At 43.2% G+C, this 144,179-nt stretch overlaps 5 protein-coding genes across 17 annotated transcripts; 3 read left to right on the top strand and 2 right to left on the bottom strand.

Annotated features, from left to right (window-relative positions):
- Positions 1 to 36,528: 36,528 nt before the first annotated feature.
- Positions 36,529 to 40,481, bottom strand: LOC130200779 (uncharacterized). The gene is made up of 3 exons (XM_056425313.1): positions 40,341 to 40,481; positions 38,499 to 39,127; positions 36,529 to 37,197 (listed from the first exon to the last, which is right to left on the bottom strand). Exons 1-3 carry the CDS (start codon positions 40,364 to 40,366, stop codon positions 36,842 to 36,844), a joined length of 1,011 nt encoding a protein of 336 aa, XP_056281288.1. The 5' UTR covers positions 40,367 to 40,481; the 3' UTR covers positions 36,529 to 36,841.
- A 1,863-nt stretch (positions 40,482 to 42,344) lies between these two features.
- On the top strand, positions 42,345 to 73,806 carry prrt4b (proline rich transmembrane protein 4b). 4 transcript variants are annotated; one of them, XM_056425288.1, is made up of 5 exons: positions 51,714 to 51,755; positions 51,838 to 51,928; positions 57,554 to 58,680; positions 64,509 to 64,643; positions 70,701 to 73,806. In XM_056425288.1, the coding sequence occupies exons 3-5, from the start codon at positions 57,648 to 57,650 to the stop codon at positions 72,725 to 72,727; spliced, it is 3,195 nt and encodes a 1,064-aa protein (XP_056281263.1). In that variant the 5' UTR covers positions 51,714 to 51,755; positions 51,838 to 51,928; positions 57,554 to 57,647; the 3' UTR covers positions 72,728 to 73,806. The 4 variants fall into 4 exon arrangements, with proteins under 4 accessions (XP_056281261.1, XP_056281262.1, XP_056281263.1 ...); XM_056425286.1 differs by lacking the exons at positions 51,714 to 51,755; positions 51,838 to 51,928 and adding an exon at positions 42,345 to 42,444; XM_056425287.1 differs by lacking the exon at positions 51,838 to 51,928 and having other exon boundaries at positions 51,685 to 51,755.
- On the bottom strand, positions 73,490 to 86,372 carry impdh1b (IMP (inosine 5'-monophosphate) dehydrogenase 1b). 3 transcript variants are annotated; one of them, XM_056425299.1, is made up of 16 exons: positions 86,150 to 86,372; positions 84,344 to 84,442; positions 84,104 to 84,184; positions 80,950 to 80,998; positions 79,473 to 79,574; positions 79,308 to 79,382; positions 78,713 to 78,919; positions 78,528 to 78,615; positions 78,232 to 78,431; positions 77,855 to 77,945; positions 77,631 to 77,726; positions 77,031 to 77,174; positions 76,704 to 76,848; positions 76,462 to 76,605; positions 76,290 to 76,373; positions 73,490 to 75,687 (listed from the first exon to the last, which is right to left on the bottom strand). In XM_056425299.1, exons 2-16 carry the CDS (start codon positions 84,439 to 84,441, stop codon positions 75,666 to 75,668), a joined length of 1,626 nt encoding a protein of 541 aa, XP_056281274.1. In that variant the 5' UTR covers position 84,442; positions 86,150 to 86,372; the 3' UTR covers positions 73,490 to 75,665. The 3 variants fall into 3 exon arrangements, with proteins under 3 accessions (XP_056281274.1, XP_056281275.1, XP_056281276.1); XM_056425300.1 differs by having other exon boundaries at positions 84,104 to 84,181; XM_056425301.1 differs by lacking the exon at positions 84,104 to 84,184.
- An 8,743-nt stretch (positions 86,373 to 95,115) lies between these two features.
- si:dkey-159a18.1 (sortilin) lies at positions 95,116 to 111,615 on the top strand. 5 transcript variants are annotated; one of them, XM_056425295.1, is made up of 23 exons: positions 95,116 to 95,290; positions 95,431 to 97,286; positions 97,939 to 101,896; positions 102,363 to 102,425; positions 102,692 to 102,768; positions 102,861 to 102,957; positions 103,278 to 103,445; positions 103,609 to 103,682; positions 103,891 to 103,937; positions 104,447 to 104,583; positions 104,698 to 104,781; positions 105,435 to 105,495; positions 106,614 to 106,766; positions 107,185 to 107,282; positions 107,454 to 107,553; positions 108,103 to 108,277; positions 108,366 to 108,559; positions 109,398 to 109,590; positions 109,736 to 109,852; positions 109,938 to 110,082; positions 110,185 to 110,291; positions 110,385 to 110,502; positions 110,994 to 111,615. In XM_056425295.1, exons 3-23 carry the CDS (start codon positions 101,666 to 101,668, stop codon positions 111,006 to 111,008), a joined length of 2,454 nt encoding a protein of 817 aa, XP_056281270.1. In that variant the 5' UTR covers positions 95,116 to 95,290; positions 95,431 to 97,286; positions 97,939 to 101,665; the 3' UTR covers positions 111,009 to 111,615. The 5 variants fall into 5 exon arrangements, 4 of the variants coding, with proteins under 4 accessions (XP_056281270.1, XP_056281267.1, XP_056281269.1 ...); XM_056425292.1 differs by having other exon boundaries at positions 95,116 to 95,496; positions 97,054 to 97,286; XM_056425294.1 differs by having other exon boundaries at positions 95,116 to 95,496; positions 97,038 to 97,286.
- Positions 111,616 to 113,236: 1,621 nt separating this feature from the next.
- fam3c (FAM3 metabolism regulating signaling molecule C) lies at positions 113,237 to 128,470 on the top strand. 4 transcript variants are annotated; one of them, XM_056425319.1, is made up of 11 exons: positions 113,238 to 113,445; positions 113,534 to 113,658; positions 118,220 to 118,307; positions 118,406 to 118,510; positions 118,644 to 118,670; positions 119,852 to 119,975; positions 125,800 to 125,858; positions 126,246 to 126,296; positions 126,384 to 126,468; positions 126,621 to 126,747; positions 127,309 to 128,470. In XM_056425319.1, the coding sequence occupies exons 3-11, from the start codon at positions 118,292 to 118,294 to the stop codon at positions 127,396 to 127,398; spliced, it is 684 nt and encodes a 227-aa protein (XP_056281294.1). In that variant the 5' UTR covers positions 113,238 to 113,445; positions 113,534 to 113,658; positions 118,220 to 118,291; the 3' UTR covers positions 127,399 to 128,470. The 4 variants fall into 4 exon arrangements, with proteins under 4 accessions (XP_056281296.1, XP_056281294.1, XP_056281295.1 ...); XM_056425320.1 differs by having other exon boundaries at positions 113,531 to 113,658; XM_056425321.1 differs by having other exon boundaries at positions 113,237 to 113,624.
- Positions 128,471 to 144,179: the final 15,709 nt, after the last annotated feature.

Raw genomic sequence — 144,179 nt, 5'->3', positions numbered from 1 at the left:
GGTGGGAGATATTGAGTGCTCGGCCCCTGATCCCAGCGGTGGAGACGGGCCCTCCGGGAGGAGAGAGGAAGCTGAAGCAAGGAGATGGAGAGACATGAGAGCTCAAAAAAGGTGGCAAAAAAAATAAAAAATAGGGAGTGAAAGTAATGATGGAAAAAGAATAAGACAGCGGAGATAAAAAGGTCTTCGAGGCACAGTGTAAGAGGCAGAGGTGGGGAAGAGGAACAGACAGCTGAGAGGAGAGGGAAAGGTAGATAAACACTGCATGAGGGAGCGTGAGAGAAACTGTCTGTGTATGTGTGTGTCACAGAGTTGAAAGACAGGAAGAGAAAGAGACGGTGTGTGCATGCACGTACGTAAACGCCCAAAGTGAAGTTGTACAGCTCCATGTTCCTGGACTCTGTTGTGTGTTCTTCTACATACAACCGAAAGACACAAAAGATACAAGCAAACCATATTTACCGTGTGGGCTAAAACACAAGAAGCTAAAGTCACCTTTACATTTACAATGTGCAAGAAAGAAGCCACTAAATGAGTTGGTTTTTATGGACAAAATCATGCACCACGAGTATCTTTTCTGTTTGTTTTTTTTCATTTCCTTGTGGAAAGCCCTGCATTAAATACAGAAAACAATACTGCCCACATTCATCAGAGCTAAGTCCCAGCCTCTATCATCACAGGGCTCGTCTTTGGTGTTTTTCCTTGCTTTGCTGTTGCATATTATTCTCAGATTTCACAAGTGGATGAGCACAGAAAGGAGTTGGCCGATGCATAAACAACCATGATCAAGCATATGTTGTGGAGTTGGTAGATAAAGAGGATTTCAGGGGGATCTTACGCGGACGTGCAAGCATACTGTACGTGATGTCAGTGCTGATAGTGGAAATGAAGGCATAAAATCCTGATTTACATTCTAATAGATTAATATACAAAACAACAGTGTGTACACATTGTGCTGAGGGAGTCTCTCACAACCTCTTTTTATTGTGTTTCTTTATTCCTTCATGGCTGGGAAAGTCACAAATGCCAACATGAATTAATCACTTTCATGCGCATGAATCGTGTTTCTCTGCGATACAAGAAGTGCATTGCGGCTGCAGAAGGAATACATAACTCTAATCTATTTGAATATCTATACGGGCTGGCATCTGACGGCTATGGGGGCTCACTCCCCACGACAATGCTGCAGTGCGGAGGATTCCCCTGGAATCAGCACAGAGACGGTAAAGATGGAACTGTTCCCCGTCCAACAGCCTCCATCTCCGGCTATTAGCATATGTCCCACGATCACAGACACATGGACCTGCAGGTGTGCACACACAGAGCTGTGTCTGAATTAATATTTCCATCAGCGTGACCTTGCCCTCAAGAACATTTGTTTTTGATCTGAAGAACGTGAATCAGGAGTTAAAATGAATAAAGACAGACATGACAAAACCGCTCTGAGCCGAGCGTGAACATATCACACGAATGACTTCAAATATGTATGCAGCATACACGCGTGTTTGTTCCGCACGTCGGCAGCAGTGTTAGTTTGTGTGCATAACTTTGTTAACATTTTACGTGTATGCTAAACTTTCGTTGTACACAGCTGTGTTGTGCACAGTATTAGTTGTGTTATGTATGCATACAATATTTGCATGTTTGCTCTGCTGAGAATTAATGTGTGTGTGTGTGTGTGTGTGTGTGTGTGCGTGTGCACGTGTCCATGTGTGTTTATCAAATGCGACTGGCTTCAGATACTGATGGCCCAGCTCTGGGAACAGAGAGAGAGGGAGTCGGCGAGGATGAAAAAGAACGGGTCCAATCCTCTGAAGCTGATGACTGTGTGTTTGTCAGAGTGAATTTATTTATCACAGATGCCAGAGAAATTAGCATTGAAATGATTCTGGTGACATATCTCCGATGGCAGACACCCAAAATGTTTATGTTTACAGAACTTGTGGAGAGAGTGGAAAGGGGACGGTGGTGTCAGAGAGCGAGGGGGAGAAGGAGAGAGAGAGAGAGATAAAGATTATGCGGTACGTCTGGGGAGATAATATTAGAGGTAAGATTAGGTAGAATAAAAAGCCAGGGCAAAAAATGTAAAGAAATGCTGAAAGGAGATAAAATATGTAAGAAGACTAAGAAAAAGAGCCCGGCTCGAGAGGACGAGCTCCACTAGGAATAGTTGAATTGTGAGTCACGCTTGATAAGGACTCCAGCTGAAGAAGAGTGTGCTCCTCCTACACAGCGGGGGTGAGGAAGGAAAAGCATACAAAAAAAGAATAACAGAAAAAAAGGATACTTCTCTATATGTACGGGAGCGATGCTGCCCGCGGACGAAATGTGCTGGGCAGGCAAAAAAAAATATGTAAAGGGAAGATTTATAGAAAAAGAATAAAAAGTTTGAAGAAAAGGAGGGTCAATGCAGAGGAAGACGTCAAGATGAAAGCTGCTAAGAAGTGACGGAGTGGAGAGAAAGGGGCACTAAAAGAACAGAAGAATTAGCTCAAAGAGTAGCCAGGAGTGGAAGGCACAGGCATAAAGTATATGCGCCATCTTCTCCTATGTGCATAATAATTTAATCCCAGCCATCAGCCTTTTTATTATTAACCAGTATATCACGGTGAACTACGGCTGCACTGCGGCTGAAGGAAATGGATTAAGAGACTGTGGGGAGAGATGCAGAAGAATAACAGTGTCGGAGGAAGAAATGGATGAAGAACAGACGAGAAGAGAGAGGACATTCGCAAATGGCTCCCGGAGAGCGCGGAGAGTATAACAGTGTGTTGCCATGGCAATCGATACACTGTGGGCATATGAATGAATGAGAATTTCTGCAATTCAATATCTCAATAGAATTCTCTCACTTATCGCAGATTTTTTAATGTCAGGGTCTGCCGTCATGATCCTCACCTCTCAACCACATTCGAGAAGCTTATTTTGTGCGCCGGCATTCCATCAAGGCAATCTATTCGCCGGGCTGAATGTGTGCTTTCATCGAAAATGAATCAAGTCAAAGTTTCTCTTAAGACTCGTACAGCTTAACGGAATCATTGGATGGCACTCATTAATAAGCAATGGAACACCAGTCTGCAGATAATACTCACATCTAAGTGAATTGCTGTGATGTCTGACTGTGACTAAACAAGGAAAGATTGCAAAGCATTATTCATCATCCAGCAAATCCATGGGGGGATCTATAAAAACCTTATTAAATCATGAAATAAAAACTCAAATTAAACACTTAGCCTCTTCATTTGTGTTCATTACTCCAAAAAAAATCAAAAGCTTTGGCTAATGTTGTTTTGGGCCGTTCAATTAAACGAGTAATTGTTCACTGTACACTTGTAAATATCACCATCCCAACAGAATCAGAGCACACTTGTGCAGAATTGCACCAAAGAGACTGAAAAGTGAAGTGAAGTTAACAAAGTGAAAATGCCAGCAGTATTCCATGTCAGAGGTATGACTTTTTAAATGAGAAGCAGCAAAGTAAACAATCCTGGTAGTGTGTAATCTTCTAATGCGTTGATGCGAAAAGCATAAATCCCTCACAGGCTCAGACGTACATTTCAACCTTCTGTTTACCTCCAATTTTGCAATTAAGCGGCATATTAAAAAAGTAGGAGGAAAAACGTGCCCCATAAAAACACATGCATAAATAAAAGTACGACAATAGATAAATAACTCAAGGGTCTGTGCACTGCACGCGTGCCTCGACTGCATAATCGACTAGTTTTCATACTTTGGAAGAGGAAAAAATTTAAAAGAGGGAAATTGTTGCATAAGCCCAGTGAGTTTAACTCTGTATTCTTTGGCCGCCTTATCTGTTTGTTATGATTCATAATGGTAATTACCTTCGCATTGAAAATGCGGAAGGTTATGTTTTGATCGCCGTGTATTTATTTATTTATTTATTTATTTGTATGCGTGTTATTCGCATAACACAAAAAGTATCAAACCGAATCGCATGAAATTTGGTGGGATGATTAGTTATTATCCGGGGACCATTTGATTAGATTTTGGGATCAATCGGGTCAAAGGTCAAGGTCATGAAAAGGTCAACATCTTCTTTTTACAATAGCACGGTCAATTTTTATCCAATTGGCATGCAACTAATGCCAAAATGTTCATAATTCAATGCCCAATCATGTGAAATGCGAAGGTATGCGCTCTACCGAGTGCCCGTTCTAGTTACCCTCTGTATTAAGAGCTGGGGCTGGATGCGTAGTGACTCTTCCTCCCTCACTCCAGTGATTGCAGCGCTGCTCGGGTGCTGGGAAGAGGAGAGGATGTTTCTAGGTCACCAGCTGCCAAAATGTTCTGCACACACAGCACTGCTAGACCTCACCAGCTGTTTTCTCTCACCATCGCGACCCCTTCGAACTTCCTCTCTCGTTCTCTCTGTGTGTGTCCCCCCGCCCCCTTCTCTCTCTCTCTCTATCACTACACGTTTCTTTATGCTGTTTCCAGATGCTTGCCTGCGGCTAGAGGACAATGAACTGTCTCCTCCTTTTACTATGGCCCTACGCCTGTAAGTAATTTTGTTTGCATATTAAATGAGAAAAGAGATAAGTGAGACTTAGGCGAGTCAGCAGTCAGACCGATTGATCCTTCGAGGCAGGGGGTGGGACAAATGGAGGAGACAGAAGTAGACCCATTTTTCCTCTCATTGTGGCTGTGTGTCATCAGGAGAAAGGGTTGATCATACAGCTCAGAAAAAGATGTGATTACTCTCTACCCTCCAATTCATTTAATTACCACTCTATAACCTTGCAAATGAAGGGGAGATGGATAGAGGAAGGGCAACAAATAGAAGCGAAATATATATAACTAGAACGGGCACTCGGTAGAGCGCATACCTTCGCATATCACAAGATTGGGCATTGAATTATGAACATTTTGGCATTAGTTGCATGCCAATTGGATATAAATTGATCGTGCTATGGTAAAAAGAAGATTTTGACCTTTTCATGACCTTGACCTTGACCTTTGACCCGATCGATCCCAATGTCTAATCAAATGGTCCCCGGATAATAACCAATCATCCCACCAAATTGCATGCGATTCAATAAGATGTTGACCTTTTTCATGACCTTGACCTTGACCTTTGACCCGATCAATCCCAAAATCTAATCAAATGGTCCCCGGATAATAACCAATCATCCCACCAAATTTCATGCGATTCGGTTTACAACTTTTTTTGTTACGCGAATAACACGCATACAAATAAATAAATAAATACACGGCGATCAAAACATTACCTTCCGCATTTTCAATGCGAAGGTAAAAAGGATTTAAGTAAAAAGAGGATGGAGAGGGAGCAAGTACGCAAATGAAATCGGGAAAAGAGCAATTGGACAAGAGCTAAATTTCTAATCATACAGCAGTTAAATATTAATACATTGGATTTAATCCAGGGATCAGTAAATGCCACAGTGGTAGAATTTGTGTGTTTTAATATATCTCTAAATTGCCCATAGGTGTGAATGTGAGAGTGAATGGTTGTCTGTCTCTATATGTGCCCTCGATGGGCTGGCGGCCTGTCCAGGGTGTCCCCTGCCTTCGCCCTATGTCAGCTGGGATCGGTTCCAGCGCCCCCGCGACCCAAATGAGGATGAAGCGGTATTGATAATGGATGGATGGATGGAATATATCTCCCATTTTCTGTGTAACCCGTTTAGACTGCATGCTGTCATTTGAAATGCTAATGCATGCAGTCTGTGTGTATGAGGGGAAATGTGTGCCCACACGTATTCATGCTCAGAGCGTGTTACAGTGTGTGTGTATTTTGCAGGTTTGTCTGTTTCACTGTCCGAAACTATATTTGTCCACAGATGCGCTTCTCTACCTTTACTCATGAATATGGATACCAGTGTGTAAAAGCAGGTGTGGTGGAAAGCTAGAACAACGCTCCTATTTGTGAGTAATTACAATTTAAAAGTGTCCTCTAGAACTGATGAATGTGCTTCGCCAGTTCTCGCGGGCCTGAACTCTAAATATAAACTTGATCAATATGTTCTGAGCCCAGAGGTAACCTCTTCGTAGTCTGGATGTACAGTAATATTCAATCTTTATGTTTTGGAGGCAAAAGACGATACACAGTCAAGTACATGGATTCAGACAAGGTCACATGCACCCCCACACCCACCCACACACACACACACACACAATCTTAAAGTTAGCTCATGCTCACCTAGCCACATGCATAAATCTATATTTGTGTGCGGGGGAGAAATCTTAGCATAGACAGTTATTTACAAACTCAACACTTTACTCAGCACTTTACTTTGTTTTCCCCTTGTATATTTAGTTTCCTCTGTATATTTAGTATTTTAGTTTAGTATTTAGTAGTGCTGTGAAAAATAACGCGTTAACTCAGTTAATTCAATTACAGGTTTAACTAGTTTTTTTTTTTAACGCATTTAACGCATGCGCAGAATGAGCTTCCAATCCGTCTGTTGTTGGTCGTCGGGACGAAAAAAAAGTCACTTGCAAACTGAGCTTCCAATACACCACTTCAATCTGAACTCTGTCCGCTCTCATGCAGACGGTCTGTTCATCGGTAATGATCCTTCCGCAGGTTCACCTACGGAAACCTTGTTACGACTTTTACTTCCTGTAGATCAGGGGTCTCAACACGTCGATCGCGACCTGCCAGTCGATCGCGGCGTAGTGTCGGTAGATCGCATGACATTAAAAAGATTGGCCCGCCCCCTGACATGTTCTCTATAGCACGTCTTTGTTCTTTTATTAAACTAAACGTCTGTTGTTGATCGTATCTCCACAGCAGCATGTCATTTCTGTCTCTTCGCGTTGCGTTAACACTTATCGATCTCCATTTCGCGCGCCGCAAAGCTCCGTGCGCGCGCATCGGGACTGAGCAAAAAAAAAGTCACTTGTCAATCTGTCCACCTGTTCGTGTCCGGTGAGGTTTCAGCTTTGCAGCGGTGTCCCCGCCGTCCCTTTCATCACGGCCCAGTTCATGAAGAAAACCCACACAGTCAGTTTGCCTCAGCAGCTGCTAGACCGTCGCAGGGGTGGCCAACCAGTCAGAGACTAAGAGCCACATTTTTTACTGTGTCACCGCAAAGAGCCACATCATACACATATGTGTGCGCGCGCACACGCACACACACACCTCTGATCAGCCAGATTTGTTGTAAATGTCACACACCAACATGATAATGACAGAAATGGACTCCTACAGTACTAAGACAACAGGTCTGTCATGTTCAACAATGAACATTGTGTACACTGTCTCACACACACACACACAAACACACATTATCTCAGTTCAACCAAGTCCACAAACAAAAATAGAATAATTTACAATAGCGTTTTTCTTTTACTATGCATGTTGCTTAGTGGGACTTATGGGATTCCTTGCCTTGAACAATCCTCTTCAAATCTGGCTTAATTCCGTTGTTGCCACTCGAAGCAATTCCTTCACATGGTGTCAATCAGAACAGGTGTCCGAAAATCGAACGGTGCACTTGCGCCATGAATGCCGCATTATGGGGGGCTGGAGTAATCAAACGCCCACCAATAAACCACTTTAGCCGAAGAGAGTGTTCGACATTCGGATGCGGTTCTCCGCAACGCTGCTTTACACCGTGTCCGCTGAATTGAGGGCGGCTGGAGAAAGCGTCACCGTAAACTACTTTAGCCATAGTGCGGGACATCCAGCTGCCCATAATGCGGCGTTCATGGCGTAAGTGCAGTGTTTGATTTTCGGACACTTTCATTCGCGTAACCCACCGTAGAACGGCCCGCTCGACATTCGGATGTGGTCTTTCCGCGTTTGGCCCACGAGTTTGAGACCCGTGCCCTACTGGGAAACTTTGCGTTTTTTTCATCTCACGCATGCGCGTTTGACGAAAAATACCGTATTGAACTCAAGCGAAGCGAACACGCACATACAAAAAAACACAAACTTAGATATGAACGTAAGAGCCGCATGACACCAGGCAAAGAGCCGCATGCTGCTCGCGAGCCGCGGGTTGGCCACCCCTGTGCTAGAGGAAGACTAGAGGCCTTTAGATTGTATCATGGTGGAGTTAATGGTTGACAAACAAGAGAAACATGTTCTGTTTAACCCTCCTGTTACCTTTACATTTACTAACATATTTTACCCTCGGGGTCAATTTGACCCCAGCAATTAAAACCTCCAGAAAATTATTAGAATTAATATTGCTTCCCAAATTTAAGTGTGAGGTACTTTATGTTTGTTTGTTGACTACCTAAATAGCCCTTTAAATAAATAAAAAAGTTGATATTTCTTATATGTTTGACACAGTGAAAACAGCCTGGGGTCAAATTGACCCCAAAGAACACCGACATTAAACATTGAATGGGGTCAAATTGACCCGAAAGGTAACAGGAGGGTTAAACATTCTGTTTAGGATGAAGATGTATTAATGTTCCATATGGAAGAAAACTGCTAAATAACTGCTGAGTTGCAGCACCATTGTATAGAAGAATGTATAAATGTATATATCCGCCTTTTGTCATAAATCTCTATGTTCTCACAAAATATACCGAGAATATCGGTAATATGTGATTAATCATGATTAATCCACAAAAACCTGTGATTAACCCGATTAAAATGTTTAATCGTTTCACAGCCCTAGTATTTAGTATTTAGTATTGTTATTGTGTTTTATTTTTATTAATGCTCTTACGTGCACCGCTGCTGTGATCCTGAAATTTCCCGACTGTGGGACTAATAAATGATTATCTTATCTTATCTTATCTTATCTTATCTTATGAACAATGTGTTTTGAAAGGCTCCAAACACAACTCAAACGAAACTAAATTAAATGATATACCAAATATCAAATTTCTCTCTACAAAATAATGTTAGTTTTCAACCGATTGTTGAAAAATATCACTTAATATGGCTGATAAGCGGAGATATCCACATTTCTCTCAGTACATCCCATTGCAAAATAATCAACGTGGGGGGAATTGCTGATGCTGATTGGCTGACGGTGCTCTCAATCTCATTTAGGTGGGTATGACTAGCTCAAGGGAATTCCAGGGCACCGAGTATTTGATTCGGCATTATGTATTTTACTGCTGTATTTGGATGTGTTGAACACCATTAGCGATATACAAGTGCAATATAATTTGATAGATTAGAAAATTCAAATGGCACCTATGGGCCATTTTGAAGATCTCGCCAGAACTTTCTGTACTATAAACTCTCAAATCTTTTTCAGCTTCACTTTATCAAAGTTAACCTTTGCAGAGACTGTTCACATATTGTGCTATGGTTTGGTAGAGGTTTAAACCTGCAGCTGCATAATTTAAAATAGATAATAATCCTGAAAGCGTTTATTTTTTTCTAGGCAAACCAAGCGGATCTTGCTTTCAAACTTCTCAGAGATAGATTCACATCAGCTCCCATACTCACCATTCCAGATCCCCAGCGCCAGTTTATGGTCGAGGTGGATGCTTCCAATGAGGGAATTGGAGGAGTACTGTCTCAACGTTCTGCAGAAGACAACAAGATGCATCCATGTGCTTACCTGTCGCGGAAGTTGACAACGGCAGAGCGGCGGAATTATGGCGTGGAAAACAAGGAATTGTTAGCTGTAAAAGCTGCCCTCGAGGAATGGAGACACTGGCTAGAGGTGCAGAGCAACCGTTTTTAGTCTGGACAGATCACAAGAATCTAGAATATATAAGAAAGGCTAAGCGTCTCAACTCCGTCAGGCCAGGTGGACACTTTTCTTTAGTAGATTCAACTTCACACTCTCTTTTCGTCCCGGGTCTCAGAATCAAAACCCGATGCTTTGTCTCGTCCTTTACGATCCCGAACCACTTGCGGTAGAGCCCAAGACCATCCTTCCACTTAACGGGTGATCGAGCCTTTTCCTGGCAAGTGGAGTCAGGCGTTAAAGAGGCAAATGTCATGAATCAGCGCCTAGCGAGTGTCCCAACAATCTGCTGTTTGTTCGTGGGCCTCTTCACTCAAAGGTAATCCACTGGGCTCACTCATCTGTGCTTCGTGCCATCCGGGAGTAGCAAGAACAATGTTCAGGATTCAACAACGTTTCTGGTGGCCATCCATGAAGAAAAATGTGGCCGAGTATGTAGCGGCTTGTCCGGTGTGTGCGTGTAATAAGACCTCATCTCAAGTTAAGATGGGCTTGCTCCAGCCGCTGCCGATTCCCCATCGTCCTTGGTCACACATTTCGATGGATTTTGTGACAAGATTTCCCTCATCCAGAGGCAAGACTACGGTTCTAACAGTGGTTGATCGATTTTCAAAGATGGCTCACTTCATCCCATTGACCAAGCTTCCCTCTGCCAAAGTCACCGCAGAGGTCATGATGAATCACGTGTTCAGGATCCATGGATTCCTAATGACATTGTTTCCGACAGGGTCCACAATTCATTTCCGCCTTCTGGAAAGAGTTTTGTCGACTCATAGGTGCCACCGTCAGCCTGTCATCAGGATATCACCCTCAGTCAAATGGACAGTCGGGCGTCTGAACCAAGAACTAGAGACTACGCCATTGTCTCGTCTCCCGAACCAGACCACCTGGAGTGACCACCTCACATGGGTCGAGGTTGCCACAATACCCTTCCTACGGGCGGCCACAGGTCTCTCTCCATTCCATTGTGTCAATGGTTTCCAGCCTCCACTTTTCCGTAACTGCGAGGAAGGGTGAGGGTTCCATCGGCACATGCCATGATCAGGCGTTGTCGCAGAGTTTGGGCTGGTGCTCGCCAGTCTCTTCTCAGTTCAGCTCGGATGAAGGCTGTTGCGACGTTCATCGCAGGGTCGCTCCTCCTACAGTCCAGGCCAAAAGGTTTGGCTCTCTACCAAAGACTTACCACCCATGTCGCCTCAAAGAAACTGGCTCCGAGATTTGTGGGTCCGTTTCCAGTGTCCAGAGTCATCAACCGGCCGGCACGCTTGCAACTCCCAGGACCTTGAGAGTGCACCCAACGTTTCACGTTAGTAAGATCAAGCGGTGTGTGAGAACACTTGTTCCGCCTCAAGCCCCTCCACCCCAGTTCTTTGAAGGGTGGCGTTTACAAGGTCCGTAAGCTACTGGAGGTCCGTAATAGGGAGGGCAAGCAATTCCTGGTAGACTGGAAGGGTTACGGTCCTGAGGCTAGAAGCTGGATAGCTGCTTCATTTATCGTAGACAAGACTCTTATCCACGACTTTTACAATCAGCCTGGGCCATCAGGAGTTGGCCCTAGAGGGGGTACTGTTGTGCACCGACAGATATGCTAGAGAGGTTCATGTCATTTATGTTCGCTTTCTCTCATTCCAGGCTTCCTGATTGTTTTCACCTGTCATCACACCTGTCTCCTATGCTCATCAGTGTCAGCCCCGCCCTGATTGGTCCCACCTGTGTCTTGTTACCATGTGCTTAAATTCCCTGTCTCCCAGTGTTCCTTGTCAGTCGTCCTGGTCTTTTGCCATGATCAGGTCGGGTTATGTTATGCTCTTGAAAGTTTTTGATCCTCACTACGTGAGCGCTTTCATTTTGTTCACTGCCGAACCGAAAAATAAAGTACTTACAAATACTTTATCTCTGTCTCCCGGGTCGTGCAATTGGGTCCTACTTCCTAAGTGTCTGAGTCCGTAACAACAGCAGTTAAATATTAATACATTGGATTTAATCCAGGGATCAGTAAATGCCACAGTGGTAGAATTTGTGTGTTTTAATATATCTCTAAATTGCCCGTAGGTGTGAATGTGAGAGTGAATGGTTGTCTGTCTCTATATGTGCCCTCGATGGGCTGGCCTGTCCAGGTGTCCCTGCCTTCGCCCTATGTCAGCTGGGATCGGTTCCAGCGCCCCCGCGACCCAAATGAGGATGAAGCGGTATTGATAATGGATGGATGGATGGAATATATCTCCCATTTTCTGTGTAACCCGTTTAGACTGCATGCTGTCATTTGAAATGCTAATGCATGCAGTCTGTGTATCGAGGGAAATGTGTGCCCACACGTATTCATGCTCAGAGCGTGTTACAGTGTGTGTGTATTTTGCAGGTTTGTCTGTTTCACTGTCCGAAACTATATTTGTCCACAGATGCGCTTCTCTACCTTTACTCATGAATATGGATACCAGTGTGTAAGCAGGTGTGGTGGAAAGCTAGAACAACGCTCCTATTTGTGAGTAATTACAATTTAAAAGTGTCCTCTAGAACTGATGAATGTGCTTCGCCAGTTCTCGCGGGCCTGAACTCTAAATATAAACTCGATCAATATGTTCTGAGCCCAGAGGTAACCTCTTCGTAGTCTGGATGTACAGTAATATTCAATCTTTATGTTTTGGAGGCAAAAGACGATACACAGTCAAGTACATGGATTCAGACAAGGTCACATGCACCCCCACACCCACCCACACACACACACACACACACAATCTTAAAGTTAGCTCATGCTCACCTAGCCACATGCATAAATCTATATTTGTGTGCGGGGGAGAAATCTTAGCATAGACAGTTATTTACAAACTCAACACTTTACTCAGCACTTTACTTTGTTTTCCCCTTGTATATTTAGTATTTTAGTTTAGTATTTAGTAGTGCTGTGAAAAATAACGCGTTAACTCAGTTAATTCAATTACAGGTTTAACTAGTTTTTTTTTTTTTTACGCATTTAACGCATGCGCAGATTGAGCTTCCAATCCGTCTGTTGTTGGTCGTCGGGACGAAAAAAAAGTCACTTGCAAAATGAGCTTCCAATACACCACTTCAATCTGAACTCTGTCCGCTCTCATGAAGACGGTCTGTTCATCGGTAATGATCCTTCCGCAGGTTCACCTCCGGAAACCTTGTTACGACTTTTACTTCCTGTAGATCAGGGTCTCAACACGTCGATCGCGACCTGCCAGTCGATCGCGGCGTAGTGTCGGTAGATCGCATGACATTAAAAAGATTGGCCGCCCCTGACATGTTCTCTATAGCACGTCTTTGTTCTTTTATTAAACTAAACGTCTGTTGTTGATCGTATCTCCACAGCAGCATGTCATTTCTGTCTCTTCGCGTTGCGTTAACACTTATCGATCTCCATTTCGCGCGCCGCAAAGCTCCGTGCGCGCGCATCGGGACCGAGCAAAAAAAAAGTAACTTGTCAATCTGTCCACCTGTCCGGGCCGGTGAGGTTTCAGCTTTGCAGCGGTGTCCCCGCCGTCCCTTTCATCACGGCCCAGTTCATGAAGAAAACCCACACAGTCAGTTTGCCTCAGCAGCTGCTAGAGGAAGACTAGAGGCCTTTAGATTGTATCATGGTGGAGTTAATGGTTGACAAACAAGAGAAAAATGCTCTGTTTAACCCTCCTGTTACCTTTACATTTACTAATATATTTTACCCTCGGGGTCAATTTGAAAATTATTAGAATTAATATTGCTTCCCAAGTTTAAGTGTGAGGTACTTTATGTTTGTTTGTTGACTACCTAAATAGCCCTTTAAATAAATAAAAAAGTTGATATTTCTTATATGTTTGACACAGTGAAAAACAGCCTGGGGTCAAATTGACCCCAAAGAACACCGACATTAAACATTGAATGGGGTCAAATTGACCCGAAAGGTAACAGGAGGGTTAAACATTCTGTTTAGGATGAAGATGTATTAATGTTCCATATGGAAGAAAACTGCTAAATAACTGCTGAGTTGCAGCACCATTGTATAGAAGAATGTATAAATGTATATATCCGTCTTTTGTCATAAATCTCTATGTTCTCACAAAATATACCGAGAATATCGGTAATATGTGATTAATCATGATTAATCCACAAAAACCTGTGATTAACCCGATTAAAATGTTTAATCGTTTCACAGCCCTAGTATTTAGTATTTAGTATTGTTATTGTGTTTTATTAATGCTCTTACGTGCACCGCTGCTGTGATCCTGAAATTTCCCGACTGTGGGACTAATAAATGATTATCTTATCTTATCTTATCTTATCTTATCTTATGAACAATGTGTTTTGAAAGGCTCCAAACACAACTCAAACGAAACTAAATTAAATGATATACCAAATATCAAATTTCTCTCTACAAAATAATGTTAGTTTTCAACCGATTGTTGAAAAATATCACTTAATATGGCTGATAAGCGGAGATATCCACATTTCTCTCAGTACATCTCATTGCAAAATAATCAACGTGGGGGGAATTGCTGATGCTGATTGGCTGACGGTGCTCTCAATCTCATTTAGGTGGGTATGACTAGCTCAAGGGAATTCCAGGGCACCGAGTATTTGATTCGGCATTATGTATTTTACTGCTGTATTTGGATGTGTTGAACACCATTAGCGATATACAAGTGCAATATAATTTGATAGATTAGACAATTCAAATGGCACCTATGGGCCATTTTGAAGATCTCGCCAGAACTTTCTGTACTATAAACTCTCAAATCTTTTTCAGCTTCACTTTATCAAAGTTAACCTTTGCAGAGAGACTGTTCACATATTGTGCTATGGTTTGGTAGAGGTTTAAACCTGCAGCTGCATAATTTAAAATAGATAATAATCCTGAAAGCGTTTATTTTTTTCTAGGCAAACCTGAAACTTTTTAATGTGTGCCGTGTGCCATCTTCATTTACTCCAGTAAAATATATACTTAAATTTACACATCTGAACAAATCTCCAAAGTGTTTCCTTTATAATCACACCCATTATTCAAATATGTATTGTGGTTGCAGAGATATACTGTTTTTTAGTATAGGTATGCAATTTTCGAGCAAAGGCCTAAAAAATAAATCTGTTTTTATTCAAAGTCCTATAAAATGAAGTGAGGCGTTTGCTACGTTTGCACGGTCCACGGATACACACACGGAAGCCGGAGACCGTAACGCATAAAGGCAACACTTGGGTCGGAGAGGGGGGCGGTCATTTAAATTAAAAACACAATAGATCAAACAGGTCAAGCAAATATTATCATTTCACACACGCGATTTGAACAGAGGCTGGTAGAAAATGTTAAGCACCATGACAGCAGCCAATATGCCCTTGACACACTTCACACTACGCCACTGTTCAGTGAATCCTCTGGGAACAGTTACAGCCAGCTGCAGCAGCGCCCCCTCACCTCGGCTCTTCAATAAAAACTTTGGGCTTTAACAAGTCGATGTCTTCTGAACTTCAATCACCTCACAGCACTCTGTGACCCTGAAATGTGCGTTATCATCATACTCATCATAAACTGGTAGTTTCCACCAGGCTAATAAAAGCTGCACACTGCGGCGATCCACTTTCCATTTTGCTCTTGCCTAAATCTTAACTAAAATGTGGTATTCATTCAAATACATCACGAGTCATAAGAATTTAAGTTGTTCTCCACCAACATACACAGCCTGCATTGAGGAAGCTATAATAAATGACGTACAACCACTGCATTAAACTGTAATGTGAAATATAACGACGAAGTTAAGAACGAGGAGAGCTGTATTTCTTAGAGTTAATACTGAACCTTTGTTTTCCCTCATTCTCTTCTACCATCTTACCCCACATTCATATTCCCCTGATTTCTACTTGTTATTATAGTTATTAGCTCCTATATTCATGTTCGGAATCTTAATTATAGCTCTTCTCGGAGTCGCTAAGAGTCAGGAGACAATGACTGCATTTAACAGTTAATAAAATATAATGACAATTCAAAAGAAAACGTTTTAAAGTTCGAGTCACTGCAACCACAACAGGTCATTGAGCATAGAGTCATAATTGCACACACAGCCGGGGGAGATAACCAGGTCTGTAGCAGTTCCCTAGCAGCTAATGCAATGCTTAAGCAAAAAAAAAGACAGCAAAAAGGTTATTACAAATCAGCACATGCAATAACAGCATGAGGACAGGAAGAAATGACACAAGCACAGAGATGAAGCATAGAAACTAACATGAAAGAGATCCGATGTAACAGGAAGGATGAGGGACGATTGGAATTAAGGGAGAGAAATGGAGAATGAACTGTCAAAACCACATAAGCTATGTCACCATCACATCCCCACTGTTACCAGCACACCGCTTAATCAAAGTCTAGCCTGAGTGATTACATGGCCTTTTTGCCACTGTTATTTTTCAAAAGCTCCTGATACTGCGCTCTAGGAATCATTTCTAATTTATTTTCACCAGTCCTGGTCTGCCAGCCAAAGCTATTATAGGAAAGTCCGGATGACGTGCTGTCAGAAACCAGAGAAATAGATGTCGTCCACGGCAATAAGCCTGTAATAACCACCGTCACATTTTTTTCAGGAGATAAGTAACTTTTCTCTCATCTCACCATTTGGCCACCGGTGCCTTCTTTTGCAGCTTGTAAACTGCTTATTAGCATAATTGCACAACTACCCATATAGCATTTGAGATGTTGAATTGAGGCAATATAGGCTCCTTCTCCTCATTAACATACAAGGAGATTACAAAACATCACTCGTGCACAAAAATCCTCCTCGAGTTGACGAATGTTCTGTAATAGTCGCGGTGAAAACATCTTCATGCATGTGGTCCTGCCGTGTTCACACACACTCCGTCTGCATCTACGCGGTCAGACTGTAGCCTGACACTGAGAACAACAGGCAGCCCGGCCCACGAGCCCAAACACGGTGTACTCGTCCCTATGTAACTCTCAAATAAAAAGACACATTCGCTTCATTAACACGAATACACACAGACACACACACCTTCATCAGTTCAGACTCGAGTTGTCCCATATGGGCACCAGAATGACAGCTGTATTCTGTAAGCACGGCCAGCCCCCTGTGTTCTGCATATGAAGTGCAAGGTGCCGGCATATGAATATCGATAGAGACGAGGCTGCAGACTAAGCGATGTGATTGAACGAGACAGTGGTTGTATGGCGGGCATTGAGGGAGAATGTGTTTTTAACTTTTGACACTCTTCTCTTTTGAATCATCTCGGGTGCATTTAAAAAGGGCTGAAAGGCTACATTGTGCTCTTATTTCCAATGATACACAGTGGGCTGCGGTATTGACTGAAAAACATCACTGTGTGCATTCTCTGCACTCCGACCAATCAGTCGCTCTGCTATTCCGGAACGATGAAGGAGGGAGGGGGGGGGAGGGGGGGGGGAACAGTACGAGCTGATTCTTGCACACTCTGACAGATCCACCAATGCTAAAATGTCAGCACACTGCTCTGGAGGAGCAGGCAGAAACAAAAAGAGAGACTGGAGGGGAGAGGGACAAAGAAAGAGGGGAGGGGAGGTAATATGCTAACCCAAAAGTCACAACTCCTCCGAGCGCAGGTCGGGGTTAATGTTACAGATGCGTTTTAGCGCCCTGCAAACAGACGTATCAAACTGCACACGGCTCCTGACCTAGAAATGTCAGAATTGAATACTGAGTGGAACACTTTTTTTTCTGGTGGGTACATGGAGTATTTTTTTTCCCCCACAAGCCAATAAGGAACATAACATTCATCCCGATTCACCTCATCAACCAAACTATTGACACGGGCGACACGACATGTGGGGTATATTTGAAGCCACTGTATTTCAATGTCCGCAACTAATCTAATCAATTAGCTCTGGTGACGTTAGTGTTGGAAACTGGGGCATTAGTGTCAGTCAGTGGATGTCGGGCAAAGAAAGCACTTTTGCATTTCTGCTGCTCGAGCTGCCCTTTGAACGACCGCGCTGAACTTGAACACACGAGGGAGGCATCAGGTGAACTGTGAAACCTCACAAGAAGCAGCCAGGCAGCTTCATCCATCACAACGAGGTGATTTTTTTCTTCTTCTTTTAAAATGACATACGCCACAGGACCTGGTCTTGAGCCAGGCGTGTGCTGTGGTGTCAACAAGAGCTTTTTTTTGTATTATCAACAGATAAGAAATGAAGCCCGGCTCATTGGTAGGCGGATAATGCGCATTGCGATTTGATCTTGAATGTGAAATGGGAATACTATCAGGACAAGATATGTATACATGAAAAAGAGGGTTTGATTCCACACCAGTTTGGCCCTCTTATGGGACTCCATGGGGAATGTTCTTCTGGGACAACTTGTCTCGTTGTAGTCTGAGAAATTGCATGCATGCGCACGACCCATCGGGGTGAGCCTATTCATCCTTATGGGGCTCTGGGGCCCGTTCACCTGCTCAGTATGGGCAGTGTAGGGTTATGTTTTACTGGAGAAAGACTAGCCGACAGGTGCTGAATTTAAAAGCGCAGCTTAACTCCGCAGAGCTTTGGATCGTCTTTAAGAACTCAAATGGCCAGCTACTAGACGGCAGGAGTACCGCTCTTAAGAAGGTGTATTGTGTGAGATCCGGTCACAGTTTGTGTTTAAAACGTTCAAAAGATGAGTACAGGTGAAAGATAGCCTCTTGGCTAACTCTGGCACATTTACTGAAATGTTTTTATCAATGTGCACTGTCCCTTATTAAATAAACCATTATTAAATAAAAAAAAATGTAAAAGTCCGGACATGCAGTTGGTGGTTAACTGTTACCCCAGTTAGTGGCACAGTAAATGCAAAGAGGGGTAGTGTAAATAAATGAGGAGGATGCACCACAGGAAGATTACAAGATACAGTTTAGTAAAAATCTGACCTAATAAAATGTACCAACCAGGTCTTGAACACACCATGTGGCCATGATGTGAACTCTTCCCGTCCTTCGTCGTATTACTTCCCAGCTGGCAAGTCTAATAACCCGAGACTGCATTGTGGTACAGAGAAGAGATTTATGATTTTGCAACACAGCCCAGGAAACTTCCTCAGTATTGGTGAGCACTGTCGCTGGCCAGTGCAGCGGTCGGCACAATGCCCAGTCTGGTCCTGCAGCCTCTCAAGGGCGATGGTCAGTGAATGTGGGCAGATCAATGAATTCACGCTGGAAAAGGGGAAGTCGATCCATTACACTGCCGACTGACTAGTTTAATCTTCAATCACAGAGTAATACTCACAAGTATTGATACTCTGACACGATCTTATCAAGAGGTGTTTCGACAGAGGTTCAGGGACCCTGTTTAAAAAATATATATATTTATATATCGGAAGCTGGAGAAAAACACTGCTGCTTGACTTGACGTCAACAGCTTTGTGTTGATAAGAGGAAATATTTGTCCTTCAAAATTGACTAGAATAATTCTATCATTCTCTCCAAATGGGTAAAGCAAGGAGAAGGTGCTCTCGTTAGGCAACACAAACAATATAAAGGCTGTCGGTGTTATATTTTGCAAATGCCAAAATGTTCCTCCGATTTTGGTGTCTAGTCCGACCACGTACGACCAAGCTTTTAGCAGAAGTCTTTTCAAAAAGGTCTGCGAATTTTAAATGCATGATGAATATGGTACATTTGAGAAAAATAAACGGAGACATCGCCGCAATGGATCACTTAGCCGAAGCAAGTTCTGTTCGAATGTCAGGCTCAAAAGGTGTGGAAAGAAAACAACAATCTGCAACAACATTGCGCTTCGTTAGGAATACATGATTCGATGAGCTGAAAGCGCCGTCGCGATGTATAGACAGCAGCAACAGTAACTCTTCATGTCTGAATTTGATTGTGGAACCAGGACACCAATCAGGCTGTAACCTCACAACTCAATACGGTGTCAGATGTCAACGACATGAACGCTTCCGGCAAACCCTCCACGGCTTCAGCAAATAACAATGCTCTTCTGAGAACAGGCGAGGGGGGAAAGAAAATCAGAGCCAATCACTGCGAGTGTTAACCATTCTGCAAGGACATTGCTGGTCTATGACCATCTTCTTAACTTTAATGGAAATAGTTATATGGTTCAAAAGGCACAATCAAAAGCAGAGAGCTTTACAACCTTGCATATCAAGAATGTTGAATGTGTGCTTCTTTCTCTTGTTCTTTCCATTACACACACCACACACACACACACACTCTCGCACACACTGGTCTAAGACTCCAGAGACCCTGAGTGCCTTTTCTCTCTCCCTTTTTTTCTAATCCTGGCAATTAGCAAGAAATAATTAATGATAAAAATGAAAAAAAGTTGAGGGCAGAGAGCGTTGAAGATAGAGTTTTGCACCGTAAGCATTTCATTCCCCCTCTCAAGGTCCTCAAGGTGCACGGCTCTCTCGCTCTGATCCTCATGCAGCTATTGGGATGCAGCTATTGGGATGCAGCTATTGGGGGAGGCTCGAACAAAGGCCTCTTTGATAACGTCCCGCCCTCCGTCACTTGATTTCACTCTTTTTCTTCTTCTCCTTTTTTCCTAACAAACAACTCAGTTAATCTCATCTTCTTTTTCTCTCCCTCTCTCTCGTTCCCCTTGATGGCATCCTTCCAACACCAAGGTTGTGGCCTGCCTGCTAAGGGGCCATTCGAATATACTTTGAAGGTTACATCTGGTTACACCCCCCCCCCCCCCCCCCTCAGAGTAAGGCTTTGTTTGATTGCCTCCCTGCGAAATTAATAAGAGTAGCCTTTAACAATCTGGTATAAATAGGAGGCGGGTAGATGTGTGAAGGGCTCTGTGATGCAGCTGAACCTCGGTCGTGCGATGCAGCGATGGTGCTGCGAGTGGTGGGGTAATGGGAAAGGTCGCGACCTTGTGAAGTCACTCTTAGGCCACATACAAGCATAGCCTGGTCCCGCGATCAGAGAGGAATTGCAATGTCATAGCCGACAAGTCTCTGGAGTAAATGTGACGGCTGTAGGCTACATCATTTTTGTATTTTGATTGTTGAATATGAACTGTTTGTAGACAGAGTACCGCCAAATAAATAAATATACATGCTCATATGCAGAGCAGTTTATGCCTGCATATATGCATGTATGGACTCTGAGCAGACAGACAAACAGCTGAAGAGAACGCGTGAAGAAAAGAGGACGGGAGAAGAAGAAAAAACACCCCTGAGCACTCCTGCCCCCTGGTGGCCGATTGCAGTAGCATCACTGACTGTGCGAGGAAAGCTGCGACGAAGGTACAGAGGAAGGGACTGCTGTGTTAATGGTCTGGAGGTTTCTGCTTATTGCACCACCTCTCCCTCCTGAAGGGGGGCTTTGATCTTTGCATCCATTTAAATTTCCAAAGAGGTAAGAAATACCAAAGGGTGGTAAAACTCCTTCATTCATAAATGCAACAACTGGGATTTAGACCTTGAATTTCAGGGAGAGCAGACATCATTTCATAATGCTCTTTGAGCTAATTGTGTTTCATTTGGTAGATATTTCAAACACGTAATAGCAGACTTTGAATGCTGCCATCATAGAGATGTTTCACTGCCATTGGCAGTGGTAATTTAGAGCATATTTGAAGCATGCACAGATACACCAGTTTTATAATGAGCGTGTTTGATTTCCCCTCTCATTCTCTCATGTCTTCTTGGACACGTCTCTTTCATTCATCTTAACCAAACAACGGCACACTTTACAGGAATTCACTGCAGGAAAGCTGTGCAAAGAAAAAATGAAGTAGAGAAAGCAAGCTAGAATTAAGACAGTATTAAAAATGCTTGCGGAAAAGCTTTGTGAAGAAGCTGTAGAAAGGTAATTGATCTGGTGGATCAGTCAACTGTGTGACTGCAGTCAATGCTTTTGGCCAGCAGATGGCAGAAGCAGGTAGTGCAGTGTGTGGTGGTGCAGTGCTACCACAGATGCTGCTTGTCACCTGGGTGAGTGTCTACAGCCAGACAACTGCATTTCGGTATTCTCCTGGAGGCCCAAAGGCACGTGAAGTCATTTTGCCCCCATAACAATAGGTTCAAGATGTCAGGGAAACAGTGCACACACGTGAAGCTTCTGCACAATTCCACTCGGTCTTTATCGGTGTCTGCTTGATATTTCAACCCTGTCAAATGCCAACCCTCCCACACAGTTACACTCACACGCATCCCTGTCAAAATGTCTTCGACCTAGCAGTACACCAGTTGCTAGTGTGTGTATGTGAGTGTGTGTGTGTGTGTGTGTGTGTGTGTGTGTGTGTGTGTGTGCGTGCATGAAAGAAAGAAAGACATCATTAATACAGATATTAAGGAGCATGGTACAAATTGTCCAGGGAATCGATAGAAACATCAGAAGGAGGAAGGAGAACGATTGCGTATTGATGGAGGTAATGGGGTGGAGTGAGAGAAAAAATTAATTTACTGTTGTTTTCATCTGGCAGTACTAATGTGGCCAGTATAAATGGATGGAGCATTTTATTCTCTGAACTGTAACATGTAGAGAGATTATAGTGAAAATTAGGAGTAGTTTAATAAAGTGACTGTAGAATCATGCCATATTAAGATAGTCAAGGTACAACATCATAGTTGGATTGTATAAGAATAATATCATAACCCTGTTACCTCTAATTACATGTTATTCATTTCAAAGCTACATCGACACAGGAAAATTCAATCAGGAAAATGCTGTAAAAAAACTGCCAAAAAAAACATGTTGTCCATAGCCTCTCCGCTTTTAGACTCCTCCTGACACCTGACTCACAAACCAAGAGGAGTCACGGACACACACGTCGGCCGACACATGCTGGTTATCATCTCGTCGTAGTCAACAGCCATCATCATCATCATCATCATCATCATCATCATCATCACTGTCACCTGACAATCACGCTGCTCAAACTCTCCAATCAGCCAGGAATCAGGAGTTGAGATTTAATAATTGTGTCTATTCTAATCACAGATACGTAGGATGATGCACTCCCAAGAAGAAGAAAAAGAGCCAGCAATAGACAGAAAGTTTCAGTTTGTGAATGTCTTATTATTAGATATTATTTATGTTCCTAAATGTAATGGACGTATCCAAGCTGAAGTGTTTTAAATTAAATGTGTAACAGGTGTTTAAAAAAGTGTTGAGGAGGATTAACAAACATTCAACATATACATTCGGAGTGATCACCTGTTTTTTTTGTACATAGAGCAACACAAACTCAACAGATGATGGACGCAATGTTGGACACAGAGCAATACAAGTAAACACCCATATCTATTTATTTTTTTTATAAGCAAGCCCTATTTCTATGCTTATTTTGAGGCAATCTGGCACCTTATTTAAGAAAGCGAGAGCAGAGGGAGAGACAGGCGGGGACAGCTGCATTTGCCACACAAGATTCAGTGGCTGAATGAGCTTATGATTTATATTCATATAAAACATTTTAGCAGTGACAAAAAATACCCACGGCTATAGCCCAATATCCAGGCACTAAACAAACATTATCGCCACCTGGGTGGCTGTCACCGCTGAAGGCAGGTCATGGAGACGTGCGGTCTGGGAGAACAACAGATGTCGGGCTTTACAACAAGGTTATTAAATTGAGAATGTTTAAGATAAAACATGAGAAAAAATAAATAAATCAAAAGTCTTGCAAAAAGGCCACTTGGCAGAGGACACAAGAGGGCAGGTTGAGCACCACCTTTGAAATATATACCCACAGGCCTTTATGATGTAACAACACTCCCTCTGGACATTATGTTTCTTTCAAAATGCATTTGATTATCGGCTATAGCCATTTGAGGAATGTCAGGGGAAAGTTACAATGGCTGCTGATAAGGCCACGGGGGGAGCTCCAGTTCATTTGGGTGTGTGAACCCCAATGGTCTGCAGATAACAATGTGGTCATCTTGGTATTATTAGGCCTTTAAGGGAAATACACTGTCCCTTTAAACAGGTCTTGAATTTAGAGGGCACTGTGGTCCATGGGGAAGACAGAAGGGTTACTTTTAGATCAGAGAAAAAAGGACTTCGCAAATGCCATTTGCTAAATAGGGAATGCATATATACTGGATATTTATGTTGTTGATAATTCTAATAAGTTGCCAAGTGGCAAGCAACAAGGTATGACGCTGAAGCCATGAAAGCAATCTTGGAGTCCTGTTTTGATTCGGTAAAATTATGAAAGAGAATTTAGTGACAACTTTGGAATTTGATACTTTCTTGCTCAAAGCAACAGGTGTGTAATCAGGAAGTGGTGAAATAAGGTGTAGTAATCCAACAGCTATTTGCACTCGTTGGTAGCCAAATAGACCACAACGTTGTTGTTGTTGTCATCGCTCAATCATTAAGAGGAATAGCGAAGACTTACAGAGCAAATAATGATAACAATATTGAACACACATATTGTTTGTGGCAGAATTACTTGTTGAGGGAAATCACCTTGGCAACGATTGGCAGTTTGCCACTATCACCTCGCGATGCCGATGCCGCCAGAGTTTTTTTCTTCTTCTTTCTTCTTCTTCCATTAAGGCCACCGCGTGAATGCAGCATCAACACTCATGTGCCAAAGCGCGTGCCTCCTGTCGGGTGTCACGAGTCTGGCGTGTGTGCTCATGAACACGTGCCTGTGTGTGAGCGGTGGTGCATGATGGGGGAGGGTGCACGAGGCGCCGTGTGTCACTTGATCTCGAACATCACAGCAGAGAGATGAAGCTAAAGCGCTTAAAAGGGAGGAGGGAACTGGGAAGGTGGCTGCCTCGGATATGTGAATGGATTAAGAAGAGAACTACATGAATGACTGCATGAATGAAAAGACATTGAATGACTGCTATGGAGCCATTTCCTACATTAATGGTGCCCTCTTCGTCCAGCCCATCACACTCTCCTTAAGATAACGTTGCTGCAGAGTACATTGCAGAAAGTAGCCTCATAGTGTTGTATTTATCAATAACCCATCGTCTCATATATTTCCCAAACTGATCTATGGAATGCAAGTTTACACAGAGTGGTGTGCACAATGTCGACCTGGGGATTTTTGCATTCTTGTAATCACGTTAGGTTTAGACCATAGTTTTTACTCATGCATTATTTGTTAAACGTTAAAGAACTTACTAGTTACACTTCATGTTTCTAGGGGCTTTACAATTATTTTAACTGAGAATATGATGTATTTTTTGGGAGTGACTGATAACTGAAATTAGTGTGTTTTCTGTGGTTCTTATTGAGAGTGAGCGTTGGGGTGGCCAAGGGCATGAGTACGAAATGTGATACATTTACTTGGTCACTTACCATCTCTTAATCACACTGTTTATTATTATTCACCCACATTTTGTTTTCCCAGTCGATGTCCAAAAACAAAAATAGCCACGCAAACATAAAATATTAAATAAATGATGTACATATAACCATTTGAGCTTGGTGCCATTGATCATTATTCTTAAATTGTGATACTGGTATTCAATTCGACAAGGAATTTACTTACAACTGCACATTTGTTTTTGATTTAACCTGCACCCATGTGTCACAGGCATGACAATATTCACGATTCGATGTTATCAGATGATAAGCAGCAGTGCTCTAGGGCCAGTGTTGGGTTTGTATTGACAGCTCACAACAGAATAATTCTCCCATGCTCTCAGACCAATGACTTGAGGTATAGGTCCTACTCACTAATTATTGTCTCCCTGTGTGAAATTATATTGATGTATACCGTTCAAAAGTTTGGGATCACCCAGACAATTTTGTGTCTTCCATGAAAAATCACACTTTTATTTATCAAATGAATATAAAATATAGTCAAGACATTGACAAGGTTAGAAATAATGATTAATATTTGAAGTATTAATTTTGTTCTTCAAACTTCAAGCTCAAAGGAAGGCCAGTTGTATAGTTTATATCACCAGCATAACTGTTTTCAGCTGTGCTAACATAATTGCACAAGGGTTTTCTAATCAGATATTAGTCTTCTAAGGCGATTAGCAGACACAATGTACCATTAGAACACTGGAGTGATAGTTGCTGTAAATGGGCCTCTATACACCTGTGGAGATATTTCATTAGAAACCAGACGTTTCCACCTAGAATAGTCATTTACCACATTAACAATGTAGAGAGTGTATTTCTGATTAATTTAATGTTATCTTTATTGAAAAAACAGTGCTTTTCTTTGAAAAATAAAGTCATTTCTAAGTGATCCCAAACTTTTGAACGGTAGTGTATATATATATATATATAAATAAATAAATAAAAAATATGTTTATATATATGAATATATATATATATATATATATATATATTTATATATATATATATATATTTATATATTAACCCACACCCATAACTCCTTAGTATTTAAAGGATAATATATTAAGAGAAGTAAAATAACCTTAAAGTAAAATAACATCTGACAATATACGTAATAACATGAATAACATGAACAGTATACTGGTGCTAAAGGATGATAAAGATAGCTTCAAAATGTATTACCGGGTATATATTAAATACCCTATGAAAATGTGACAAAGGGATATTTCCTCATGGTTTGAATGGATATGTAAGTGTGTTGCGATGGAGCTCACTGAGCATTGAATGTAACCAAAGGGAGGGGAGGTGTGTGTGTGGGGGGGGGGGGGGGGGGGGGTCAGAAGATTATAGATTGATAAAAAGAAATAGTTGGCAAAAACAGCCCCCAACTACCCTTTACCCCAAACCCCTCCCCCAAGCCTGGGGTTTGAATTGATGTGTTTCTATTTTTAGCTCTCCCGTGTTTCCAGGGGAAACCTAATGACGCAATGACGTCAATGCAGGTCACCAGCAAGAAGCAGGCTGGAGGAATTGAGTGGCTTCCATTAGAGCTTTTGCAGAATTTTCCACAGAGGAGGGAGGAGGACACAATGGATTAAGATTAAGAAATGCACAGAACTAAAATAAATATAGACCGAAATGTATGGGAGAAAATGCGACTGACGTCTGAGAAGAGAGAGGATGGAGGGAGGGTGAGAGGGTGGAGGTAGAGGGGGGGGGGGGTGCTCTACTGCTGCATATCAATGGGTGCCGTTCAAATTCCCAGGGATTATTGGAGGGAAAAGAGGGGGGGGGGGGAGAGAAAAATTATGCACGCTTTCCTCGGATCGGTGACGACTGGGTGAGCCCTTTCTATTCTTGTGATGTTCTATTTGCTTAGAGTTAAAGTGAGTAAAAACAACAACCTGCCATTGTGTTTTCGTGCTTATAGACAGTGTTGCCATTGAGAAATTCATCCCCGAGTTTTAACTGTGACGCGTGAGTGGTCAGTGTTTTCTCCGGAGGGACGTGTTGATGTGTGGCGATAGGTGAGGGGGGGCGGGAGAGGGAGAGGGGGGGCGGCCAACCATATTCAACTTTAAGTGCCTCTGCGTCGACTTCCACGGAGTTGATTGCAATTATATTTACATCAACCGCAGCGGCGGACGTGCACCGTCTACAGCCCGGTAATAAGCGCCCGATGCGATACAAATTCTGCATCCATCGATACAGATTCACCGCTGAGAGAGAAAGAGAGAGAGAGGGGGGGAGAGAGAGCGAGAGAGAGAGAGAATGTGCGCTGAGGGGGAAATACATTTTAGTGCAATAATTGCAATTTTGAAGACTATCCGTAATCTGCGAAATGTTAGAAACACCATCAGATCATCGAGGCGATACTTGCGCGCGCGTGTCGTCTAATTGCATGCTAATCACCCGACGTCATCACTGTGGACAACATGTAAACGATGCCGGTGAGTTTCATCAACATCGAGCTATGGAGCTGCGGATCATCATTTGTCAATACTTTTCACTGCCGGGCGGTGTGTGTGTGTCTGTGATAAGTGTGTGTGTGTGTGTGTGTGTGTGTGTGTGTGTGTGTGTGTGTGTGTGTGTGTGTGTGTGTGTGTGTGTGTGTGTGTGTGTGTGTGTGTGTGTGTGTGTGTGTGTGTTGGGAGGGGGGGGCAGTCGTGTGCTTGGAACCTTGAATGCGTTGTGGCAACAAGTGCCAATTCATGCACGATGAATTCATCTCCAGACTGCAGCACACCCCGAGGGTACGCCCAAGAAGAGAGATGTGATGTTGTGTGAGCTGATGTTATTGTATATATATATATATTATATTTTGTGGGGAATTGTTGGTGTTTGTCTTTTTCTTGACCAACTCCACTTTCCCCTCTCTCCACTAACTGGGCTCCAGTGCAGGGCGTTTACCATGCATGCACGCGCTGGGAGCTGGTTTCAGCACCGCGGACAGCGCTCTCCCTCTCCTTGAACACTGGACTGATCATCCGTTGCAGCAAAGGTTGATTCACCTCAGCGACTGAACACCCGGGTTAAGGACCCGTGGAAGTGACACCGCGAAAAGCAGATAATTGGAGCGCGATTGAACACTCACAGATGTGCTTTATAGTAAAAAGATAATCAACATAGACAGTCATCCATGCCAAAGTAAGATGGATATGGGACAATGTGGGATACATTAAGAAAAAGAGCACACACACACACAGATATGACGCATGCGGTGAGGTTAGTGTGGAAGATGCCTATGTGTGCAGATGGTCCACTGGTCCTTATCTGCCCTGGGTTTAACATAACGCCCATGTACACACATAGGCACCATCATCCATGTGGTCATGTTTGGGCACGCCTCAATACACACCACTAGCCCCTTTTTTTAATGAATGTGTTCTTTACTGGAGCATGACATTTTATGATGGAGGCCTGCACATTGACTGAATTTACACTCACCGTTTAGTGTATCCCCCCCTCCCCTCCCCTTTTTTCTAGATTTAAATAAATTAATTTAAAATGCTGATTTCTAGATTCATACTTTTGAACATTTATTAAAAATACCAAAGCATCAACTGCCAACAGATATCTGAAGATATATTTTTGTAACGATGATTGTGGGCTGTGTATTGATATTCTATAGAATTCCCCAAATTCACAAACTCCCTCATAGAGGCATCGCTGTAACGCATTTAATTAAGAAAGAAAGAAAAAATGAATTGCTCACACTCAAAGAATTTCCCAAACAACACATTGCATCTATTTAAGTTTCTGAAAACTGTGACGTGATGAAACACAAACTTACTGACATGATGAATTCAATAATTATTTTTAAATGTTAGGTCAAATTGGATTCCTGAACAATAAATCTCCCTAGATAGGCATTTGTGATCTGTTGTAACATTGTTATAATGACAATGTAAACCTCATGGAGACCAAAGAGACTACACAGACCCCCAATTGTCTAAATATTCATTTTGAACGTACAAATTGTGATAACGACTCGGTCCGGTACGAAAATGTAGTAAAAGAGCAATTTATTGCACCGTGTCTGACATTTTTTTTACAAATGAAACAGGATTTGCAGGTTTTCATGACAAGGGTGTGGCATGGAATGGTGTTTCGAGAGAGAAGTGTCAACGTACTCAGTCACTGTCCTCGGCACAGTGTGGTGCACTACATGGTGGCTTGTGATGGGGGGCAGAGGTGTCGTTTTATACTTCCAGGTGTTCCTGCATATGGCAATTTAAATGAAAGAAAAAAAGGAATCAGTTATCAGAAGGCTTGTTTTTATTTACTTATTTATATGAGAAATTAGCTCATTACGATTTCATTCCAATAGTTGCAGTTATTTCCTGCCAGTGTGAGGTGGAGATGTTGTGAAATTGTATATTTGTGATTTAATTGCCTTAAGCAACCTTCAAGTTATTTGCTTAAATGCAGTACTTCATCATAACTAGAGGTGGATGAAATCACATTTTAAGTAATGTGTTTCAGGGGTTAAAAAAAGGTAGTGACCTGTATTTGCAATTGGATTATTAGATTAAAATGTTTACCATAACTGTGATGTGGTGTTCAATATCAGGAAAAGACTATATTTAAGGTTTTATTTCCTTTGCTTAACAGTAAAAACAATAATTCTCTAGGATGATGATGTTTGTGGAGGTCATTTCATGCCACAGCCATTAAAAGCTGAGGAGCTTGAAAGTGAGGATGTTAGAGGGCAGTACCTACGACAATGTGGGGGTTACCACCCGTGGATAAGAGAACACTTTAAAGGTCTGGATTGTACCAGTTCGGCTTAAATGGTTGCATCTTCAAGTTGCAGAGGAGAGACTGTAAAATGCAACTTCAGAAGTTCAGTCCCAAATCTTGAACGAATGAGCCTTTGAGATATTGAGCCTGATGCATTCTTCATTACATTGAGAAAGGAATGGCAGCTGTTTTTAGTTCCTTTGGTGATTAAAGAGTGAGTCTGCTTCCTTCATTAGAGGTGATTCCTAATTCCTTCTCTGTTTACTGGTTGCAGATGGGGTGACAAATGTAATGCATTTATAATAATGATTGTATATCGAGTATCAGTGGATGCTTCCATACTTTAGTGCCAAAAACGATTTGACTCTTGGAGAAAGTCCGTCTCACCAACAAATCGTCTGCATGATCAAATTTGATATGTGAAGTGTAAATGTTTACAAATCCTGTTAAATCTTTTTCCACAATTGAATCCCTTCGGCATGGAGAAACTGAAAATAGAAAGTCACACCACAAACAATAAGTTATTTATACACGATCACATTTACAAAACAGATTTCCTCTGCAGGAAAACATTTCTCTTTTTTTTCTAACAATTTCTCATTCTCAAGTCTCCAGAGAGATGAACCAGTTTAAAACATCACCGCCTAATAACAACGGTTGTGTTGTCCACCATGTCTCTGCGTAGGTATTGAATGGAGGTTGGGTTAACGAGGATCTCGTGAGATCCAAATGGTTTTATGGGGATGTTAAAACAAAATATGTCGCTAATCCAACACCTGATCGACTGTAAGACCCTTCAATACCCTTTTGATTTCTGTATCATACAAACACGTGTGCTGGAAATTGTGTTCAGACACGCCGGAGAGGAAGCTCCCGTCAAAACCAACAGGATCATATAATCCAGCCTGAAGTTACAGTTTTACATCTGATGAAGACGACATGGGAATTAAATTAGCGTCCAACTCCGCTCGTGGCTGATTAACAAAGAAAATTATGATTGGAATGACGTCTGATATTATTGTTTTTGTATCGAGCATGTCTTTCATTTAAATTTCACCCAGTGTGTTTTTTCTTACGTAGCAGTAGTGACGTCACATCTCGTCGTCTCAGGGCCTCGAACATGAAGCAAACGCATCCAATTTACAAAATCATCTTATTCAATTATAGCTGTGAAATAAAATGTCATAAATCCTGCTTTGGGGTACACTTCCGAGGCCTGGTGGACGACAGGAGACATAGAGCAACCTTTCTGGACAGAAGAGTCCAAAAAAAACCTATTCTAAACTTACTCTTAGTGTATTGAGTTTCCACCAAAGGTAAACACTACCTGCTTAATGCATTTCTTGCATGCATCAGAAGGGATCTAACGGCTCTATTTCCTTCTACAGATGCTGAGGAGATCGCCACGACATGAAGAAGTCGTCTTTTTTGTGTCCTTTGTGGCTCTTTTTGCGGTCTGGGCTTGCTGTTCCTAAGGCAGTAGCCAGGAAGCCCTTACCCCAAAAAGTATCTGCACTGGATTCTGGCATCTGAACCCGGAGTCCCACTTTCTTTCTCCCCGATGGAGCAGTGAGTATCTCTCATCTCTGTGGGTTCTAGTCATTTGTGGTATACGCACAGCACTCGGAGGTCATTTAAGATTATTCACAATCTGAGACTGTCGAAGATTGGCCAAAGTGGCTTTTGATAAATTGTGAAATACACAAATGTGTTCTATAAATAGGAAGCATACATCTTAATGTCTTACCCAACCTGATTGCAAAGGGTCTTATTACAGCAAGAACAGGAAAGTAGCTTTAATCAACCTGACCTCAGAGCAAAGAGTGTGAAACTTTACTTCCTAAAGTTATTCCGACCCTATAAAATATACATTTATATAATGTCAACATGCGAGACCCATCATAAGACTACAGAAAGGATACTTAAATGTACAAAACATACTTTTTATCACAGTGAAATCCAGGTAAGAATCATTATTCATTTTACATTTGACATATTAGTCCACGCTCATAAGTATAAAAACACTTGTCGTCTCTCCTCACGCGTCTTTTGTGAATTATCACTGGATGTAAAGAATTTCTCTGATGGTTTTCACACCACCAATTTGACAAGGGAGTTCAATCCATGCACTCAAAATATTTATATTATTAAGTATTATATTTGCAGATTATTATACATTACGTCACATGTGTTAGGAAATACACATAATTATCAATTAATAAAGTATAAAGACATTTATTGAATTACCTCGAGAAGCATAAAGGAAGCGAACAAACGAGCTGAGGGGAAGTGAACAAGTAGCTCGGAGCTCTGACGCAGTGTGTGTTACGTAAACTGGATTATTTATCCGTCCCCGTGAGCCTTCGCGATGTGGCGCTTCCACATTAAAACCCATGAAGGCAGATCTTGTGCACTGACGAGGATCCTTCACTTCCACGAGCCGTACGACTCCATCGCTCAAGGACTGTTCATATGCAGCAGTGTGTGCTGTACATTGACACATGTACATTGACACATGTGTACATTGACACATATGTACATGTGACATCCTTACAGTACGGTGGGCAAATGCAATTAGGAGCATGTGTTAGGATTGTGCAGCTGCATCGCTCAATACCTCTTATTGCGTGGTCATCATTGTGTTATGACTTGTTGAATAAAGATTTTTATAAACTCCGGTGGTCTGTCCAATATAATATAAATAATATTAACTTTCCTTTGCGATTGATGTCATTTTAATTTGTTTTATTTGTCTGTGTGTGGCTTTTTTTTTAAACATACTTATTGTTGTGACATGCTTACGAAAAAGAACAATGCACTGATTATTGATGTCTTAAAGTAAAACCTGCAGACTCCTCCCGCCTCGTGGGTGTTGGTATCACACAGAGCGGCATGTTTTCCGGTAGGCCGCGCCGCCGCATCCATTAATTGACAGAACAAATCTCTCACTGACCTTCAGATGGGAGCCAGAGATTCCCAGCTAAAGCTCAGCCGTGGCCCATAATTTGTGTGTCATACATCGCCCTGGGAAATAGGACAGTGCCTCATCCATGTCATCAGATAGGGACGAGTGTCAGTGCGTGCACTTGTGCTCCTCACCCACTTTTAATTGAGTCAATCAAATCGGTGACCACAGGTCAAAAGATAGAGGCAAGGGGTGTTTCGGGTTCTCATAGTACTGTTCAATATGTGCTTTGCATGTCATTTAATACAAAGTAACATTGGGAATTGAGGAAGTGCATTTGGGGGATGGATTTAAATATTCCTTTACCATTAATAATGATATAAAGCAGGCCAGGTGAGTTTGAGAATATTTCTAATGAAGGGGATGACATTTAAATCAAATGGTCACGCCAGTTGCAATAAGATAAACACTGGATTCTATTTGTATTTTAAAGTCAAGAGAAGATTGCTTAAGAGAGTGAAGGAGTATAAATTCTAACAAACCGTGCGCTGATGTTCCGTTGTGACTCATGGAAATAAGAAAAGGAAGAATGTCACGCGGTGTTGAGACACCGGCAACACAAGCTGACAAACTGCTCCTCAGTTGAATCTCTTGGTGAGTTTTGCTCTCCAGAGGATGTTTTGGGAACTGCAATCAAGAGCACACAGCGCAGCTCCATCACAGAGTGCCGAACACAGCATCCAATTCAAAACTGTTCCAGTAAAGTTTACACCGGACCCGGCTGGACACAGCAGATGTATTCAGTTTGATTGTGATGTTCGTACTGGTCGTCTCCTCCTCATGACATATTCACAACAAAGTTACAGTAAAAAGTGTTAAATGTCAATGTCTCGCTTGATGGAACAAAATAGGCCGTCTGAGGCTATAAGTTGTGCTGATGTTGGCTTTCGGCTTATCTCTGTGTCTCGGTGTTTTTGCCGAGTACTGCCGAGTATGTGGTTTCAACTCAGCAATGTGATTAAATCTAATTGCCGAAAGCCTACTTATGAAATAGATCTGAAGTTATTTGAGTTGACTCAACAGGAGATACATCTTTTTCCAGTCACTCGTGCATCTGGTATGTAACTGACAACAATAATGTGTTTCTACTCAGGCACTGGAAATGACGCGGACACAAATTTTGTTTCGGTTGATTTGAGTTTCATTATTCATAATCATGGATAAAAAAACATCATCATAAGCAGTGTAGTCATCGGTTCTCATGTAGTTGTTCAAGATCTACAAGAAGCTGCACTCGGGAGCACACTGGTAACTGTATAATGCTAATATAAGGAGACAATAATGTGGATACATTCAAGGAAAATCCATCCAATAGTGCAAGATATTTAAAAGACAAAATGTAGCTTTAAAAAAAATATATATGTATATAAATATATATATATATATGCGATCAACCATATATATATATATATATATATATACATAGTTGATTAAAGCAAGACATCTACCACACCCGATACCACGACTGTAAAATATCTCATTTTAATGACCGATTTTTCATGAATTTTATTATTGTGAAAGACTCAAAGGAAAACACATTGCCGGAATCTGTCTGTGATGTCTGATCATTTAGGGAGTTGTATGTTTATGAGCGATCGTTCTGGTTCATTAATCATTTGAATCAAACCACATGTATTTCCTGTGCAGATAAGGCATCGCCTACACTCTTCCCTTTGCCATTAGTTCCTCCAAAAGGGGGGCGTGGGGGTCATTTAGTGTGAAACAAGGGGGCGAACAAAGGGGAAGGAGGTCGGTGCAACGTCAGCTTACTGGAAATGAACAAAGCCGGTATTCCAACAAATTGTGTGTCATCTACTTTATAAAATAAAAGTGCTTCCATCTGCGTCATAAAGGAGCGATGTCTTTGAGTGCAGTGGGCCCAACAGGACGGGTCAAACTGATTGTTTTGGCAAACTACATTTTATGATTCTCGCTCTTTCAACAAAGTTCTGGGAAACGTGTGCCATGGGTTCACCAACTATGTAATTTAGTCTCAAATAGAGTCGGTGTTCACAACAGGAAGAGAGTTAAAGTTTATAAAACAACACAGATTAATCCTGGAATCAGTTCATGGCTCAGTGAATGATACATATAATTCGTCCACTGGCATGTCTACAGAGGAATAATGAATATTGTATATACTATAGACAGAATAATGTATATTTTTGATTAAAATAATTCCATAAAACCCTCTCCTTATTAATTTCCCCCATGTATCAAACTAAGAAATAGGTCTGTACATGAAGTGCAATTACAAACAACCGACCTGCAAATGTTTCAAACTAAAAATGAGTGTCGCCACACCTTCTGACAAAACACAAATTATCATCGCCTCAATATGAAGACAAAAAAATACAACTTCTCATAATTCTGACATGATCATCATGTTAATTCAGAAAAACAGCAGATTTCATCCAATGAAAACATCGTTCATAATTAACAGTTCATGTCCAAGCCTATCCGTGGCTTGGACATTGCACACTATTAGCCTCCTTCTATAACGTCTTGTTGGCATCAAGACACACAAGGTCAGGCAAAGAAGCGTGAGTATATTAGGAGCAACACACACACACACACACTCTTATGAACTCCAAAACCTCCTTGACTGCAGCTGTTTACGCACACATTATGCTATATAGATGAGATGTAAATACTACACAAATTATGGAAAACACCGCGGTGAGATAATTCTCTGTAGGTTACTCCAGAGGTCATTTTGTGAAAGCACAACAATGCGCCCGTAACCGTTGAACTCTGACCCACATAAAATCTCACTAATACCATCATCATCATGCAAAGAGCCTTTGTGACACACACACACACACACACACACACAAGAGCTGTAAAGTATTACAGTACACACTGAACACCTCATTCCTCCCACAAAATATATACACAAGCAAGTGAAGAGCAGGGAGCACTCAAAGTTGCTTTTATACATAGTGAAGATATGAGGATGGATTTTATATTCATGCTCATATTAAATCAAGCAGTACAGTGTTTGAATTGTTGTACATTTTTACTTTACTAAGATCAATGAGGGACTTTTCCTTGTCCCTGTGTTTTCATGCATTGCTTCTCAACAGGCTGCAACAGCATGGCATCAAAGCACGCGGCTCAATCCACCAAACATGGCGAGAACACAGTACACTTCTATACATCTATGACGTCACCGGTTAACATTAGTAATATCTCGTTAGCAGACAACTCGACTCAACAGACACTGACTTGTTTCGTGTGGCCTCGGATTCAATCCGTGCATTCAAGCGCAGTACCGGGATCTGGCCGGCAGATGTCGCAACTTTCTAGTTTTGCCTCCAACTGAACTGCGTCATAGTGCGTCAGAAAGCAGTTCACCGGAAACATGGAAGACAAGCCACTCGCCTTCCTTCCTACCTGCTATGCCTGTTCTAAAGTGGGTGTGACCTGTTCTCCTTGTGTTGCCTTAGGGTCATTTTGACCCGAATCAATATTATATCCTCCCCCCGCCTTTGGGTCATTTTGACCCGATTCAATGTTTCACCCTCCTGTTACCTTTATATTTACTAACATATGTTACCCTTTGGGTTCAATTTGACGCCAGCAATTAAAACCTCCAGAAAATTATTAGAATTAATATTGTTTTCCAAGTTTAAGTGTGAGGCACTTTATGTTTGTTTGTTGATTACCGAAAGAACACCGACATTAAACATTGAATGGGGTCAAATTAATCCTAAGGCGGGGGGAGGGTGTAATATTGATTCGGGTCAAAATGACCCTAAGGCAACACAAGGGTTAATACATCCACAGTTCACCCTCGCAAACAAACACGTCCCATCATGCACTGTGTAGATCTGAAGTATACGGATTATATACAAGTATATTGTTGCTTTTCTGCTGCGCAAATCAAAACAAACAGAAACAGTGCAATTAGAGTTCTAAAAGTTTTTATTTTATAATAGTGTTCAACAACCAGATCTGGTATTAAAGTGCAACACCAATTCCCTAAAGAACACTTCCTGTGGGATGAAAGCCAAACAAGACTCTACAATAATCAATTCAATAGTGCATATCATTTAATATGTAATTGGAACAACAAAGTCAAACGATTGAGGATGCTTCAATGGAGAGAGAAAATATATTCTTTAAAACTACACCACTGATCATGCTACAGCTGCAGGATAAAAAGATTCCAGTGAAATCATAAAGTGTCTAGTTGTGTTAAAATCGGTCAAACTAAACATTAACATTTGAGGGAGAGAAGGGCAAGGGAGTTCAAGAATTTGTCCAGCGTGGAGATGTAGTCGTCCGGGTGGCATCGCATGTGGGCGGCGTGTTTCGACTCCTTCCACTTCCTGCTCTCCACGGCCACGCCCCTCTCCCTCCAGTGGTCAATCAAGGTCTCCAAGTCGGCCGTGTTGCACAGGGCGTCGTTTTCACTGAAGAAGAAGAGGGCCGGCGCCGTAATGGGGCTGTTGTGGAAAAGCTGGATGCTGTCGTCGTAGAGGTCGGCCGTGTGTGTTTTGAAGAGCCAGAAGTAAAACATCGCGGCGTGTTTCACCAAGCTCTCCAACCGTGGAAACAGAGTCTTGCCAAGGCCTGAATAACAAAAGGGAGACAGAAAATAATCAGGAGGTTTAATATTTCACAACAAGAGCACAATTACATACAGCAGGCCTATTCAACTAGCGGCCCGCGGGCCGGATGCGGCCCGTTTGAGTTTAACTCTGGCCCGCAAGACTGCCTGCAAATCACTATAACTTGGTAAGAAAAAATAAAACTGACGGACACGCCTCTTTTATACATTGAGACATCTAACCCAGAGCCATCGAGTTTCACTGTTGCACCCCCCCCCCCACCCCCCGTCAACAATCCTTCTCGGCTCGCGCGCGACTCTCACTAGCACCCCCCCCCCCCGTCAACAATCCTTCTCGCACAGGTGAGCATCGGGTGCTGATTTGATCAATATTCTGTGCGGCCCTCACACCCCCCGTGATTTTCTTATTCGGCCCACTTGCTACTGAAGTTGAATAGCCCTGACATACAGTATGTAAACACATTACTGTGTCGGGCTTAGTGTCAAATTTCAATTATTTATGAGGGACATCTCGATGTTGCCACTATTATGTTAATGTTCTTATTTTATTTATATTTGGGGGATATTTATGCTTAATGTTTTTGGCTATTTGGCCAAATTGGCACCATTAAAAGTATACAAAATGATCTATTCCTGTTTGCCATATATCCATTAAACAGACAGCTACCACTGGATAACTTTGGTACGGAAGAAAACTTCAAACCCTGATGATCCTCCTACAATTTCTGATCAGATTTATGGATGTTGATTTGTGATGGACATCAGAGATAATGATATCCTGTATCCAAATGTTTTGATGAATCCTGAGAAAATAAAATTGCACTGTAGACAAAAATATGATATTGAGGAAATGAATCAGTGGAATATTAAATAATAAAAGTTGTTAATTGCAGTTGTGGTCAATTACTAACAGCAATGTTGCTTATTGAATAATAATTATAATCATTAATTGGGCAAAAATGCATCAGCTTTTCCTACATTTCATGTCTTTATTTTATAATAAATGTAATATCTTTGGGTTTCTACTGTTTTTTTGTTTTTATTAGACATTGCTTTTGAGTTAGGGAAACTGTGATAATAATGTGTCACTGTTCTACAATTAAAATAGTTATCTACATCCTTATATACAATTATTAGTGAGAAATTGATAAACCGTTTGCATACAGTAGGTTAGAAACAAGCCGCCACAAATAGTTCCCGGGCTCCTGACTGCAGCGGCGGGTCAGCTGGCTCATGTATTATTTAAAGATGTGACCCACATATCCAACTCAAAGGTAACCCGAGGAGAATCCCCCTCACTCACCTATCGCCATGTGCTCCCGAGTGCCGACCACCAAGCTGTCGTAGATGTGCCCCGTCACCCTCTGGGCCACTTCTGCATGTCGTTTCCCTCCTCGAGCAATGTGGGCGAGTGTCTGGGTGAAAGTGAAGCCCCCGATGGAGGAGGCGTGGACCAGCAACGGCCTCCCTGAGAACTGAGGCTGCTCCAGGACCTCCAACACCTCCAGCCCGTAGTCTAACCCCCATCGGGGCCACAGGAAGTGCGTCACCTTGCTCTGGACCAGGAGGACGTCCATGCCGCGGTCCAGGTAGAGGTCCCTGTACTTGCCCACCGCCACTGGCCGGGCACCGAGCCAGGAGAAGAAAATAAGAAGAGGGCGCGAAGTGCATGAAGAGTCTGATTGGCTTTGGGAGGAGGCTGGGGGGTGTGATGGTGCATCTGAGAGCAGGGGAGAGGAGGAAGGCTGTGCGGAGGGGGGGGAGGTGGGGCAAAGTGCAGTGGAGGTTTGAGAGTCTTTGGCGGCGCGTGATGTCCGTTCCCCCGTCCCCGAGGACGGAGCGCAGTAATAAGTTATGCCATTGCTGATCCTCCTGGAGATGAAGCTCGCTCCGTCCGCCGGTTCAGACGTGGTTACGTCACTCCGGAAGAGACTGAAAGGAAATACAAACAAACAACATTGAGTCATTCCCGCAGTCTGACAGAGATAAATAGTTTCCAAGTGAGACGTAGAAGAAGAAGAAAGAAAGGCTGGTTCGTGCAGTGATCTTTAGAAATAAAAAAACATGCCCGTTTCTCTTTAAAACATTTCAATACATTTGCCAATTGTTGTAATAAACTTTTTATATTCTAGATGAATTGTTTTTACTTCATTTATATATCATATTATATTATTATATGTATCTTATTGTCATTATATTGTGCACTGGTGTCAGTATTAATTAGTATACACTCAATACTTACTTTTACTTTGTTATACTTTTTTTCTTATTCTTCGGTTGTAATCTTTGATCAATCTCTGCCACAATAACTTCTTTTGGTAGTTAATCAAGTTTGATTATAGTCTTTCAAGCTATTATTCATCATTATTAATTCATTGACTATTAGGCCTACTTTATATTTATTTTTTCACTTTACTAATTAACATGTCCTCTCCTTTCCATACTAACAACTAGAATGGGCACTCGGTAGAGCGCATACCTTCGCATATCACAAGATTGGGCATTGAATTATGAACATTTTGGCATTAGTTGCATGCCAATTGGATACAAATTGACCGTGCTATAGTAAAAAGAAGATGTTGACCTTTTCGTGACCTTGACCTTGACCTTTGACCCGATCGATCCCAAAATCTAATCAAATGGTCCCCGGATAATAACCAATCATCCCACCAAATTTCATGCGATTCGGTTTAATACTTTTTGTGTTACGCGAGTAACACGCATACAAATAAATAAATGAATAAATAAATACACCGCGATTAAAACATAACCTTCCGCATTTTCAATGCGAAGGTAATGAAATGGATTTGTAGCCTATTGCCATTTCGATTTCGCCCATGATCTGTGTGATGCTGTTGAGAGAGGCTCTGCATCCGTATTACAATCAAAGGTTTTCCATCTTGTGCAAGGGGGGGGGGGGGATCAGCGATATCATTGCTCTTGGCTTTCACCCAACGCAGCTCGTGCAACCGGAGCTAAATGACCGTCCTGCTTATTGAAACCGGGCATTAAGATAATAACGATACCTTGTCTCAGGAGGATGTAGCACAGTATCAGCCTATACCTTTTTTATTCAAACCTTTTTTGTAATGCTCGTGCAATTTCCGCATGCACAACATAACACAGCAACGTATCACTCTGTTACCTGGTGAAGAGCGCCAGGTTCCCCATGCTGTGCAGAGTGAGAGTGGTGGTCCTCCTGGTCGCCTGACAAAGTAATAAATACAAATATAGACTCCCGAAGGTCAGTCAAATCATCCGCTGCGATGGTGCCGGTGTGTTGCGGAGAAGTACGTTCCCCCGGTGAGTCGTGTTCCGCAACAGTTAAAGGGACAGCGCCCCCCCGCGGCGGCTCGCGTCGGCAGAATAGAACTCACTCATGTTTAAAAAACACATTGAAAGGAAGAGGTTTTAGTTTTTTTAGAAAAAGCTATGGTTGGAAATCTAAAACGAGTGAAGAGCATATAAAGCTGATCATATAACTTCATGAATTTAATTTTTAGGAGAATAAAACCTTTTTCTCAGTTAGGTTCCAATTAGGTTGCTTGAAATGAGACCAATTACTGAGACACACGACCTTTGGTTTAAACTACACACATTAAGAATATGATGAATATATTAGAAAGAAGTTTTGGAGAATTAGTATTTCTTATTTCTTTTTTTAATTTTATTTTGTATTTTTTAAGAAAGAGCAATGATGTAGAACAGGTTAGGGACACAGTTATACTCTCATGTTTTACATTGTGAACTCGATGCAAGGTGTGATAGCGGGTTTTTAATTCATTGTTAGAGCGCGAAGGTATTCCGGAAGTGTATCCAACAAGCACATATCGACACGGAAACATTATTCACTACAACACCGTCACCGGAGCCATTTCTACCACCGCTTCGTGTTCTTCTTCTGGTGTATTTCTTTTCTATTTGCGTTTGGCAAACAACGAAATGACGCATTACCGCCACCATCTGGTATATTGTGGATCAGGACAGTTAATTTAAACCGCTCACTATTATTGATAATGAATCATAATACATTATTTATAAAAAGTATGTTTCATTTCACATATATTTTATTAATACAATTATTTAAATGTTCCTCCACTTTTTAATCCATCTTTGCTTTAACTACACTTCTCATTTTAAGTAAATTAATGTTGTGTTTTGTTATTGCTTTCTTTTGCAAGCATGTCTATTAATTTATGTTGTTTACATTTTTTCCATAGAAACAACACACTTATTTGTTTTCTGTATTATATCTGTTGTAATGCTAACAACATAGCATATCTTATTGATGAAAGCGTCCTACAAGGATGGTAAAATAAAACTAATTTCTGTCTTTTGTCCATCAATTCCTTTTAATTGCACACATGTCTCTTTTCCCAAAACATAGTAAGTTAAATAATATAGTGCTGTATTTATTACAACCTATTGCCACTTTAACTGAGCCTGTATCTGTACCACTGGAAAAGGCATAATGCTCCTGATAAGGCCTTCATACTGGTGTTTTCCCATTTCATAGTGTTTTCCATTGAGCACATCAGTGTTCAATCGATGCTTAGAATGTCTACTCATATAATGGGCTGTGTTTGTCATTTGAAAACAAAATACCCTTTTGAGGTGACATAACACTGTTTTGAAAGCAAAGTTGCATTTTGCAGGAGATATAAAGGGTTTTGCATTTTGTGTGAGTGGTTTTGGGATTTGTGTTTAGAGTTTTGAGAAAACGAGGCATGCTTTCAAAAAATGTGTTTCAGCAATCGAGTAAAACTGTAATCGCGCGCTCGCGGACAAGACATTCTCCGTGACGTCACTGAGTCACCATGGAAACAGTCTGCGCTTTGATGCGGTGACGTCGCTCGTAGTCGTGACGTCCCGGAGCAGCGAAACAGAGTATATAGCAGTGATTTCCAGCAGAAGAGAAGAGAAGAGAAGAGAAGAGAAGAGAAGAGAAGAGAAGAGAAGAGAAGAGAAGAGAAGAGAAGAGAAGAGAAGAGAAGAGAAGAGAAGAGAAGAGAAGAGAAGAGAAGAGAAGAGAAGAGAAGAGAAGAGAAGAGAAGAGAAGAGAAGAGAAGAGAAGAGAAGAGAAGAGAAGAGAAGAGAAGAGAAGAGAAGAGAAGAGAAGAGAAGAGAAGAGAAGAGAAGAGAAGAGAAGAGAAGAGAAGAGAAGAGAAGAGAAGAGAAGAGACGAGAAGAGAAGAGAAGAGACGAGACACCGGCCGGAGCGGAGACGCCGGCCGGAGACTCCGACCTGGGTGAGGCTGAGAAGAGAAGAGAAGAGAGGAGAGGAGCGGAGTCTCCGGCCGGCGTCTCCGCTCCTCTCCTCTCTTCTCATTACATTACATTACATTAGCTTTTATCCAAAGCGACTTCCAATAAGTGCGTTTCAACCTAGAGTATAAACCAAGAACAACAAGAACACAGGAAGCAACACTTCCTTCACTCAGTCGAACCACAAAAGCACCACAATAAATGCCATCCCAGTGTCACTGAAGTGCAAATCTGTGTTTTAATCCAGATATAGTCGGAAAAGATGTGTTTTCAGTCTCAGGCGGAAGATGTAGAGACTTTCTGCTGTCCTGATGTCAGTGGGGAGCTCGTTCCACCACTGAGGAGCCAGGACAGCAAACAGTCTGGATTTCGAGTGATTAGCTCGAGGTGCAGGAGGCACAAGACGATTGGCTGTTGCCGAGCGGAGCGAACGTGCCGGGGTGTACGGTGTGACCATATCCCGGATGTAGACGGGGCCCGATCCGTTTAGAGCACGGTACGCCAGAACCAGTGTTTTGAAGCGGATGCGGGCAGCCACCGGTAACCAGTGAAGAGATCGAAGGAGCGGAGTGGTGTGGGTGAATTTCGGGAGGCTGAAGACCAGTCGAGCTGCTGCATTCTGGATGAGCTGCAGAGGTCTTCTCCTCTCTTCTCTTCTCAGCCTCACCCCGGTCGGAGTCTCCGGCCGGCGTGTCCGCTCCGGCGTGTCCGCTCCGGCTGGCGTGTCCGCTCCGGCGTCTCCGCTCCGGCGTGTCCGCTCCGGCGTGTCCGCTCCGGCCGGCGTCTCCGCTCCGGCCGGAGTCTCCTCTCCGGCCGGAGTCTCCTCTCCGGCCGGAGTCTCCTCTCCGGCCGGCGCAGATGAACGAGGACCCGTTCGACGCTGCTTGCAGCTTTAATGTTTTTTGTTTGTTTTCTGGCTGGCATTGCTGTCAAAATATTGGTTGGAGATATAGATGGGGGTGCAAAAAGAACTGCCCAGCAAAAAGGCGCATTTTTTTGCGCCCCCCTCTGAATGGCGCCCTAGGCGGCCGCCTATACCGCCTGTCGGAAAAACCGCCCCTGGTGGCAGACATGTCATTTCTATGAAATTCTGAGTCTTCAGTGTTTTTTAAAGTTAATTTGGCCTCATTGGGTTCATAATTCTTGTTTGAAACCACCCCTCGACAAATGTTTAGAATTCGATTTTCATTTAGCAAATATGTAATTCATTCCAGCAATTCATTATAATATATTTTTTTGTCATTACAATTAACTTTTTCAGATTCCCACTTACTTAAACTACTCAGATGTATCCAAGCTGTCACTCTGCAAATACAGTGCTTGAGTAAATGTATTCAGTTAGACATCGTCCAAATTAGCTTTCTCTTAATTAATTGTTTATTGTTCTAACTTAGTTTTAACTGATGTCGTTTTTCTAATTTGTCTTATTGTAAAATCACATAACTGCATATTTGAAAAGTGATATATGAATAAAGTTAATTAAGGCATATATATAAATTATATATATATATATACAGGCACGTGCACAGATAGAGCCCTAGTGGTGCTCAAGCACCTGTCCTTTTGCCCTGGATGAGAAAAGTGCCCTTTCTGTATTCATGTCAAATACACATTATTGTGGTGGTCATGCTCCGGTTTATTTTTTCTGTTTTTTAGATGTGAGACGGGAGTTGTTCTTCCAGAAAGCCCGTCGGCCCAAAGATGAACGTGACGATTAAAGTCTCGGTTTGATTCACTTCTCCATCCAGTTAGGAGTTTGGTATAAAAGCATCATTTCATATACTGCCGGGGTCTGTTACTTACTCTCCTATTTTCTATTTTTGTCAATGAAAATCTTGAAAATATAAATGATGCATTGCTTTAGTTGGATTATTTAGACTTAGAGTGAAGATATATGTTGGTATTTGTTACTGATTGTTGCCAACTGACATGACATGTTGACGCTTTGCCATTTATGATGTTTTGTACGATAAAATATCTTTGTGGTCATTTAAGCTATTTTTGGCAAAACAAAAATATAATTTTTGGTTTAATCGTTTACCCGTTATGAAGATGAAAAATGAGCACTGGCATAAATTAACAATATATTACTGACATTAATTATTACGAATCAACACAATAAGTAAATATAAAAACTATAACATTGTAGTGCATAAGTCTCAACCATTAAAGTTGAATTATAACCCAATATGAACATCATAACAGTTTGCTGACCCAGTAGTTTTTAATAAAAAGACATATTTAGATTTTGTTGTACATTTGTTCATTAAAATCAGGAGATAACAATCTAAATACTGGACACAGTTTACATGCACATACAGTATTCCAAGTGACAAATGAAATACTTCAACGCTTTTTGAATTATTATGTCTTGTTCAGGCTGAGGCGTCCCTCTTCTTCTTCCTGTGGGCGGGGCGGGGCGGGGCAGGGGGGGGGGTCCTGATTGTACTTGTTCAGTGGTCTGCTGAGGGTGACGGGTTGGTTGACGTCCACCTTCAGCTGGGAGAGAGACAGAGGAGTCCTGCCCTGTGAGACACAAACACCAGAGATGAATACGTTTGAACTGAACTACACAACCTTTACATTGTTGTGTTGGATCTGGCCTCCAGTGATGGGATCGTATTACCGATACTTCTGTAGTCTGAGTGAGGGATTACTTACTCCGCCCACTAAAAGAAAGGCAACCGCCGCTCTTCATCTGGTCCTGTAGTCCTTCATCCTTCTCATGTGGTCCTCCCTCGTCATCTTCTTCGTCGTCTTCAAGGAGATCCTGGAAGTTGCTTCTTGTGTCACCGCAATCGATACCTAAATAAAAAACTTGGAGACTTTTGTTAATGTTAGTAAGTATAACCACGCCAACCAGCCTTCCCCCGCCAGGCGAGAGGGAAGGCTGTCTGGCACTTTATCAGTCCTGCCGGGCAGTCGGGCTCCTCCTCTTCCTGCTCCTCCTGGGAGACTCTTCTGGTTTCTGGGGGGCTGGGGCCGGAGCTTCTTCAAGACGTTCCACAGCTAAAGAGAGGGTGAGAGGACAGGAATAACCAAGGACAGATACGGGAGAACATTCCTGCCAACTGCCACAGCACTTTATAATAAATCACCTCTGACCATATCCTCCTTAAATTGATCAATAACCCTTTCACCGCTTTCACTGTATATAGGCCTACACTCTATAGACTTTGCATTTTCTTTATCATCTAATTTTCTTGAATTGAATATTTCCTGCTCTGCTATCTTATTGTATATATTGTGTGTTTACTCTGTAACCTTGCTTCTACAACCAAATATCCCCCTGTGGATGAATAAAGTATCTGTTCATCGCTCTATCTATCCGTCCATCTATCTATTCCTGGACAAACCTGATGGCCGCAGGGGGGCCAGGAGCTCCAACGTGGTCTCCACCAACTGGAGGGAAACATTAGTTCAGTAAAGTTAGAAAGATATTCACAGATTCGGACTTCCCGGCTCAATAGCTCTCTCACGACAGAGTTAAAACACACACAACACCTCTCTGTGACCGTAGTGATGTCGACAACAAGCTACAACCTCCGGCTCAAGATTTATTTCCCAGGGACGTAGACACATTTTTTCTTCATTATCAGTATTTAAGAATAAAACTTACTCTCTCTGTCATCAATTCCCCCCAAATGTGTTTGGATATCTGTCAGGGCATTTGAGTTCTTGTGAGAATTCCGCTTCGACATACTCCGTGGCGCTCACAAGCCCCCGCTACAAAGATCAATCTTGTACGAGTAATTGTCTTGTCTTATTTTCCTCTATTTCAGTTATTCGGTTTCAAACTTGCCATGAATCTGGAAAAGCTGACCGCAAACAATTCTGATGTTTACAGTTGTTTTAGATTCTTTCAACCAGGAAATTCCACGGCTCAGTGGGAACATGAAACATCTTCCACTCAACCGCCAACAAGACACAGAAACACATCAAGAGTGTTCCTCTATGTTCTTCTTCATGTTTCTTGTATCCCCTCTTTCACTCTAACTTCAAGTTTCCCCCTCAGGACTCTTGCTGCGGATGTGAGCCGCGGTTGTCATGACAGTGTTATGTGTAGGTGACTGTAAGATGGCTGTCGCAGCCGTGATCGGGTCTTTCCATTCATTCACATCCAGGCAGCAGAGGCAGTTTTAGGTCATCGTATTCACTCACTTTCTTTTTCTCTCTCTCTCTCTCTCTCCTTTTCTCCTGGATCTGCTCTCCACAGTCATTTGCACCTCCCCCCATGATTACCTTATATTTTCCAGTAAGCTTCTTGTGTTTGGACCTTGCAGTGAGTACAGAAATTTCAATTTTGGGTGTATTCATATTTACATGAACATTAATATCCACAGTTTGAGGAGGATCTTTGAAATCCTGTAATTTGTTTTTCATGTAAATCTAATATCCTTGTTTCCTGTATCAGCCTCATAGGTTTTGCGAAACTAGAAATATGCATTATTCCAGTTTTAATTGTAATGGCCATCCTCTTTTACAGCCCCCCTTATTCCTGCTGATTCTTTCTATATTCCCCTCATCACAACGCCATCACCCTTCTGAGCCCCCATCCTGTAAAGGTCCGAGGCCCTCACCCCCCCCCCCCCCCCCCGTATTGCTGCCGCACAGATCCCCAGCCTTTCCTTTTCTCATTGTTTCACCGTGGCCCCTATTGTCCACAGCAAAGACAGACAGTTAGGAGGGAGGGGAGGAGGGGAGAATGTGCCCTCTGTGTTCTCCGGGGCAGGAGGGCTCCACCCACATCAGGGTGTGGAAAATCCGTTTCAGCTTCCTGCTTTATTTTTCTCCCAGTCTTTCCTTTTCACTCCGCTCGCTCATCATCTCTGTCAGATTTCCTCCTGGCATCATGTGCCTCCTCACTCTCCATGCATAGGATGGAATTACACCAAGCATGTCTGTGTTGAAACACACACACACACACCTACACACATACACACACACACACAAGATGCCCTTTTCTGCATGCAAAACCATGCAAAACCGGTATTGCTACAGGAGAATTTAATGGGAAACATACATCGTTTGCAGTTTTACGATTACTCATGTTTGGAAGCAAATCTTAATAAACAAAGAGCTAAGCAGCCTGGAGTTATAAGGCATATTTTTTCATGTGCTCTCCATCAATGTTGTTAACATCTGATGTTCCCAGAAAAGGGCTCAGCTCCAACAGGTCCAAGTGTAGTCTAACCAGTGAAGTCATCCTGTAAATGAGAACTCTAAACTTAAGTTAATCATGAGTGGATGTGGATTCAAACCCAACATTCACTCAGTTTTTAGCTCTAGATTGGTCTCCACCTTCTCTTTGAGCTCTCGGATTGATAATTTTTCCTGCTGTCTGATGCTGAGCAGTGAATGTACAGCGGGGGTACAGCTGTTTGATTACTTCATCCATTGTTGATATAAAAGTAGCTTTCAACATTCTAGATATAAAGGTCACCCCTAAAACAAGGACGCGGCGTTCAGCCTGACACAAATCGTTATCTCGCTGCCGTGTTTCTATCTTCCATCTTCCTCCCTCCTCCATGTGAGGGCTGCCATTTGCATTCATGACGTGCTCAGAGGATGTTGACACCTGTCGTTTGAAGGAGGCGCTTTCTTTTTTTTATTATCCCATCAATCGTCCTCATTGGTATGGGAACCACGTTGCAGGTGTATGTAGCTGATGTATTAAACATACGGTCATTGATTACAGATGGCAGGCCCACATCTTACTGGACCCACATGCTCAAAAGTCCCATTGGAAAACTCTCGCTGTCCCTTTGTGCTTTGAACAATCGTAAAATATTGTTAATTTAGGTGTTGCGGCATGTGCACAGGAAATACTAGCTTCTGATTGGTTGGTATCGTGAGAAGGGATAGCAAAGTGAGGATGTCACATTATTTATCCCAGAGGCCGTTTCCTGTAACTCTCAAGGAAATACGGAGGATTTGTCCACCAAGGTCATCTCTGGTCCTCATCGAACAGCCTTAATGAGCCGCATCAAATCTGCAGGCAAAGCTGTCTGGGAACACATTCATAAACACACACACACACACTCACAGAGACACACTCTTTGTCAAGTTTAAAGTACACATGCCAGCTTGGAACACAACCAGTTACCTTGTGCTGCTTGTTGTTAAAAGAGGGGTGTGTTGTATTTCTCCCCTCGTCAGATTGTGTTCATAGATCTTTTTTGTTGTTGCATTTACGCCGTGACTGCTGCCGTTCCATATATAGACCTCAATTAATAACACGCCTCAGTCTGTTTTTACTTCAGTGAATTATCATTATGTAAAATGTGAAACATCATTAACAAATATTCATAAATGTTCACATCTGGTGGCAGAAACGCCCGTGGCTACACTTTTACACACACTCTGACACACACGCACACACACAAAGACAAGTTTTACATTCTGAAAGCAAATGCTGAAAAACTTTTTAAGCGAATGTTTTTGGGAGATTTCAGGTCGTGACAATGCTGTCACTATAAAAATACAGCGAAAGGGCCCTGGGCACGGTGCATAGAGTCTATTGATAGATAGTCCATTGTTGTTTTTTCAATACAAAGAAACTTTCTTTGACCTCCACAATCTGCCATTGTCTGGACTTTCCGTGTGCTGGAGCACACACACACACACACACACACACACACAAATACACTAAATTCTTAGTATATTCTCTGGAGGCCGGAGATCTGCTTCACCGTGTCCTGAAGATGCCAGCCAGACCTGAGAAAGAAGGAAAAGTTCCTTTAACACGCTGAAGTTCACGGCCATTAGCCACACTGATAGCACAGGGATATGTGTGAAAGTGCACGTTACGGTCCACGGGGGTTATCTTCAATTAGAAGAGGAAGTGTTCTCAGTATCGCAGTGGGATAAAGGGGCCGCTTAGATGAGCTGGAAGATAACCTCACAGCAGCAACTAACAACTACTTTCTTGACTATTTTCTCTACTAATGAATACAACGTCAGTGAGGTGGAAAACACTGATCACCATTCCTCTAGAGGCCACAGCTTTATCTTCAGATGTCTTGTTCTGGCCAACCAACAGGCCGAGACCCAAAACCATTACATGATAAAATGACTCAAACAATTAATAGATCTTAACTTTACCTGTGTAATATTGCATATATAGATTGTTATAACTTCCATATGTTTGTTTAAGATATGAATTATCTTAGAATCTACTCAAGATCTTGCAAGTTTTGTTTTGTCTAATATGACAAGTTATGTAACGTTGTCTGCCCTCAGTTATGTCTTATATGTATATTATTGCAAAATGAATAATTAAGGGAATTATTTAAAAAGAAGGGCCACATTTAAGCTCCTTAATCCCTTTATTGAATAACACATCCGCTCTCAGGCGCAGTTTAAAGATCAGCATAATTCATCACTTTGGAAGACGGATATATTTTTCAATCTCTCCTGAGATTAGAACGGCAGTTAGGTCAAGCCTGCAGGCTGGAAACAAGTGCATGCGTTTTCAGTTATTACAGAAATGAGTTGATTTTTTCGTGGCACGAAACCAGACTTTAGACAAATCTTGCACAACATTGTAAATTCGTTTTAGTTTGTTCCTTTACCCAATCAGTTTGGTACAGGATGGATATATTCTGTGTCAATCCCTAAGACCTTACAGTATTTGCATATACCTTGACTATTTTTGAAGGTCATAATAATACAGTCTGTATGTTAGGTATCCATCTTCAGACAATAGATCCAATATAATTCCAATCCCTCTGTATAAAAACACGACAATACATTGACTTTAAATGAGAAGAAGCAGCCGTGTAGCAAGACAATTACTCTTTTATCTCACTGGGGTAAGAAATAAAGGTGGTACGAATAGCAAGGAGAGTCAAGGTCAAATGTGTTATTATGGCGATGTTGCCTTTGCCAGCGGGACTGAGCCGAGCTGGGGAGGAGGCTGCATCACAGGCAGGACCCCTCAGCCACCACTCAGGAAATTATGTTTCCTTGGGCTGAGAGTTCGCTGATTGTTTCTATATTTAGGAAATTCCGGGGAATCATAGAAGTAGACGATCTGGGAAATGTTGTGCCAAAGTTGGTGCACAACAACAACAACAACCCCCTCAATGGCTAAGACACCGCTGATGTCAACGGAGATAAATCAGCGACGCCCTCTCCTCAACCTCATTTAAACTCGGGGGTTTAAAAATGACGTGGGTCGTTCTGTGCTTCGGAAGGCTGCGATGGAAAGTAATAAAACAGATGCTTCAAAGTACAGCTTGGGTCTTATTTTTGAAGTTTTGGCAGGCTAGTAACCCGATGAACTGCACTCATACTGGACGAGTCTGTACCTCACAATAATACTCAATGCCATTCAGTGCCAACACAGGAAGTCATTGTGCCAGATGTACACAACGGTGGAAAGGGTCTGGAGCCGGAGTGGGCAATGGGTGGAAAGCGACTTTCATGCAGGAGACATGAAGGAGTTCACCTCCCAGAACTGGAAACATGACATATCGGGGTCGGCTGTAGTGGTCGTTCCGCAAGGCACCCGGTTCGATCCCCGCTTCCGGGTTGCATGTCGAAGTGTCCTTGAGCAAGACACTGAAACCCCAGTTTGACAATATGGTTTTCATATTCATATGCCGTAATCACATTTTTTTGCATTATCTCATTTTTCCGAACAGTGATGTTGGAGATTATTACTGTTCTTGTCTGCTGATGTTACGTTGCATCATAAGCAAACGGCCAAAACCACCAAAACGAGATCTGTGCTGGAATAAATCCCAATTAACCTTTGAAGTTCGACCCGATATGAAGATACACTTTTTTTGTTTCGATGGAACGTTGGGCGATTTGCTCGCAGAGCCAAAAAGTCAACATCAGCATTCCAGTCATATTAGGTGTGAATAGAGTACAGCTGCATTCAGATGTTCCCAGTTTACAGCTTGTGTGTGTGTGTGTGTGCAAATGCACGCGTGTGAAGCCTGCGCATGTAATATTCAGCATGTGTGTTTGCACAACTCTGCTTCCTAGTGTCCGCGGCAACCGGGCGATCTGCGCTAATGAACAATTTGCTCACTGAGGTGTGACCACAGGCTATTGTAATGGGAGCCACACAGTGGACTGCTGATGCAGTGAGCGAGAGAGAGGTAAAGAGAGAAAGAGAGAGAGAGAGAGAGAGAGAGGGAGAGAGGGAGAGTGGGAGGGAGGGACACTGGAACTCAATTCCACACAGACGAGCATACACTGGCTCAGAAAGACGCTCTCTCCTGCAACACGAACACACACATTGCGAGCTGTGGATTCTCCATCTCATTCCATACATCTGTGGGTAAGTCATTTTTGCACGTCTGTTCACATAGCTGTCCTTCTCACTCTCTCTCTCTCTCTCTCTGCATGTGTGTGCTAACCAGCCACTCTGCATCTGGGAATAGGGGATGTGAGCGTGTGACTCCAATATGTATGCTGTTACATGCTGGGAAACACACTCTAGTGCAGCTGCAGGTAAACATACTGACACACGCACACATGTCATATGTCCTTGTACACGTGTAAGAAGGGCGTGTAGTTGATCCGGGTGCATTGATGTTAAATGATGAAGGAGACCAGGGGGAGTCATCCAATGGTAAATCAAAGAGGAAATGTGTTGATAGGTGCATTTATTTTTACGAGTGTGTATTGACAGCGTGTCATCTTGATTAACCTGACCTTTAATTGCCATCAATATCTAAATTTAGATTCCGAAATGATATCCATGTTTACTCTCTATTTGAGGACAGATAATATATATACATGCTTGTGTGTGTGTGTGTGTGTGTGTGTGGGGGGTTGAGTGAGTGAGCGAGTGCGGCACACTCCTACCAGCGTAGCAGCGGAGTGCTAAAGGTGCTCAAATCCCAGGATTAGCGAGACGTCTTTGGCTTCAGCTGTCACCATGGCAAAGGCAGCCGGTGGAACGCGTGTGTTGGAGAGCATCCTTTGTAGGCGGCAGGTTCCCCGCATTCATCAGCTCTCGGACTAACACAAGCATGAGCCCAAAGGACAATTTATGTCAGTCTCAGGCATGAGGAATATGTTCTGTGAGAAGTCAAAGTGGGGTTTTTAAAGAGGTGGAGTATAAGAGCCATGGCAGGTGCCAGAGCCAATCTGAGCAATGGAAAAGGGAATCGTGTGGTTTTCACAGACAAATGAGTGTCCAGAAGATGTTGTTGATGCTCCTGCTAATGTTCTAAGAGGACTTCTGCGTGTGGAAACTAGATGTGTAAGATTGCATGTAAAAGATCCCCAGAGGAAACCCCACATATTAAAACGACAAGACATTAATATTGTTAAAGAGTCAGGACGATGTTGTACGGTTGTAAATCCTGCTGGACATAAACATAGGTACGGTCCTGCCTGTGATGCTCATTTGACCAGAGGTTGGTCTATTCTCGGACGTGAGAACAGCTCTCATTATGGTCAATAACGTCCAGGAACTATAGACTGTAGCTGGTTGCATCGTTTCAATAACCGTAGTCAGAGACGGGACGTCAGAAAATGAGGTTAAACGAGGAATTATACAGTTAACCGGACAGCTGCCGACACATCGAGCAGCAAATGCACACAGATAGCTGTTACCACCTGTTTCCTGTCATCATGCTATGCTAACCGGACGTTCGTTGTAGCTGCATATTAACCGCCAAAGAGACATGAGAAGTGGTATGGATGTCTCTCAGAAAGGGATAAATAAGTGTATTTCCTAAAACGTTGAACTATTCCTTTAAAATGAGTATGCCCACCAATGGGCAACAGCAACACACAAAGTAACTGCACACAATCGGCTGGCATCCCAAGAAAACATGGCAATACCAATAGCCTCAGTGAGTCATATTAAATAACAACATATGGTGTGATATCTAATCAATATGTATTGATATAAACATTGTACTGTTGTGTGTAATGATAATATGAGCAAACGGTAAAAATATAATCAATAAATAAGGTCTTAAACAATAAATAGGTATTTAACGAGAACATTAACCATCTAAAATATTTACTTTTTTTATCTTGGTGGTTCCGTGCACCCGTCTCTCCTAAACTGTCACAATAATTAGCCATGAGCATAATGTAGAGATTGCTAGGTGTGTAGTCAGACGCTCGGCCGCTGTACGTGAAGCTCTCTAACGCAGTATAAAGCCCTTCTAACGGAGCTGCGTTACGCAGAATAAATCCCTGCTGGCTTGACGCGGCCCGCCAGATTGAATCTGCGCAGTATTGACATCGCAGCGTAGCGTCAAAGTCAGAAGAGGACAACGGGAAAAAGCTACATGTTTATCCTCAGATGGGAGCCAGAGCTGTGTGATATTAGAGAGCTGCGATCGGGAACCCAACACTCCGTGGGAGGATGCACATGTAAACACAAGTATGCCTACATACTGCCATGGAAATAATACTAGAGTGAGAACTAGTGCTTGTAAATATGCACGCCCACACAGCAGATTCACCCACAGCGGTAGCCATTTGCAGGGAGGTAATTTACTCTGTGTCATTGATCCACAAGCACCATGCTTATAGCAGGTTTCTTTAATAGTAATGACATGGGCCACAGCCAATTCGTCTCCATTTGCCCCCCCCCCCCTTAACGTAGAGCCTTTCCATTTCAATCAATCAGGAGCGAAGCACACCTCTAATTCAGTCACTGCGCGTCTCCTTCCAACTGATCCTTCTCTCCTTCTCCTCTTCATCTTCCCCTTCTCCCGTTGGCTCCAGTGGCCTCAATAGGAGGCTTGTAATACCGTCGGAGGATTAATTTAGAATGGAGCATTTTCCATAGAGAAATATGTTACAGCTGATTGAGAACAAGATGGCTGGTAGCCCTGGGAGAAGTGAGAGAGTGGGGGCTTCTCATGAACACACACACACACACAGGCGAAATTGAAAGACAGGAGTCTGTTTACAGAGTTAATGAAAGAGGTTCTGGCAACAAACTAAAATGAGCATCAGGGAGACGGCAGCAGAGTTTACTCTCCTGGACGACGGAGGCCACGACTGAATGTCAATACGGTGGCTTTGTATCTCGCTCTCTCTCTCTCTCTCCTCTATTGCCCTTGTCTTTTGCTCTCTGTCCTTATCTTCTGTCTCTCCTTCTCTTTCTCCGCTCCACTGAGCACACTACAGCAGCAGGCCCCGTCTTTGTCAGGAGCAGCCAGACAAAACGCCAACCAAATAATGGAGGGTGACTTGTAAATTCTCCCCAGACACTTTTTATAGTTGCCTTCCACTTGCTCTGTTGCCTGTCAAGCCAAACAATGCCTGCTCTAACAGGCGTGTATTTGAGGTGATGACCAAAAAAAGGCCCATTTTGGAATTGAGTAAAGCACAACATGTGTTGTGGTTTTTTAATCACTAGTGGCTAACACTGTATTATGATGTGTTAGTTTGTTTATTGATGTCATTGAATAATGCAGTTTCTCGACAGAGGCGAAACACGAGCTCTACGACACTTCCAACAATGTGTTTACATGATAAAGCTGCGATTATACTTTATTTATGAATGGCTTACCTTACATGACTAGGTGTACAGGAAACTGGGAGTTTGAAGTCACAAACCCGCAGAGAAGTATGTCCCAACTCTGCAGTTCCCTTCTAATAATGCTTTTATAATAATAAAGTATGTGCAGGATATGTCAGCATTCTACTTAATGACAAGTTCACCACATAAACGTGAAGGGGGATTATCCGGTTGTGATGTGTTAGTGGCCAAAAACGTAGGTTTTGTCGGAAACTCACGACCTTGAAAAGTATACGTGTATATTCCCATGATTGATCAGCTAAATGAATTCGGCCCAGAACTGCACATGTGATGTTGTTTCAAGAGAAATCATCCTTCTGATTCTCCAATCCTAACTTAAAATAGGCTGGAAATTAGACTGCGAAGTGAAGCGTTTGGCGCTGTACACACGTTTCCTTTTACTGCACTGTTACTGAGCTGAAGTGAACTGTGAGAATGTTCGCCAAAATGAATTATACATGTTCCTCTTTCTTGCATAATTGATCGGTTGCATATCAAATCAACGAAAAGGCAATTAAGGACAGAAGATCATTTGCCCGATAAGCTTCAAAACAGATGATCATGTTTCTATACGTGATACGATAAACTTGTACACTCTAAAAAACATATTTCGCTTTCGCTTTAAAAGCAGCATTTAATGGTTTATTGTTATCCTTTTGTGTATAAATTAAGAAATATATGTCAGAATATCTCGAAGGAAACAAGAAAGTGTTCATCTGTGGGTGTGTGTGCCCTGACAGAAGAGTACACATGGGCGAACGAATGCACTACAATACAGAGTCAGAACCAAAAGCATCGACAGTAATATCTCTGCGCGTAGGAAATGAGACTGTGTGTGGGTTGTTGGTTGGTGCGAGCGCGGCATCTAAAAACAACCCCACCTCATTGGAAACGGATTTTCATGCTGCTCAGTCAGAATGCCAAAAACTAGGGAGTGTGTGGGAAGCTTTATGCTTGACCCCCCACTGGTCGTCAGTCTTCATATCCAGGCATCTCACTGACCGTGTTTACATGCATTCGAATAACTGGCTTAGTCGGACTGAAATCGAATTATCCGTTTCATGTAAACACCTTTGTTCGACTATGTGCGGTCCGACTACGATCCGATGAACATCCCTGGATAACTCGATCCGATCCGGTTGATAATTCGACTATCGCGGCATGTAACGGTGAATTGGATTAGGAACTGGACTTTGCGTCTTTGCGCATGCTTGAGATCCCGCCGCCCTCCTCCCCCCTCCCTCCCATGTCGTGACCCGGAAGTCGAAAGAGACGATAATTTGTCACTGCCGGGAGCCTGGCCGGCAGAAAACAAACAAACAACGCTATGGAGAACACAAGAGCCACCACACATTTCTGGACCGAAGAGCAGACAGAATTTATGCTTAATGTATTGAAATGTTGATGTTGTTGTTGTTGTTGTTGTTGGTTGTTGTTGGTAGTGGTGAAGAGGTCAAGCGGAAATGGCTGTATCACCACGAGTTGCAATGAAAACAGCGCCACCTATCGTATCGGATATGACATGCTTTCGGCCAATGATTCGAATTACTCACTGCCATGTATATTGGGATAACAGCTGATCCCCCAAAAGATAGCATAGTCCGACTAAAGCAAGATTAGAATTATACCATCATGTAAACACACTGAGTGTGTATATAGGCTTGTTTCAGGCAAAGTCCCTGTCTGAGAGAGAGAACTGCCGTGGATTAGGAGGGGAAATAGTGAGCTGGTAATGAACTTGTCAGAGAGGCTGACAATGCAGAATAAAGTGTCAAATAACACTCATGAGGAGAACGAGAGCAGGAGAGAGTTTAGCGGATGTGTGAATATTTATGTTTTTTGCTCTCTCCCACACAAACAGATCTTTCTCCCCCTGTTTTAAAGAACAAATACATCTGAGATTGAAAGAAGGCAAGGCCGAAGCGAGGGGGGTTAAGTACAGCCGGAGCATACAGGTTGTTGTTCCCACAGGGTAAATTCCTTTGGTGCTTCAGTCTTTTCACTGAGGCAACAGGCGAGTGACTTTGAACCACTCGGTGCTACACAAAAGAAAAAGAGGTCCCCTCTATTCTAATGTTGGCAACCCGGAACCTAATTCACTATCCTCCCCCCATACACACACACACACACACACGCATTATTTCTTCATCACTCTTCTCTGAAAAGCACACATATGGATGGAAGTTCTTCAAGTTTAAGTTCTTTAATTGGTCCGTCTGTGTAGCCGCCCAATCACTGTGACACAGCATGACATAAATACTGACCACCACGTCTCACAGGACACCACTAATTGCGTGGTGTCCATAATACTAAAGCTCTTGTTGTGATTTGTGGTGGGTGGCATGTTCTTTTTAGCATGCTAACTTCAGTAGCGGCATCGTTTCAATACTGTACTTCACGATCTGGAAGGATAAAAAAAAAGCCGTAAAGCAGGTCACACTCAAGAATGTTTGATGGGAAAAAAAAGAAAATGAACAGATGCTAATTCTATCATGTTTTTTTTCGTGTTTTCAAATTTAGCTGGTGGAGAGTGGATGGAAAGTGTGTCACACTGTGTCCTGTGTGTTCTTGTCTTTTAGGCCATTTTTTGCCGGTGAGCGAGCCAAACCCCGCCTCAGGGAGCAGGAGGATGGAGAACAACATGTGATCGACCCATGCGCCACTGTCGACAGCATGCTTCGCCTCCTCCAGACCTTGGCTTTCTGCTTCTGGTGCTTTTTGCTACTTCCCAGGCAAGCTGTGGCTGACGAAGAGGCCCTCTGGGGACCGACGGCATCAAAAGAAAACCCACCTGAAAGCTCATACTGGTGGACCCCGTCTCTGCCAAAGTTCCCTTCCATTCCGTTCCCTCCCTTCCGTCTCCCCTTTATACGTTCGGACGTGAACGATGAATCTGCTGAGTCGACCACAACCACCGAAGGGCTGACGGAACCAATCAATCGCTCGCAGGAACACTTTGGTTCAGGGGAAGAAGTTATTTCCGAGGCCTCTGAACTACCCACCGCATTGAGTCAGTGGCTCCTAACCAGCGTGACAAAGACAGGAACGGAACCACTTCCCACGGGGACATCGGATTCTCCACACAGCAGCAGCAGAGCGCAGAGCGACAACGAAGCTCTTGTTTTAGACTCCTACTCTCCCACAAGCGGCTCTATCAGAAACACTCTGGTCACCAACAGTCCCACCAGCACAAGCGCTGCAGAACAAAATGCAACACATACCCACCCACCGGTGGGCACCGCACCGGCCACAGCGCAACCGCTCCCGGAGGAGCACACTGGTGGGGAGGCCGAAGGTTTGACAGAAACAATCTATTTGACGTTAGCAGCAGAAACCACAGTTCCCGCTGCCTCGACATGGGCAGCAGCCCAAACCACGACGACTGCCCCAGGACTGGTGGAGAGCGCTGTAACCAGCAGACAGACTCTGGTTCCTGTTACCCCCTCGACGTCCGCAGAAACAACATTTGTCAGAAAACCACAAGACTCGACCTTTGGTGTTACGCTCCATGCTGGAGAGGCAACAACGACAGAAGCTCACCCCACTCAGAGCGAGGCCGATCTGGGCTCCTCTGAGGCCAGGTCAGGGCCAATGGAGGAACAGCCGGGGGTAATCACCACTGCCATGGGGATCGATCACAAACTAGTGCCGGAATCCGTATCAAGCACAACTCAGAGCCAAAGGGTTAACTTTCCAATAGCAGGAGGTAAGCAAAGTTAAACCAATCAATAGTGGCTGGATTGACTCTATAGATGTGATCCATCATGGGCAGGCAGGTCTTAAGTGTTCAATAGCTGGCTGTCAAAAGGCTGCAGACCGTTTGGCTCGATTGAAGACATTTCTGACATGGTGAGTAGTCAAATGTCCGACATTTGCAGAAAATCCAGATCATGTTGAAAACCTGTCAACACATTCGGTTCAAGTCCGGAACAAAGTGACATGATTACATTGATGGGTTATGTGTTGGAAATGCTGTGCACCTTGCTCAAAGAGACCATCCTAAAGATTGTTTGACACAATGAGGTAGTCTATTACACTATGGTGATTTTAATGACTCAGGCAACTAATCCTGTGTACAAATACAATGTCGGCTACTTTCAGAAATGGGAGTTGTTGCACAATACAGCATGTTTATTATATTTCCAAGGCTCGCTTCCCTCAGATTTTGAACGATTCAATAAAACAGTCCCATCACACAGAGATGATGGAATGAAACTTAATTTAAACCATCACAGTCTTTTGCGCAATCGATGGATCGTTAAAAAAATCTTTATTTGATTGATGTGTTGTTGTTGTCGTTGACTAAGTGAGTTTTGGATTTCGCAATTGCCACCAGTGAGTAACCTCTACCAATCCCCCCCCCTAAAAAAAACCCCCTATATTTAACATCTTTAATGAGTTTAAAAGCAGCAGTTCCTCTTCCAACATTTCATTTGTCATTAGCTGCTCAATGGGGGTTTTGTTCTCTGTGAAAAGGCAAAGATGATGAGCTAAAACAGTTGCTAGTCGCCAGGAGGTTTCAGAAGACTAACGCGACATTGAGGCAACACCTCTGTCTTCAAAGCCCATCCCCCAACACTGGTGGCAGTCTGGTTTCTGTATGCCTAATGAATCTTCACAGGAAGGTCCTCCTGCAGGTACAGACGCATCAATCATGTCGGGTCAAAGGTCGGGCCAGAAAATGATGAGTCGATTATTCTCTGCCGGGGAGGTTCGGTGTCCATCTGATAAAACCATGATTGTTTGGTGTATGTATACACACAGCCTGCAATATTTAAGGACATTGATATTCTATTGATTCGCTTCTGTGACGAAATACTGCCACCCCACCAAATGTCCCATTAATATGAGTACAAATCCAATCTTTGAAATGAAAGTTCAAAGATACTCACACAAAGCATAATGCTAAAAAATAATAAAGCAATCAGAGTAAAAGAAAAGAAAAATACAACACCTGTTCCATAAATGTAAAAAATAAAACATAATAATTTATATATATATATACACTACTGTTCAAAAGTTTGGGGTCACTTAGAAATGTCTTTATTTTTCAAAGAAAAGCACTGTTTTTTCAATAAAGATAACATTAAATTAATCAAAAATACACTCTTTACATTGTTAATGTGGTAAATTAATATTCAAAGTGGAAGTGTCTGGTTTCTAATGAAATATCTCCAGAGGTGTATAGAGGCCCATTTCCATCAACTATCACTCCAGTGTTCTAATGGTACATTGTGTTTGCTAATCGCCTTAGAAGACTAATATCTGATTAGAAAACCCGTGCAATTATGCTAGCACAGCTGAAAACAGTTATGCTGGTGATATAAACTATACAACTGGCCTTCCTTTGAGCTTGAAGTTTGTAGAACAAAATTAATACTTCAAATATTAATCATTATTTCTAACCTTGTCAATGTCTTGACTATATGTTCTATGAAATGTTCAATTCATTTGATAAATAAAAGTGAGTTTTCATGGAAGACACGAAATTGTCTGGGTGACCCCAAACTTTTGAACGGTAGTGTACATATATATATATTGTTTTATGCCAGTTCAGAGTTCTCTTAAATCATCATGGCTTTCTATTGTTTGAGATTTAATTTAGTTTACTGGTTGACGAAATATCATGTTAAGGTCCATTTAGCAGCCGTTCTGGAGCTTTCAATCATAAGATTTGTTGAGTGTTTTGGAGTGTTTTAAGGACTTTTCTTTTCTGTGTGACGCAGTGAAAAGCTTGAGCTCAGCTACTAAATGGACCTTGACATTAGATTGTTTAGACCACTGCTGTCTCCAAGGCTTTAAGACGACGCTCTTACAACATATTTACAAACGGCAATGTATTCTGCACTATATCGAAAAAGCACCTAAAGAGGTCCTGAGTGAAAAAACGAATCCATCGCAGCTATTCCCACACTGCTTTACGCTGCTTTACGCTGCTTGTATTGAAACTCGTGATGTTATGTCTACAGCGCATGGTGTTGTGTCTGCACTTGTTTTCAGCAGTGCATCGTGTGGCGGCATACAGAAAAGATAGGGGTTTGGCCCGGGTGTGTGTGTGTGTGGGGGGGGGGGACTGATGTGACCATGTATCAGTATTCCAAACGCACACTCAGCAAAACTACCTCCACTCCACTGGGACCAACCGCTCGCCAGACGCTGCTCCTAGAGGCTGAACATGCTTCTTGCCATTTAGTGTCCTCCCTCCCTCCCTCTCTCCCTCCCTCCCTCCGCAATATGTGTGCCTCTGTACAAACACAAACAAATCCCTGTCACTTTCTTTTCCATGGACGGACATACAGGATCAGCAATGGCTACTTTGAAGGGTGAACATGTTCTGACGGGAATCAGAGAAGCTTCTAGTCATCCAGCTGAGAAATTAAAACAAAGAAATAAATGTGGCGCTTTCATGCACCCTTGCAGTCTGCCCGGTGTGGCATCGCGCTGGAGTCTTGCGGCGTTTCGACAATCACACCTTGGGAAAGGACAAAGGAGACTAATGTGAAAATGAAATGCATTACCATAGATTATCCCTACGTGAACATTGGCTCTGTGTGCTGCAATGTAACATCTTCACAACTGAGCGGGTTTCCATTGATCGAGACAGCCTTTGCTATGTGTGGCGTTGCCCTTGAGGAGGCCGTTAGGTGTATGAAAAAAAAAAACAGCAACGCTCTCCATCTGTGTCAAATCCTCTACTGATAGCAAGGGCAATGATGAGAAGAGAGAGCGGGAAGCGTCTGGGAAAAGAGCTGGGGGTTGAAGATGATGCGGAGTGGGGGTTGGAAATGGAGGTTTTCCAAAAAAACTCCCAGAATGCCACTGCTGTAAATGTACTTCTAAAAAAGCTTTCCTTTATCCGTGCCCTTCTTTCCCCTCCTCCCACCTTTTACATTACTGTATGCTGTACTAATAGGTGGCGGCAAGACTAGACCCTGAACGCACTCCATTACCTGCAAGGATATATTGTCCCTCTGATCCGAGCACTATGCCAAACAGCTAAAGCACGGCCATCGACAGATTAATTGATTAAGGAAATGGATTTACACGGACAGCAGGTGCCAGGAATATCTAATACCCCCGTGTAGAATGGACATGGAAAAGGGGCTTAAATGCAAATTAAAAACGGTGGTGACTTTACTATTATGTTAATCTTCTGACTCATTTGGTCAGACAGCGGGTCCATGAGTTAAAATAAAACAAGATGGATTAAAGCTGTTGGTTTTTAGGATTTCACCCACAGCTCTCCGGCTGAGGAAACCTAAACGCAAATATGTAAATATAAAACAATCTGGATTATTTCTCACCTTTACTCAGACATATTTTTAAGTGAAATGGAGTTTGGAGAATGCCACAGATACCGTAATAACTATCTTGAAACTGAGCCAAATTAGCAACGCTGTGATGCAATGTACTGCAAGTACATTTGAGATGCTGTCCAACCCACTCCTTTCCTGTCTTATCACTCTTGGCTCATTGTGTTTGTTTCCAAACGCATGTGTTCTTTCCCAAACTCACTCCGGGCCTGCATAGATTATATAGGGTGTAACGGAGTGCAACATAAGATGAAGATAATGAGGAGCCTCTGAAACACAATACACTGTGAATTACTACCCAGAAGAAATACCCATCATTGCCTCAAAAGTGTTGCCCGTTGTGGATGCTACTTTAAATTCAATATGGGCTGTATCTCTGGATGAAACTTTACAGTCATAAAGAAACATCCATTCATAGCCTGAGGTGAACAAGGAAATATTATTATTCAACTGAGAATAAATGGAGAGAACGTCTTACTTTCAGGTCACGGAGACTAAAATAAATGATGTGTCTCCTAATTAGGTAAACAGTGAAATGGCAATTCAGCATGTAGGTGTAGTGTTGAGTAAAATCTCTCTAATGCCCTTTCTGCTTTCATTCTGCTGTGTCAGCAGAGTCTCTTGACCTCGCCACGCATCGTGAGTGAAAGCACGTGTTTGCTGTGCTTGCCTCAGATGTGTAGCAGATCTCGTTTGATGTTTTAGTTTATTACCTTCGCATTGAAAATGCGGAAGGTTTTGTTTTGATCGCCGTGTATTTATTTATTTATTTGTATGCGTGTTATTCGCATAACAAAAAAAGTTTTAAACCGAATCGCATAAAATTTGGTGGGATGATTGGTTATTATCCGGGGACCATTTGATTAGATTTTGGGATTGATCGGGTCAAAGGTCAAGGTCATGAAAAGGTCAGAATCTTCTTGAATCGCATGACATTTGGTGGGATGATTGGTTATTATCCTGGGACCATTTGATTAGATTTTGGGATCAATCGGGTCAAAGGTCAAAGTCAAGGTCATGGAAAGGTCAACATCTTCTTTTTACCATAGCACGGTCAATTTTTATCTAATTGGCATGAAACTAATGCCAAAATGTTCATAATTCACTGCCCAATCTTGTGATATGTGAAGGTATGCGCTCTACCGAGTGCCCATTCTAGTTTAATATGCAGGCACGTCACAGCAGCTGAGATTGTGCAGAGGTCTAGTTCCAGTGTACAGAGTCTCCTTTCAATTCATTTGATCGACCAACAACTGCTTAACAGTGGAAACTAAAAAGGTTGTGACAATGTGTAGCGTAAACTATACAAACAGTGATTTGTAGAATACATGTCTGTGATGCGTTGGGGTCAACAGCGCAATAAGTCAGATTTCGCTTCGGAGACCTTCAAGACTTACGATTAACTCGGGTGCTGTGAGCGTGACCTAGATTATACCGTGCGATAGTAGCTTGCATGGCCTTCTTTTTTCCCCCGCACTCATTATTCCTCCCGCATGCCTCTGCGTCTTTTATTAATAATAATTCTGAAGCTATAAACTAGCACTGCACCTGCTATCCCTGGCTTCATCACGCAGTCAGCTCATCAGTTTTTCCCCCCCCCCCGACAGATTCCCTCACTGAACATTGTCCCAGGTCTCATCTGATCCCCATCATTCATTTATAAGTGTGAAGCACACAAATGGTGTGCAGAGGGCCGTCTGTGGACACGCAGTGTGTGAGTGAACCAAGGGGTAAAGAGGTTGACGTGGCTCTGTCTCAGAGTCAGTGAGTTATCTCCCTCGCTGGCTCTTGCTTTCTTTCTTTCTCCCTCTGCGCTTGTCGTGAAACGGGTCTGGGTTGTGGATTTGTGATGGACCGGGACGTACACACACTCACAAACACGCACACACACGCAGACACACCAGGATGTCAATGCAATTAAACTACAAAGAGCCAGATGACTGAGCTATGGATGACTGGCTACAACTAAGTGGGCGATGGTCAGTCCATCTGACATAACTGGGTTAAGAAATATAGTCCGACCATGTCCTTCAGTGTGACGCCTCAGACATGCCGTGAGCAGAGAGCGCAGAGGGTTCAACTTTCTCTGAGCAGGCTCTAAACTTGCTAATCTGTTTTCCCCCCCGCGATTACTTGAAGCGACCGTGTGACTGTGTTCCTTAAATTGCGGTCGTGATCGCTGTGAGATCGCTCGGAGGTTAAACTGCATGTGTCTTCCCAGAGCCGCCGGGCCGAGAGGATAAGGAGGATGAGGAAGGTGTGGTTCCTTCAGCTGGCGGGGATAGCGACACCGATCTGGCAGACATCTCCACGGCATCCACTAAGCTGCTGACCACGTCCACGACACAAAGCGCAGGTGAGAAAACCAATCCCTGGAGATGTAAACAAAACACTTATTGCAGAATTGCATCCATGTTCCGCGTGTGTCCGCGGTGCCACGCTGTTAGGAGGCACCGCTGCCGGCCGTGCGTTTCATCCGCCGTCTTGTAGCTTTTTTCAGTACCGGTCAATCTGTCAGAGAGATGGGAGAAGCAATTACCCTGCATCCTTTGCCTGAAGCCACTAATTGCTTCCAACGGGAGGCATAAAAAGAGCTTATTCAAGCTGTTATTTTGGAGAACTCCCGAGAACAGAAGAGACGGGGAACAATGCCGCCCGATAAATAAATATGTCTGTCAGCAAGATAGTCATTGATCCGGTGGCAGTAGTTGCCTTCATAAAAATGAAAACAAGTATTGATGAAGTGCTGGCCGATGACAGCAGAGTAGATTTAAATGAAGAGTTGCAGCACACGTCTGTTTCAGTGAGTTTTATAGGCTTAATTTCGTTTTGGAATCTATTCATGAAGGCAGGGTGTCAAATTTGTTATTATTACAAATGTATTTAGCAAACATCAATCCATTTGTCAATGGTTTTCGGGTAACACTGCAAGTGTATTGCTCCAGAGACAGTAGGCCTACAGTAGGATCAAGGAATTGTATTTGTTGGTCTTTTCATGGGAGTTATTGATGATAACAAAAAATGAAAAATATCACCAGAATGAACCTTTTAAAGCTTATGTATTATATTATTTAAAAGCTATGTGATATGTACAAAATTAATAGCATCAAACAACCGGTTTCTAAGTGAAGATAGAGTGTAGTCACAGGGCTCTCAAGTCTCACGCAGACTCCTTGACTCATCTCGTCTCGGTCTCATCACACATCACATTCACACACAAAAAAAACCTAAAAAAAAAACCTCTCGGCGCAGGGCTTGAAAAATGCGGCCGATCGATTGTTCCGCTGGAGTAGAAATAGTCACTAGCACCACCCCCCCCCCCCCCCCCCCCCCGTCAACAACTCTTTTCGGCTCGATGCCGGCGCGCGCAGCTGTATCGTATCGGTGATGAAATCTCACGCTTGCCTGTCTTCAAAACTTGAGAGCCCTGTAGTCATGTTTAGCTGAGCAAAATGAAGCCACTCTGTGTGTTGTAATCCGAGGTGCTGTGCCTTGTTTTCATAACCGGGACCTCATGCCTATAGTGCATGTTCGCGCACGTGAGCGCGCCCCGCTAACTAGCTCATGGCCGCCATTGTGCACTGCGCTTTTACACTGCACCGATTACTGCTGATTATGCCTTTCTAAACATTGGGCTGGAAGCGTTGCCCCCCACCCCCACCCCCCACCCTCGGCTCTGTCAGCACAGTTGTTGTTGTTGTTGTTGTTAGCGCTTTTAGCACCGCTGTTGTTGCTAGCGCTGTTAGCACTGTTAGCTGATAGACTTTACAGGGCTCTCAAGTTTTGAAGACAGGCAAGAGTGACATTTCCATCACCCCCCCCCCCCCGAACTAAATTTTCGGATATCAGTCAGTCGCGCACAATTCCAGGATGCTTTATTTTCATTGGTTGCTGGATTAAATCTTACCCAGATACAACAGATACGGGTTTTTTTCTGATTGACTATTGTGTAGCCCATTTCTTTTTTTTGATTGGCTGATAAGTGTCTCCTCACAGCAGAACTCCAGGGGAGCGCTTGATTCCTCCACGGTGAGGGCAGCGCGGCCAGCTCATGTTTGCGCGCTGCGTCACATTAAAACATTAAATAGCCGAGTTTTTTTCAGCGTGAGAAATATGATGTGTGGCGGGAGTGCGTGACTTAAGACCGAAATGCGTGAGTGTCACGCTCAATGCGTGACACTTGAGAGCCCTGACTTTAGCTCAGCCGTCACCGCGGTGAGCGCTGTATGGAGGCCAAAGAAATGTCCTGAATTTTGCACTGAGCCCCTTTATGAAAACATGATGTAGGCCTATCATTCTATTCTATTCTATATTAGTCTATCATCCTGAACTTGGCTTCGGGTAGAACACGTTCATTTAAAAGATTCACTTTCAGCCCAGTTGACAGGAGCAGATGTAACCCACATTACCTTGCCCAGAATAGCAGAAGTCGTCAAGTGATGTTCAAAAATAGATCTGTCAAATGTGCCACCGGCTGATGAGGGGCAGCTATACGGGTCTCTTTCTATCTTGGTCTGTCACAAGTGAGTGAGTGAAACAATAACGTTCGTAGTCTGTCTGCCGAAAGCAAAGATCTGCTGTGGGTCACATTGGCAGCACATAAACAAATGTACTGCTAGCGTACAAACTCTCCCATTTGCTTTAATGGACTTTGCTTTAAGCAAGTGTTCTGGATGCAGATGAACTAGTCTGCACACACCTGGCTGCTCCTCAGTATGCACGATATAACTTCTCCGTGAGCTCCTGCTAAATTGCTTTTTCTAAGGTGAGCCAAATTAAAGATGACGGTAACCAGATGAGAAACTACATGGAGCACTCAGTTTCACGACGCCGAATCAACAAACATCCAATTAGGAGATGAGTGTGTGGGTTTGCTGCTCATTTACAACCAGAGGAATCCTTCATCTTTATTACATTCGCTGGTCTGCAGATTAAGATGCTTTCCGTGAGACCTTCTGAGATTTATTAGCAGAACCTAAAGAAATTAAGACCCAGTGCACTAATAGTGTTTCCACTGAGACCAAAATTAAACCACTCATCAAAATTAATGATTTTGAGGATTCAAATCATCTTCATGATTTTCCGACATTTTTCGTTAAATTATCTTTTAGACTCTGTGCGATCGTTAGCCTATGTATACATTAGTGAATCATCTTAAGAATGCTCTAAGATCTTATCTTCTTTTAATTTAAACTGAATCTTAAATCAAATATTCATAGTAAGCATCTCTTTTTTATTTTTTTACCTCTATAGATGGTGAACATGCTAAACCTCAGCCTGTTAGCACTGTGAATGTGTTGCCATGCTAGGGTTAGCATGGTGCTGTGCCTAAGTAGCCCACTGTGCCTCTGTCTAATATTCACTCTTTCTTAGCTCAGCTGTTAGTCAACCAACTCCAGAGAGAAACATCCGTCTCTTTAGGTGCTTAATGCTCCACGATGTCCCCCAGCTGGTCGCTAACTGTGTCTGTCTGCCGTTTGTTGCTGAGCAGTTAGTGTACAGTCAGTGGAACTCATATTCCAGGTCTTTAAAGATAATATGTAAGCCTTTTTTATAAGTTCAAATGACCTCTGAGTCTGTGTCTGTCTCCTGTTGGTTTGTGTACTGTCCCCAGCATGGACGGACTCGGTCCCACATGTGTCAGGTGACCGGGCAGCACTCATTGCAACGTAACGCTGTGATCCATCCTGACTGCAGCCACCGCATAACCGAACCCCGCGGAGGCCGCTCAGATGTGACATTACATCGAACAAAACATGGCACGAATTCAAGACTCGTCACGTTTTCCACACGGCCCGACAGGCATCCAAAATCAACGTCGCGGCCCTGGAAAAGTAAACAAACGGAGAGACGAGTCATTGGCACACCACTGAGCTGAACCCCACCTACTCTATCAGCGGCCCTCACATTCAGAACGCCGGCAGCCGTGTGTTTATTTTACACTCCGGCCACATTTCCCACCCGGGTACTTACTGTCTGTTTTGATAGGACGACATTGTCAGGCGCAGTGAAACAGTGCAGGTTTACTGCAGCACTGACATAGTGAATCACTTCATTTCAAGCTGCTAATGTTTTAACTTTCAACAAATCACCTCTGGGCACTTGTGATTTTTGAATCAGTCACTGCGTTTATAATTTAGTCCTTCCTTTCTGGCATATTGAATGTCAATATGGAACAGTATGTTTAGTCCAGCTGCTAAACAGACTTAATGGCGGCGGCGCAGCAGCGTGTGAATGTGTGGCCCGTCTGAATGTACCGACTGACGTTCACACGTATCCGTCTTATTCTCTTCCCTGCCATATTTGCTCATAATAATACAGCCTAGTGGGGCGCTGAAGAATCATTGTGAGAATGATGCACAAGGGAGCGATCTCAACAGCATTTCAGCTTTTGCGTTTAAAGATTCACCAGGGTTTAATTAAAAAACAATGTTTTTTAAATTTATTTTTCAAACAAAGCCTCTTCAATCCACGTGATTGCTCCTGTTGAGAATGTGATGAACCTTCATAAGACAGCTCAGGATGTGTGAAATAACTCTGCTGTGTTGTGCTACAGTGAAAGATGCACCGGCCTCTGACAGTGCGGTCCTATTTCCTCGAGCTTGACAGTGATTCAGTCTGGGGTCAGGAGACAAATGAGGAAGAATTTTCAAGACTTGGTCAGAAACAGGCAGACAGCAGGGGCAGCGCCAAGGCACTCGTCAAAATCCTCCTCGGGATCGGAGGCAGGAGAGCAAAGCTTTGTTCAGCTCCAATATGAGCACACATAGACACAACGTGAGAGCCATTTCGTTCTCCTCCATAGAGACTGTCACATGTTAAACATGAAGGAAAACCGCAGCTGCCATGCATTGGGTTTATTTAAATGGTGGTGGGGGGGAGGCAGCAGAAGCAGAAAACATAAAACATAGAAAGAGACTTGTTATAATCAGGGCTGGCAGAAAACTGACCCGGTTTAAAAATAACAAACCCACCTATGGGAGTTTCCCCTTTTTTAAGGGATATCAAAAACAAAGGAGTGAATTGGGGGACCAGCACAGGGTGGGATGGGAAACACAAGAATACAACCCATAATAAAAACATGAAAAGACAGATGAGAAAGACTTAAAACAAAAAATGCACGCAACCACATACATCCTGCTTTTAGTTTTATATAGGACACAAATTAGACTTCAATCTCGATCTTCAATCTATACGCAGAGATGGCGGAGTTTTGCGGTGCTGCCGTCTGCACATTTAACTTTCTATACTGGCACAAAGAATCACCACCAGATATAACGTCGTCTCCAGGCTTTGGGGGAAATATTTAATTAAACCCTTATTTTTTCGTTACGACATTGCTTTTTGGGGTGTGAACATGTTTACAGGAAAAAAAACACAGAAAACATATTACAGAAAAATATATTAATGAACGCACACTTCACTAAACCTGCCTGGTGTGTGAAATACCGCGCTGTCAGTTTATCACGGTCATTTGACACCTGGCTCTTTATTTCGGAGTGATTGTGTGAATGTGCAAATGATGGAGACGCTGTTGGAAGCCGCTTCTCCTCCTCTGCTGCATCCGACAACCTTCATTTTTCTTTTTTAAAGGGTAAAGGTATTTAGCTGACATAATTAGTCGGAAGGTCTAAATATGTTTTTTCCCGGGGTGGAAAGATAGCGTGTGCGTAGGTGATGGTGATGTTTCGTGAAAAAGATCAAGGTCACCGAAGTGGAGACGAGGAGGCTTAAAAGTCATTTAGCCCATCTGTGAGGCATTATGCTGTGTGACGCCACTTTTGCAACGTCCCATCAAGACCTCCTCCAGGAATTGAACTACATAAACATGTACGGCCCAGATGAGCTTTGCAGGCGTCTCTGTTGATCAAGAAAACACACACATGGTTACCCTTTAGATTCAAAAGCTAAACCATTTCCTTTGCAGTGCTAAAACACGTCGAAGACAATCATAATTATAACTGTGCTTGCATGGAAAATCCAGATGGCTTATGTAGTAATGCAAGACAAAACCAGCTCTGTGGTTCTGAGGGTGGCTCACACACACACACACACAGACATACACACACCCTCACACACTCACACACACCCTTTGATTTGAGATCCGCTCAGTACGAAGTTGCCTTCCTACAAGCTTCTAAACAGGATTAGCACATGAGGCAGAAAGCACGCTTTCACTCTCCTGGATCTGAGCCAATGTCGTGTCCGGCTCAGAGAGTTTGAACCTTGATTAAATGCTTCTGTGTATTCTCATAAGCGGACGATTAGTATGCTTTTAAGAGAATGAAAAGTAGTTGATGTCATTTTTACTGTCTTGTTCTCATTTGAATTACTCCAAATATCGGGTTAGGAGGTTCAGGTTATATCACGCAAATTTGATCTGACGGATTTCTGATTGTATTTCCCTCCCCAGATGCTCCCGATATCCCTGTGCCCACTGACGACTGGAACTACAACCAGGTGGACAGCGACGCCACCTTGCTTCCAGACTGCAATCAAGAGCGCTCCGGGATCTGCAAAGTCTCCGATGCCTGGGACGCAACGACCTCCGCGGACGTCACGCCCACACAAAACACCACCGCCGCGAACCAATCAGCCAACCCCTTCCTGATCCCGGCCCCACCCATGTTGGTGCCGCTGTACACCGACTGGAACAGCGCCATGGCAGATTGGGGCGTGGCCTGGGAGGCACATGTCTACGGCGCCGGTTGCGTCTTTGCGATGCTAACGCTGGCCTCGGCCCTCAACCTGCTCTGCTTGCCTCTGCGGTGCCCCTCCGGCTGTGGCTACTTTGCCCTGGTCAGTCTGTTCCTACTCGCCGCCGGTTGCACCAGATCGTTCTCCCTCCTGTACGACGCCTACGGCCACGAGGACCGCTTGCCCTCTCCAGAGGCCTCGCTGATACTCTACGAGGCACCGTTCCCCTGCTTGACCGCAGCGTTCGGCCTGGTTTTCCTTCTCCTCTCCATGCGCTCAAGGATGCAGCTCTCCTACTCAACTTTCCAGAGACCCTGTTTCCTCGCCTGCCTGGTCGCCGTGCACTTTGGGGCTGCGTTCGGACCGGTGACATTACTGCAGTTCTACCAGGAGAAGCCTCCCCATTGCCTCTTTCTCGCACTCATCTCCCGTGGGACCTTTGTTGCACTGGCCACATTTCTATCTGCCGCCTATTTTGTGTTCTACATCTACGTGCGGGCAGATTCGAAGCACATCTACCACCTGAATAACACGTCTCCGACACCCGCTGAGCGTTACAACCGCTGCCCCTTCGCCGAGAGCCGAGACTGGAACCGGGCAGCTGGAACCGTTTGCGTTTCAGCATTCTTTTGTTTGGCGTGTGCGGGATTGCAGTTGTATGCAATGCTCAACGCTCTGGGCGTCACGGGTGGAGAGGAGGTCTTTCACCCGTGGCCCTGGTGGGCTTTCCAATTTAGCTGCAGACTATGTGAGCTCGGGGTTTGTCTCACCTTAGCCGTGGTGGTAGCGCAACCGGTCTACTGTTCTGACCACCTGACATCTGCAGGAAGCTGCTGGACGGAACTGTTGGCGTCCAAGTCGCCCATCCTGCCTGGGAGCTACCAATGGACCCTGAGCCAGCAAGAGAAGCTCGCAATCGTTGATACCGCTGGGCTCGGAGAGATAGAGAGCCTTCCTCTTTACACTCTGGTGGATGAGAGGCTTGGCCACAGTATTAACGGCCTGGACCTCCTCTACCACAGCAACCGGGCTTTGGCATACCGAGACCTGGACTTGGATTTGCAGGGTTCAGGAAAACCTGGGAACGGGGGATGCGGAGAACCCTCAGGGAGATCCTCGTATACCAGTGACTCCACCACAGACCTGCGGCCACCTTCGCCCATCAACCTGCGCCGCAGCATAGACGAGGCGCTCTTCAGCGATTCAGCCCTATTTCCCATGAGCCTCTTTCGCCCCGAGAGGCCTGTTCGCTGCAGCGATCTAGCAATAAACAACCACTGTGCACTTCAATGCAACGGCCTCTGCGATCCCGTCTCAGCCGACCCTGGCCTCTATCGAACCTCTTCCTGCGTGGAGATGACCTTGCTACCCCAGCCCTCTCGCGCCCAACCTCACGGAGACACCATTGCAGGCGCTCCAACATCTCCCTCCGTGTCCTCGTCCTCCAGCTGCTCATCTCCTGAACGTTGGCGGGGCAGCTCTTCCTCCAGTTCCCTCTTCCGAGATTCTTTCGGAGGCTCGTCACTGGTCCTTTGTCCAAGCCTAGAGAGACGCGCTCAGCAGCAAGGGGGCAACGGCCACGCTGACCCACAGAGGCACTATCATACACTGGGCGCGGCCTCACAAGAGAGCCTGGACATGGACATGTCGTCCGAGGCCGACCGCTCCGCGCAGCAGGAGTTCATCGGTGTTTGTAGACAAATGGATGCTTTGAGCAACTGCAGCGAGACTATTGATTTATGAAAAGGACAGTGTGGTCAAACAAGGGTTACATAGAGGAATTAGTAAGAAGGGTGACTGTTAAGGTTTTTTTTACAGCCTATTTGGTAGTGCATGGTAGCTTTTGCTTGCGCCATAAAACCTATAGCTGCCAAAATAAAGCTTTTGGAGGTTTGATGAGATTTCTTATGTGGTAATTAGTGAATGTCTAAGTGCCAAGAATGTCAAAAGCCAAATGGTAATTTGTAACTTTTCCATGTTTGATTAAGGCTGGTGAGGTTTGATAGTCAAAAGAATAGTGGCATTTTATTGAGTGGAGAAATCTATTTGTACAAATGTTTTTATTGCATTCCAACATTCCAAATGATACTACTGTACTGTGACTAAAATTAAGCACTTATTAAATACTACTGAAGTCTTAGGTTATCCATTTCAGCAGAAGAACATTTTCATTAAATCTCACGTCAAATATGAGATTGCTCTTAAGTTTTTCAAACTATAAACTCCACTCTATGCCACACATCTTACGTGCAGTTCTGGTGACGCAGCTCCCTCTACTGGAAAACACACCATATGTTACCTTATCAATTATCACCAACGGACTGTGCTTCTACATACACTGGCAGCATCTTATATGACTTACCAATTTATTTATGTTCAAACATAACTTTGCTAAACACATTGTTTAATAAAGTGTCTTTTCTAAAAATGTGGTTTCTTTTACTGAAGGTTCGAAGTGACAAGCAATGTGACTGGAGCTCATATTCAAGAAGACATGAGTCTATACTTGTTGGATTTATTTATTCTTTGTTTGACCATATTGAAAGCAAAAGCAACAAAACATTGTCGAGTGTTTTACTGTAAACATGTGCTTAAGTGATATTTCTCAAAAATCCCAACCGATTTGAATGAATACTGAGTCTTTTCTGTCCATCTAAAAAGCCAACGCTTAATGTTTGGGTTGCAGAAGCTACTTCTGGCAACTTGTAGGGGCTTCACAATATCTTGCAGGTAAAATCATACAAAAAGTGCAGCAGAAAAAATAAAAACAAATGTAAACCTAATATCCCACTTCTCACTATACCTGTGCTTTTTAGATGGACTAACAGAACCCAGTACTAAAATAAAAAAATGATTATTATTTACTTTACAAATAAGACATTTAAAACAAAAACCTGAATCATATCTTTAGATCGGGAAACTGAAAACAAGCAGCAGTCATTTCCAACCGGATATAGGTATATATTTCTCCATATATTTTCATGTACATCTATTTTGCAATTTCGTCCAATTGCAAGGCCTTTTTGTTGTTGTCAAGTGAACCCTGTTCAGGGTCAATACATTACCACGGTAGAGGATTCAATTCAACTCTTTACAATCTGGGAGATGTTCTAAAAAACAACAACAATGACATCTGGCCAGAAGGGTATCCAGTATGAACGTTAGAAAAGCCTACTCCTACATAAGCTGAATGATAAACACAAGCAATACAGTTTTAAAGAAAGAAGAGGGTGAGAGGGTGTGTAGCATTCTGCTTTTTTACTGAGCTGTCATGCAGCCTTTATCCATCCCTGTTTCAAGGCATATCTCTGGTATAAAGAAAAAAATTAATTTAGAAAGAACATAAAACAGTCACAGACGACCTATGCCACACTGTGGAGAAAGCGGGAATGAAGTGACTAGGTAACGAGCGACTCCTTGCACCAATTCTGGTTTTTGAAATTACAAAAAGAAAAAAGGTGTCAGAGGAAGCGTAGACACTTGGCAGTATATATGCAATTACAGTAACGCAGGATATAAATACAACCATGGTTGGCTTCGTGAAAAAACTACCATGCATATCAAAACACGTCATGCGCAATTCAAAGCCCCCCCAAGAGTATACAGGTTCAATATAAAGTCTGTTTCATCTAAAAGTATTCAAATTACGGGCAGAGACATAGTCCTCCTTTTGAACTATTCTTGATTGATGCAATACATTTTAGGTTGTTATTTTTCCTCTTCTTCCGACATACCTTCAGCTGTTGATCCCTTCCATGCTCAACATATGAACAATACGCACTCAAACGGGACACTGATTATCTGCCACGGTGTCGTTGAAGGGAAAATGAACAAAAGGCCCACAGAAGGTTAAGACTGGGGGTCCGGGGACAGTCTATTGATTGAAGGGGGCACTGACGGACACACAGTCAACAGGAACATCGGCACGGCCAATATCTCGTACCTCTTGATCCACGATACGGGAGAAGTAAACAAGACGCGCTGAAATATAAACGGCTACTGTTCATAAAGTAGCGTATACCTTAAATGACTTAAAAATTGAGGGGAAAAAAGAAAGGAAAAAGTAGGATTGCCGTGAAACACCAATACACTTCACATAGAAGTACAACATACTCGTTTTCTGCATGTACTGGTGCGTTTAAGAGCTGGGATGTGAGCGGCTTCAGGGGAGCGTGCTGTAAACGTGGATCCCAAAAGGAAAAAAGCCAGATCGGATGCTGATGTGATCTTCGCCACGGCCGTTTTACACTTTCTAATAACAACTAAACACAGTGCGCCTTCACGATCGTTGTCCCTAGACACATTTTTAACTCAGTCAGACCCTCGATTCACCACCCACACACAGCTCATCCACTCACTCCCGTCAACACGCATGCTAAATTGGGATTGGCTGCAAACTCATGATGCAGGCGTGTCACTCCGAAAAAACCCTGATGCGCCGCTTCTTGGGTGCAAAATCTCAGGCGTTCAGGGGGGGGGGGGGGGGGGGAAGAGTCGGTTTGAGGATTCTCACTTTGATACTGTGCCTCCATCCACCGGCTGGGATCAAAGAGGAGAGTAACGGTGGATACGAGAGGGCGCAGTGGGTGTTTTTTAGCAGAACTAACTGTTAGACGTGCACCGATGGTCTGCACTCCATCTGCTGTTGGAGAGAGACTTGCTCCATCATGCTGCACCCTGCTCAGTAAAGCCGCTTCTCGTAACTGTGGAGGCAGAGAAAAATCAGGAGAGAAATCAGCGCATGCAAATCAAAGTATTGCTGCAACAAGTACATTAACCGAGTCAATTTCACTCAGTAACTTACGTGACCTGGCAACATGTTTTTTTAAATGCATTTAGCAGAAATCTGCGTAATTGCATTTGCAAAAAGTGTCTCTAAGAAACACACGGACATAAAGTCTGGGGACCAATAGCATCGTCCCGTCTAGAGCAGCTTTATTTTCCATTGAAGCGTTGCCAATGCCATCGATGAACAGGAGGAGCAGTAATACTGGAGCCAGACTGTTTCTTAGCAACATGAGGATGAAATCAAAAGGCGACACAGCTGAGTGTTTCTTTTCCTGCCTCTGGGACTGAAATAACCTCCTCTCACTGTAAAAAAAAAAAACAACAGACATGTTGTTTCTACCACAACAACTCCGTCCAACTTCCTTTTAAAAAGAAGGATGTCTGTTTCTTTGTGCATGATTCCTACACAGGACAAAGTAAAAACTGTATTGTCCCAGAATAAAGTGTTAATAGGATTGGCAGAAAAAATGTACGGTTCAATGCAAAAAAAACAGCGTTCTTCTTCCGTTTTACTTACGAGTGGAGTCCATGAACACCTCCCTCCACCTGTGCCGACATGGTCCTCTTTTCGAACTTCAGCTCTCCAGAGTACATCATGGAACTGTAAAAGATAGAAAGATGGTCCGACATGAAGCACATCAAAGTGACCTTCTGCATTATGACCAGTGACTCACACACACGCTACTCACCGGAGGACAGAGAGACTCTTTGCCCCGATGTCCTGGCAGCCGTGCTGGATACCAGCTATCAGGTAAGGGACGAACTTGTGGATGGAGCCCTTGTCCTGGATGGAGCCCGACACACCCTGGGCTACCTTTACGTTGTCGCCCTCACTGTGGAAAGACGTTAATCAATATTCCTCCTAGGTAATTTAAAGCATTTAACAGCCGCTCTTGGAATGTGGCGTTCCTTTGCTTAGCCTCCCGCATACTTGAAATAGCGTTTCTGGCTGCTGGTGCTCTTCTCCATCGCATCCAGGGAGCCCATGCCACGGTACTTTTTCAGCCGAACGCCGTCTGAGAAGAAGTACTCCCCTGGAGCCTCAGTGGTTGCCGCTAGCAGCGAGCCCATCATTACTGGAGTGGGAGACGGGAGAGAGAATTATCTGTGGGCTTGTATTACCCGACCTAACTGCATTGCCGCTGTGAAGACCGGATTTCTCCAGGATTAAGAAAATGTATGAAATGTGACTCGGAGATAAGGCCTTTCTTTGCACAATGTCAGAACCCTCTCCATGTCGTAATCTTTGAGATCTCACCAGTCGACGCTCCGAGAGACAGAGCCTTCACCACGTGGCCCACGGTCTGAATGCCTCCGTCGGCGATGACGGGCACACTGAAGCGCCTGGCGTACTCGGCTACCTTGTACACCGAGGTCCCCTGGGGCCTTCCACATGCCATGACTAGAAGACAGAAAGCATATCTGACATGACTGCCATGGAAACAGAAGAGCTAAAAAAAAAGAACACGCCGGTAGGCCGCATCCGACCTGGGGGCCAACAGAAATCCACTTGTACGATAAAAAGCAGCATTCAGTGGTTATTAATGGGAGTTATGTTGGGGTTCATGTCCTTCTGCTGCAACACGTCTCCGCCGTTCTTGATGGGGAACGTGACCCAGTGTGAGCACGAGAGGCCGATCCCCATGGTTACCGAGAACGAGGCCTTGGCAGATCACCATGACAACTAGGATGGTCTCAGGGTTTTCTTTTTTTAGCATTAGCAATAAGCATCCTTTTTTCTCTCCACTGTAGCGTTCAATTAATTGAGATTAATTTAATTTCCAGTTCGCTGGTATCAAAAAGAGAAAACATAGTGCGACTGTTTATGGGATGGCATTGAGCAAAGAAGGTAGAGTACCTTCCTGCGTGATGCAGATGGAGCCGCAGCCCATGCCGACTCTCAGAGCATCGACACCAGCGTCGATCAGATTCTTGGCCTGAGCTGCTGTGACCACTGAAAAAAGAAAAGAAAAGAGGACAGATATTTTTTTGCAAACTAATACATTTTGTTGGCATTATAAAAAGGCTGGCAAAAAAAACCTAAATCAAAGTCATTAGGCAACAGCAACAAGCGAAACTCACCATTTCCTCCCACCACTTGTAATTCTAGATACTTCTGTTTTATATAGTTGATCATGTTGATTTGATACACAGAGTTGCCTTGTGAAGAGTCCTGGGGATGCGAACACATTCATGAGTTAGTGCACTGACATGGACCAGAGGATGAACGCAGTGTGCATATCAAGCTGGCACATTTATTTTCTTCATACTTGTTAATTCAGACAATATTGTTATAACAATATATTGATACGCATTTACTTAAAGTTCCAAGTAAGTTATCGTATGCCGAGTCATGGAATTTCCCCCGTATTAACATACCGTAAACTCTCCCCAAGTGTCAGTTGTCAAAACAATGACCTAACTTTGGTCCACGCCTCCTTCACTACCAAACGACCCACCAGTACAACGACATCCACTCCAGCCTGCACCAACAGGTCCAGCCGGTATTTGTCGTCCTCTCTGGTGCCGATGGCGGCGCCACACAGCAGCTGCTTGCGTGAGTCTTTGGAGGCCAGCGGGTAGTCCCTGTTCTTCTTCAGATCCGTCCTGGCAATAATGGCCACCAGCTCGTCGTTATTATTTACAATGGGAAGCTTGCCTGGTTGTGGAGAAAGTAAAAAAAAGATTATTAGATTTCACGAGTGATCAAAATCCAACTAGAAAAAGCTGCCGACAAACACAAACTTGTATTCACCTTTTTTACTGCGCTGCAGAATGTCATTGGCTTCTTTGAGGGTAACACCGGCCGGGGCCACGACCAACTCCTCCCTCTTTGTCATGGCCTTGGGGATGACAAGCAGGAAGCACTCAAATGATGAGGACACACATTTGTAAACTAATGCATGATCAGTGTCTTAAAAAGAGCATCACAATGCACACCTCCTCCAGAGGCTTGCTGTGGTCTTTCTCAGAGAGGAAGTCGATGTCTCGGGAGGTGACGATGCCCACCAGTTTGCTGCCCATTTTGCCCGTCTCCGTCACGGGAATACCAGAGAAGCCGTGTCTTAGTTTGGCCTCGAACACATCCCCGACTGTGTGGCGCGGACTCATCACAACGGGGTCTGTGATGAAACCCTGCTCAAACCTCTGGAGACCAAGAGAAATCAAACCAAATTATTAATAGTGTTATATCCCCTCATCCCCCTCATTATTTTTGCAAAGCGGCGCAAAAAAAAAATCCTACCAGGACACAAGTACAAGTTACTAAGCAAATAGAAAAAACAACTAAGATACAAATCACACACACACAGATGAAAGATAATAACCATAAACTAGAGGATAGGCCATGCGAGAGTAAAGTTAGGTTGGTTAAGATTTATACAGGTATGCTAGTATTCCATGGCGAAAACAACCATTATTCTACTAAAATTCCAACGTGTTAAGTAAGCATTAGATTTAACTACACAATGCTGAGTGTGACATGAAATGTAGAGAAATGTTTGTACATTAGAATAATGTAATCATCATTATTTACCTTAACCTTGCGGACCTCATTGGCTTGGAATTCTGGTGTGCAGTTGTGGTGAATGATGCCAATGCCTCCCATAAGCTATGAAAAAAAAAAAAGGATTTCAGACTCGAAAGAGACGATAATTGAAAATGCTTCCTCAATGGCAGTTTTGGCAAAGCAGCGTCTCACCGCCATCGCAATCGCCATCGCCGACTCTGTGACCGTGTCCATGGGGGAGGAGATGAGAGGGGTCTTCAATGTGATCTTCCTGGTCAGCGCTGACGTCAGGTCCTAAGAGACACAGAGGGGGGGAATGCACTTTTTAATGACTTTACAGGAGGTTTGTTTCTGTAGGTCTGCACATGAACCACCAGGGGTCAGACTAAACATGGCAGAGTCAGTATGCTGTAGTGGTTGATATCCTCCAATACAACTCAGTGACACCAAACGAGTCACAGAGTCAAAGTGAATAAGATGTATTGGCTATCCAATCCACAGTCTCTCAGACAGCTGCATCTCCGACTTGTAACTACTTGCCGATTCCCACAACAGCCGTCACCCTATTTGTATCTACAACCGTGTGTGTGTGAAAACAATGACATTCTTTGCACATGGGAAATCATCGAATGGGTTCTGTGGTGTCCAAGCTTTCCGTCCTTATCGGTGCCAGACATAAACTGTGGAGGCTTATCGCGAGGGGTTCACGGCCGAGTCAGGTCCTAACATCACGTCTCCATTTAGAGAGCACAGCTGCACTAACCTGCTAAATTCAACGGAGCGGTAGTTAGGACGGCGGGTCGAGAACATCGCAAACCCGAAGAATTTCCCACAGCACCTCCATGCACATGTGGCCCCTCTTCACGTCCCCTTACACAAAAGCGACCGAGAACCTTGCAGATTTCTGTCCCGATTTACCGAGTCGCTGTGTGAATATAAACCGCTGCATTCAAAGCTGCAACAAGAGTCAAATGTGGAAGCATTTGTTATTCCAGCTTGAATAGATTGACTCACTATCCAGTGAAAAAATAGGGCATGGAAAAGACTGTCGAGTCAACCGGCCCATGACGACATGGCGATGCAGACAAGCATCCCGCACAGCATCGAGAGCCCTCACTGAAGGGAGGGAAGAGAAAGGGAGCTTAGAGATACATTAATTAAAAGGACTTGCTGAGACAAAGCAGAAGAGAGGGATTTCATGTGAAGCCCAGAGATTAACTCTCCCGTCATCTGCCCGAGAGATGTAGACGACAAACCGACCAGACTGGTGTAAACACACGGGGGAGGCGGCAGCCAGCGGGTGACCACAGAGGGCAAAAATAGCAAGGCAGCGGGGGAGAGAAGAAATAATGGAGAGGGTTTTTAAATGGACAAAAACAAGACTTTTTTTTGGTAAGAGCTGCCATTATGACACACGGTGGAGGTCTGGGTTGGAGGTGTGTTTGAATTGAATGTCTTTAATTAATAATAAAAAAGTCCACTGCAATAGGGCTGATGGTTTAGGACGCTGCTCGGCCGAGAGCGGTTCGTCTGCCGACATATTAAATATCAAGGACGGGTGCGGAAGAGATTGACTCGGCGATACTTGCAACAATCTTCCGAAACAACCAACGACCTTACGTGCCCTTTTGTCATCTCAAATGTGTCCTTCGCACGTAGGTGTACTCACCACTTCGTCTGAGGTGAAGTCGATGAAGCCAGGCAATATCAGGAAGTCACTGAAAGACATAAACAAGACGTAAAGTAAGGGCCCAGTGTGACTTTGCATGGCTGGTGTGAAGCATCCTTTAAAATACCAAGAGAAAAAGAGCCCCTCGTGTTTGAAACGGTGAGTATTTGTGGTATATTCTGCAAAATGTCTGCAAGAAAAACATAGAATTGAGCATGTTTTCTTATTCCTACAGTACGAGTAGCTAACAGGGTGAATTTGTAAAGCAATCGAATGAGAGTGCTATTGAACAAGACTCTTTTACTTTTCTTTCATAAAGAACATTTTTATTTAATATTTGTGAGACATTTAATTGGTTCGTCATTGCCTGATCCCTTTATACTGGTTTCCTTCAGTATACTAGTCTGCAACCTATTGTTGGATACTCTATTATGTCTCTCACAGTTCCCAGAATATTACTAAGTGGGGAAGGAAAGTGGCCGAGTACAGACACCGTGTGGCTGGGTCACACGCTGCGTCCTGGACTTGATTTTTTGTTTTAAAGCTAGCTGTTCTCACTCAGCTCTTGGACTGTATAAAGCGAAGAGCGAGACGCAGGAATGGTGCGTTTGTTTTCGAACCAGAACGTGAGGTTTTTGCAGGTGGGTGTGAATACCAGGCAAGAGACAGGTCAGAAAGATGCATTGGAGGAAGCTTGAAGGGGGAAGTGTGTGTATGTGTGTGTGGGGGGGGTAGAAGGTGAGCAATACAGGTTGTCATAACCTCTGTGTGGGTGGAAGAAAAGGAAGGTCTGAAATAGTCACTACGAGGGCGGAGTCCTGTTTGTTTCCTCCTGACTTTAGAGCCCAAACACACACACAAACAAACATCAGCGTGGGGACACGCGGGAAGTCCAGCCCACATCTGCTCGCATTTAACAGCAGCCACAAACCTCAGCTGCTATATTCGCGGCTCACGGGGCTGCACCTACCGACTGTGGTCAGCGCAACACTGGAGCTCACTGTGCTGCATTTGAGTTCTAAGCGGCAACACTGGCTTGGTGGTGCCTTATTATGGTTCTCATTTTGACTGTCAAATGTAGACAAATGCATGAGGCTAAGCGGGAGCATTTCAAATCACAACCAGAGGCCTGAACTGATCTGCCCCCATGTGTGCTGATGCCTCTTCTTGTCTGAGCATTAAACATTTTTTTTTTTTTTTTTTAAATCACTCCCTCTTCCAAAAATCATATCCAAAAGCAGGATTTTTGTAATTGTAACAGGGCGAATCTCAATGGGTACCATCTGTACGTCTGACTCACACACTGACTGGTTTGCGAGACAAAGACACTGGTGCACAAATATTATTATTCATATTTGTACACAGGTTAGCACTCGGGATGCATCTGCTATGTGAGAAGAAAAACAATGAGTAATCCAGTATGTGCTGTTATGCCAGCCCGACATCTGAGGTCATGAACTAGGTTTTAAGAAGACACTTTTGACAAGTGACTCGACCACAAAGGCTTTCAAAGATGAGACCGATTTAATGATTCATGAAAAAGAGACTGTGCATGATGGGTGAAAATCCTGGACAGACCGTTCAGTCCACAAGGATCAGTGTGTAGTTGAATGCTATACGGTACATAGTTAAAATTATACAGTTGAAGTAGTCTTGCGTGAATGGCTCTGGCAGTGACCCAGTATTTAACCAGCAGCCTGCGGCATAGGAGGTACTTTAACTTTTGTAAATGTGTTTCACAGTGTGTGTGTGTATAAATCAGTTTATCGTCTAGCCTCATAAAGGAAAGCAGACAGCTAGGAACTCATAAGTCATCCATCTCTGTCCCTTTCTAGGCAATCCCAATGGGGTGGAACGAAAAGTGGAGTTCGCAAGCAGCTTTGATTTACAAGAAGTTTTTTAAAAATTTCAAAATGCTACAGGAACACATTTCTCTCAAAGTACTGTTTCTACTTGTCTGTCCGGTGTCTCACTTTCTCTGGGTTGCTTACTTCCTTTTCACTTGAACATAACAAAAAAAGATAAATGAGCAACATCCTGTTGAATTTGATTCAGTACCTGAGATAAGAGTCCAAGAGTTGATCAAATAATTCTGGAAGTTTAACATGTATATTACAAAAAAACAGTCAGAAATTTGAAATGTGCATCTAAGAAATCGGGCGATAGAAGCTGAACCAACCCGATCCACTCCAATCACTCCTGCAGTCCACGTGATGTGAATTCAGACCATCATGTGCGTAAACCTTTCTTTGACGGTGATGCACTTCATTACCGTGGAGAGGTCCTTCAATCACACGCGGACACACTCAAGCACTTTTAACGTTTTCTATTCAATTAGCGTCTGTTAAAGCAGGAGCAGCGTGATGAGTATAATTGTATATACTGTAAAAAAAATTGCGCAGATGATTATGCCATAAGGAGAATTATCTACCGAGAATTATAATTTGACTACTCCGGGAACGTGGAGCGGGCATCTTAAGCATTGATTGTAGTGGTTGTTAGTGCCTGTTCAACAGGTAAAGAAGCACTGCGATGGATTCAGGAGAAGGTCGAAGCCGCGACAACCGAGTTACACAATGCTTTGCTACTTGTCATTTAGGTTTAAGGAAATGGAAAGGGGGTGAGTTCAAGGATTATTAAAGAACACGTCAGAAAATTTCAGACAAAATGCAAGATGAGTTCAAATACAAAGCATCACTTTGTTGATCACCAGAATGTGTACCAGAGCCGAGTGAGGTTTAGAAAGGTGAGAGAAAGTAGTGCTTGATTGGTGGTTTAATCAAAGAAAAGTGTGTGTTTTTAAGAAAGGGCATGAGCTGCTCTGACATGCATGGTGCATTCACAGGACAGATTATGCCCTTCGATGGTGAGTTGAAGGTAATCATGCAGTTATGTCCACTGGAAGCAAATTTGATCCCCTTGACTAAAATCATATTGATTATTTCCAACAAAAAGCCCTCCTTTTACTCTTTCTCTTTCATGTACTTTAATGTCACCAGATTGAGATTTGTGGCATTGGTTTGTTTCAGTCAAATTAAAGTTGCTTTGGAAGGACTGTCATTTGCTTCCCCTTTATGAATTCACTCTTTGGAGAGACAAAAGGATTTTTAACAGCACAGTTTCAAAACAGTTTGAAGATGACTGTTCTACTCACTTGTAAGTCAACCCATCTCCTTTAGAGCATAGCTCTTCAGCCGTATGACCATCGGAGAGAACGCACTGTTGGTCAGATCTGCTGGTTCAAAATGTGTTGGCCATTATACAGCACTGCTGCGAACACGTCACCCACCAGTTGAGGTTTTAAAATAAGGAGACCTAACTTTGAATGAATTTAAATTTTACTGAGATTTCTTGGAACATCTAAATCAAAGATTGTGATGCAAGGGAAACTTACTTGTACGTAAGGCCATCTCCAACTGAGAAAAGCTGCTGGGCAGAGAGTCCATCTTCAGGGACGTATCCCGTACCACCGCTGATCAAGTAATCTGCCATGCTGAAAAATAATAAAGAAGTAACATCAAATCAAGTGTGCAGCCCAAGACAATCTAGACAGCTAAATAAGACATTAAAAGGATGCTCTGCAAGAACACTTTTCCAGGCAGAGATTCAGTGACCTTCTCACAAGAAGACATAAACATAGCAACGGCAACATCCCGCGGCTCAATGCGCATGCGCGGGGGGCGCAAACTGCGACCACTTCATCCGCTTGCAAAAAAAATGTCAATAATAATAATAATCCGGTAATAAACCCGTCACAATGTTACACGTTTAATTCAGGCATTGTTTGTGTGAATGCTGCGCATTACATCACGAGACGTACCGTTATGTACAATTAGAGAACACCATGTATAACAACATGTACGTCACTGTTAAAAAAATAAAATGTCTACTGGGATTTAGTGCCGAGCGAATGTCTACTAAATGATACAAAAGCCATTTATATTTTAAAAACCTAAATCGTGCCCATATGGCGTATGACATCAGTGCAATAATCCCCACGTGAGCGCCTGTGAAGCAAAACCTGGCAGGGTGACCCACTTACATGTAACTAAACCGATAGCTCGGACGATACCATACAAATAAAACAAATGGAAATGGATAAAAGGAATATCAATGAAACGTTTTGGTTTTTTAAACTAAAAAAAACACGACATCCTCCACACGTGTCGTCTCGGCTGGAACAGTGACGTCTCCTTACTGGCCTGCATTGCATTCGCATTAGCTGGCAAACATTCGCTCCGTTTGCACTGCACACCCTTAGTTAACAACGTGTCAGCGTTACACGTTTACACGAAGGTGGATAGGAAGCAGCCTTGCTCTGTATCTACTGTGTTACATGTATGAACCATGCTAGTCCCCATGTTAGCCTCCCCACAGACCCTCACCTGGAGAGCAAACATCCGGTTAAACAGATTATTGTATTATGAAAAACAGACACAAAGCATGCCGAATTGAAGAGAGGCTCCTTTAGTTTACTCTATGATGCAAGATATCGTTTTACTCCATATAACGGAAATTAAAAATAACAGAGGCAAAACTATTTCGGCAGTTTTGATGAGAGTTTGGTGTTGCGTTCAGGTGCAGGTCGAGTTCATGCCGACAGAACGTGTGGGCGTGCTGGTCGATACAAGTGATATTGCGTTTTCATGAAAAACTAAACACGCAGACGTGAGGGACTTCCAGTTAACGTGAACCATAAATTAACCAGCACCATTACCAGTTAAGTGCAACGAAATGAACAATCATATCCGAAAGCTACACCGATAACGTTATCGGTGTAGTCTCCGCCGTGTCTTCGTAACGGTTCAGATAACCATTGTTACTCATTTAAAACAAGTAGGTACACGTTATATTAACCCGTTTAAGCTGCAACAATACAAAAAAAACATCAAAACTGCAGTGCAGGTGTGTTAATAATCCACTAATGTGCACGCAAACGCAACTTTTGTCAGAGCAGACGCGAGCTTAGTACAGACGAGGCTTTACATGCAGACATGTGGGAGCAGCCGTTAGCATGTAGCATTCACGTCAGCCGTCTGGTTATTTGGGCATGACATATGGAACAAAAAACGCTCGCTCGCCGATAAAGCCAGCTGTTCTACCCTTTAAGTGGAACCGGAAATAAAGTGGTGTGAGAGCACGTAGCTCCTGAAACCAGCGTGCACGATATCCCTACACCGCGTTACGTTCGCTAGCTAACCTTTTGGAGCTGATGCCCACGTTGACCAAGGGGGAAGCAACTTTCCAGCTGTGAAGCTACAGAAAACCACGCGGCGCGTTTTCCTTCCACCCCCGAAAGAAAACAAAATCGATGGAGAAGAAGAAGCAGAGGAAGAAGAAGAAAAACGAAAAAGGGAGTCGCTCGGTGCTCCAAGATGTGAAAGTGCTGGTGAAGTGATCGCCTGTCGCTGCAGACAGAGCGTGTCTGGTGCTATGTACTGGGAGCAGCGTCACATCCCCTCTCCTCCTCACAGAGGCGTGTTTAACCCGCTGCGTGTGTCGCTGCTGAGGAATCAGCCACGGCGGGTGAAGGGAGCCGGGTTAATGAAGGTTCAACCAGAGTCTTCTTCTTCTTTATATTTTGTACGTGGACGTTTCACTCCTGAAATGCTGACCGACCGGTTTTAAGGGCTGCCTGCGGTGCATTCCAGTGTTTCCCAAAGGGTCCGATCTGAAAAACACATTTTTCTTTTAATTGTTTAGGGTTTTTAAAAGCTCGTTTAGTAAAGATGGCAGAGGTTACGATGCACAATTAATTTTGAGATATACTTATCCGTCCGTTTGAATGCAGAACTCTGACTTGTTATTGACTACTTTTCCATTTTTTTTTGTTTTTTGCAGTTTAAGTATGACTTCATCAACATTTTTGTTTTTTTTGTGTGTAATGAAAATTAAAGCAACATATAGTGGAAGTAAATGGCAACTGTGAATGAGCATGACTTAGTTAACACTAATAGGAAAGCATCATAATCCAGGTCACATGTACAACATCTAAACTGGTTTAATTGCACTGAAATGACCACATGATGACAATTTCAAGAAGCAGCCTAGAGGAACACACATGATTGATGTAGATCAAATTTACTATCTTTTTTCCCCCTAAGACCTTTTATAATGTGCATATATATGCAAATTATAAAAGGTATTAGGGGGAAAAAAGATAGTGATATATATATATTATAGTTCACTGTTATATCCACTGTATACATATATATGTGTATACAGTACAAAAGTTGATATAACAGTGAACTATAGTGAAAACAATATATATATATATATATATATACACACTCAACTGCTCCAAGTGAGGATGGCGGTTGGACAGTCACCTTACTTTCTGGCAAAGAAAGTTAATCTAAAAACGTGCACGCATTCACATTACTTGACTGAATGTTGGCGCGCTGCTCATGTCATCGAGCTGTCAGCTGCAGACACGCTAACAGAAAATCACTTTTGCCTTCTCGCAACTGAAAATAAGGCTGTCAGTATCTTTTATCACCTCTACTGTAGCTTCATGGAGCCGAGTAAAGTGCTTCACGTCCGATAGAGGTTTTGTGATTTCTGCTGCCAAAAAGAAGTCCCATAGTCTGTTACACTTAAAGTACATCTATGATTTACTTGAATTACAGGCTAAGAAGTCACATCAGTACTATTCTCGGGCCTGGCATTTCCGTTTTATTGATCATTTCTTGCAGATATGTTTCACTGACAGAAACATTGAATCCAATGGAGTACACTGTGGTCTCCCCTGTAACCTGATACGCCTCGCAATGCTCTCTTGTTGCATATTAATCTTAAGTGAGGGCTGCTGGATCGCTCTGCCAAGGTGACTCAAGGGATCTGTTTTCTACCCTGTGTTTGTGTCAAATTAAATGTGGGTCATTTTAGATATGGGTCAGTGGTTCCTTTATGCACTGTAGCTATTCGCAGCAGTTGATTCCGGCTTGTGTATCCTCCCCGCGGGCATGCTGCTCTCTCCTGCCTTGTTGTTGCATCACAGAATTGTCCGTGTGCACAAAAGGGCACAAGTTCAAAATAGCGGCTGACAATTTAAGATAAGCCATTTTTTTCTTTGTTGTTATGCCATCTGCTCTTAAAAGAGACAAGTATTAGCTAATCCTTATCCTGCTACTCAAAAAGGAATTGTCATCCGGAGCAAGGGAGTTTGACCTGAAGGGCATTTGCAAACTGATCTAAATGTGAGTGAGTGTGGACATGTAAACTGACCCGGCGGCATGAAGTTCATTTACATGTGCATTCTTATGAGAGCACAGCCAGTGAAAGTGAATCATGACGACTGAGATCACTTTGCCATTTCATTTCAAATTGGATATTGGCGTGGAGGGTGGAAATTGTTATGGCATTCTTCCATTTCATTGTTGGTCTTGTCTTTTAGTTTCAATTGCATCTTTTTCAAAAACTTTTTCTTTTGTGACTTTTCATGAATGCTTTTGCAGAACTCCCACACTCCCATGAAGGAATATAATTTAGCAGCATGAAGATTTGCAACAAAAAAATAGCTACAAACACCCTTTCTGTGAAAATATTTTGAAAATAATAAGATTTTTTCTTCTTTTTCTTATCCTATACTGTTTGAATTATACCTAAAAGTTGTCTCATTCTCCATTTATTTCCCCCAGAATCTCACCTCTCTGGGCCTAGACCGGCCTGGATGCGCGTGGCGCTGTACCGCTGGGCTGCCGTTTCATGCCCATGGCTCTGGGAGGTTTGCCGGACGTACTGTTCGCCTTCCCTTGGTGAGACGTCGGTATGCGGGGGCTGAGTGTCTCCTACAATTCTCCGATAATCCACCTCCTGGCTCTCCCTCGCTCCATCCGCACCAAAGTGCTCATAACCATATCCCTCCATCGTCCGTCCAAGGTCAGTCTCTGAATCCAGTGCCTCGGAGTGGCCTTTGAGCCTTGCGGTGCCGCTCTCAAACAGATCAGTCAGTGAAAGTATCCAACAGGTGGAGGTTACATTTGTGTCAAAACCGGAGACCTCTCTAAACCCTCCAAATCAAATGAACTCCATCACCCGAGTCTGGATGAAATGACCATTTGCAAAACAAATGGAGACTCTCGGTTTTGTTTCTCAATATTCTTATCTGTGGATTCCAGTGTCTGCTCTTCCTTTTTTTTTACGCTGCCTTCCAGACTAGATACGGATATGCGAAGGTGTTCCCACAGAGAGAGAGAGAGAGAGAGAGAACGCGGAAAAAGAAGACGACCTGTGTCGGGCTCCTCCGTCTGCCCCTGCACGAGATGCACCTGCCTACAAAAAGGCAACCAGCCACCTCGAGGCGTGTCAATAGAGGGCGTCACCTAGGAGATTCTCCCACTGAGAGGGTGTCACCGTGGAAATGATGCCAGCAGCAGAACGTTGTTGTGGAGAGGCTGTCGCGCTGATATTCTCAGCCAAATCTCGCATGAGCGCTTGTGCCACGAGGGCCGAGGGTAATGGAAAGTTGAGTGGAGCCCCGCGCCGTACTGGTGTGCAGGATAAAGCAGCCATTGCCCTGAGCGTTCCTCTCCGAGATGCATGGAGTGCTCCTGTGCTGCCGAGTGCCCCATGAAGCTCTGTTTTTAAATAATGTGTATTCCTCACAGAAACCTGTCAGTTTGTCTTCACAGCTATCCCCTGCAAATGAGAGACATGGTTATAATACTAGACAGGCACTAAATGGTCACTTTACTTTTCCTCTACCCAGAACCAATGCACTTAAGAAATCAGTAATGTACAGAGCCATTGCATACTGGGATGTGCTCCCCTCATATGTGACTCTAACAAGAAATAAATGTGATTTCAAAAGGAAACTTAAGGCAGCAATTATCAGAAAGAAAATTATAGTAGATTAGGTTTTTATTTTAGGTATTTAAGATATTTGGGTATTATTATTTTACTTTTAATGTAAATGTTGTTTTCAAAGTCTAAGTGTTTTTTGTGATAATTGATCATGCCGTACTGCATTTTATGTATTTGTATTGTATGTAATGTTTTTTGCCTGGACCCCAGGAAGAATAGTCTCCACTACGGTGTAGCCTAATGGGGATCCTTAATAAACTAAACTAAACTAAACTCTCCACGTCGCGCTCCCTCTCTATGGATGGGCTAATTCCTGCTTTCTATGGCCGGCACCACGTCCTTTACACAAAGAGGATCGCAGAATTAAAGTCAGCTGGACGAGTGACGGGCAAATGGCGAGATGGCTACTGCGGCCCGTCGTCCGTGCCATGAAACCAAATGCATTTCGCAAACATAACATTTATGGAAATAATTGGCACAGAGGAGCGTGTTTCTTCGTATGATACATTGAGCTCCTCACACCAGGACCCACGGGGATGTTTAGTGTTGCGTCTTGTGCTTTGTGCAGGCCTCACGGAACATTTGGGTTTCCAATCTGTTGCGGAGTAAACCGGGTGCAATGCAAGAGTACAATAATAAGTTGTGGCGTAACACACTCCACCTCCCAATGAAGTCAAGAGGCCAAGGCTAGACCCACAAGCTAACACGACATGTACTTGTACCTCGACGCTGCTGCAAACGTGCCAGTGTTACACAAACACTGGTTTCCAAAGCACCCTATGGGCTACAACCATGTGGTGCTTTTTATTACTCCAGCTCCAGCTTTCCACAAGTCACTGCTTCTTTTAGACATCAGAAAAGGGGAAATGACTTGTGGCTTTCGTGGGAAGTACATCGTGTGCAATGTACAGAATGTATGCGTTGACTTATCTGTTGTTCTGTCGGGTTTGTGCGAAACTGAGCTGAACGGTATATTTTTACCCAGTGGAGAGGATTCCCCGCCGCACGGACTCAAAAGTGGCCCCCCCCACTCCTCTCAGAGGGATCACCTCCAGGTCACCGACTGTTTGTGACAGTTGGTGAGACGTTAAGATGGAAAATCCTCTTAGCCCGTCCTCTGAAGTTCCCCACTCACAACTCGCTTTCGTTGGCCACACATGGCGATGGAAACCCCTCACCCACTCAGTGAAGATAACACATGGGGACTCTTAGCACCTGAAATAGATTAGGAGGAATACCTTTTGTAATCTTGACGAGATAGATAGATAGACAGATAGAGATAGATATATAGATAGACAGCTAGACAGATGCAGTATATATAGATAGACCAAGATAGAAATACAGATATAGAGAGATAGATTGATAGATATAGATAGATTGATATAGATAGACAGATAGAGATGAACAGATGGATAGAATACATTTGTTTGTAGCATTAAGCAAAGTTACAGAGTAAACATAAAAATATCAAGTTTGAAAAGATGCTCAATATATATATATATACACTACTGTTCAAAAGTTTGGGGTCACTTAGAAATGTCTTTATTTTTCAAAGAAAAGCACTGTTTTTTCAATAAAGATAACATTAATCAAAAATACACACTATACATTGTTAATGTGGTAAATGACTATTTGAGGTGGAAACGTCTGGTTTCTAATGAAATATCTCCATAGGTGTATAGAGGCCCATTTCCATCAACTATCACTCCAGTGTTCTAATGGTACATTGTGTTTGCTAATCGCCTTAGAAGACTAATGTCTGATTAGAAAACCCTTGTGCAATTATGTTAGCACAGCTGAAAACAGTTATGCTGGTGATATAAGCTATACAACTGGCCTTCCTTTGAGCTTGAAGTTTGAAGAACAAAATTAATATTTCAAATATTAATCATTATTTCTAACCTTGTCAATGTCTTGACTATATTTTCAATTCAATTATCAATTCATTTGAAAAATAAAAGTGAGTTTTCATGGAAGACATGAAATTGTCTGGGTGACCCCAAACTTTTGAACGGTAGTGTATATATATATATTGTTTTATGCCAGTTCAGAGTTCTCTTAAATCATCATGGCTTTCTATTGTTTGAGATTTAATTTAGACCCCAAACTTTTGAACGGTAGTGTATATATATATATATATAATACAATAAAAGCAGAACATATTAAATTCAAGAAAATTAGATGAAGAAAATGCTAAATATATTCAGTGTTTATAAAGTGAAAGTTGTGCAATGGTTATTGATGTTGATTCAATAGGAGGAGGATCGGGCCAGAGGAGATTTCCTTCAAAGAGATCCTGCTGCTCTGAGCGTAGACATTGTTGCACCTTCAAATCGTGTGATCAACGGCATTAAAAGGGTCCGTGTCCCGTGCATGGGAGCACACTCTTAATTTCACATGTGCATGTCCTCGGGTTGTGCACGGGCCCCTCCTCGTTCGATTACAATTATCAGAATGAATGTCATGTGCACAGTGTGGACACTTATTGGCTGAGACAAAATCAGAGTCATACAGAGTCAGCACAAGGGAGTACTCCTTTTCTCCTTGTGTGCAAGTGGCCACTGATGACATGATGCATCAGATGATCTGAATCTGCAGTTGTAATTCATTTCACTTGGAATAAATCTGTTGCCTTCTCTATCATGTGATGTTTTTAAAAGATGGATAAAATGCACTCCGAAAAGTTTTATCTGAAGTGAAACTGAAATTGGGATTGTTTTATATTCAAGCGTTTAATTTTTCTGTTATTGCTGCGGTTATTTTCATAAATAATAATAGTGTCACATGAGCAATAGTGAAGAACTCAGGTGATGTAGAGCAGGCAGAAGTAGCAGTAAAACCTGCTTCTGCAGTGACATTTTAATAAAACTACATTTTACTCATGTTGGACAATGTATCCTGGTGCTGTGGTGAGAGCTCTGTAAACTCAGAGAAAGTCCAGGACAGCTTGAGTTACAAAAACCCCGGGGCCAAAATTCAGCTGATCCACAGCCACCTACCCATATATCCAATTCAATTCAATTCAATTTATTTGTATAGCCCAATTTCACAAATTACAAATTTGTCTCGGAGTGCTTTACAATCTGTACACATATACATCCCTGTCCCAAAACCTCACATCGGATCAGGAAAAACTCCCAAATAACCCTTCAGGGGGAAAAAAGGGAAGAAACCTTCAGGAGAGCAACAGAGGATAATCCCTCTCCAGGATGTCATGTGACCAGAAGGACAGATTTAGAGTTAAAATACATTCAATGAATATGACAGAGTGTATGAATAGTTCATAGTCGGCATATTCCACGATGGAGACCTCCACGATCCATCAGGCAGATGGAGGTAGAGAGGAGTGGGCGGAGTCTCAACAGTGGGCGGAGTCTCAACAGGGCAGTGGCGTAGTTGGTAGCAGGAATTCCACGACCCAGACCTCGATGATCCATCAGCAGATAGGATCTATGCCGTCTCATAGGGTCCGATGACCCCATGAGACGTGAAGTCAAAAGGACTCCGGGGAGAAAGCAGAGTTAGTAACGTGTGATGGAGAGATGAAAATTCATCCCTAAGGAGAGAAAAAAGAGGAGAGAGGTGCTCAGTGCATCCTAAACGTCCCCCGGCAGCTATAAGCCTATAGCAGCATATCAAGGGGCTGGACCAGGTGAACCTGATTCAGCCCTAACTATAAGCTCTGTCAAAGAGGAAAGTCTTAAGTCGACTCTTAAACGAGGTGACTGTGTCTGCCTCCCGGACTGAAATTGGAAGCTGGTTCCATAAAAGAGGAGCTTGATAACTAAAGGCTCTGGCTCCCATTCTACTTTTTAAGACTCTAGGAACTACAAGTAGTCCCGCATTTAGTGAGCGTAGCTCTCTAGTGGGGCAATATGGTACTACAAGCTCCTTAATATATGATGGTGCATCACCAATCAAGGCTTTGTAGGTTAAGAGAAGAATTTTAAAAGTGATTCTTGATTTTACTAGGAGCCAGTGCAGAGCAGCTAGTGCAGGAGTGATGTGATCTCTTTTCTTAGTTTTAGTGAGAACACGAGCTGCTGCATTCTGGATCAACTGGAGGGACCTACGAGACTTATTAGAGCAGCCTGATAATAAGGAGTTGCAGTAATCCAGTCTAGAAGTAACGAACGCGTGAACCAATTTTTCTGCATCTTTTTGAGACAAGATGTGCCTGATTTTTTAAATATTACGTTGATGAAAGAATCCACATTCCCCATTCGGCACACAGCACACCGACGACTACACATGGCAGCTTCATTTTACTCAGAGACAACCAAGCTGTATACGGTGTGAGTAGTAGTTTTATTTATCAAATATGTAGACTTAAAACTAGATATTGACTCGCTATCACTCCTCAAAGTTTACTTTTACAAGAAGGTGCTTGTTTCTTTTTACAGTCAACTGGTTGTCTCTCACTCTTGTCATTTTACTTGACTAGTTTTTCGTATTATCAAGTTTTCTGTACCGTTTTTACTGGATATATTTTTATTTCAACTGTCCGTACGACTTTCTCTTATTCTGTGAAGCACTGTCCCAGCACAGACCAGTAACTCTAAAGAACAAACTTAAACGCAAGATCAAACTTTTGTTGGCCGTTCACCAAATAATAAAGACAGCTTGTGTGGCCGTGGGTGCAGAGAAGAACGTCTCATCAATAATCCAACCGTTTTCCCAGGTGGGTAAACGTGGAGATAATGTTTCTGACTGATCTGTTCCAAATTGAAAAAGTATATACACGAGAGGCATTTGTCAGAGAGCATGCGACAGCAGGAAAAGCACTGTGCCTGATGACATTACTGATGGCTGACTTCCCTTGACCTGCATCCGTTACAGGGTCCTGATGTTGTGAATGTTGGCTCACTGTCACGGCTTAATGACACATTTGAGTGGAACAGTTCCATTGTTAATATTATTAGCAACACACGTACTTTTCCAAGTATGTCAAGAATGCTAAGAAAATGTAAATTCTGAAACAATTTAACTTCCTCGCACACAGTATTGTACTAAAATGCAGTCAAGCGAGACTCAAAGAACCCTGTGCTGAGCTCTTTCCTGCCCCACACTGACCCCTAGAGGATGTAACGTGCTACTGCCCCACACGCCATTATCATGTACTGAGTTAGGGATTTCGTTATGTGCAGTTGTATTACTACCCTGCACTGATAGCCAACTCTATACTTGCAGGAAGCAAATTAGAATATGTTTCCAGCTAATGGATAGCAAGTGTCAAAGACTGGAATATTTCTGTCTTCATTATTTCATGTAAATCACCATAATGTGCTCATTGCTTCACTTATAAATGATCCTGCGGTCAACGATTGGACGGATTCTGTGTCAACTGACTTAAGAGTTTCCTGTGATTCGTTGTCTCTGTCCCAGTGTGTGCCTTTAAGTGGCTCTGCTAACCTGCTCGTGAAGTAGTAGCTTAACATGAATTATAATGAAATACCATTGTTCCTGCTTGAGAGCCAGCACCTTTGAGTCGAGGAAGCGAAAAGGAAAAACAAAAGAATGTAATGTGTGGTTGCAGGTGAGTCATCTGAACTGTTGGCTGCGTGTCAACTTCTGGCAGTGAGCAGACCCAGACTCTAAAAGCTGCTTACGCAACTGTGCACTATTTTTTTGAACCGTGGGGAAATCACAATACGGTCCATGCGTCTCTGAAAAAAGGAGCCGTGACGGACTAAAGCAACCAGCAACGCACGGAGCAATTTCTGTACACGTGTGCAGGCTTGTGTGAGTAAAACATTTTCTTGTCTCACATCTTCCAGCAATATTGTCTTGGAAGGTGACCCTACCATGTTTTAAACAACGGTCCACCATGAAGTACTGATTCGTCTCTTGTCAGATGATTGGTGTAGATTTAAGAGCTGGCCCTTCATATGTGCTCAGTGACCAGTTGGAGTTTCCTTAGAAACAGTGCCAAAACCTCAGGGGAAGTGAAACCACCATGGAACAGCATATTTTACTCGACTAATTCTTCTGAATGGGCACATTTCCAACATTTCTCGAGAAAAAGTCTGGAGTGTGAACATATTAAAAAGTAGCTAGATTCATTAATTTTGTTGTTAAAAGACGACAGGTCATCAAACAAGTTGTTCCGGTTAGGATCCATGTGTGTAGGAACATGTCGTAGCGAGTCCATCAAGATATGTCAGTCGTAAAAGTGCTATTTAACTACCGTACATTGTTTTGCACTCATTGCCTGCTCACTCTTTTCTGGGCTTTGAGTCACTGAGAACACACGTCCAATACATTACTCAAATGTTAACCTAACCTTTTAAAACAAAAAAGTCAACATCTTTGGACCGGATTTAAACATGTTCTATTTGGGTAAAATATGGCATCTCTATCATGAGATAGCAAGTTTCTAAAACCCTAAGAGATCAACTGAAAGTCTGTCCACCCAGACTGAAATATCTCAAGGACTTCAGGATTGATCACCATAAACATTCATTGTCACCAGAGGATGAATCATATACGACATTGGTGATCCCTGACCTTTCCATTCCCCTCTATCGTATCTTATAGAGAAAGCACTGGTAGACTCGGTTCTTTCCAATGCCACACAGCTTAACTCCACCCACTCTGAACCAATTATTTCTCAGGCTTGTAAAGTCTTCAGACCCAACCGCCGCTCAAGTGACATCTCGACATTCAGCAGATTTTGTGCAGCACCCTCTGGAGACAAAAAAGGCTTCATATTCCCAAAGTTTTGGAAACAGTCTTTGGTGGAGTTCCCCTGTTCCCTCCTGTTTGTCATAAGGCATGTTCATTTGACCGAAAGCTATAATTACCATAACCACATGCATCACTTGTACTTTGTGTTAAGTGCTAATTATATAGGTAGTGGTTCCATACATAGAAAACACCAACATGCCTTATAGCATTGTGAGCATGCCAACTTTAGCCCGATAAATATAAAGCTGTGTTTACATTCGATAATGACAAAATATAATAAAAATAATAATAATAATAATCCTAGTGTGTGTTTTTTTTAATGTCATCCCCAATGTATTTGACACCAAATCATTCCATAAAAATAAAAATAAAGGCAGTGTAAAAAATAACTGGCTTGGCAACACGCTTTTAGGAGTTGAACATCTACAGGAAATATAATCACAAACTATAAACAACAAACCTATTTAAAAATAGCAAGCGCACATAACAATGAAATGGAAACTTTTGAGCTGCCCTGCGGTCACCGGCTGTGAACAATCAGGATATGATTGCTGCTGCACCAAAGTGATGTCACCTTTACGCATTATTAACCGCAGCCCGCTTGATGTGCAGCTCATACGGCGGCGGCGGAGGCGGACAGACGGCAGAAGAGGCGGTTCGGCTCCAGCGGGACGGAGAGTTTTCTCGGCGAATTAGGAAACACCAAAAAGCCAAACTCCATTTTTGAGCAACAGATATCAGCGGGTTACTTTGGATGGAAACCTGACTCCGTCAGCCCGACAAGCAGCAACGAGCGAGAGAGAGAGAGAGACAGAACGAGACACGGAGAGTCCACCGAGCCTCCGGTGAGTTAATTTACCGACCACATACCGTCGTTACACCCGCGGAGAGATGCGGGTTGAGCGCGTCACACCACGTCGTGTCGGAAGCCACGCGCGCTCTGTTGGGATGCTGCCTTCAATTCGTTTCCGAAGCGTCCGTAATTTTATTTCCCCTTTTAGCTTTCAGCTATATGGCTTCAGTTTCGAGTCACACCGCAGTAAAAGCAAAGAGCGGTGACAACACAGTAACTCTTTTAACATGTATTTTTCGGAAAAGAAAGAGAAGCTGATAGAGTCGTGTTTTTAAAGCACATATGAACAAAACCAGTTGAGTAAAGGTTAATTTTGGGGTTGATTATCTTCCTAAAATCTCTATTTCTAACAGCCTCAAAATGCACCAATACCCTGGCTCTTCCTGTAAAGTGTGGTCTGAGGAACAGTAGCTTCCTTTCCAGATATATTTTCGACCAATTCCTGTTCTTAAAATCCATATGTACTGCAAAAAAAACTCAACATGCATACTGTAGTTGGAATAGATCTGAAAACAATTGTCAAGATTTATTTATGCGTGCATGACTGCTATAAAACATGTGAATATCTACCTACTAGAGTTGAAATATCTCAAAGAATGTAGCCTAACTAACCCTAAATCGAATTAATCTGTTTTCCATTGCAGCCATTTGTAATTAACCACAGGGAACCATGGTGGCAGCAGTCCTCACGTTGTACTTTGTCGGAACGGCGTTGAGCTTCCTCGCAGTCCTTTATGGAATCGTGGACTCCTTTGGTGGTCTGATGTACGCCCAGGACCATCACTACCTTATGGACCTGGACCAGCAGACACGGAGGCCCCTCTCCTCGGGCAGCCACCGGAGAGGATCGCCTCCGACTAAAAACATCTGCTCATGAAGGGAAACGTCTTGCTCCCGAATTTCAACGGGACCCTAGATGGATATTCTGGCTACCGTGGCAACAGATGGACAGACGGTACATCACTGATGTCTGACTTGCGTCTGCATTACACAGATTGTTGGTATGCATGCACTGTCCCCCAGAATGCCTCTGGGAACGTCATGTGCTATCAAACTTCAGTTTGTGTTCAAGCAGCGATATACCTGATGAGAACGGTTACAGCACTACTCAACAATTTGCACTAAAATGAGAATGTTTAGTCTTTTTAATGTCTTTTTCCGAATAAAAGGATTTTATAAATGTGGTGTTGCATCGGGTAGAAATTGAGGCTTTTTTAAAGAAACTGTTTACTGGAGAGTTATAGTTACAAGCCAGGCTGGCTAAAAAAGTATTGAATGTAGTGAAAGATACTGGAACTGTGATTTAGGAACTCAGGGTTTGAGTAGGGTAGAGTCTTGCGTTGTTGCCCAACACAGTGGGCATGAAAATTGCCCAGCAGGTTGACTCTTTCCTCCCAAACAGGACTGTGTCAAATGGAAAGCAACATGAAGAAATTGAGTTGAAGGAACGAGTCAAGTCATGTTCATAACGACTGATTCATCCAATATCTCATGCAACGTCTCATTGGCAGGGCCCCGAGAGATACGGGTCCCAGCACGGCCCGGATAGGCGGGAAGGGACAGTTTTATGAGAGCTCTCGCTCCCTTTTCCAAGGGCTGGTTGCGCAACAGGTGCGCTGTGATGAGGCGTGTCCCTTTGGTCTATGAGTAGGTTGGAGAGAACGGATGAACCAGCGTAATGTGAACATGATCGCTCAAACGAATGAAAGACGGGGAGTAATCACCGATGTTGCTCTTTTAGCTTGTTTGAATTTGTTGGGTCGGTTAATGTGTGGATCAGGCTTATTGCTTTACGAGTTTAGTGGTCAACGGGATAATTTGTAAATTAGGATAATGTCAGTCTAAGGTAATGTAATCATGACATTGGTGGACAGACATGGACTCAGTTAGCTGGTAATTCTAGGTTGTTTTTTTGTACACAAATTGGTGAAAGAAAGTTAATCCCAATCGGTACATTCGTGACGTAGAGCCGTTACATGTTCAAACACGGAGTCGGCAAGTTGAACTCTCTGAACCACGAGCGTCTCCGAGTCATAAGGTTGCAGCAGTGGAATTCCCCCGTGTGGTGACAGAAAGCGGCGCCATCAACTCGGGTCGTGATATGCAACGCTTCAATTCCGGGGTTAAGAGCTTTGTCGAAAGGCCACAGAAACAAACTGAGTGTACCGGGAGCACGACGGCCACCCACACACTGACCCGACTACTGAAGTAAGAGTCAGAACAGTAATGAATGACAGATGTGAGAGGAGATAAGAAAAGCCTCTGTTGATCCCCAGAGGACAAATTCAGTTGTTTCAGCAACACAAGGACAGACATAAGCACATACACACAGAAAGTTGAACACAAATAAGAAAACAATGAATCATTAACAATGAGACTTAGAATTATAAAGCAAAAAGTACTCATGACCAGAGGAGTACTTATTAGAACTAATAGTGTGATAGTGTCTGTAATATGTGATATGATACCACCAACTAACAGTGTACAGCAAAGTGGTGTGGGAAATAAAGTAAACTAGAACGGGCACTCGGTAGAGCGCATACCTTCGCATATCACAAGATTGGGCATTGAATTATGAACATGTTGGCATTAGTTGCATGCCAATTGAATAAAAAGTGACCGCGTTATGGTAAAAAGAAGATGTTTACCTTTTCATGACCTTGACCTTTGACCTGATCGATCCCAAAATCGAATCAAATGGTCCCCGGATAATAACCAATCATCCCACCGAATTTCATGCGATTCGGTTAAATACCTTTTGACTTATGCGAATAACACGCAAACACACATACAAATAAATAAATACACGGCGATCAAAACATAACCTTCCGTATTTTCAATGCGAAGGTAACTAGAACATCAAATGCATTCATATAGTATAAAATAATATACCGCTCAGCATGGCATTGAATACAAACAAATTAGAAAGTATAGTGCGATGTATAATGAATAAAACGAGTACTCCTAGTTGCACCTGTGTTGCACCTGGGGTGGGATATGCACTGTGGCTGTTGTAGCGGAGTGAAGCGATCACTCATCTGAATAGACGGAAAATAACGAAACTGTACTACAAATATTTGGATTGAATGATTGCAATTTTCCCGTGTCTCACCACACGGCGAGAAGCACGACCCAAATGAAAGCGAATGAATGCTCCATATCGGCTGTGTGTATAATTATAAACTTGTTTTCCAAAATTAAAGCATAAAAAATGTCTGATTGGCGTTTCATGGCAGCCCCTCTTGGTTTACCCACCTGTCTCCAGGCCTGCGGGGCAGTATTAGTCAGCACACCTGGGGCTGGTGTGCTGTGCTCAAAGGCCGGAGAAGCAGACCCTCCATTACACTCCTCTCTCACACACACACACACACACACACACACACACACGCCGCCAGAGATCATTCAACATTAGGTTTTTATGTTTTAAAATAATGTACCAAAGTAGCAGTTTTATATTGGCTGATTTGACCTCTCCTCCTTTAATGAGTGGTTCCCCTGAACAGCATGAAGCCATAACCAACATTGCTCGTCATGATGTACATATTTCTCTGGGATTTCATAGGATATTTCAGGAATTTAACATCTGGATAACATACAAAAAAATATTGAGGGACATATAAACTTGATTCCAGTTGAAAGGGTCCAAACAATATATATGAGGTGAAGGTAAGATGGAATAAACTCAACACTGAGCATTGAGCGTAATCTGTTCCTCATTGCAATATAGGATACAGTAAACGGTCCCAGGCAACACATCTGGGTGTCTTCAGATTTATTGTAGAAGAATAAGCGGCTTCAAACAATACATGTTTGTCCACACGACTTTCAGGCATTGGATTGACCGATTACTGCAGCCAATGCTCCCATTTGTTGTGCGTAAAAGCGATTTGGCACCAACGGAGAGTCAGTCAGCGGGGAGCATCGCAGGCGAACGACGTCCTCTTGCGTTCACTTGTTCCACTACCAATTCAATCAGGAAGACACAGTGGTCTGTTATGCTGCATCACGCCCCCTTCGAGTGTCAGAACTGCTCTATTACTGCTATTACACTTCTTTTTTCTTCTTCTATTTTTCTTCGCACAAATGAACTTCCCGCTGATTCCCACATGTACCTTTCTTGCAAATGGCCACACGGTACGTTTCCATCTGACACACTTGTGTAAAATCCTCCCCGCAGCTCAGGTCACCTGGATGCGGGCAGAAACACCTGCTGGCGGAGGACGCACTACTTCACGGCACTTTTTTTATTTTTATGTGAAGGACCCAAGCTCGTTCCACCCACACTTGCTCTGAGAGCCGAGTCAGTGTGGGCAGCCATCTCGCTCTCTGATCTTCTTATTTCAGCGAGTTCACCTTCTTTTCTCATCGGATATGATCTGGAGACTCGTGGTCCTCCTGCACGTCCTTCTTCTGGGAGCTGAAAGCAGCAACCGCGGGGGGAGGACGGTGACTTTCCACCGGACTCAGCAGGATGACAGCCAGGACCGAGCGCGCGCACGCACCAGGAGGGAGACGAGGCCGTTTCACGGACCCCCCTTCACCTCCTGCCGGACCCCCCTCACCCCTGTCGAGCACAAGGTTCTGGATGACAATACGCATGAGGTGAGGTGTGTCTGAGTGAAGTGGTATTGTTCTGAAGCTGGGAAAGGTTTGGTGAATAGACAGGGGGCAAAAGCCATATGATTATTATTAATTTATTTGATTAAATGTGAAAAATGAATCCCAGATTCCGAATGACTTATTTTCACTTTCTCTCAGAAAGTGATGTGTTTGGCTTTTTTTCAAGGTGAAACATTTATTTCCACAATAAACACACTGTAATAGACACGAGTGGAGCTATATGAGACAAACATAAGTTTCAGGATGCTTTTGAAATGGCATTTGTGTAAACTGATGATCAATATAACCATCCATTGAACATTGTTGGTAATATTTATCAGCCCAGTCAGCCATTTGGCAAGCATTGTTTTGTTTTACCCTCACAGGATGTTTAAATCGCATTTCATGACGTTTAGTTTTTTTAACTTCCGAGGCGACGCTGTCATGTGAACATCTCTTCTCTCTTTAGACCGGTTTTAACGGCGATGACGGCTCCTATGTCATCCTCACATGGGTGGGCGACGGCACCGGGGTGAGTATATAGCATCAGTATAGCACAAGGTCAGACAGAAACTCACAATTCATACTGCTGACTGTTCTGCGGTTGTGTATGCGTTTTCTTAATTTCAAAATATGACATTTATTTGTTTCTTAACCTTTTTTAAGCCTTTTGAAACTAATCAAGCTCCTTCATCATTAGAAATGTCATACTCAAATGATATCTTACTCCATCACCATAACTATCTGAACCAGATTCAGACGTTGTTGTAATCTCCATCCCACTGCATCATGTCGCAGGTCGTCCTGGTGCTGTCAACATTTAGCGCTCCGATAGATTCGTTCATCGAAGGCGGCTCCTCGCGACTTTATCGAAGGTGAGCGAGTCTCTGATTCAGCGCAGGAAACAGAGAGAGAGCAGAACTCAGACAGGCGGTGAAAACCTGTTCTTTCTTTCCTCTCTCATCAGCACGGATTATGCGAAATCCTTCCACGACATTTCCCATCAGATCAACAACACCTTCATAAGGGAGGAGTTTGGAGTCAGCGTTGGACCAGGGAGCTCTGTGAGTCAACCCCAAGTGTAGAGAGTCGAGGGTTCCTGTTGGGGAACCCGCGCTGCCGGAGGAGTGTGCGGTGTTCCCTCACGACACAAGTGTGAAGACATGTCCGGTCAACTTTCTGCACATCCTCAAACCACTTCACGCTCCTTTTTTAGCAACGGCATCATGAAACGTAATCTTGAGACAGAGCTCACCTTGTCGTCCACATATTAAGACAGAGGGACATTCACAAGGACAGCTTTTTGAAACAAGAAAATGCAGTTTGGAAGCAAGAAGATTGTGTTGCTCTCTTTGTGTTAAGTATGATTGCTTTGAATCGACAGGTGATTCTGACAGCAGACATTCCGGTGGTGTATAACCGAGGCGGGATCATCTTCATCTCCACGGACGCCGGCGCGACCTTCAAGTTCATCCAACTGCCCTTCCACCTGGCTCAGCCGATCACGTACCACTTCCTGAACCCGGACTACCTGGTGGCACTCAGCATTGATGTGAGTCGCACGCGGCCGTAAATGTCGTTTCTCTTACTGTCTTTGAAAACAACTCATTATATCACACACAAGGCCACGTCAACACACACACACACACACACACACACCAAGCGCACACCTTTAAGTGCAGGTAAACACTCCTCTGTTTCTTCCTGCCTTGCAGGGCGGTCTGTGGCTCTCTCTGGACTTTGGCGCCAAGTGGACAAAAGTTCATGATGGAGTGCATTCTTTCTCATGGTGAGAATAAACAGGAAACCACACAGTGAAGGGCCGAAAAGAAAGCACATGTTGGAGATGAACCATGTACTTTATAAGGCCGAAGGACCGTTTCCACAATTTGACTGCCGTGTTTTGCTTGAAATGAATCTTGGTTGAAAGTAATGAGTAAAATCGGTTCTTCTGGAAACGGTTGTGACATTTTCTCTTAACTTCCTCTTTCCATCAGGGGGGCCGGCATTAACTTGTTCTTCAGCCGCAGTCGAACCGATGCAGGTGAAGAAGCTGGATGACATGCGGCCAGTGATTATGACATTTCCACCTCTGTGGTGGATAAATCCCCTAAACACAAACATCACATCCGACTGGAATACAAACGTTCGCCGTTTTGCCGTCTGGTTTCATGTGTTTCTTTTTTTATGTTGACATGCAATGAAATGTGTCATTGAAGTGCAATCGAAATGTAAGTAACAAACAGCCGTGTGTGGTTGTTTGTTGTTTACTTTGGATCTTCATTGTCCCATGAGATGAAATCCTTTCTGCAGTAAGCCAGCAGAAACCAGAAACGGCACTAAAACAATAGATTAATAAACTTGGGCTTGCGGCTCATTAAGAAATGAAGTTTTAAAAAAAGATGTGGGGGATTGTGCCTTCCATCCACACTCCAAAAGATGTAGTTTTTCAGCTAAAATATAGTGCTTAATTGAATTAAGGGGATGGAAAAAATCAATCAATAAGAGTGGCGAGCGTCTCATCTCACCAAGTCTTGCTTCTCGCTTCCACAGTTGAGGCCGAAGAGAGAGGGGATCTCCTGCTGAAGAGGACAACAGATCTGGGGAAGACCTTCACCACGATCCACGAGGACATCTTCAGTTTTGGCTACATAGGAGCCTTTCTCTTCTTCTCCGTGATGGAGGATCCGGTAAGATGCGTGAATGCAAAAGCCTGATTTTACTCGATTTTTTTTGATAATTCCACATCCAAAAATGAGAACGTCAAGCAATAACAACGCAGTGATGCGGTATTCTGCTCCCAGAGATCCCCTCGTGTCATGTATTTCTCGTCAGACCAAGGAGAAACCTTCAGTCGAGCGCTGCTCCCCTCTGCCTCCACTGAGCAGGTGAGATGACACAAAGTTCACCTGAAGAGCTTCTCAGGTGCTCCGGGAAAAGCTTCCGGTTTATTACAAACTATGGTAAAAAAAAAATGTTTTAATTAAATGGCGGTAAGCGGTGAGCTTTAAACTTTCGATTTTTTTCTAAACGGCCACCCTGTCGACTTGTGTTTAACCTTCTTTCATCAGATAGTTCCGGATTCCTATCAAGTTTTTTAAGTTGTATTTTATTTGAGCACAAAAAAGCAACATTTGTCACCTCAGACATGTGGCTGCTTTATTTGTACCCTTTGTATCAACACGTGTATTGAAATATTTCAAACGATAACCTGCCCCACCTCGGGAACTGTACAGATGTTTATCTAAGTATCCTTTGTCGTTTGTTTCTCTTGCACTTTTGAGTCCGACTCGGGTTTGAGGAAGTTTTAAACTCTCAGACACACACGCATGCTTTTCTATAAAAACAGCAATGGCAACATTTCCTTTTTCAACACCAACTGAACACATTCTGGAAAAACGCCCGCCCACATGCACGCCTTGTTGACAGCACAAACACAGCCTCGCTCACGACGTTTATAGTGAAAATTAAACTACTCATCACAAATGTTATCATTATTTATTATAATACATTTCCTCTCTCTCTCTCTCTGTGTTTGCAGTTCTACTCCATCCTGGATGGAGATGTAGATATGCTCTTCATGCATGTGGACAACCCAGGAGGTGAAACACACACACACACACACACACACACACAGCTCTGTCCATATCTTCCTCTCAGAAGACATACACACTTTAGAAAACCACCGTAAACACACGAAGCTTGATGCATATTCGTCGATCCGCCAGCGCTGTGAAGACACCATGAACACAGAGCCTTCTCAGCTCCTTTTGTTGTCATGGAAAAGCTTGACGGAAAAGGTTTACAACTGGTTTCACAAGTTCTTGGTGTTGCTGACAAATCATTCCGTCGCACTGAGATTGTGTTTGTGTTTGCAAGTCCAGCGGCCGAGTCTTTGTTCCTTTCTTTCACTCCCTTCCCCCCTCAGTCTCTTTTTCTTATTCGCGTCTATTTCTGTTTCCTCTCACATTAGTATTATTTATGTATTTCCCTGCCAAGCGCTCCAGGTGCACCGGGGAGGTGTCGGGACTTTACTGGTGAGATAAATAGGGGAGATATGGAAGGGGAGAGGGGCTTTATCTTTTGTTGGCTGGAGGGAGAGAGATTTAGTTTACACTGCAAAAGCTGACAAACATATCTTGGGATCAGGGTGTAACACACACACACACACACTAACACACACACACACACACACACTAACACACACGCACTAGAAACGTAAACCCCCTCCATCGCCTTTCTCAGCTGAGCTCGTCCTTCTTGGCTTTAGCTGACTCGTGTGCGAGCGTCACACAATAAAAAACATCATTGATGATGACGTTATTATGCTGATGTCGAAATATTTGTGTGTGCGTTGCATCGGTTGTTCCCAGGTGCCGATTCTCTCCGTAACACGTCGTATTTATAAAAAAGTGCAATGTGTAGCCAGCCGCCTTTTGGTTCCTTTTCCCAAGGAAAAAATATTGTTTTCGACAAATGATCATAACGGATCAAATTCTTTACATCAACAAATCCTGACTACATTCAAGTAGAGACATCACTGTTACTACAGCGAACTAAAGAAAGTCATTCCTAAATACAACAACAATGTAGTTTCATTAAATAACTAAACAGGCTAACCTTTGACCCTTGACTCTACATATAGCCACACGCCTGTCTCACTGGAAGAGACTAACGTGCTCCTTTGTTTCTGTTCTTGCTGTATTCTGTTTCACCACAGACACTTTCTTTGGAACCATGTACACATCAGATGACCGAGGCATCTTGTTCTCCAAATCCCTGGAGCGCCACCTGTTTGACGGGCAGAGGAAGAGCGATTTCACCAACATCACGTCCCTGAGAGGAGTCTACCTCACGAACAAACTAGACGAGGGTATGAGGCTTCCCTGTGTCATTAAACCACCGTTTACTTAGTTTCTACCAACGCAATTGGGCATTGAATTTATTATTTTATTTTGTGATGCAAAAACTATTAAAACCACACAATTGAGCCACAATGTTGACACTGTTGACACTTTATTAGTTTATTTCAAGTCAATCCCACATACACCATTCTGCGGTTGCAACTCACCAGAGCACCAAATGTGTATTATTACACCACTGAAAATAGTCCCCATTAAACGCATGCAATCCTGTTTGAGTGACGTTTGCTTTTTAAAAAAAGTTTGGGAAATTACTGAGCCTTTAAAAAATACATTATGTGTCGTTTTAACTACGTTCCTTACATCAAACTGCTTGTTTATACACAGTCATGTGTTGAGGTATGTCCTGAACTATGTGTTTTGTTGCAGATGGGCGTATCAGATCTGTCATTTCCTTTAATAGAGGAGGGACATGGAGACACCTGAACAAACCTGAGAATGTGGAATGTGGGGAGCAAGTCAAAAATGTAGGTTATATGGAAAAATATGAACATACTGACTAATACTGACTAATTTGTAGTCAGTATGTCAATAAGCACATCAAGACTGGAATATATATATACTGTATATGTATATATATTTATATATATATATGTTTGCTACTGAAATGTGTGTAAAATCTGTGTGTTTTTCATCAGTGCAACATTCATATTCACGGAGAGCACAGTCGCAACATCCGCATCGTTCCCATGCTGGCTCTGTCTGAGCCGACGGCTATTGGTCTGGTTATCGCTCACGGTAAATGAACATTAATGTTCCTCTATTTACTTCTTTTATTTTGGTACTAAACAGGGATACAATGCTGTATAAGTCAGACCATGAATTATATATGAATAAACCCTTCTGTAAAAACCTTCAGAATATAGATATGAAACTGGAAAATGTGGTGTAAGTGCAACCAAAGTAGAGATACTTTGTGGCTGTCTGAGAAATAATTAATTGTTTGGTTGATTAACAAATTGGATATCACCATGAAACTTCCCCAGTTGATTTACTTTCAGACCGTTTTTAAAGTTACGTTTTCTGAACATTTTTATGTTTAAATATGTAAACAAGGTCATATTTTATGCCAACTTTTGTGAGTTGAAGAGAAATTTAAAGTCCCAAATAACGACAACAAAGTAGTAAATATACCTTAATATGTATTGTGTGTGTGTTTTCTTGACACTGAAAGAAAAAATGAACCAGTGGATGAAAAAAAAAATGTTTTCCTGTGATTTCTCACCATAGCTTTGGATTCCTTATCTTAGCTCAAAGATAACGCGGATGCTCTCCTCTCTTCTCCAGGCACTGTGGGCGACTCTCTGTCATCGTCGCAGCACCCCGATGTGTTTGTCTCCTCAGACGGGGGTTACAACTGGAGGGGGACACTGAGAGGTCCTCACCACTACAGCATATTGGACTCTGGGGGTCTCATTGTGGCTGTGGAGGCCCAGCGTGAAGGACAAGTCAAGACTATCAAGTACAGAACAGATATCTTTACTTCACGCGCAGGAGGGCAGAAAGATACTCACACGACATACCTTTTTGCCGCCATTTCTCGGCACCAGGTTCTCCACAGACGAGGGCCAATGCTGGAAGTCCTACAACTTCACGGAACAGCCCTTCTTCTTCGCAGGCCTGGCGTCCGAGCCGGGGACCAAGGCCATGAACGTCAGCGTGTGGGGCTTCCGTCCCGAGGAGGACGGCCAGCCCATGTGGGTGGCCGTCACCATTGACTTCCAGAGTCTCATTACGAGAGAGTGTGAGTCAAGAGGCCAGAATGCCATCTACTGCGATGTCTATTCTCATATATGCTACCATCTGGTAGCAGGTGCATCGAGTTGTCTCTCAACCCCATGACCTTGGACCTTCCAAAGCCTAACCTTCTAAGAACCTGTGAGACTTATAGGCACTACATGTTCCTCTGTTTACTCTCCTCCCCGTGTTGTGTTCCTTGGTTTATTGATCAGTATGGACGGTTATCAGTGATGTCACTTTTGTGGGTTGTTTGGTCACCGTCAATCCAATCTTATCGAATCACCGCCCCACAGTCCTGATGAAACAACAGCTGACTGTTGCACTGTAAACTAGAACGGGCACTCGGTAGAGCGCATACCTTCGCATATCACAAGATTGGGCATTGAATTATGAACATTTTGCCATTAGTTGCATGCCAATTGGATAACAATTGACCGCGCTATGGTAAAAAGAAGATGTTGACCTTTTCATGACCTTGACCATGACCTTTGACCCGATCGATCCCAAAATCTAATCAAATGGTCCCCGGATAATAACCAATCATCCCACCAAATTTCATGCGATTCGGTTTCAAACTTTTTTACTTATGCGAATAACACGCATACAAATAAATAAATAAATAAATACACGGCGATCAAAACATTACCTTCCGCATTTTCAATGCGAAGGTAACAATAGCTGAAATCAAATGGGAAACTTGGATTTGAAACCAGTGCACACACTTTTGTCTTGTAATGGGAAATAAGTACGACAGAGGGTGTATCCACTGCTTTTTGGTTTCACTTTACCGGCAAATATGAAACGATTGTCAGTGACGGTTCTGATTGTTGGTGCTTCATTAGGTCACGAGGAGGACTACGAGGAGTGGTTGGCTCATGCGACTGGCGGAGGAGACCTGAAGAGAAACGGATGTCTCCTGGGGGTCAAGGAGACCTACCGGAGGCTAAAGAAACCGTCTGTGTGCAGAAATGGCCGAGGCTTCGTGGTGAGCAAGAAGCAAAGCCCCTGCCTGTGCACCAGAGCAGATTACTTATGGTACGTCAGTTTGCTTGCGACTTTTCGATATTATGACTTGTGAATATCCAGAATCAACGTTAGCTTGTACGGGACCGGGTTTTGGCCCAAGGCAGCGCGGAGAACGATTCCCTCGGGAAGCCCTCACCTCTGTCCTTTTCAACAGCGACTACGGTTACGATCGTCACGCGAACACCTCAGAGTGTGTGAGGCAACGCAGCGCTGCAAATAAAACCTTGGAGCTGTGTCTGAACGGAGAGGAGGATGAGCTGCTGACAGCAGGGTAACGCAAGGCGCTCTTTTCGGTTTCTTTGAATGAAGAGACCCTCTTCCTGCGCATGCTCACGCAGGTCCGACCGTGTGTGCAGGTACCGCAAGGTCCCGAGTGATCGGTGTGAGGGGGGGTTCAGTCCTCAGCTCGCAGTGCAGACAGTCATCAGACCCTGTGGTGTTAAACCCAGCCCCGGGCCACCTGCCAGGTCCTCGTCTCCAGTCACACACTTTGACACACCGGTCAGTAGATGAGCTCTAATGAGTGTGTGTGTGTGTGTGTGTCCTTTCAGTTGTCCATGAAGTATTTATGAACATAACAGCTGTTGCGTATGTTTTTCCCAGCGAGAGAGGCTGGTGTTGATCCTGGTGTGTGCAGGAGCAGGGGTCATCGTCCTGGTTGTGATCGTTTCCGCCGTCTTCGCTGTCAGAAGGGTGGTTTACAGGAACAGGCGAGCGACCCACACCTCTGTGCCGCATGCAGACAGAACCTTTACGGGCCCAGCAGTTAGCTGATCCTTCTGGTTTTATGTCGCCCTCCACAGGTCGCCAGTGTATCGTTTCTCCAACCTCCGGATTCAGGATGAAGACAACGGCACCACGGCCGATCTTGAAAGCGCCACCAGCAGCAATGGCACGGCCTGCCTGCAGGAATCAGATGATGTAGGAATTGTCACTATTATCACAGTTGTAAGCTATTGTGTAATTTCCCCGTGTGTACACAGTAATATTGGCAGTGCCAATTTAAAGTGTACATTTTAACTCAGCCAGTGAACATATGGTTCCTTATATTTAGAGTGTTAAACTAACACTGAACATAGTGTTAATATTTTAGTGTTAACAGAACTCTGGTAAGAGTTATTATTTTACTCTACACTACACTGAGAAGTATTCATTTTGATTAATACTAGTCCGGGTGTCAAATATAAATAACACTTGTAGTATAGTATTTACAGCACGACAGAGTCAATTCACTTTAACACTGTATATTTTACACAAACATGTTTAACTCTGAATATTTACACCAACACTGGGGGCTATTTACTCTTGCAAGTGTTGTAAAAGCTCTGAAAGAGTCAATATACTTTGACACTGAATTTTTAACACTGGGGAATTTACTGTGTACTAATACCTTTGTGTTCCAATCCCACCAGGACCTTATCGAATGACACATGATGCAATCCTATGGATATATTGAATATTCAAGATTGGGACCAGCTGTGCTGAAAAAGACTGTCAAAGGCTTTTGTTGGACTTATCCCTGACGTTTTGATGGGAGCACCCTTTGTGGCAAGTTCTGAAGATTTGAAGGACGAGCATACGAATGTCTAATTTATTGAGCTAGCTTAATTTCACTGTGTTACTTTCCTTCCTCTCTGATTAATTTGTACAATATTTTTTTCATTTAAATTGCACTCTGTGTTGCACCACGTTTTTAATTTCTGCTCAATGTGAAAACAATCAAGACAATTCTAAAAAATGTGCATTCGGGGGGGGAGAAAAGAAAAAGAAAATAATTAAAATACATCAAAAGATACATCATATTATTACGTGTCTGTTGCCGTTTTAAACACGCCATGATCAGATTGAACATATGCATTGAACGCACAATAACGCTGGGGGCGCTGTCACGTCTCACATTTGTTTCGAACTGAGCAGAGAAGAAGAAAAAGGGAGGAAGTTGGTGTGACGGACACAAAGATCATGTAATGCATAATGATGTCTCACTCGTGGGAAACCTGAGAGTAAAATAAACATACATCGAGATGGCTCATACATCCCATGCAATATTTGTCCACGGGGACCACCAGCATACCAACACCTTGATTCCCCATCGATGAAGTAGAAGTATGATAATTGCTAAAGGTTGTCCATTTCCTGGGTCCACCGAGTGTTACTCGACTGATGGAAACAGTGTAACGCGTTGACAATTCTGTCTAATTCTGTCTGACATAACTCTTATTATTTTATTGGATTAGCTATGAAACGTGAGTCCCACTCCATTGTGTTTGGGGTATTTTGTACAGTGGGGATCATTGTATTGGGCTTACAAAGAGGTCATTGCCCCCAAGTATGAGCTATTCATTCCCCAAATGGAAATAAATACTTTAAAATGCTCTCTCTTCATATAAATCTCCAAGAAACGTTTTTTTTTTTCACAGTGGAATGTGTCTTGAAAATACGGCCATGTAAATACAAACAAATCACAAATAAAGCTACAATAAATAACTGATTAAAAGCTCAAATAACGTTATTTCAGCTTTTACTCAGTTATTTATTGTCACTTTATTTATTTTGTATGTAATATATTCACCAGTAGAGACCCTTTTAATGAACGATACATGGTTGTAAACAGGCACGTGCACAGACATTTTGGGGGGCAGGTGCTCAAACCAAAAAAAGGGCACCCAATGCCAAAAAAAAATTCTGACAGAGTTGAAGCATTAGCATCAAAACACTGATGATGCTCTCCTCGACCTGCGTTTCCTCTGGCAGCATCAGACAGCTTACATTTTCTTTATGAATAAAGATATATTATTATATAGCAACAACAGTACAAGCGTTCTGATTGGCTAATGGGTCGTCATGCCAGCCACGTATTGCCCTCCTCGCTGGTCTGATACAGATCCGTATTGCCCTCTTACGTCATTTTCAAAATGAGCGATATTGATAGACATCAACAGCCAAGAGCAGTGGTCCTCAAACTAAGGCCCGCGGGCCGGATACGGCCGCCTCCACATTTGGCCCGGACCTCTGAACAATACCAGAGAGGCCTTATGATTTTTTTTTCAGTCTGGCCACGCAAATCCTAGACTAGCCCCTGTTAAATAGAACGGAATAAGAATTCTCTCTCTCTCTGTCCCTCTCTCTATTCTCTAAACATAACTAACGTCAGTAAACAGCTGCAAGGCTTTGAAATCACGTATTTCGTGAGTTTTTGTCTGTTTATTTTTTTAGGAAACGTCGGACCAGTTGTGACGTCATGTTTTCAGCAGCGCTAATGTTGTGGTTGATTTATCACCAAACAACGTCAGGACCTGTTTGTCTGGTGCTGCGGGTCAGAGGAGAAGGAGCGGCACCCGTTTGGTGGCGCGAGGAGCACTGCGCGGAGGAGGAGGAGGAGGGAGGGGCGCGGCGTGGGGAGGCTCGTGAGCGCCGCGGAGCATGTCGGGGAGAAATTCTCACAAGAACTCAAGTAAATGCCCCGGCCGGGCCGGCCCCCGTCTGATATTAAAACACATTTGGGGGGATTTGATGACAGAGAGAGTAACTTTTATTCTTAAATCCTAATGAATGAAAACAGTGGGCTCCAGCAAAAAGGGCACTTTTCTCATCCAGGGCAAAAGGGCTGGTGCTTGAGCACCACTAGGGCTCTATCTGTGCACGTGCCTGGAACTTGTAAATGTGTGCTCGAAAAAGAACCAACAAAAGCTCCAGGTCTGCTTGCTTGTTCGTCTTTGGTTTCTTCGACAGAGTGGAGCATCTTACCATTCAGCATCTTCGCTCTCACCGTCTTTTATCTCAGAGATCGCCTGGGAGGACTCGTGAATCACTCCGAGGTTGCTGGTTATTGCGACCTATCAGAAGCGGCATATCTCAAGCCAGGTGTGCGCATTCTTCAAATACTATGAACGCGTACTTTCTAATTATCACCGCTTTTACCGGAGCTATGTGTTCACTCTCTCGTTAGCAGACGGGAGGCACAGACGAGGAAGTTACACCGCAGAAGAGCCAACGTGACGTCTGCTTGGACGTTATATGTTACAACTTGAAGCCGACGCCAGGTAGGCGCGTCCTCACCACCCCACCTGTCTATAGGTGAGCTCGCGCGACAATGCTTCCGTTAACCCAACGCCTTATTTAATGTAATTGAGTCATTCCTAGCATTCGGTGCCATTTCAGCTAGGTTGATCAAAAATAAAAAAACATAATTTTCCATGTTTTTTTCTATTTAATCTGAATGATGGCTTGTTAAAGTATAAGAAAAAGGTTTTGGTCAAGCTCAGGATATTATGTTTAAATAATTGTGACCTAATAATCGGATGCAAACGAGGCAAAACGTCCACCCTGTTACAGACATTGTCATGTCTATGAAAAAGTGTTTTGACTACACAATCATTATAAATGTTAATTATCTAACAGCTGAAATGTTCCTTACTTAACCTGTCAAAAATAATTTAACAAAACATTTTAAAAAAAATGCATTATTTCGAAAAATACTACTATTTTGAGGCACAATGTAAGTTCAACCCATTTGTTTTAGAATAAAACATAATTTAATTGGAATGTGGCGGCATGTTTTAGTAAATTAATTTTGTCAAATCATTCCCTGCAAAGGACTACAAAGACATGGGTCATATTTGTTCATTTCATTTAATTATTATAAAAAGAAACACAGGTAACAGGGTGGACACAAGAGAAACGGGACGTAACAGGAGGACTTGTATCAGTGAATACAATAACATATTTAATTAAGAACATAAATCCTTAAACATTAGGCTACATTTAATTAATGGTGTCAAAATGTTATATTATATATTATTTAATTACATTTCATTTTACCAAGAATACTAACAAGAATTATTATAATTAACAATAACAGCCCACCGGCCCGCATCCCCAGGCCCTGACAAATACGTATACTCCAAACTTCAACCATAAAAGTCCACCCAATACAATATTCATGAACATATTCAACAGTTAATACATATGTAGTACCAACATTCTCCATCTATACATCAACCGATCTATTCCATTAGCCAGCAACCCAGTTGCTTCTCTAAGAAACTCCAAACAGACTTTTCCAGCTGGACAGACCTCTTATTGATTGGTTGCGGCTCTGTAATGAGGCATACAATCTGGTCATCTCTGTACCAACTGACGTCTTCTCGTGGACTGGGCCAGTAAAATTTGTTAATGCCATTTCTATGCATACACTTGATCTTCAGGTCTTCTTCCACCTCCAGGATGATTCCTGGGAAGGGTTCACCATCATACTTAATGATGCACCACTGCCCAATTTCTTCTTTAGTGAGGACCTCAGGCCGGGTTGGTTCTCTGGTGCATTCTTGAATCGGCCCTTCTACCAAGCTCACCTCCTTCAGCCCATAGCACGGACAGTCCAGTTTGCCCTTGTCAGCCTGGCAAAGACAGGTTATGTCCCTGTATTTGATAATCCCTGGAGAGAGGCAAATGACTTGGTGAATTTTCATAGTTCCTTTCACAGGCACAAGCTGCGGCCCATCCAACATTTCCTGCCCTTTTTTCTCAACTTCTTCTTCTCCCACGAGAAAAAGCTCCACTGAAGTGCCCGACTTTTTTAACTCGTGGAACATGGTTTCCGCATTGGGGATATCTTCTCCATGTTTGACAATTCTGTCAGCAGATCTTTAAGGGTACCCCAACACCATCTGGAGCACCCTTTCCATGGCTGGCCTCAAAAAAGTTCCAGCTGACGCCTTGAAAGCCTTTTTTGAACGGCTCTTGAGATAGTAGGTAAAAGTTACCCTTCTGTTTGTACTGAGTTGCTGGGCCGTCACTGAAAACATGCAGGCGATTGATATCAGGGTGTCTCTCCCTCACCATGTCCAAAACAGGGTCAAGATGGGCCCAGATGGCTGGGGGATCGTGGCGTCTGGAAGGTGAAATGGTGGTGAAAGTCACTGGAGACAGTTCAGCTGCTGTGTAAAGCACTCCAGTGTGCAGGGTTGCTTGCTGGTGGGAACCTCCAAAATGGACAGATTGAATTTCCTTAGAGTACTTACAGGAGTAATTTTCACTGAAATCTACATGAATTAGACATTCATTGCTCCTCAAGTTTTCCCTTAGTTGTCTATAGGCTCCATACTGCCACCGAATGTTAAATATGTGCCTTCTAAATCTGAACAGTCGGTCATGAAAGTCACATGCAAGTCCATCCTCTGTTGTCATCACATTTTTCTTGACAGTGATTGTTGACCTTTTCCCTGGCTCCTCTCCATTATGGATGTTGGCTTCCAAAGACCACTGGGTAATACCTACCTCTATGTTTTCAGGAGCTCTCAGCATTTTATGTGTTGTGTAAACACAGTCTTTACACTCGCCGTATGCACAGAGTTTGGATTTTGGATTGCACATGGTTGCATCTACCATTTCCTCAATATTTTTTGTAGCTGACATGCCTTGGCTGTTTAGAGTGTTGGCCATGAACTGTAGGTTCTCATGAGTTTTACACTGACAGGTTTCTCGATCAGCTTCTGTTGGCACCACAACCCAAAATGGTCTCAAGGTGCAGAAACACGAGTAAGAGACCCGATGTTGATGCTCAGAAAGGAATTTCTGGTGCAGATTTTTCATCGTGTCAGTTAGCAAACGTGTTTGATTTTTCGTCTTCTTTTGAGTGACAGTTTGTTTTCGTCCCGTTGTCATCCGGCTGACGTCATCTCTCAAATAGAATGCTTTTACTTTTGCTTTGCATTCAGCAGGTAATCTGTTGCTCACTTTTCTTTCAAATGTCAACAGCGCTCCATCTGGTCTTTGACCTCGCTTTTGAAAAGCCAAGAATTTTCTGTGCATCCCTCTGCAGCCTGTATTTCTCGATAATCTTTCCTATTGTTGTTTTAGCAATTATTTGTTTCTCTCGTTCCTTCCGGGTGTTCTTGTATTTATTTCTGATGTCTTCAATTATGGCTTCCTGCAATAACAATCTTTTTCTAATTGTGTCCTTAACTATTTGATTGCGAAGCAGGTAATTCACCCTAGACCGAGGGGATTTGTTCTCCCCAGCCAAACGCTGGTCTCTCTTTTTGTATTTGTACATTTTTCTAATTTCTCTCTTCAATGTGGCCTCCAGTTTTTCAATCTGGTTCTGGAGCCTCCTTCTCCCCCTTCTGACATTGTTCCGTCCAACAACGTATTGCCTATAACACAAAAAAAAGTTTATTGTCACAATTTACAATAACTGAAACACAAAATGGTTTGCTTTATCATGTAAGATAATTCAAATCCAGATACACACAATCTGCAAATCATTTAACCCATAACTTTATTCTAACCTTGAGGGCCCTTGTTGTGCTGCATTGTCTCGACTTCGAGGTGGAGTGGTCATTACGCTGGCTCTTGCTTTATCCCTAAGCTTTTTCTTCTTTTCTTGCCACTTCTTTCTCTGTTCTCTCCTTTCTCTTTCACTGAGGTCTGACACTTTCTTTTTTTTCCCTTCTTCTCTGTCTTTCTTCCACTTTGCCTTCTCTTTATCCAGGTACTGCTTCCTTCTTTCATTGTCTGAATCCCTTCGTGCCCTGTAGCGTCGCTGCTTTTCTGCATTAGACAACACTGCCATTTCCTGATAAATACATTCATACCATTAGATATCATATAATTTAATATATATATATATATAATGTAATATATATATATAACATATATGCATATTAAACAAACAATACATAACAGCACATGCTGGAAATAGTTAATCATCTAGCCTTTTAACAACCCCTTACTGTATGTCCACCCTGTTACTGTGAAACATAGTAACAGGGTGGACGGTAACAGGGTGGACATTGTATGCTAAACTTGGCTATTGCTACATGTCTGATGATGATCAAGCTAGCACTTGTGACATCAGAGAAAGATATTTGATAGCTTTATTCACATTTTTTCTAAATGTAAACATTTTGATCAGTTTCCACAAAAATGAGCATAACAGGGTGGACATGTTATGCTTTACCGCAACAGTTAAGTTAGTAAAAAACATTAAAAAATTGTTGAAGGAAGAGTGCATACTTACTCTGCTTCTTGAAGATGATTTTCCCGCCTAAAATGTATCCTTCTTCTTGAGTCATACAAATAGTAGCATAGTAAAGGGCGTGTCCAGAGGATTCAAATCACAGTAACAGGGGACATTAAAACAGGGACACACACTTTTAAAAACTTTAATCAATAAAATGAATTACCATTTTATTTTTATTTTGTGATGAATATCAATAAAAGGGTTACATAACAGTGACACAAATGTAGAATTTGTTTGTATTTGTTTGATTTCTTTGTTTATATCCGTTAGAGAAGTTGAGCAAACATGATTTGGGACACAGCAATTTGGCCTACTTGTGCTAAAATCAGAGTAATTATTTAGCATTTTGAATATCCTGGGAAAATAACATTGATGTTTTATAGTAGAGGGGAATAAACATGTAAAACCAAGCTTTTAAAAATAAGCATTTGACCTTTTACATGCAAAATATATGATATAATGTGTTGGGGACCTAAATGGCACTGAATGCTAGGAATGACCCAATTGTAATAGCTTGCAGCTGGTGCTAGAGTTGACGTCACGCTGTGACCGTCACTTTCCCTCTGTTATCACAGATGTATTGATAAATAATGCATTGTTTTATCTTCACAGGGTTTAACAAAAAATAATATTAAAATAGATAGATATATATATTTTTTTTTGCACAAGTGGCTGGAGGATAAGATGGCCAGGGCTGGAAGTAAGTGTGTCCCCCTTAAATATTTTCATTGTAAGGTGATGCACACTCTCTGTGTGATGTTTGACATGCTGTATCCCTTCTGTCTGTTCATCATTCAGGTGTATTGAAGTTGGCGGTGGTCATCTTTGTCTTCCTCCTAGTTATGTTCATGACTTTTCAACTGCTGGAGATAAACATGGATTTCACGTTTCGCAATGTGCTTTGTGAGTGAACCTTTCTGTCTCCATACATGGCCATTTGTTTGGGAAGGGAGTTTCCCGATAAACCTTCCTTTTATATATCTTTACCATAGAGTTGGAAAAAACATTAAATGTATGATTTTTGTGTGCTTTTCAGCAAGATCTATGCCATCGAATGAAGTCTGTAAGTATTTTTTTACTATTATTATTATTAAATTTTTTATCAGCAGCAACTGGTATTCCTTTTTTTTTTTTCATGACCGAATTTCAATTGACTCGATTAACTGGTGTGTTTGTTGGATTGGACATTTCTTTTTATATTGCGAGACAAAAGACACGACTGAAACAGATCCTCATTGTTGGACAAGACAAAAGGGCAATAACAACAACAATAGAGAGACACACACAGTGAATACAGGCCAGTTACCAGGCAGAACAAGGGTATCTCGGTTATCCAGTTATGCTGTTTGTTTGAGTTCTTTACAGTTTTGGGTGCACTTGTAGTTATACATATATTAACGGTAGACGAGCTACAGATCACATTACACAAGCGCATATATTGATTGGGCATTTATGAATGAACATTTTGGCATTGCATGCCAATTAAAAATAAAAATAAAAAAAAAGAAAAAAAAAACCTTGACCTGACCTTGACCTGACTTTGACCCGATTGATCCAAAATCTAATCAAATGATAACAAATATAAAAAATCATCCCAAATTTTTCACATTCGGTTTTAAAATTTTTTTTTGTTTTTGGAACACACAACAAATAAAATAAATAAATATAACACGAAAAAAATAAAACCTCCATTTTCAATGCGAAGGTAATAATGATAAATGGCATTTACATTAGTGCTATGGTCATTACTTAGGAATGATACAATGGTGGCGGTGCAATGAATACAATTTAAAAAAACAATAATTATATGAATAACACAAGTTCAATCCATTTGTTGATGGTAAGATAGGAAGGTTGTGGATTTATGTTCAAGTTTTTAATACATATAATCTCCATAATAACGCCAATAAGTAAAACATAAACACGTGAAAATGACGAAAATATCGAACAAATGCAGCATAACATAGTCTGTACTAATACGGATAAACTTAAATCGCTTCTTCACATTTCAGTCCGATGACGGATTGTTTCATCAAAACTCACCCGCTGAGCAGTTGGGCTCAAAATGAAGGTTGAAACCGAAGATGGCCGCGGGTTTCTTTGTTTTCCGAATGACTGAGCCGCTCTTTTTTGGTAGAGCTCGAGCGCCCGTTGTTGGATACGCTTCAGTGATCGGACCACCTGTTACCTGAGAGTGCGCCTCTGTCGCACGCCTGTTGTGTAAATCGAGTTTTCTATTCACAGCCCCAAAGCCAGTGAGGTACAAGTGTGGGCTGTCCAAGTCCTGTCCACCCGGACACTTCGCCTTCAGGATGGCGAGTGGAGCGGCCAACGTGGTGGGACCCAGAATCTGCCTGGAGGACAAATTGTAAGTGAAGTGGCTCCTCGAAAACCTTTTTTTGTGAACACGGGCAGGTTGGACGACCTTCGCAGCCAGCTGAGGGGCGACTGCACACAAAGCGGTCAAACGAGTAAACTTTCTTTTAGTTGTTGTTGTTGTGAGAAGAACACCTCCGCTGGTGTACACATTAATATGCTGTGCGATTTATCCACACTATACTGCACTCGACGGTGAAAAGTGCAGATAGCAGTTCCGATAACGAATTGTCAGTTGATCGATAAACAATCGTGCATTTTGATAAATGTATAGATTCATAAATTATTATTATTTACAGTCACAGCTGATTGATTCATGTTTGATGAAGGCAGCGACATGGCCGTCTATTCACATCATGTCCGGGAACTGCTTTCCAGTCAACCACATCCTCAAGAGATAACACTTAATTCAAGCTACCCCACCCCTTCAGCGACTAAAAGCAGGACACACAATTAAAGTGGTAATAAAGTGGTTGTGTGCAAAAGGTTAGGAATGTACAGTGTTTGTCAACCGCATGGCGTCACCTGTGAAGACATTTCATATCATTACACTTGTGTTTTAATATATTGTCATTCATCATATGTTCATGCAGCAGTCTGCACAGGAGAAATAGTTCACAAATACATGAATACACACTATAAGGCTGCTCCTGAACGCATCATCTCACTCTTCCGGTAAGCTCCGGTTGCCAGCTCAGCAGCGAGCATGACTTCTTCTTCTCTCCCTCCCGCTCCCTCTTGCTCAGTGTGTCTCATGTATAGTTATCCCTCTGCCTCCCTTAATGTTAACGATGCATGCAACAAGTGTAGTTTATTTGCTAGGTTGGAGGCAGGTCCAAGTGGGTTAGATGCACGGCTCCATCGAAGCTCAGACAGCTATGCTAGTTAGCCCGCCCTCTCCCGTAGTCGGCGCGGAGCTACAGTCAGCTGTTAGCTGTTCCCCGGCGGTAACCGTGCAGCCGGGTGGTTGGGTAACTGTTCGCAGGAGTAGTAAGTCTATACAGAAGCTCGCTGTGCACCAACCACTTCACGTTTCGAACCAGTTTTTCCTGCTCAGCGACACACTGAGGAACACACCCTGGTTATCGGGAGCTCTATAGTCAGGAACGTGAAAATAGCGAAGCCACGGACCAGAGTCGTGTGCCTCCCGGGGGCCAGAGCGGGCGACGTGGAGTCTTGTTTGAAGCTGCTGGCTAAGGACAAGCGGAGATACAGTCAGATTGTAATACACGCCGGTGGTAATGACTATGGTTGGGTACCGGAAACCGGTGCCAATGTGGTACCGGTTCCAATACAACCGGTATTACCCGGACCGAAACGCAACGCACATTCCGGTGCTTCTTTCCGGTGCCTGAGTCGATTGAAATTGAAAAAAACTATTGTTGTGAACTTCTCTGGTGACTCCGCCCTGTCAGCAGGTTACGAGCCTCTCATATTTAACTTTGACAGCGGAGGCGTGCGCCGTGTGTGACTACGTGAACCCGTGTGGAGCACACCAGCGTCAGGCTGGACCGACAGGGAGACCGTCACCGGTCCCCCTGAACACGTGGAGACCGATGATGACGAGCAGCCTGAACTCAGATTAGTACCGGAACGTTGATTGCAATTCTTGCATTCATAAAAGTAGCCCAAGAAATAATAAATTAGCCATTATAACCATGTTTAAGCTAGCTCGTAGCTAGCGCTAGCTACGAGCGTGACAGTCTGCAAGCAGATGTGTTGGTGTACAGCGGTCCCGGCTGTATACCCGGTGTTACCGGGAATAAAGACCGTGGGGCATCACTTTGTTTTAGTGTAACTCTCGCTGTCAAAAGCAAAACTTTATTTGTCACATGTCATCTTCAGTCCCTCTGATTGGTTGTTCTCTTTGCCCATCAAAACAGTGACAGGATTAACCCTATAAAGTCTGCACATGACAATACATATCACATCATATTATGGAGAACATGTGTTGTGTATGTTAACAGTCTGATATCCGTTGTGTGTCGGTGCTCCATGATAACGGCTTCTATGGCCAAAGTGGTTTTTAATGTCCTCATTGTGCGTTTAAAAAAAAAAGTATCGGTTCAGGCACCGTTTAGGCACCGGTATCGTTTTAAAAGTACCGGTTTAGCACCGGTATCGGAAAAAACCCAAGCGATACCCATCCCTAGTAATGACGCCCGAGCCCGCCGGTCGGAAGTCACTCAAATTAATGTGGAATCGGTGTGTGCTTATGCCAAGACGTTGTCGGACACCGTCGTTTTCTCTGGCCCTCTCCCAAATTTGCAGACAGACGAATTGTATAGCCGAATGTCGTCTTTCAACCGCTGGCTGTCGAGGTGCCCAGTGAATAATGTGGGCTACGTAGACAACTGGAAGACTTTCTGGGGAAAGCCTGATCTGATGAGGAGAGACGGCATTCATCCCACGTTGGACGGAGCGCGTCTCGTTTCTGCAAACATAACCAAGTTGATCAACGGACAGCCATATCTGTGACAACGCAGGGTTCATGTCAGAAAGCAGATACAGAGTAGCCCCACGCCCCTGTCATCCCTGTCACCCAGTGTCCCCCATAGCACATCCCTCCCCTGGAATTTATATCAAGTTTGGTTCTTAAAACTGATAAAGTTATTATTGTTGGAGATTTTAATATCCATGTGGATGTTGATAATGATTGCCTTAGTGCTGCATTCATCTCCTTGTTGGACTCGATTGGCTTCTGTCAGAGAGTACAGAAACCCACTCACAGCTCTGGCCACACGCTTGATCTTGTTCTTACTTATGGCGTTGACATTGAGCATTTGAAGGTCTTCCCACAGAATCCTCTTCTGTCAGATCACAACCTCATAAATTTTGAATTTATACTACCGGAGTGTACTCCGTTAGTCAAAAGTTTCTACACTAGATGTCTAACTGACAGTGCTGTAGCTAAATTTAAAGAAGCGATTCCTTCTGCATTTGATTCAATACCACGTCTCAATATAACAGAGGACTCCTGGTCTAACTTTAGTCCGTCCCAGATTGATCATCTTGTTGATAGTGCCACAGGCTCACTGAGAATGACACTGGAGTTGATAGCCCCTCTGAAGAAGAAGACAGTGAGGAAGAGGAGGTTTGCTCCCTGGTATAACCCTCAGACCCGCAAACGAAAGCAAACATCACGAAAGCTTGAAAGCATATGGCGTTCAACTCATCTGGAAGAATCCCGCTTAGTTTGGCGAGATAGTCTTAAAACTTATAAGAAGGCCCTCCGTAATGCCAGAGCAGCCTATTACTCATCAGTAATAGAGAAAAATAAGAACAACCCCAGGTTTCTCTTCAGCACTGTAGCCAGGCTGACAGAGAGTCACAGCTCTGTGGAGCCGAGTATTCCTATAGACCTCAGTGGTAATGACTTCATGAACTTCTTTAATGAAAAGATTTTAACTATTAGGGACAAGATTAATAATCTCTTGCCCTTAACCAGTGCCAATCTGTCCTCAACTGGAATGGCCTTGGAAACCGCAGTATGCCCTGGTGTATATTTGGAGGGCTTTTCTCCCATCAACCGTGACCAATTATCGTCAACGGTTTCTACTTCTAATATGTCTACCTGTCTCTTGGACCCCATCCCGACGAGGCTGCTTAAAGATGTTTTGCCTTTAATTGGCAGCTCTCTATTAGATATTATCAATGTGTCTCTGCTAACAGGCCACGTACCACACTCCTTCAAAGTAGCTGTCATTAAACCGCTCCTGAAGAAGCCCACTCTGGATCCAGAGGTGTTGGCTAACTACAGACCGATCTCTAACCTCCCCTTCCTCTCCAAGATCCTTGAGAAAGTGGTTGCAAATCAGTTGTGTGACTTTCTACATCATAATAGTTTATTTGGGAAATTTCAATCAGGATTTAGAAAACACCACAGCACCGAGACAGCACTGGTGAAAATTACAAATGACCTCTTAATGGCAGCAGATAAAGGACTCCTCTCTGTCCTGGTCTTGTTAGACCTTAGTGCTGCATTCGACACCATTGACCATGACATCCTGTTACAGAGACTGGAGCAGTCGATTGGCATTTCAGGCACGGCACTAATTTGGTTTAAATCCTATTTATCAGATCGATCTCAATTTGTATTTGTAAACGATGACGCCTCGATAACCACCAACGTTAATCACGGAGTTCCACAAGGTTCCGTGCTTGGACCAATTTTATTTACCTTATACATGCTTCCTTGGGCAATATTATCAGGAAAACACTCCATAAACTTTCATTGTTATGCAGATGATACTCAACTATATCTATCGATAAAACCAGAGGAGAGCAACCAACTCGGTAAAATTCAAGCATGTCTAAAAGACATACAAACATGGATGACCTGCAACTTCTTGATGTTAAACTCAGACAAAACCGAAGTAATTTTAATCGGCCCTGAGCACCTCAGAGATCAATTATCTGGTGATGTGGATTCTGTAGACGGCATTGCCTTAGCATCCAACACCACTGTAAAGAATCTTGGCGTTATCTTTGATCGGGACTTGTCCTTTAACTCCCACGTAAAGCAAATCTCAAGGACTGCATTCTTTCATCTACGTAATATTTCAAAAATCAGGCACATCTTGTCTCAAAAAGTTGCAGAAAAATTGGTTCACGCGTTCGTTACTTCGAGAATGGATTACTGCAACTCCTTATTAGCAGGCTGCTCTAATAAGTCTCGTAGGTCCCTCCAGTTGATCCAGAATGCTGCAGCTCGTGTTCTCACTAAAACTAAGAAAAGAGATCACATCACTCCTGCACTAGCTGCTCTGCACTGGCTCCCAGTAAAATCAAGAATCACTTTTAAAATTCTTCTCTAAACGTACAAAGCCTTGATTGGTGATGCACCATCATATCTTAAGGAGCTTGTAGTACCATATTGCCCCACTAGAGAGCTGCGCTCACTAAATGCGGGACTACTTGTAGTTCCTAGTCTTAACAAGTAGAATGGGAGCCAGAGCCTTTAGTTATCAAGCTCCTCTTTTATGGAACCAGCTTCCACCTTCAGTCCGGGAGGCAGACACAGTCACCTCATTTAAGAGTAGACTTAAGACCTTCCTCTTTGACAGAGCTTATAGTTAGGGCTGAATCAGGTTCACCTGGTCCAGCCCCTTGATATGCTGCTATAGGCTTATAGCTGCCGGGGGACGTTTAGGATGCACTGAGCACCTCTCTCCTCTTTTCTCTCCTTAGGGATGAATTTTCATCTCTCAATCACACGTTACTAACTCTGCTTTCTCCCCGGAGTCCTTTTGACTTCACGTCTCATGGGGTCATCGGACCCTATGAGACGGCATAGATCCTATCTGCTGATGGATCATCGAGGTCTGGGTCGTGGAATTCCTGCTACCAACTACGCCACTGCCTTGTTGAGACTCCGCCCACTGTTGAGACTCCGCCCACTCCTCTCTACCTCCATCTGCCTGATGGATCGTGGAGGTCTCCATCGTGGAATATGCCGACTATGAACTATTCATACACTCTGTCATATTCATTGAATGTATTTTAACTCTAAATCTGTCCTTCTGTACACATTACATCTATTGTTCTGTCCATCCTGGAGAGAGATCCTCCTCTGTTGCTCTCCTGCAGGTTTCTTCCCTTTTTTCCCCCTGAAGGGTTATTTGGGAGTTTTTCCTGGTCCGATGTGAGGTTTTGGGGCAGGGATGTCTATGTGTACAGATTGTAAAGCACTCCGAGACAAATTTTTAATTTGTGAAATTGGGCTATACAAATAAACTGAATTGAATTGAATAAGCCGTCTAAGCTCCATGTACGTGTGAAAGGCTCCTTTGTCATTGTCCTCTGCTCCGTTTCAGAGTCATGAGCGCTGTGAAGAACAACGTGGGGAGAGGAGTCAACATCGCCCTGGTTAATGGTAACGCTATCAGCTGCATGTGTGTACTTGTTGCCCTTGCACATTCCTGCTGAGCATTGCCACTTTCATTTCACTGCACACCCTGTGTGTGTATGTGACAAATAAAACATCTTGAATCTTGAATCTTGAATGTTGCACCTTCGAGTCTATTTGAATAAGATAACAATATCGTACAGCAGCACTGCTCTTTACATTGTCATATCGGAAACAAAGGCAGCTATTTCAAAAAGCAAAGTATGCCAACGTTTAATGGATGGCAAAGAACCACTCCTAAGGTTGCGTGTCATTAAAGTTATGAATTAAGAATGATGTTAAAACAACTTTTAATCTCAGTTTTACTTGACGTTAGATTTAAAGTGTTCTAAATGTGATATTTTTCACCCACAGGGAGAACAGGGGATGTTATCAAGACGGATTTCTTTGATTTGTGGGCAGGAGGTAAGTAAGAATATCTCAGGACATTTTTTGTTTGAGACAATCAAAACCACTCCCTGCATTGTGTTAACCATGTGTTGCCTCGTGTAGATGTGGCTCCCTTCATTCAATTCCTGAAGGGAATTGCAGAAGGGACGGTCGTGATGATGGCCTCGTTCGACGATCTGTCCACAAAGTGAGGCCTTTTTCCACAGCTGCCCCCTCGCTTACTGACGCAGCTGATGTTCTCATGACTAATTAATTGCTTTTTTGTTATCTCCAATATTGGCTGTGTGTCGGCAGCTTGTGTGGCCCCCGAAATAATATCTGGTTTGATTTGTTCTGTAGACTCAACGATGAAGCCAAGAAGCTAATTGCTGATCTGGGCAGCTCGGTTATCAGCAACATGGGCTTCCGGGACAACTGGATCTTTGTGGGAGGGAAAGGCATCAAGACCAAGAGTCCATTTGAGCTGGTAACATGACCCACTCGTGTTTTCATGTCTACATCTGCTCCCTAAAATGAACTATGACGCCGTTTCTAAGCAACAGCTTTATAGCATTGTAGTCTTTATACTGCTATAACAATATGTTGCCTTCCATCAGTTAATTTATTCCACCAGCTCATCGGCGGCACACATGAACTGAAATAAAGAGCCGATCGAATGGAGAGTGTTTAAGGAGTTAAATGGGATTGTTTTTTGGGGAATACAGCCACGTGACATATTTGACACAAAGTGGACCTTGTATCCTGTCGGATTAGCATTCCTTCTTACGAGGACAGTAAAAGAAAACAGGTGTGTTGCGCTCGGGCCTTAAAGGGCACTCGGACGGAACACCGTGTGAAATCATCGTAGGGCATTGGGTTGGAAGATCTGGATCTGTTGGCTCTTCTGGATCTTCTGTCCAAAGAGATGCCTTTTCAGAATCTGGGGGGGGGGGCATTGTCCCTGCTGTCGTAACCTTTTCTTTTTAAAACATCTGTTCGGTTCACACTTCGTGATCTCCTCTGAACCCCGATGTGTTTACCTCCTCAGCACATAAAGAACAGCGCAGACACCAACAAATTTGACGGCTGGCCCGACGTGCTGGAGATGGAGGGCTGCGTGCCCCAGAGGCAGGACTGACCTGAGATCTGCCGGCCGACCCGTCCTGCAGACATTCCTTTCCCCGCGAGTCTTCTGAGCGGTTACACTTCTTTGGGCGCAGGTCGGTTTTTTAGGGCTGCCACCCACACGGGCTCGTTATTCACATTTGCCTTTTTAGACTAAAGACTTTGAAGAAGACGCGACAAGGAAAGAGGAGCTACTGTGAAGTCAGTCTACTGAATCGTAGAAGGAAGTAATAGGTAGAGTGCACTGATTTATAATGGACTTCCATTTGGTTCTTGGTATACTATCACACTTTCTATCTGTAACGCCCTGGCTCTAATAGTGTGGCGTAATTGCACTTTTGCTGATAAAAAATGGACATCGTAGCCCAGATTTTTGGGGGCGCTGAGTTTCCATTCCATGTTCCTTGCCTTAATCTCATTATCTTACTCCTGGTTTTAAGCAAACGGGACTTTTCCTTTTCTTCCTTTCAGAGACAGCTATTTTTCTAAGAATATTATGACTATTAACAGGTTTTGAGGATGCTTCTTGTCATTATATTGTAACCAAATGTACCAAATTCACGTGGAAATGTGTTAATATTTGTTTCGAGAAGAATCTCAAAGATCTTAATATAATGAGCATTGTAACAATAATATAATTTCTTAAATTAAATGATATTGTAGCGGCTATGTAGTGTTGGTTATGTGTATGTATGCAGTGCAGTACACGGTATACTCTGAACATTAGCTGTGGATCAACTCCACGTCATCAGGATATACTAAATGTTAATCTCACAGACAATTTGAAAGAAATTAGAGGTTGTTAACCAGCTCACACTGTTGTAGGTCAGGTGGTTACCTGAGAGCGAATAACTAATGCATACAATTGTCTTATGACGATGCTTCACCACGTGCCTTCCTGTTTTAGTTTCATCTTCGTTTCCAAGAATGTCCTTCAACAGCAGTAATTTAATTTTTTCTCAAACAATTGTGTATTTAAAACAAAGTTGTTGACTCCACTCGCATTAATGTTGCATGTATTTGATCAGAATGGAGTAATAGAGTATGTTAATGAACATCGGTATGAAATACAAGATGTAAACATGCCTGAGTTAGCGATGATGCTTATTTACATCCGTCGTCCCTCGGCAGGTAGCAAAAAACGTCACAACAGGTGACGATATAGAGATATAATTATGTAATACACAAGGACAAAAAGTTGTGCGTCAATGTTTGAGAAGGATTTTAGGAGTATTGCACATCGTAAACATTACTTTAATTAAGTGTTGCTACACCTGTAAGAGACCAGTTAGTTAAACAATACTCAATGTGTGAACACAATTATTGAGTGTCATATCACATTTGAAAAGGTTAATGTATTAGAACTCATTTACAATAACCAGCTCCTCCACTCTCAGGGACACATTGCAATGTGTCACATGTACTGGTTGTTTTGTCAACATCATACACAATAATTAAGGATTCTTCTTGGACATCTTTTGCACACATACAAAAATGACTGCATCATCCACATAGATTTGAATAGTTATGTTTGGGCATGCCTTGGGTAGATCATATTTGACACGATTCAAATGGGTCCCAGAATAGAGCCTTGTGGGACTCCTAGAACAGTCAAGGTAAGGGTGTGTGGTGCATCTTTTTATTGGATATGATTGCTTCCACCGAAAAAATAAATAAATTAAAATAATGGTATATATTGTATTTGTAAAGCTCCAATAGGGATGTTTAGGATGCCAGTACCATCTCTTCGGGCTGCTAACTGACAACCAATCTAATGTCACACACCTGTGCCGCTGTGTGTGTAACTGGTGTGTAGTTTCTACAACATTAAGCTCTATTCCATCCCTTGAAAGACACATCTAACATGTTCGCCATGCAGGTCATTTTGACTGGTGTGGTCTCGGGAAGTCCATATAATTATGTAAAAAATCAACCTTGTGTGCTTCATTATGTTATCGATATTTTGTGCCATTTCTTACTTTCTACATTTTAATTCAGGCATTCTTAAATTGTTGACTTACAATTAGTGCAACTCTAGAACGAACGGTATTTGCTGCAGAAGATCCGAAACATTTAAAACAAACGTCTCTCAGCACCGTCCTTCATCCTCTCGCCCACCAAGTCTTTCTGTTTTAATCTGCTTCAAAAGAACACATCAATGGCCCACGTCTTCCAATTTCACTGTATTATTCTGTCATCTTGTGCAAGAAGGTGATTCCTCGTTGCAACATCTGCTGTCAGGGAATTGCTGTTCTCTAGATTGACCGGCAGGGGGCGCCAGTGTCCCACATCATTTCATCCCTGTGGGTTGTCCTGGCTGGTGCTTCAGTAACACAGTGGACTAACTCCACGCCGGTGGCCTCTCTCCTTCCTCTGTTTACCAAATCGACAACACGATCACCTGATCGTGCCACGTCACAGATCATGAGTGAACATCCGCCTGTGGCCCTCGTTGAATAAGAAGTTGGTCTCATTACAATTTTTACGATGTGTGCCGATTGCATAATGTATGTGACAGACTGGAGAAAATGACCCAAATGATATGCTGCGAGTATCACTGGAGGGAGCGTGTGCCGTTAACGCTGTGTTTGTGCACACGACCTATAAGCGTCCGCTCAACTGTACTCAAAGTACACAAACTTCGGCCTCTTTTATCTTATACTCACACCGGCCCGACAACGACAGCGTGTACCATCACAGTCATTTAGTATGTTTTTAAGTCAGACGTATGCTGCACATGACTCCTATCAAAGTGTGTCTCTCTGCCAGAGGAGTGACCTTCTGAGTGACCGTCAACACAGAACTCTCCCTTCCTTATTCCCACGAAATGAAGACAACACCACGATGCTCTCCCTCTGGTCTCCTCGGAGGCCCCGCGCGCGACATCCTCCGACATCTTATATCCCCATGTGTGGTGATATAATGGAGAGCCTTCGTTTGAAGGCCGTTCCAGTGTGTGTGTGTGTGTGTGTATAAATATATCATGTATGCTTAACATTACAGCTCCTGGCACGCTTCCCTTTGTGTGGGCCTCGCATATAAAGTCCTGTTCTTGTTATTGCCTGTGTGCAGTGAGAGAGGCGGTGCCTTTAGAAGTGTGTGTTTGTCAGCCGCCGTGGAGGCCGAACCCCTTCTGAGCGCCCGGGTTTCTGCGCTGGCCGGGAGACAAAGTGTGGGCGTGAGCCGTCTTCAGCTCGTCTTATATAAGACGTATATGATGCATTGTGTATGAACATAGAATATCTCCCATTCCATAAACCTCTAATGATGAGAGATGTCTCGTGGGAGCCTGAGGGCAAAGCTGATAACATGCCCTCGCCAAACAGGAGAGGTTTTATTGTTGTTGTTGTCGTAGAGTACAAGTTATCTATTTCCGCCCTCTGCATGCTCCGCAAAATAAATCCGTCTAAACAAAAAAGAGCCTGTTGCTCAAAGAACCTCTTCTGAAATCGTTCCCCTTCTCCTCGGTGTGACCTCTGACCCCTGCTCCTCTGCTCCTTCACCCCCTGATCAGATCCACTCTCATGCAAACAATTCCTCTCAACCGAACATGGACCTTTGGATGTAAATGCATTTTCGACTCACGTTGTCGACCCTACTTCCATGACTAAAAAAACGCTCGTGGCTTTAATTATTGCATGCTGACCTTCGACTCAACACGGACCACAACACACAAACGCACAAACAACAACACACTTCCATGCATCCGTTTACAAGCGTGCAAGTCAGCTGATCGTACATCCCTCAGTGAGTCCTGATCTTTTCAAAAACATTCTCTTATTTCTGCACAAACTCACATACTCAACCCCAGAAAAGACCCCGCATCTGTCTCTGCTGCCCCAGAGCTGAGGAACATCTCACATCTCACATCTCACGACCACTGGTGGCGAAAGGGCGACATAACGACAGTATGTGAGTATTTTTGCAATATACTGTCTGGCCAGCAGGGGCAGCACTGAGCACAAAGCTGCTTCCTCACTCCAGTCACTCAGCGAGAAGGAAACGTTGCAACTTATTTTAATGTTGCAGACTTTAAAGGGGAAATCCACATATTTATACACGTCATCATCCATTTACTTGTCATTTCTGGGCTTGTTGAGGAGGCGTTGTCAAGTGTGAGACGATTACATTTTGCATTAAATTCATTTGGTGGACACTTTAGTCCAAAGTCTTGGAAGAGCAAATATGTATATTGTATAATACAGATTAAGAGTGTGTCTGCAGGCCAGATCACGGAGTATAAATGAATATCCTGGTTCAAGGCCATTGCCAGCATAAAAGCATGGCTCTTTGTGAGCTCCTATTTTGTCTGTAGGCCTCTAGGATTGTAACCACTCCCCTCGTCTGTCTCTTATCTGATACTGGACTCCAAACAGAGCCTCACCCTCATGTTTACGCCCAGCTCAGCACAAAACCTTTTCCACGACGGTTTCTTTCAGGTTCCTCAACCCCCTACACTCAAGTCAAAACAAGTCGCCAATATCACAAAGCTAAATCCCCCTCCCCAAAAAACTCTGGGAGAGCAAAAGAGGAGGGGCTCCTCCTCCAGGACGGACAGACATACAATAGAAGTGGTCTTACAGAACAGAACACACGCTAAACATCGACGACACAAAGTACCAACGGCAGTTTTCAGCATCGTAGGTATGGTGCGAAAGTGCGAAACACACTTGTGGAATCCATAAGTCCCTAATATCAAACTTAAAGGAGGAAGACTAGAAAGGTCCGCTCACCACTCACCGTCACTACGAAAGCCAACTAGTGGTTTCATGAAGTAATCATATTGTACATCTCAACTTTACCCCTTATAAGGAATCCATTCCGACTCGTCTTTCTCGCCATCGTCCCGGGGCGTCGCTCTTGTGATCTCTGACTGCTTCATCCCGTATTAATTGGTGCAGCCGTGGATTACTATGTTTCCTAAACTCGGGGCCTGGGTTCTAGGGGCTTCCCCCCTAACCCTGACACTGCATTGATTGGATGAAATAAAAGTAGCAAGTTTACTATGGTCGGGACTCTCAGAGAGAGAGAGAGAGAGTAATAAATTGATTAAGCAGAAGAGGGATTACATTGAAATTCTGGGGGAAGAAATTTGTCGATCTAACAGAAATCGCGACGGGCACCATGAGAGGCGGAGTCACGGCCTCAAAGTGGTGGTGCGAAAGGGTGCAACAACCCCTCCCCCCCTCAATCTCAGCAAGGACCCCACTGACCTTGTATTCCGCCCCTCCACCAATCCTATAATTGCCTCTCCAACACACACCCACACACACATACACACACACACACAGACACACAAAGCCAGACAGCTGTTTTTACACTCAGCGTGTCTGTGGGAACTTCCTGCCGACCTCGGCACAGACAGACAAACACACCGCCGGCCGCAGGCCCTGAGCTGGGTCGATATCTGATCACGTGGATTTCATGTCTTCACACAATATTTCTGAATGGACACACACATGATCAGACTCAATTTGTTTTTCGTTTTGCTTGAAGAATGAGACAGAGGAACTGTGTGTGATGATCATGTACAGTATGTGTTGATGTGTTTTTTTTTTTTTTTCCCACTCAGACCTTTTCTGGGAAAACTTCAAGTGACTCGCTAAACACTGGAACAGCAGTAACCTTTTCACCCCGATGGCTTCCATGGTAATACACACACACACACACACACACACACACACACACACACACACACACACACACACACACACACACACACACACACACACACACACACACACACCGGTCCCTCTGGTCTTGTCTGTGAAACAAAAGTCTCTTTCATAGCCATCGTTGTGACATTCTGCTCCTTTTAGCTCAGGGCCCAAGAAGTTGAGGTGGATCAGATCACTGCTGGTGAGAAATAGACACACTTCCAACTGGACCAACGCCCTTCCTCAAATTGTTTCTTCAGGTGCAAACTGGGCGTTCCAACGTTTCGTTGGCTTTGCAGTATTATGAGGAAGCCATTGTGAATATTGTCTTTCTGAACAGCTGTTTAGTATTCAAGCAAGCTTTCTTCATTTTAAGAAACGCTGCTGTGGGTGAACAAAACACAATGTTATTTGTTTTAGTTTATCCAAAAGTCAGACCAGAGGCAATTAACCAAAACAGGTATTAGTCTGATTTGATCAAAAGCACTTCCAGATTTTGACTTTAATTTGAATAAATAGACAAACATATATATTTACACGCACGCTTATTTAAATACATCCCAAGTCCACAGCGGGTCCTTCACTATCAACACGTATGACAAAAAATACTGATACCGTCAGCATAAAATAAACTTAGATGTCGGTGTTTTCTCGTGTGTTGCGAGAGCTGTGCATCAGTTTGGCATCTAGACTTTGATTGTGTTGAATCCAAAGTGCATTTCCTTTGTCGTCGCACCTCCGGTACCTGCCCCGCTTGTTAAGCCGCGCAGACAGACGCGAGAGCACATAAAAGCTGTCTGAAAGAATATGGTTAATGCAGGAGATGGACTTTCACTCCTGTGACCACAAGTCTGCTTCATTCATTATGCAACAGTGCTTCTCCAGGCCAGACAACACCCTCGTCTTCTTCCTCTCTGCGTAAGCTGCGATTCCTTCACAGGGTGGTGCACAGTGCTCCAGGGCACCCGTGCACTTGCCATTTTATTTGCCACAATAGACCGTCTTGTTGGCGTTAAACGGTATTAAGTGGCTGAAATGATAATATTTGTCCATGTTCTGCTTTTTTTTTTTAGAGTCTATAAAGGAAAGCAGAGGAGAGAGTAACCTCGTGAGGGAGCAACGGGTGACTTTTCTGCCTGTCAACAACTCTTGAGTCGATATGGGCGCCGCTGTTGGGCCCAAATCATTGACTTTGAGAGTTAATGTGTGTGTGTGTAGGAAGCATAATGAGCAAATGTGGCAAAAGGAGCACAGAGAATGATGACGAGCTCCCTCGCACAGCCGTAACCATGCCAGCTGGAGAGAGAGAGCAGCTCTATCTTTTTATGGCGAGCCAGTGCAGCCTTTACCCATAAATACAGCCACCTCGTGAATTTCATGGCATCAATTTGCGTCTCGAAAAAAATGCTCCTCGGCTTTAAAAACAGCTCCTCGAGAACAGCAGAGCATGAAAACCGATGCGGCGTTCGTTATAAATGGCACCGGTCGGAGCCGCTTGGATGTGTTTGCAGTGAGCTTGCGTCATCACAGCGAGGCCAAGAAATGCATTTCTCTTTGTGTGTGTGTGTGTGCGTGTGTGTGTGTGTGTGTGTGTGTGTGTGTGTGTGTGTGTGTGTGTGAATAATCATCCTAGGACTCTAAAAATATGTCGAGAACGTATTTAGTTTCTCAGCTCATGTTTATTGTTATAAGGACAAGTATAGAGCGTGATTCAATGCCACATACCGCAGTATTCACAAGCTACTTTCCAAAGTCCGTGCCAACAAGAAAAAACAACAAAACAACACCAAACCAAATAAGAACACAACAACATTATCATTGCTTATCAGTAAATGATTGCGGCGTCAACACAGGACGAATTAGAACGGGCACTCGGTAGAGCGCATACCTTCGCATATCACAAGATTGGGCATTGCATTATGAACATTTTGGCATTAGTTGCATGCCAATTGGATAGGAATTGACCATGCTATGGTAAAAAGAAGATTTTGACCTTTCCATGACCTTGACCTTTGACCCGATCGATCCCAAAATCTAATCAAATGGTCCCCGGATAATAACCAATCATCCCACCAAATTCCATGCGATTCAAGAAGATTTTGACCTTTTTCATGACCTTGACCTTTGACCCGATCGATCCCAAAATCTAATCAAATGGTCTCCGGATAATAACCAATCATCCCACCAAATGTCATGCGATTCGGTTTTATACTTTTTGAGTTAGGCGAATAACACGCATACAAATAAATACGCGGCAATCAAAACATAACCTTCCGCATTTTCAATGCGAAGGTAATAATGGTGTGGATAGAGAAAGATCCTTTGAAGAAGATGTTACGCAGCTAAGATAAACACAAAGCACAGATAAAGCGTGCCTCGACCTGGACTGATCGGATTAACTGCCCGTAACTTCATCTATAATCCTGAACTCAGGGTAGAATATGTTGACATTTTTTTTATTTCTGCCCTTGTCTGGCTTCAAGTCCCCGCCGGCCTCAGATAAAAGGTCAACAAGAACCCTAAAAAACTGCACGGACACAGATGGATCGAGCAAGTCCTGGAGATGAAATCTGGGCTCATGTGTGTATAAGCATGTAGCTGGACGTTGATCAACTTTTAACCAGTTTCCACACCAGCAGCCTTGCGTGCAACCGGAGACGCAACCCGATGTGTGCAGGCAGCCCTCCAGACAAAGAGAGGGGTCCTTCGCCCCGGGTCAGCCCCGCTTTGTGCTCCAACAGCAGGCCATGTGTCGTATGTGGAGAGAGGGATTGCACACATCCAGTTTCCCGTTGTCCTTTCGCAGCATCGGAGAAACACGAGCAGCATTTTCAATTATATCTACTATTCCAGTTCAAATTGGTACGACAGAATAGTTTTCCACTGAATTTGAACTAGTTTTCTCCTCAGTATAACAAGGTGTAGTTTCCATCACAACCATGGAAAATGTCACGACGCTATTAGAGTGGACCCAAAGGCACGACTCAGACAGGAGTAACAAAGAATACTGTCTTTGGTTGGAAACAGGCTGGGTCAAAACCGGGAGATCAGTCGAAGAAGCAAACAAGTCCAAAAAGGGGCAGGTCAGGAATATACTCTAATAACGCTGGAGAACTTGGCACGAAAACACAAGACAATCTGGCAGAGGACAAGTGGAAGTGAGGGAGGTAAATAGTGAGGGACTAATGAGGGGATGGGCTGCAGGTGAGAAGGGCGTGAGGACCAGGTGAAGGGAATGAGGGACTAACGAGGGAGTGATCAGAGGCAGGTGAGAAGGTGTGAGGACCAGGTGAAGGGAATGAGGGACTAACGAGGTGACCAGAGGCAGGTGAGAAGGTGTGAGGACCAGGTGAAGGGAATGAGGGACTAACGAGGTGGTCAGAGGCAGGTGAGGGGCGTTGGATTGACGAGATGGTGTGACAGGATGAAAACAACTATGACAAAAAGGAAGGCGTGGAGCTAAACTGTTACAGGAAATCACTGTATACCGCACGGTTTTCTTTCTCCTGGAACAAGGCGTAGTGAATTGCTCCGTGTGACCCTCTTCATCAGTTCTCCATCCGAGGCCAAAAGGGAATCCATTTTGAATTCACAACTTCAGAAACAAGGTACAATTTCCCCATAACGGCTCCGTAACTCACACGGCATATAAAAAACCAGCGAAACGGAGCCCGGAGTCGAGGGAACAGGATTCATGCTGATGGATATGCCGCAAATATTTCCTCGTGTTGTATCGCCGGCTGCGTTTTTAGAGTCACATTCATCGCTGTCTTCTAATCCGTTACTCTGTGTCGTAAGATTGTCACACAAGGTGTTAAATGTAACGCTGTGTGGCTGTTTGAGAGCACCAAGACGCTTTGATTTCTGCCCACGTGTTAAAATATACACTGTAACAAATATACTCTGTTACACATAATTCTACATCATGTGAGTACTATATTCATGTATTTATTTATGTGGTGTTGCCTCCACTGCTGCTTCACTTTTTTTATTTTTTATTACTTTTTTCAAAACAGACACAAAATGAAATGGTTTCCATACAAGAAATGTTTTTACTGGGAAAGAAAACAGCAGCCATGTTGCCATTTGTGCGTGCATACTTTGAGATCCTGCCAAGCCGACTGTAGGCAGGTGACGGCATTTCACAGTTCCCTCCGCGGTACAAACGCTGGACTGTCTGCGCCGTGTTTTTACTTCCATAAAAGGATGCAGGTGTGTGGGTTTAACCCGCACCTGCACCTCATGGTATGTACACACACACACACACACGGCAACTTCTGCATCATTTGTTTTGGAAATGTTCATATGAGATTTGAGGGGAAACCGACAGTTAAGAAAGCTGCAAAATAAGCATTTTATTGTGAAAACAGAGCATATCTGTGCAACATGTGGGTGTGTCTGTGCACGAATGCTTTAGGTGAAGTAAATAATCGAAAAAAAACAGTGGAGGTCACTGAACCTTCGGAGCGTGTTGCAATCTCTCTCCTCAGGTGACCAATGAGAATCCAGAGATACCTGGTGACAGGAGGTCGGGGGAGGTGGCACGTCGCTTGCTTGAGCAAAAAAAAATCTATACTTGTTATTGTATGTGACGGAGGGGAGGAGTTAACACCATTGATTGACATAAACACACTGCGTGCGATTGGTCGCCGTCTCGTCAAACCGGTTCCAAATGTTGTGAGGCTTTGCATGCAGAGCACATGTGCACCCACTCCGTGGATGTGTTTACGTGTCGGACCTGAACGCTAACGTCTGTGTTTGGGTTCCATTGTCTGCCCGGTCGCCCCGTGTGTTCATCCACCACCGCAGAGACCATGTGTGTTTCATTTCAGAACCGACACAATCCCCCCCCGGATCACTTTTCATAACATCCCCGATCTCGTGCCCCTCGCCTGCAAACGGCCTCCCGTGTCACACGAGCCGCGTCGGAAACACAACGCCGCTTCGGCCCTCAGCTGTCCGAAAATGGCCCGCGGCCCATTCGGTCACGCCTCTCCGTTCCGTGGAGGCCGGCACGGGAGATTGTTCATGAAGTCGCCGATTAAATCGGGAGGAAATTCACGACGGGCGGCGGATAACGACGGTTCTCATTTTCTTGACTCGTCTTTTCAAACCTTTGACGTGTTGTGTTTTCTTCTTTTCTTTCAATGACTAATGTATTTACCAGCAGAACATCTTGCGCACAAAATGCTCATGGAGGCCGTGGACAAAACCCCCTCTGTCCCCATCGGGGAACGTCTTGTGAGCCGCACAGAATCAACTCATTTCGGCTCCATCTTTTATGATGTGACCTCAATTTCAAGCCTATCATTTTTTTTCGCTGCCATTGTTCCAAACCCACAGCCCCCCCCTCCCCCTCTCACCCCCCCCCCCCCCCCTCCAGTGATCTGCGTCGGTTCGGTGATGATTAGAGTTTACTGGAAGAGATGTGGCCGGCTGCGAGCGCAGTCTCTTTCATTTAGAATATTTTTTTGTTGTTGCAGGAAACACACAATGATGCTTCAATTTTTTTATTAATTCCTCCCCTGGGAGACAGGATTAAGTGGGTGACTTTGGGGTGCAAACAATACAGCTGCTGCTCCTCACTCCTTTGGTTTCACTTCCTGCCAAAAAGTGTGCTGCAGAGGAGGACGACTGCTGCTGCTCATAATGTCATCCTCTTTCTTCTTCCTCACTCAGTCATGCATTCATCAAGTCTCTCTCTCTAACTAACTGCCCACTTAACTGTTGTGAGGGGAACCGTGATGACGTTTTCCATTTTCAGTGTGCGCCTGCCCTCTTCGTAATGAGCGAATGTCTGCAGCACGTGTGTGTGTGTGTGCGTGGTCTCCGAGGCTCTCGATGGTCTGATCCTGCTGCAGTCTTGCCGTCCTTTTAACGACGTACACAGTTCACCAGGGACGGATGGATGACAGAGGAAAGAACGAGACACACACACACACACACACTCGCACATTAGCATGTTGCATTTGTGCACATGAATTGTACGAAGCAACAAAGGAACACATCTCCATGACCGGGGACTGTTACTCAGAGGGTCATTTAATCACAGAGATAACATGTCTTTCACCTCACAAGGTCTGTAGAGTCCGAGGCATCTTCCTCTTCATCCCGCCCTGCCCTCCTCCTCGCCTCCTCTTAGAAGACCACTTTAGCATTTTAGCCTCTTGGCGTGTGGATTTCTACATACCATTCGTGTACAGTATGTACTTCAGTGCATTCCTGATTTAAAATAATTTGGATAACTTTTTCCACAATGAAGGGAAGAGGGAGGTGACGTGCTGCTTATACAATTGCGTTTTCCTTTTTTTAAATTTTTTTTAATCTGCTTGCAGTGTGTGCACGACCCCCCTATATCCCTATTTTTAACTTCTTCGCTCCCTTGCCGCAGAGGAACAGAAGTGGATTGTTGACGTTCACTTGCACAAGGCTGAGCAAAGTCACACACATTATTCCTCTGTCGTAAGGGAGCGGCTGTATAGCCTAGAGCTGATAGAATAATAATAATAATAATCTCCCCAATTACGGTTGGAAAGGATACTAACCGAGGCTGAAAAGATGTCGGGGATGAAGCGTAATGCTTCCCCTGGCCTTCAATAAATAATCTTGAACTCCACTTGACGTATAATCCGTGATTGAAAACCGTATTATACAGCGATTGTTGTGGGTAGCATTACTGTGGAGCGAGACACGATCAAAGTGAAACATTAATCTCCTCATTTTCTTTCGGGATGGGGTGTTGAATGTGTCCGACATGATTGTTTGACAGCCGGCTCTCACCTGCGATGTTGGACAGAAGGTGCTCCTCCATCACTGACAGAGAAACCTTTGACTTGCGTTTGGCAAATGTTGACATAGTGAACAGACCCTGCAGGGAGAGGAACGTTTCCACTCGGGTCGTAAAACAGCCGAGACCGGGGAGGGGGCCTCCCAGCACCTGGGCCAACACATTCGGCTATTTGGTTTCGGCTTTGTGTGCGTTGTTCACGTGTGTGAGTCTATAGGTGTCTTTCCATGTGCGGCGAAGCTACAACCAACGCACTTCCCGATACGGCTCGTCCATATGGCTCCAGCCTCACATGATGCCCACACCCCGAGTTGATCAGGTGTCAGCGAGCCAGCGCTGCGTCGTTACGGGCTCAGCTTCCCCAGCAGGAGCTCATGTTGTTATGAACCCTCATATCGTGGCTCACAGCATCACAGCCGACTTCACGGGAACAGAAGACAAGAACGGGTGCAACACTTATACACGACCGTTCAAAAGTTTGGGGTCATCCAGACAATTTAGTGTCTTCCATGAAAACTCACTTTTATTTATCAAATGAATTGAATAGAAAATAGTCAAGACATTGACAAGGTTAGAAATACTGATTAATATTTGAAGTATTCATTTTGTTCTTCAAGCTCAAAGGAAGGCCAGTTGTATAGTTTATATCACCAGCATAACTGTTTTCAGCTGTGCTAACATAATTGCACAGGTTTTCTAATCAGATATTAGTCTTCTAAGGCGATGAGCAAACACAATGTACCATTAGAACACTGGAGTGATAGTTGATGGAAATGGGCCTCTATACACCTATGGAGATATTTCATTAGAAACCAGACGTTTCCACCTAGAATAGTCATTTACCACATTAACAATGTAGAGTGTATTTTTGATAAATGTTATCTTTCTTGAAAAAACAGAGCTTTTCTTTGAAAAATAAAGACATTTCTAAGTGACCCCAAACTTTTGAACGGTAGTGTATATCAGAAAAACAAGTCAACAAACAAACACATCGCAGAGAAATTACATTTGTACAATATTTTTTATGACAGTTATGCTATACAAGTCTGATTCTACTCGTGTAACTCTATCATGCTGCGTTCGATTTACCTCGGAAATCGGAGGTTCGGGAATGATGACGCATCTATGTTGAAACTCACTGGGGTTTGCTTCAGCCAGTTTAGCTATTGCTAGCAAAACTAGCAATGCATTACAGTATTACAAACACGCCAACATGTCCCAGTTGGACAGTTTGTCTGATTAAATGAGGCTCAGAAAGACGGAACAGAATATCACAACAGCAGCTTGTTTTTCCGTTGACGCGCGAAGCAGCCATCTTGGATTTCGAGGTCGGGGTTTTCGGGGTCGGAAGTCTACTTCCGGCAGCGCTCCGGTTGAAATCTCCGCCTGGGAACTCAGATGTTGCATTGTGGGTAATGTAAGAGCCAGCTGTTGATTAAGAAGAATGTGTGGATTGGAAAAGATGATACATCTGGCTCTGCTGCATCAATTTATAAAACCAAAATTAAAAACCCCTGCACATCTTGAGTCCAACCTTATGATGTATGCTTAAATCGCTACGAGTGCATTATTGTACAGGATATTTTAAGAAAACAAATTATGCCAGACTTATAAGCGTGTTCTCATTATGTTGATGGGGAATATAATCCGGGCAGCGTTACATTTCCTAAAAAAAAATGTATTGGCTGTTGCAGAGTAGTTATACTAAAATATAAAAAAACCCTAACACCATCTGTTTCTGTGTTGTGAAAATATACAAGAAAGAAACATTGGCAGTACCGAGTCAAAACAAACTGAACCTATTACTCCCTTTGTCGTCTCTTCAGAGACCAGAACCACTATAAAAAGGTGACGCATGTCCGAACAAATGGAAGTGAATGAGCAGCTGCAGCGCTCACTCCGGTGACCTTTGACCCTGCTGAGTACGTGCGGTTTCTAATGTTGTCCTCTTGATGGTCCGGTCGTGTGCATGAGCGCATACGGTCTTGTTTGTTGATCGGCTCTTTCCGACCCGTGTTTCCATTTCCAAAGGCTGCGCTCTCAGGCTACCGAGGCTCGTCCAGGAGTCTTGAACACAGATCCTCTGTCTGTCACTCACTCAACACACGGTATTTGAAACCCCACTGCTGGCACAGCTGTGAGAGTACGTCTGCTTCAGATTTGGAAAGGCCTCCTGCTAATCCAGCCCCATTGCTGATTAGCTTCTTTAATCACCTTGACACTTTCCAAAACACCAGACTCCTCTTTCATGAGCTCATTCATATATATATACATATATATATATATACACACGTATATATAAATATATATACACATATTTATACACATGTATATATATACACATTTATACATGTATATAAATATATATACACATGTATACGTATATATATATACACATATATAATTATATATACACACATTTATATATACATATATATATACACTATAATTATATATACACACATATATATTTATATATACACACGTATATATATATACACACACTTATATATACAGGACTGTCTCAGAAAATTAGAATATTGTGATGAAGTTCTTTATTTTCTGTAATGCAATTAAAAAAACAAAAATGTCATGCATTCTGGATTCATTACAAATCAACTGAAATATTGCAAGCCTTTTATTCTGATTTATTGCTGATTATGGCTTATAGCTTAAGAAAACTCAAATATCCTATCTCTAAATATTAGAATATCATGAAAAAGTATACTAGTAGGGTATTAAACAAATCACTTGAATTGTCTAATTAACTCGAAACACCTGCAAGGGTTTCCTGAGCCTTGACAAACACTCAGCTGTTATAAATCTTTTTTTTTACTTGGTCTGAGGAAATATTACAATTTTATGAGATAGGATTTTAGAGTTTTCTTAAGCTGTAAGCCATAATCAGCAATATTAAAAGAATAAAAGGCTTGCAATATTTCAGTTGATTTGTAATGAATCCAGAATGCATGACATTTTTGTTTTTTTAATTGCATTACAGAAAATAAAGAACTTTATCACAATATTCTAATTTTCTGAGACAGTCCTGTACATACATTGTTGAATTACTTACAACCCTCCTCTTCATACATTGTAGAACAGGTGAGATTGCTTCCCAGTGGTTATGTCGGTAGAACAAACAACGTCAAATCTAATTTGCTCAGGGAAAATTGCCTGAGTGGAAAGTGGATAATGTTTGCGTTGTGGGGGACGTGGAACACTCCAGTTGGCTTTTTCTCAATGTTTTATCTGAGTCTAGTCACACTCGGATGCACATTAGATTGAATGTGACAGTAAAAAATATGCAATAAACTGATAGCAAGCTGTTCATGCATTGCTGTGTGTGTAAGACGTGTTGGTGTTTTATTAAACCGACGTGTGGGAAGAGAACTTTCAGCTCGACATTGTTTATGCACAGCTTTTTATCTTGCGCTTCCCCATTTCGATAAAACTCCCATTCCCGTTTGCTGCAATTGCTCTCCCACCCTTCCATTCATCACATCCAGAGAGTAATGGGGTAATGGGTGATTCCTGCTTCTCCTTGCCTTCGCCTTTCCCAACACTCCCCTGTTATCCATCTTTCTCCTACACCTGCCTTCTATTACACAGCCGTCACTGCATCTGTAATGGGGTATGTTGTTGATTATGTCAAGAAATGTTTTTCCTTCGCTCTTTGCAGAATTTGCAGCACAGATAATGCAGATGTTATTGAGCTTCGTGCCTTTCTCGTGAGTTCCATCTCAAAACAACAGTCCTGTCACTGGTATTCCCAAATATTCATTCTTGGAGCTGCATCAAGCGATTAGGCTTTTTCCTACAATACGTATAAAAGAATTAAATTAGAAAATAAAAATGACAAGGGTCTGAATCCAAATGAATAGATATCAACATTTAATTGACAGCTGATCTAATATAAAAATCCACTTCATTGCAACCGGCTCTCATTCAGATGCAGAAACACTTGAAATATGCAGTAATCTGTATGCAACGCTCTTAATAGATATCTCCCCCCCCCCCCCCCAAAAAGCCCCCTGGGTTTATTCTCTTCTTGATCGTGAATAGTGTCTCTAGGGGACAAATGCAAATATAATCCATAAGGCAGAGACATAACACACACACACACACAGACAATGCATTTGACTGACACACTGTTCTCTCAGGATCACATGTCACCGCTTGCAGAAGCACAAGATGGTAAGCCACGAGGCGTTTCCTATTCTAATGTATGTCAAACCTCACAGAAAGCGTCCTTGCAGCGAGGCGGAGATGTGTAAATTGTGTTATGGTGTGCCTGTATGAAATCAGGTTATTATTGAGATTGGAGGGGGGGTGGGGGTGGAGGAGGGGGGG

This window comes from Pseudoliparis swirei, chromosome 10, assembly GCF_029220125.1.
Source record: "Pseudoliparis swirei isolate HS2019 ecotype Mariana Trench chromosome 10, NWPU_hadal_v1, whole genome shotgun sequence".
Classification (NCBI taxonomy): domain Eukaryota; kingdom Metazoa; phylum Chordata; class Actinopteri; order Perciformes; family Liparidae; genus Pseudoliparis; species Pseudoliparis swirei.
Note: the sequence above shows the minus strand (reverse complement) of the source record. Positions and strands in the feature narration are given on the sequence as shown.

Coding starts and splice junctions, on each gene's coding strand:
- LOC130200779 (XM_056425313.1), bottom strand. CDS start 40,366: ATGGGGAACCTGGCGCTCTTCACCAG. Junction 39,128..40,340: donor AACCTGGCGCTCTTCACCAG/GTAACAGAGTGA, acceptor ATTTCCTTTCAG/TCTCTTCCGGAGTGACGTAA. Junction 37,198..38,498: donor TCGGGAGCACATGGCGATAG/GTGAGTGAGGGG, acceptor TTTGTTATTCAG/GCCTTGGCAAGACTCTGTTT.
- prrt4b (XM_056425286.1), top strand. CDS start 57,648: ATGCTTCGCCTCCTCCAGACCTTGGCTTTCTGCTTCTGGTGCTTTTTG. Junction 58,681..64,508: donor TAACTTTCCAATAGCAGGAG/GTAAGCAAAGTT, acceptor GTGTCTTCCCAG/AGCCGCCGGGCCGAGAGGAT. Junction 64,644..70,700: donor GTCCACGACACAAAGCGCAG/GTGAGAAAACCA, acceptor TTCCCTCCCCAG/ATGCTCCCGATATCCCTGTG.
- impdh1b (XM_056425299.1), bottom strand. CDS start 84,441: ATGGCAGATTACTTGATCAGCGGTGGTACGGGATACGTCCCTGAAGAT. Junction 79,575..80,949: donor ACTTCACCTCAGACGAAGTG/GTGAGTACACCT, acceptor TGTGTCTCTTAG/GACCTGACGTCAGCGCTGAC. Junction 78,432..78,527: donor TCTGCAGCGCAGTAAAAAAG/GTGAATACAAGT, acceptor CTCCACAACCAG/GCAAGCTTCCCATTGTAAAT.
- si:dkey-159a18.1 (XM_056425295.1), top strand. CDS start 101,666: ATGATCTGGAGACTCGTGGTCCTCCTGCACGTCCTTCTTCTGGGAGCT. Junction 107,554..108,102: donor TGGTCTGGTTATCGCTCACG/GTAAATGAACAT, acceptor TCTCTTCTCCAG/GCACTGTGGGCGACTCTCTG. Junction 109,853..109,937: donor GATGAGCTGCTGACAGCAGG/GTAACGCAAGGC, acceptor CCGTGTGTGCAG/GTACCGCAAGGTCCCGAGTG.
- fam3c (XM_056425321.1), top strand. Junction 118,671..119,851: donor TATGCCATCGAATGAAGTCT/GTAAGTATTTTT, acceptor TTCTATTCACAG/CCCCAAAGCCAGTGAGGTAC. Junction 126,748..127,308: donor CCAAGAGTCCATTTGAGCTG/GTAACATGACCC, acceptor TTACCTCCTCAG/CACATAAAGAACAGCGCAGA.